Source organism: Canis lupus, chromosome 31 (genome assembly GCF_003254725.2).
Source record: "Canis lupus dingo isolate Sandy chromosome 31, ASM325472v2, whole genome shotgun sequence".
Lineage (NCBI taxonomy): Eukaryota > Metazoa > Chordata > Mammalia > Carnivora > Canidae > Canis > Canis lupus.
Genome location: NC_064273.1, coordinates 32,925,712 through 33,050,014, shown reverse-complemented (window position 1 = coordinate 33,050,014; position 124,303 = coordinate 32,925,712). Strand labels below are relative to the sequence as shown.

General features: G+C 42.0%; 1 protein-coding gene and 2 long non-coding RNA genes across 10 annotated transcripts; 2 read left to right on the top strand and 1 right to left on the bottom strand.

Moving 5' to 3' along the window:
- Positions 1–3,951: 3,951 nt before the first annotated feature.
- Positions 3,952–7,814, top strand: LOC112661737 (uncharacterized). Its single transcript, XR_007407654.1, has 4 exons — positions 3,952–4,137; positions 5,436–5,582; positions 6,288–6,450; positions 7,191–7,814. It is a non-coding gene; the product is annotated as an uncharacterized LOC112661737 (long non-coding RNA).
- A 35,740-nt stretch (positions 7,815–43,554) lies between these two features.
- Positions 43,555–122,765, bottom strand: KCNJ15 (potassium inwardly rectifying channel subfamily J member 15). Of its 8 annotated transcripts, none has more exons than XM_035709294.2 (4): positions 122,682–122,765; positions 92,212–92,406; positions 53,741–53,841; positions 43,555–51,415 (listed from the first exon to the last, which is right to left on the bottom strand). In XM_035709294.2, exon 4 carries the CDS (start codon positions 51,396–51,398, stop codon positions 50,268–50,270), a length of 1,131 nt encoding a protein of 376 aa, XP_035565187.1. In that variant the 5' UTR covers positions 51,399–51,415; positions 53,741–53,841; positions 92,212–92,406; positions 122,682–122,765; the 3' UTR covers positions 43,555–50,267. The 8 variants fall into 8 exon arrangements, with proteins under 8 accessions (XP_035565187.1, XP_035565186.1, XP_035565188.1 ...); XM_035709293.2 differs by lacking the exon at positions 122,682–122,765 and adding an exon at positions 92,535–92,947; XM_035709295.2 differs by lacking the exon at positions 122,682–122,765 and adding an exon at positions 92,535–92,947 and having other exon boundaries at positions 92,212–92,353.
- LOC112661684 (uncharacterized) lies at positions 102,402–109,998 on the top strand. Its single transcript, XR_004811053.1, has 3 exons — positions 102,402–102,536; positions 106,280–106,341; positions 109,724–109,998. It is a non-coding gene; the product is annotated as an uncharacterized LOC112661684 (long non-coding RNA).
- Positions 122,766–124,303: the final 1,538 nt, after the last annotated feature.

The following is a 124,303-nucleotide window of genomic DNA, read 5'->3' as shown; positions in this document are numbered from 1 at the left end:
GTTCCGGGACCCAGCTCCATGGACACTTTCTCTGCCTGAGCCTCCCTTGACTGCCTTCAACGCCACACGTCCCGGTCCTTGCCCTGACCGCCAGCATCCAGCAGCTCATTGACCCCACATGGGCCCATGGCCCATGTGCACTGGCCTGCCCCCAGCCTCCCTGAGAAGAACCCAGGAGCTCTCTCTTGTCCCCCGTGGTCCTGCGCCAAACCCTGGGCTTCACAAGGATGTAGGGAACATTTATAAAGGGAATTCATGTCCAAGCTCTTCCTTCCCCTGCAGACACTGTGTCTCTCCGTCTCTCCTCCCGCCACTCCCACTAGGTTCATCCGTCCTTCTGCGAGGTTGGCAGTGGAGGAGGGCACAACCTCGAGGGGGCAGCTGGGCTATGGGGGCTCAGCAGTGTAATGTTTCCCCCCACTATGGAATATGCAAGCTCTGGAGAGCCCAGTGTGCTCCCTGCAGGCCCCCACCCCCACTCCATGAGCCAGCGCAGGGCCTGGAGAGGGGCATGGGACTGAACTTGTGGACACACACTTCTTTTTTGGAATGTCTGTGTATGTGTGTGTGTGTATGCGCGCACACCCAGGTGTGTGTTGTGAGTCTTTGTGTGTACCCGTGTGTATGTTCTAAGTCTTTGTGTGTACCCGTGTGTATGTTCTAAGTGTGCATGCCTCTGTGCGTGTTATCGGTCTGTGTGTGCCTGCGTGTGTGGTACGAGTCCCTGTGTGTATGTTGTGAGTCTCTGTGTGTGTGTCCACATGTGTGTGTCCCTGTGTGTGTGTGTGTGTGTGTGTGTTGCAGGCCGCCCTCCCAGAGCTCTGATGCCCTGGAACTGTCCGTTCAGTTCAGATTGATGGGGAGAATTTGGAGCAGGTCCCCGGAGAAGAGCCAACACTGGGAGCTTCGGGTCAGCAGACCTCCTGATGGCCCCTGGGGTCTGGGAATCCCAGTCCTGGAAGCCAGGAGCCTCCTGCAGACCCTGCCCTGGCTCTGACTTCAGGACACAGGCGTGGTCCCTTGGGGGGCATTCGAACTCCTTCCTGCGCATGGGCTGTGTTCTCCCGTGGCACAGGGTGGAGGTGTTAGGTGCCGAGAAGAGCCCTGGCTTATCGGCTGAGGGCTTCGGTCATGGTCATGTTTCCCAAGAAGAAACAGAGAAGGTCCTCCGTGGTGGATCCTGGGCGGGAGCGCACAGGTGTGATGCACCTGTCGTACCTGCCCAAGTCGGTCACACGGGCGGCATGCTAGGAGTCTTGGCCCCGGCACTCTCTCCGTGAAGGGTGGTTTTGCTTTCTCCACCGCTCAATCAGATGTGAGGAAGAGCAAGTCCACGTGTGGTGGTTGATGCAACAGGGAGACATTCCTTCGTCGTAAAACATGATGAAAGTCAGAGCCAGGATCCCTATCACCCTCGCCAATAATCCGCTCCATAGATTTGTGTTGTGAAAGACCCATTTATTATTTCATCCCCTTTTCAGATAGAGTTCATGACAATGGCTCAGCTCAAATAGGGAGAATGTATGCACATGTGCTCTTAACGGAAGAAAAAGAAGAGGAGAGCACTCGGATTGCCAGTTGCCCTGAAATGTCCCGTTATTTTAGCATAAATGTCCAGTCCGGCCAGCATTTGTTCAGTCAAAAGCCATTTCTCAAAGGAGATGGAGAAGCAAACCAGCGTAAATGGAGCCCCTCTTTCCAGGGAGCCCGGTGCTCCCTCCTGCAGGTGCTGGGGGGCTGGGATGTAGGGCAATCACTGCCCCTGGGGTGCGCACAGGGGGTGCAGCGGTTCTGAAACTGAGGCTGTGGACCTCCTGTATCAAGATCACCGCATCCGTGTGCTAACAATGTGCATTCCCAAGTGTGGCCTTCATCGGCTTTTTACAGCTCACTGCAGAAATGCTGGCCTGGTGGGTGACCCGACACACGGAGGGAAATCATCTCCCTGCAGGAGAGAACAGCCCTGAAGTCCATTGAGGGCAAACACAGTAGCTCTGAGTCCTCCGCGGACCTCTTCTGAGTGCTTGATGCATGAACTCACCTAACTCTATAGCAAGCACCGTGGTTTCGGCTGCAGCTTTGTTTTCGGGTCGGAAACGGAAGCACAGAGAGGTTAAGTAACATGCCCAGGGTCACGCAGCAGGAGAGAGGCCAGCGGGGCAGCAGAGGCCAGGATCTTAACGACGGTGCTGCTCTGCCCCTGCTAAGATGGAAGAAGGAAGGCCCTTTGTGTTACGGGGCTAAACATAATCCTCTTAGAGAACTCGTCTTTGAAGGTTTGGCCTGAGTTATAAATTTAGAAATTAGGACGGAAACTGGGGGATACTGATCGAAGACTCAGTGAAGCTAGAGAGAAGGAATGGTTGGGGGGGAGGATGGAGAAGAGGGAGGAACAAAGGTATTCAAGACCCTTGCAAGAAAAGAGGAACCTTTCTCTGGGAAGAAGCCCTGGGGTTTAGGCTGAAAGTACAGGTGAGAGGCTCACAGGGAGCAGCCCGAGAGTCAGTACGGCTCTCCTCCAAGAGATGGTGCTGTGTGTGTTTCCTACAAGGGAGGTGCCCTCACTCCCAGGCTCCCCTGAAGTGCTTCGGCTCCTGTTCGGTTTGTGTTGGTTGTTGCTTTATTTTTATTTTTTTTGCATGCAAATATGTTTTTTTTTCTTTTTTTTTTTTTTTACTGGAGTTCAATTTGCCAACATATAGCATAACACCCAGTAGCTGTTGCTTTAGAGCAGGAAGGCCTTTCCTGGGATCCCCCAGCGGGGAAACACACTCCTGCCGGTGTTGTGGACAGCGGGGAGGGCCCTAATCAAAGCTCTCTTCGCAGAGCCAAGGGCTCGGGCCTTGGGGCGAGCCCAGGGTCCCCTTCACCTCGTGCAAACACAGTGATGTGGGAGGCAGAGGCAAAAGAAGAATTAAATCTCCTGACTGCCCACAGCCCATTGACCAGTCCCCGAAACAGGCAGAGTGACCTTCCTCTAGAAACTCCGCTGTCTCGCTGTTAATACTTTGCTAAGAACAAAAGGCAATCTTAGCCCGACCCCCAGGACCCTGCAAGTCTACTTTAACATAGAAAATCCCTTTGGAAGCTTTCTTTATTTCTTCCCCCAAGACAAGTTGGCAATCCTCCCCCGAGCATATGACCCACCGATAGACACCTGAAGGGTCTCGTGGCTCAAGTTTTATTAGACGGTAATAAATAACCTTTCCCCCAAAAATAGCCAGCCTCTTCAAGGTCCTGGAAACCTTGCTTCCAAAATTCCTCAGAGGCTTACACTTTCCCTAACCCCCTCCCAACTTGAAAGTATATCAAGGGCCACTTCTCATGACCCCAAGGCAGCTCTTCCTGCCCACAGGTCCCATCCCGGTGCTTTAATAAAACCACCTTTGTGCAGCAAAGATGTCTCAAGAATTCCTCCTTGGCCATCAGCTCTGAACCCCAACGTCTTTCCTACATGAGCAACCGTACTGGGGAGTCGAGACGGGTGCTGAGGCCTGTGGAGTGGCCACCAGGTGAGCAGTCCCACAAAGCCTTCATCTTCCTGACAATGGCTCTACAGAACAAGTTATTAGGTTTTTAATCCCCAGTGCATGGGCCAAGAAATTAAGACTGAGCTGAGCGGCTGCCAAGCCAACATGTGTAGGGCAGCTCAGGATGGAAACCCTGGCACTTCGGTCTCCCGTCCGCCCACCCCGCCCTGCCTGGGAGCACCGGGGCACAGATGTCTGTGCACCTGCCACCAGCCCCGGCGACACTCTGAACGGTACGGGAAGACAAGAGGATCCATCCCAGGTGCTAATTTGTTTTCTCCGTGTTTGCTATTCCCGAAAGGTGGAAGCCAATCTGATTAATTGAGGGTTTCAGTTGCTTACGCTCAGACTGACTCTAGGGTCTGAGGTGCTTCCTGCTGCAAATTGCTGTGGGACGAGTCACCCCTAATCCACAGAGCTTTGTATCTCTTACAGGAACGGTGAATAAGGCCTTCCTTTTTAGGAAGTGGAAGGCAAACAGAAGCTGTCTTTTGTTTCAAAGTTCTTTAAATTCCCCACCCTCTGGTCCTGGTTGACATCAGCAAGGCTGCCATGGAAGAAAGGAGAAAGGAGAAGTAACTGGGGCATGAGATTTGCCCATAAGAGGGTAGGTCTGGACAGTCTGCATCCCCTCTCTCTCTCCCTCCTCCTCTCCCCCTGCTTCCACTCACCCTTGCCCCCCCCACCAACTTCCTCCTTTGTTTCCTTCCTCTTTCCTCCTCTCCCCTCCACTCCCTCCCCTTCCTTCTTACCCCCAGGGTGGGGTAGGAAGGCACCATTGACAGCCAGCCCAGGAGGCAGAGACCAGAGCCTCTCAAATGTTAATGTGCTCCCCGATAAATCCCTTCAAGTCTTTGTTAAAGTCTGGGGTGAGCCGAGATTGTGCATTTCCAGCAAGTTCTCAGCAGCGCTGCTGCTGCAGCTGCTGTGTGAGGCTTTGAACAGAAAGGCATGAGGAGGCATCAAGGGCCAAGGGGTGGCGCCTGGCCTGGCCCAGCTAGCTCTGGGGAGGGCTCAGCAGGGGCTGCTGACCAACTTTGATGAGGCCCGGCAGCTGGGGCAGCTGGTGGCACCTGGACAGCCGGTCCCTGTGCCCCTCAGACCAGCTACTCTGGAAGCTGCAGCTTTGCCTCTTGGCTCTTGGGGATCTTTTGAACTCAACAGGCTCTCATCTGGTTCTGCAAGAAGGGCTGAGGTGAGTGGAAAGGAGGAGAAGAAAATTGTGAGGAGACCCCTCATTCGATCGGGGTGAGCTGGGGAGGCAGGAGGTGCCCCTCTCATGCTGGACGCCGACTCAGCCCTGCCGGGCTTCACACTCCTCCAATCTGAGGGCACTGGACAACCCTGGGGCAGGCAATTAGGGTTCTGCCAAGTGTTGCGCATCCCCGGACTGCACCAGAATCTCTGGGGGTAGGTCCCAGCTGCCCCACCTCCTGTCACACCACCCACGTGATTCCGACCAGTACTTGCATCTGAGAGCCACCATCACCAGGGTCGCGTCCAAGCTGCGTCTCTTTCCCAAGTAGTCAAGCTGTCTTCCCTACGGTGTCTCAGGAGGCTCGCAGGAAGCGCTGCTGTGCTGGACGGTCGGGGGCAGCCAGCCTCTGCCCCTCGCTCTGGAGGAACTGAGGCCGGATAGATTAAGTCCTGGTCCACAGCTGCCAGGTGCAGGCCAGGACGAAGTCCAGGGGTTTGCACCCTTGGTCTGAAGCACCTTCATCATAGCCACCCCCTCATACCCACCATTCCCTTGACAACACCCACTATTTTTTCCTGACCCACTCACACATTTTTTGTGGTTCCTAGCTGTTACAAAAAAAAAAAAAAAAATCCAAATCGCTGTCTTCTGAAGACCTGCTGTATTTCACCACCCACTCACCTGCTACTTCATTCTGTATCTTCTAGGACAGCAGTGTTAGCCACTCCATTTTCCTGACTTCCGGCAGCCGTGTTTGCTCGTACTTGGAAAGCCATCTACCTAGAGCTTCCCTGCCAAGGTCTTTCTCATCCTTCCTGGACCAACATCCATATTCTCCCTCTCTGGGGATTTCTGTAAGAAGTAACCACCCCCTCCTCTGTCTTCCCACGGTGCTATGGATGCTGCCTTGAGGGGCATCATATTCAGGGATGGGTGGGACTCACCTTGCTAGGCCCAAAGCTTAGCCCCGCAGCGGGTGTCTTGCGGGTACGGAGTACATGTCACTAGGCTCCCAGAAGGAGTGACTCATTGAGCAAGAATTGTGCAATGAACGACCCATCCCGACCGACCACGGGAGCGCCGTGATCTCCAAGAATTTAGGATCTTCCACGGATTAGTGAAGATAGTTGGGTAAAAAGTTTGAGTCTTTAACCCCAAATATATAAGCAGATATGCCATGCCCTCAAGTTTTTCTTTGTTCCGAACTGATAGAGAGTAAGAGACACAGGATATCACTCAGGTAACCACAGAGATCCAGGAGGGAGAAAAAACTCATTCTGATGGTCAAACAACTAAAATCATCCACATTTTCAAGTCATGGGTTGACTCAGAGCGGCAGAAACCGTTCATGCCTTTATGCTACACACTATAAGTACCTAGAACCATCTTCGAGTCCAGCAGTCTGGAGGACATGTAATAGGGTGACCTCATTAAAAGAGCAGGAAAGTGAGTCCTTTGAGGTTCCTGGTGGGTAGACGTCAGAGACCTGAGCTACGTTCTTCTCTAGGGAGTGTGGGCAACAAATCAGATGAAGTTGATTCTCTCCTTTCATTTCAAAGTCTAGCCAGGTTCCAGAAACCAGAACCTTCCCACCTCCCACTTAAGAGTAACTAACGGCCTCCTCCGGCTGTGGAATTATCCTGATCACTGACATGGAATGATGTTTCCTTGGCTCCGGCACTTCTCACTTGGTTGTTGCCCCTGCCTGTGTTCGTTCCCCAGGTAATTTTAAAACACTGTTCCACTTTGCTTCCTGTAACTATAGCCAGAGACATGCAAGACAGTGAAAGAGTCATTATTTCCATAACTGTCCACGAGCAATTTTCTTGCTTAAACCACATCTCCGACCCTCCCCTCAGAAAACAACCCAAACTGAGAATATGTTTTCTTAGCAAACCTCAGTCAAATATCTTGGCTGGTTTGCCATTTTTCTCTTAGCGGATTCCAGGAAACAGGGCTGCAGGGGTGCCTTATGAAGCCCCAGCTTGTGAGGCTTCAGACATGAACCTCCCATCCTGAGGAAGGGTACCAAGAGGTCAGGTGCATGGGGTGTTTTTCTTCCCTTGTTCTCCTAGTACCCACAAAAGTATAAATTCAGTCTTCCCCCCACCCCTTTCTCTTAAGAAAATGGTTGCTGGGAAAAGAAATAGGAAACTATTGGGTTTTTTTTTTAAAGATTATTTGTTTTTTAAAAACTATAGTCATATGAGTTCTTCCTCTCTGTTTGGTGCAAATGATGACAATTAATGGGAAACTTGGCTATTTATTTCTGATATAAACAGTGATAGAATCTTGAGGCATCTCCATGGACATAGCATGCTTCCCTATGGGTGGTTGGTCCATGGGCTGTAGGAGGGTGGGGAGGGCCCTGTCAATAGTCGCTTCCCTATGAATTCCTGTCCCCAAATCAGGCATGCTTGCACTCCCCGTGGTTTCCTTAGCGGGGACATCTTCTCTTTCAGGATCTGGGGCATCTAGGAATTCCTCTTTCATTCAAACCATTAGACCATGAAACCAGAGTCAAAGGGACTCAGCTGTCTCAGTTCGTACCTCACCATCAAAGTGAAAGATCTCTAGTGTCCTGGGCGGCAAGACAATGCGTAACTCAGTTGCCTGATTTATAATCACGCCCCACACCAGGGGCCACAGCACATGGGACCCACCAGCTTCTGAGACCAGTTATATTTTGGGAGCTTCAGCAAAGAAAACTCTGAATGGAAGCAAGACAGCACTGGTGCCTCTTTCTCAGGGAAAGACTCATCAGAGGTCATAGATGGGGCAGTCATTTTGCCCTGGGAACAAACTGTGAGGAGAAAGGGAGTCCCAGCAAAGGGGATTGCCCCACCCATAATTCACATGAGAAAATCACCTTTCAGTTTCTGGGATGCTCTCCAAAAGAAACTCCTTACCCCTCTCCCTAAACTTGCTCTCACTGAGCAAATGTCATAGGTGAGGCTTCTTGTTCACGCAGGGCAGCAAAATGCCAAGCATGGTTGTGCCTGCACAGGGACAAGGCATCTTTGGGATGAAGGGCAGTCTTGTCTGGGAAGATGTCGCAGAACTGTCCTCACAACTCACGGCCACGATTTTTGCAGGTCAGACCACAAGATTAAAAGAATAAGGACAGGAGTAACTGGAGAGGATCGCTGTGGGCCCAGGAATCTGAGCTCTGAACTGCACAACAATCGAAGAGTGATTATCCACCGTACATCTGCTAGAGAAGAAGATAATTTCTACCAGTGTTTACTGCCTGTCAGGTTCTGGGCTACCCACGTCTTATGTGTATTATCTCACTGCATCTTCTCAGTGACTATATTTACAGATAGAAAAATTGAACTTTAGAAGAGTAATATATGGAACAAGAATGCAATTTCACAATTCATAAATGGTGGGGCTTAGAATCTGTTATGGACTAGATTGTGTCCCCACCCCCAAATTTATATGTTGGAGCCCTAACCCTCAATGTGACTATATGCAGAGATAGAGCCTTTAAGAAGATAATTAAGATTAAATGAAGCCCTAATCCAATGGGACTAGTATCCTTTTTTTGTTTTAAAGATTTTACTTTATTATTTGAGAGAGAGAGCAAGAGAGTGCTCACGCTCGAGTGAGGGGGAGGGGCAGAGGGACAAGCAGACCCCCTGCTGAGCTGAGGACCCCCCTCCCCGGGGCCCCCAGGACCATGACCTAAGCCAAAGGCAAATGCTTAACTGACTGAGCCACCCAGGTGCCCTAGGACTGGTATTCTTTTAAGAAGAGGAGGAGGCACTAGGGATCTTTCTTTCTTCAAAGCACACAGGGTGGAGTCCATGTGAGGACATATTGAGAAGGAGGCCATCTACAAGCCAGAAAGAGATCCCTCACCAGAAATAAACGATGAAAGTATCTTGGTCTTATACTTCCAGCCTTCAGAACTATGAGAAAATAAACATCTGATGTTTAAGCCACCCTGTTTGTGATATTTGTTATGGCAACCTGAGCTGACTGCACAGAGTCCTATGGAAAATCTATGTTCCTAACCTTTGCTCATGTTCAACTGTCCCCTCATTGCACAGTAGCAGCTTTCAGGCTTGATGGGGTGACCTAGTGCTGATATCCAGTTCCAATGGGGAGTTCTCTTGCCCTCAGAAAGAAGCGTTAAGGGTGATAGCGGCCTCTTACCCTGGGAGCACACTAGCTCTATTATATTAACAAATAAACATGCCAGATTGGATGGATAATAAACAAGCAGAAAGGTCTGGAATCTTGTGAGAGGATAGAACCATGTCTCCTTTTGAGAATTCAATACTACCAGATATGTCCCTAAGGCACCTCAGTGCTCTGTAGGTCCAAGTGGACCCTTGCTGTCCCCCACCTCCTTCCCCTGCCCCAAAACACCACAACCCTGGTTCTCTGCCCATGCTCCACATCGCAGTGAGTGGCACTGTCCAGCTCCATCCTAGCCCTATTTCTGAGACTGCATCCTTCACATCCTCTGACCCATCTGTAACAGAATTTTGATCTCTTCCCTTTTTTCTTTTTTTAAAGTTTATTAAGGTATAGTTAACATACAGTGTTGTATTCGTTTCAGGTGTACAATATAATGATTTGACAATTTTATATGTTGCTCAGTGCTCATCACAAGTGTACTATTAATCCCGTGTTTTTTTTCTTTTAATGTCCTACATATCTTCAAAATACATCCACTTCCCCCCAGCTCCATTGCTACCACCCAGCTTAGAGTACTGAAATAGCCATCCATCTGGTCTACCCATAGTATAGTGTTGTGTAGTTGTTAAGTGTGTGACTTTGCAGCCAGATAGCCTGGATGGAATACTGGCTATTTATTCTCTCTGTGTTTTAATTTCATCATAGTTAAAATAAAGATCATAATAGTACTTGCTTGATCAGGTGCCTGCACTTCATTAAAACACTTATGAGTGTGCCAGACACATACTAAATCAATCAGTGCTAGTTGTCATTAATATTACCTACTCTGGCCTCCTCTCATCTATCCTTCCCTGTGCACCCAGAACACTCATTTGAATACTCTACAGAAAGCCATTGTATGGCTCCCCCTTGCACTTAGGATAAAGATAAAAGTCTTGGGGTGCCTGGGTGGCTCAGCTGGTTAAGTGTCTGCCTTTGGCTCAGGTCATGATCCCAGCATCCTGGGATCCAGCCTCACATTGGGCTCCCTGCTCAGTAGTGAGTCTGCTTCTCCCTCTTCCTCTGCCCCACCCCACTCGTGCTTTCTCTCTCTCTCTATCTCTCTCTTTTTCAAATATATAAATTAATAAGCCTTTCACTCACCTACCAGGAATTGCTCTATGTGGTTTTCACCTAGTTCTAGAGTCTTGCCCCACAACTCACTCCCCTACTTCTCCAGGCTTTACCCTCATGCTTTCCAAATTTTGTGCTCACTGCTCTCTTCACCATGGGGATTCTTTTACACTTGCACTTTCTCAGATTAGGGGATCACCATCCCCCTCTTCTTCATCGACATAACTCCTATCTATCATTTATTTCTTAGTTTAAGTGCTACTTCTTCAGGGAGGTCTTCTAGGACTCCTCTTACTTGGCTCATTTCTGTATGGGAGGTTTTTATTTGTGTGTAATATTTTTAATAATGCCCATGACCCCCACTTGAGGAGTATGAGGGACTGGTCTGATGACTCACAGGTAGCAGAGACTCAAGATTACCCTACTGCATGAGAGTTTAATGAAACAACAATGCCCCCCACCTCCCCTAACTTCCAGCCCCTAATTCTTCCCCACAATCACCTTGCCAATCTGAAAATTGAAAGGCAGAGTAGAAACTCTTCCTTTTGGACTATTGTTTTCAAGATCTTACTGGCTTTTCAAGCTTTGGGTGGAGGGAAGAGAAACGATCGCCAGCAGGTGGAATGTGATAGTTCCCTACCAGACCCTCACATTCCCATCATTACCCTACCAGACCCTCACAAAGACTCAATTGGCAGGTGAGGTCATGAGTCTCCCCACTTGCCAATAGGTAGACAGATGCCCCAAGAGGTTGATCTATTCAGAGCCATACAGCTAGTGAGTGGCAGAGCTAGGATGAGACAGACACCCTAAGAACCTAGCTGTACTCCAGCATCTGGCTGCAGCAGTAATCCAGCTAAGGGCAAGTGACAACAGTACAAAGGAAAGAGATCTGTCCCTTGTCCTCATTCTCCTCTTTGTCTTGGAGATTTCCATCTGTTCTCTTCCTTAGTTGTCAAAGTTGGGTTGCCTAGAAGTACACCCTTTGAGATGGACTTTAGGGTGGAAGTTGTTTAAGAATGTGTGACCTTGGATGGACACCAGAGGGAGGGAGGAGGTAGGAAACACGGGTGGGCCAGGGGAGAAGCTGAGTTGTGGTGCAGGACAGGCAGTCCCAGCTGGGAGATAAAATGGCCAAATACTACGCCTTTACAATACTCCCTCCTCCATCCATCATTGGTTGTAAGCCATCCCTCTGCGACTAAGGCCATTCAAGGAGGACGAGTAGCTGTCCTGGCAGCTGGGGCAATATATCTTCCATTGAAGGGGAATCTGGGTAGGGCATCATCATGTCTATGCAGCAAGTCCCTGCTTCCTGCTTTTTCTACCTGATTTATGGTTTCACCCGTTCTCTTACTCTTTCCTTGCAGTTTAGTCACTCATCAGTCTGGAAGGAATTTTCCTGAATAAGTTTCTAGTGATATGGACCTATCATCCTAGAGTGGCCGTGTGGCTGAGTGTGTGGAATTTTTGATCTGTGATGTCTGACACAAGAGCGATTGCTGGGCCTAAGGCATTAAAACCGAAGAAAGAACAAAATCAAAAGGAACTTACCTGTCATTTTCCATGAGAGGCTTTTATTCCAACCTATAATTCATTTTCTTATGAGGGTAATTTCTACAAAATTACATAATGCTGTGAGAGGACCCACACCCAATGGATCTTGCTGCTGTTCAGCCCTTTGCCCTTCTCAGAGGGTCTCCGCATGTGCTTGATGTCTCATATCAAGGCAGGCACAGCAGTTATCAATCCCTTCCCGAACGAGAAAGGACATACAGAGGTCGGTACAATGCTCAAGACCATGGTGCCAACTCATGGTGGAATCAGGAGGAAAACAATGGGTCTTTCAACACTCAGAGCCCTACACTCTTCAGCTTTTTAGGGAGAACTGGTCAGTCACAGGAAGAATAACCTTTTTTGTGGTAGTTTACTTTTTGTGCAAATATCAATATTTCTTTTATTGTCCAATTAAATTACTCAGGCCCTAAACTTGGCTAGAATTTGCTTTTTTTTTTTTTTTTTTTCATGTCAGAAGAGCCCAGTTTTTGCCACATTGCACCAGCAAACCTCAAGGGAGCCAGAAAGTGTAGACACCAACAGAAGTGAGCAAACAGCTCAGTGGATGTTTATTAGTGTACAATCATTAGATCATTATAATAATAACAATAATTACAGTAATACTAGTAATCATGATTATTTTTTTTTTCTTTTTGCCTTTCTGGAAAGACAGGCTCTAGTCTCAGCAGAGTGAAGCTTTAAGTTGGCTCTTATTTTCTTATTTTGTCTCACTTATTCTCTGCTTTCCTGCACTCCCAATCTGAAAAGATGTCTATAAATCCATTCCCTGGTCTATGTTTTCAGACAGTCTGAGGATTATTTCAACCAGGCTAAAGACTGATTTTAATTTTCCACAAGTAGATACAAGCTCACAACAGCTTAGCAAGCTGGCAACTCCTATACTTGGGACTGCTCTTTTTGTCCCTCCCTGTTTTTTCCTGCCAGCAGGCTCCTAATCTCTCTTGGCATTAGGACTCGGTCTCTTGCTGGGGGACCTGCACCAGTGGACACATTCAGCCAAAGTGACCCTGAGACACAGTCAGCATAAACATGGCCCCTTGCGAGTCAAGCTTCTGGGGTAAGTGAACAAACACAGGGCTGGAAACCCGGAACTGGGCATTGTTTAAGGAGTATCACCTGCTCCTTGGCTGTCTTTGTACCCTGGGGCTTGCTGGGTTGTAGAGTGCATGCCTCGTCCAGAACCACACAAAGGCCAACATTTCATCAACACTCAACAGCCAAGTAAACACTTGATTCACTTACTTTTTCCTGGCTTTGCTCTACTTGATAACAGAGGAAGTGTCCTGGGGAGAGAGAATAATGGCAGTGTCAGCAGAAATAACTGTTCTGGGCTCACTTGTGGCAGGCCTAGTGCTCACCAGAGCTTACATGCACTGCAGGGCCATTTTCACAGGTGGAAAAGGCATTTCTCACTCAAATCAACTGTGGCCTCTTTTACTGTGTAAAGCCATTGTATTTGAATTCATTCAGGTTAAGGAAGGGACTATTTGATTATTATGATGTGGGAAAAACTGAGCAGAAGGATTGTATCACAGTCTAAGTTACCAAGACTGTCAGATTAAAGAGGCTGATTCTTTAATCTTCATACAATCCCCGTCATTCTTGAAAAAACCTTCTTAACTCTAGTCTACTATTAGAGTGGAAGACAAACCATGAGAGACTCCTAATTATGGGAAACAAACAAAGGGTTGCAGAAGAGGAGGTAGGTGGGAAGATGGGGTAACTGGGTGATGGGGGTTAAGGAGGGCACATGATGGGATTAGCACTGGGTGTTATACTATATGGTGGCAAATTTACATTTTAACAAGTTGTCACAAAAAACAAACTAACAAACTCTCTAGTCTACTATAATGTTTTGGGGGTATTTATGAGGTCAGTATCTCTCAAGAAAATGCAAGGCCAATATTTCTGTAGTTATAAATATGATTATAAATATGTTGATAACAATGTATTATAGCAGATGGCCTGGTGCTTCACAGAGACGTTTTAATCCAAAATTCTGTTTCTATTTCATGATTATTTTGGGGAAGTGGGGAGTTTGAGGTGGGAAAATGAAAAAGAATTTGAGAAGATGGTTGTGGAGGGACAATTCCTTATCTGCCACCTCAGGAACTCCTATGCTGAACCTCTCCACATATTTCTGATTGCATTTGGAGATCAACTGGGGAAGCAAGGTAACAGAAGATATTCAACTCATGTCATACGTGGGTAAGAATGAGTGAGATGGTCATTGAGTACCATATATGGAGATAAAACCCTGGTAATAAGAAGCTGAAATTTTCTCCCAAGACAAAAAACCTGACATCTGCTCTGAGAGATGTTGTGAAGTTGGCCTACCAGAAAGTGAGGAACAAGACAGCGTGAGAAACAGGCTGAATACAAATTCATACTTTCATGATCTTACTAGAAACAAATTCACCTAAAGAATCTTGAATTTTCCAATCCTTCTGGTCTACCTGGTTTTGATTACAAGAGGATCTTCTGTAAGATGCATTGGAGAGCCTGAGTGCTCGGGATCAAAGGTAGTACAGGGGAGTTGGGTGAGGGTGATTGCCATATTTTGTTGGGGTTGTGAACAAGCCTTGCTTTGCAAACACTGAAAAGTTAGGGCAAAGGGGATAATGATCAATAGTCTCCTATGTTTGTTGGAATAAAAAGCTTTCAAGTCATAGTGATTGTTCATTCCATCAATATTTGTTTAGCACTTACTGGTGCCAGGAATGAGCTAGGCATAAGGGATAAAATAATGACGAGAGACATGTCCCTGCCCACACTGAGCTAATGCATTGTTCCATGGATAGCAGTTAATTGAAGACGTGGCTACCACAGACAGTGGTGTGCACTTTTCCGGAACTTACCAGGCTTCAAACCTTTTGGTAGAGAACATACAAGATCTGAGAGTGAGACTTCTTCTGCTTACCTACTTATACAGCATCAAGTGTCAAGATACGACAGTGAAGACTCAACCTCATATATGTCCATTTAAGCCTGTTGACCTCTCCAAGGCTAAGGCTCTTGACTCAAGGGAATGGGAACTCTTGGTTACTCCAGGGACACCTCAGGCTCTACCAGGGGTGTGTTTGGAGTATCAGTGACTGTTGATGACTTTATGTCTCTGTTCTTGGCTTAGGCTTGTTGCGTTTGGCCCTTGGTCTAGGCTCTGCCCATATGTGTTCTCTGGCAGAAGTTTTGATGATCACATGAGGCACTTTTCCTCAGAGGCCAATATAAAGTTGTTGGTTAGTTAGCAGAGTGGGCTGGTGGCCCACTGGCAAAGATGCTGGCTGTAACTTAAAGCATGAGGCATGGGCAAGGGAAACCTTTCTTTATGAAAATGGATGGGGGTTGTTGGGGGGAAAATAACAGAGACTTATGGTAGATAATAAGGTAGAGAATTTGCAACTCTGGGCAAAAATATACCTGGAAGCAAAACACTGCCAGGAACCAGGTCTGCTGGGAATTTCTGGGGAAAGGGCCAGCCAGGAGCACCTGGTCAGGAAGCCAAGGACAGGAAGCCTCTGTGTTTCAAGGTCCTGTAGGATGGAAATGAAGGTGTGTGGTTATTATAAGGGCTATGTGTTCCATATCTCTTTCCCAAGGAGGACAAGTTATCTGACTGCCCTGCATGCTCTTCTAAGGATAATAGATCAAAAGAGTGGCATCTGGGAAAATCTAGAATATGTGACTGTCATGTGGGTGAGGTGATGCTTCTTCCCCACCCCATGTGGAGGGTTAACTATTATGTACTTTGGCCTCTTGTTTGTCTTCCTCTTTTTCTTATTTGCTAATAGTTTAAAAACATGAGCAGTTATGAGTGGCATTATTTTTCCTATTTTCAGTTACACTTCATATTGTTCACATACCTTTCTTTTAAGGTATATCTTAAAAGAAAGATGAAAAATCTACCTACCCCTGTGTATTTGTAAGTTAGAACCTAAATGTTTTAATACATTTGAAAAAAATCGATTTCTTGGCAATCAATAAGACAAATACACACTATTCTATATGGTAAAATAAGATTATCAATTATGATTAGAATATATGTTACAGGACTTGATAAAATAAGTTTTAAGCATTTTATTGAAGAAAACCCACCAACTATAAAAGGAATCTCATAACATTTTTCTCTGCACATTTTATATGATATATCTTGAAGAAATCGCTCATTCCACAAAGTGTTCTGCTTACATATAAGAAGAAGTGACAATGACTTGAACTGCTTTGGCTGTTCTATATTCAGAATGTCACAATACAGGTCAAAACACACCATTTCTAATACCAAGCTTCACCATTAACAGAAATATCTTTCTAACAGGGAAGGACAGGAAGCCCTGTGGCTCAATGGTCTTTGTTTAATCATTGAAATAGTTTTTTCATATGATGCCGTAGCTGTATTTCAGCCAAGGGCAATGTGGCAATGAGCCACAGTAATATTTGAAGTGGGTGAGGGATACCGATTTTTATAGTGGGAAAGGACTATCCTGAATAAAGGTTCACTCTCAGACAGATACATCTTAGGAAGGGCACCATCTTAGCATAGGCCCTTTGAAAAGAGACTCAGAAAGCTGGATGGAGAAGTCTACGGGGGAGTGTTCTGGGAAGATCTGTATCTAAGGAAGTGAGGAACACAAGGGTGAGCAGCAAGAGAGGCTGATAATCAACAGCTACAATTGAATCGATACTTATCTTTCTCCTACCCACTGCCCAATCTAGATTTCCTTCTCCTCAGCTATACCTCTGCTGGTATAGACAGATCATCTGATAGGATGATGCAGAGTCTCCTCTCTGACCAATCTAAGTCCTTGGGTATGATACCCCTTTAGGCCATGGATGCTGTACTTTTAGCACTGAAACTGAATGTAAGAGCATCAAGAGATGCCCTAGTTTGTTACCCAGGAGCCAAACATATTTTCCTCTGCCTGCTGTGTAGCAGCAGTACTGTCTTCTCCTGAAGACCAGGGCTTACCACTGGCAATATGCTACTTCCTTTCTTCACCTGTTGGCCCCTTGGCATAAGAAAGTTGCTGGACGGCAGCCATACCTTAAGTTTCAATGAGGCTTTTCCTATCCCCTGGGGGAAGCATTTCCCCACTTTGGGAAAGAGGATCTCTAGACCCAGAAATCCTCAAACTGTGGTGACATCAAAGCACAAATTCTTTACACTGGTGGTTAGTAGTCATGGTGAGAGCAGGGCCATTCTACTCCCAAACTCTGGTTCCCAGACTCAGATCTTGGACCTGATTTGGACAGAGCACCATATGATGGTCATTAGGTGGACCATATCCTGCATGATGGCACCCTATCCTTGCAGGCATATCCTCTGTAAGTCTGCACCTCCACTTCTAGAGACCATTTCACTGTCTCTCTGGCCAGTAGCCTCTGGGTGGACACTGTATAGAATAGATACACTGGCTTTGTTTGTGATCCTTGCTTTTGGATCAAACATTATATAAATACTCAGATAGTGGTACTTGTTGGGGTCCTGTCATCAGGAAAGATGAACCCATACTTGGAACATATATGTATACCTGAAAATGAAATGGTTGCCTTTGTGCAAATATCTCCTAGAAATTTTGCCTTTTAGTTAGTTTTACCTTCTGTGCATGTTGTTTAAGTTTAAGCCTCCAGCTGCCTGCAGTTTTCCTAAGTGTGAGCCACAGAAGGTTCTGGAATAGTCAGTGAGGTTAATGTCTTATATTAACATGCTTTCCAACAGAGGTATTTTTACTTCCAGGGCACACAGCCCTCACTGAGGTGATGTGAAACCACAGCTTCCTGGGGCATCAATTTTTTTGAGGTTTCAGGCAATCACTAATTATGTATTTAATATAAAATAGACACCAGTGTATTATGGAGTGGGACATAAAATTATCATGAATTATTGAGATAAATACAAGACTTCAAAGAAATTCCATGCTCATTATGGGGCAACTCCAAACTGTCCTTCAAGACCTTGGGTATCTATTCACCCTCTTTTTACTGCTGGAGGTATCGGTAGAAATTTCAAAGAAATGCTGCCCTATATATATCAAAGGCCTTGCAAAACAGCCTACTGTCAGTGGTTTCCCTAAGTCACAGGGAGCTAGACTTATGATAAAGAAGGCATTTGGGGTACTGTGGAGATTCAGTTCAAAGTGAGAGTCACAGATTCCAGATTTCTGGAGCCACCTGGGGCCTCCTGGGAGATCTTGGTCTCCAGAACCATCTATGTTATGTGGGACACCACTCCAGGTAAACCCCTGGTATGGACTTGCCCCTGAAGCTGAGCTGGGGGTGGGAGTGAACCTAGCATCTCTCTGCCTGGCATCTGCCCACAGACCTTCACATAGTACGGGCACATGAGTTGGGCCTTCACTTTTGGTACTTGTTATTCTAGCCAAGTCCTGAGCTCAAGCATGTTCAATGCTAAACACATCACCTAAAATGCATTCTCAATTACATACCTAAAATGCAGCCATAGGAGAATATACTGCATGAGATTTGCATACATAGATATCTTGAAGTATTAGAGTGCATTCCCTAACTGATTGAGTGCTCCCTGTTAGGGGTATTTGAAATCCTGGGCCCATGGAAGGCTGGCACTGACTCATGGATCCTGCAGTGCAAACCCACAGTTTGGTAGAGGGAAGGGAAGAGGAGACTGAGCTCAGAAATTTCAGTAATCCTGTCTCTTAATCAGGAACCCCCACTTTCACACCACTCTGTCTGCCACTGAAAATGAGAAGGCGGCAAAGAATCAGGTTTGGGCTGCTATTTCCTGGAGCTCTCTTTCTGGGCTTCTGGCTTCACAGTTTCCTAGCTGTGCGATCATGGGCCATATTCCCATATTCTCATCACCCACCCTAAGCCTCCATTCCTGCATCTGTAAGGTAGGAAATCATACATAAAAATAGTAATAATAGTTGCCAACAGAATTAACAAAATCCTTAGCAGTGTGCAGCACTTTGGAAGTGATCAATAAATCTGAGATTTCATTTTTTATTTCATCACATCATCACAGCTTCTGGTTGCTAGGATCAGAAGGTTGGTAGAAGTAAAGAAACAGGTAAGAACAAGTATACCACTCAGGTGAGTGCCTGTGCCTCCTGGCCTCCAGGTCACATGGGTGCCTGGGGAAGCTGTTGGACCGTGTGAGGTCCCAGAGAACCTTGGGTGGGAGCAAGGATTCAAAAAAGGTGGGAGTGAGTGGGTGACGGGCACTGGGGGTTATTCTGTATGTTAGTAAATTGAACACCAATAAAAAATAAATTAAAAAAAATAATAATAAACAAAACAAAACAAAACAAACAAACGGTGGTTCCTCCCCTTAAGGAGCTCAGGTATTGAGAGGAAAAAAACATGCTTTAAAGAAGGAATGACTGTGGCCTTTGGGCATATTCTAAACTAGGAGCTTATAGCAGGCACTAAGAGAGGTAGTGGGATGAATTCACTGCGCAAGCTGGAAGGCAGAAGGTGAACTTGAGTGTGAGGAGAGTAAAAGCTTAGGACTGGGGAGTGGGGTGAGAGAGGGACAGGGGAGAGAGGAGGGGAGGAGAGTCACAAGAGGTGCCTTGAGTGTGAGGCTGGTATCTGAAGGGAGTAGAGTTCTCAGTAGGCACCAGGCTTCTCCATGGGTTTGAGGGATGGGACTAGGGCAGCTGGCAAAGGCAGGTGACAGATGTGCAGGCAGCCTAGTGAACTGGGTCAGGGCAGACTTTGAGCAGGTGGCAGGGCTAGGGCACAGTGCTGGATTGATTTCCATCTCAGGGGCTGACATAACATAATGTAGATGATCTTAGGACCAAGGTCCTGCAGAGAGGCCTCCAGTGGCTCCAGAAATCCTGGAGTCCATGAACCCCTACTTTGAACTAATCTCCAGAGTCCACACTGCCTCCAAATACCTCTCTTTTTGTAAATCAAGTTCCCTGGAACTTGACTAAACCATGAAAGATTGAAGGTGACATTGTGATTGATAATGATAAGTCTTGGACCTGGGGAAGCAGAGTATAAGTCACAGGCTTGGTGTGGGAGTTGAGGTTTAATGGTGATGCTGCTGGGATGTCAGGACAGTCCAACTACAGGAATGACATCTCATGAGTAAGTGATGTCTAGGCACGACGTTAGAGAAGATCCTCCGGCTGGAAGGCTGAACAAGCAGGGAACAGACTAAGAGGGTCTTACAGCCTCACTCCCCACAGTGTAGCAGGGCCATGCCCTGGAGCTTGCAGAGGTGCAGTCTCAGGCCAAGTTGCTGTGTAACATCTCTAATATTCTCCTCATGGTTAAAAGATACCTTCTTTGACTTCAAGTATCATGTCCTCAAAGGCTGTTATAGAAGCCAGGGAAGGGGGGATAGAATATAGTGTCCTAGGGCTGCGATGACAAAGTCTGCATACTGGACGGCTTCAGCAACAGAAACTTATTGTCTCACAGCTCTGGAGACTGGAGATCTGAGATCAAGAGGTCAGCAGGGAGGGTTGGTTTCTGCTGAGACATATCTCCCTGGCTTATAGATGTTCTCTTTTCCATGTGTCCTCCTCTCATCTGTGTGTGTGTCTGTGACCTAATCTCCTCTTATTGGGATAGCAGTCTTATTAGACTAGGGCCACCTTAATGACCCCATTTTAACTTATTTAACTCTTTAAAAACAGTACCTCTAAAAAATACTGTCACATTCCAAGGACTGGGGGTTAAGATGTTAGCATAAGAATTTGGGGGTAAGGACAGTTCAGCCCCAGACAGGTGGCCAGGGAAGATAGAGCTCTTTTTGCTTGCCTCTTTTCTTCTGCCAGGGAGGAAAAATCACTCCCAGATTCCCTCCAGCAGATTGGCTCATGGCATGTCTGGAACTGGGTCATATGGTCACTCTAACTGCAAAGGATTTTGAGAAATAGAGCAGCTGCCTTCTTTGACCTTTGTAGTGGCAGGGCTCACCAGAAGAAGGAGTTGGTAAAGGGCCTAAGAAAGGGACTTTAGCAGGTCCTGCCCTAACTAGCTTTGTGACTTTGAGGATATCACTTAAACTTAGTTTCTTTTATGGGGAATTGAAAGGGTTGGATTGGATGAGAGTTAGGGTCTCTTTCAGTGCAGAGGAATTTATTCTAGAAATCCAAACCCCACTGGCATGCCCAACATGCATGTGCAAAAGGGTGACTAATTCAGGGCAGTCCCTAGCTTGGGAGTTTGAAACACCTGGGAGCTGGTTGATCTGCTTGGATGATTTTTCTTCCCTGGGACTGTGTAATCAGAGTGTGTCTGGAGCAGTTGGGCTTATAGCTATTTCAGGGGCCACTGATTAAAGAAAGCACCAAGATGGACATCTGAAGTAGAGCCTGGCTGCTAACAGTCAGTGGGGCTGTGCTATTAACGCAGCTGCCTTGGGGAAGGTTGTGTGGAACTGGAAAGGTCAAATGGTGGGTGAGCAGAGAAAGAGGCTGTGTTTAAATGGAGCTTTATGGCTATTGGGGGAGGGTGTGTCTGATGTATTTGCTGATCTCCTTTCCTTCTTTCTCTTTCCCTCTCCCAATCCATTTCTAGGGTGTCCGCCCTGGAAGCAATGGTTTATGGGGTCAGGCCTCCACCTCAGCCACTTACAAACTGGCCAACCCTGTCAAGTTTGCTAAGTCCAGATTTACGCTTCGGATCCACCATCTGTAAAATGGTGCAATGATATTTCATAGGAGTGTTTGATGATGAAGATACTTGATGTGTGTTTGGAATAAGGCCTAAAATTGAGGCTTAATACTATGTGCTGTCATAAATCTGTTCAAATCAGGAGAGCCTCAAATAGCCTAACTGCTAGTCCCTCCCCATTCTGTTCCTGCAGATAAGGTCCTCCTAAGCAAGGAACACTTCTTATCGAGTGGACGAGGTGCAGTTCTTAGCTTCTCCTTGAGTAGTGGGCTTCACTCATTTCTCTGCCGGCTCACAGAATTGTTCAAGCAAGGCAGTCATGTCGTGGTACCTTATCCATGGATGCCAGTGAGGTGTTAAAGTCCCCTGCTATTATTTAATTGCTGTCAATTTATTCCTTTAGGTCTGTTAATACACCTGCTTAAATGTAAACCTTATGGTAATCATGCAGCCCAAATCTGTAGTAAATTCACAAAAGATAGAGAGGAGTAGAAATATGCCACTGAAGTGATGGTTTGATGACTATCAAACCATAAAGGAAGAGAGCAAGAGAAGAAAGGAACAGAGAGGAAATATTATAAAAGATCAGAATCTTCTCTATTGTCTTGTCTCTATTTCATTTCTTTCTGCTCTTTTCTTTGTTATTTATTTCCTTCTACTAACTTTGAACTTCATTTGTTCTTTTTCTAGTTCCTTGAGGTGTAAAATTGGGTTGCTTGCTTGGACTTTTCTTGTTTCTTGCTCTAGGCTTTTAGCATTCTGAACTTGCCTCTTAAAACTGCTTTTGCTGCATCTTACAAATTTTGGTACATTATATTTCCATTTTCCTTTGTGTCAAGCTATTTCTTGATTTTCTTTTTGATTTCTTCTTTGATCCATTGATTGTTGTGTAGCATGTGGTTTCATCTCTACATATTTGTGATTTTTTAAAGTTTAATTAATTTACAGTTTCATATCATTGTGGTCAGAAAATATGTCTGATATGATTTAAATTCTCCTACATTTATATGACTTATTTTGTGGACTAACCTGTGATTAATCCTGCAGAATGTACCATGTGTACTTGAGAAGAACATCTATTCTCTTGCTTTTATTTTTTTTTTTCAAGATTTTATTTAGGGATGCCCAGGTGGCCCAGTAGTTGAGCATCTGCTTTTGGCTCGGCTGTGATCCTGGGGTCCTGGGATCGAGTCACACATTGGGCTCCCTGCGAAGAGCCTACTTCTCCATCTGCCTATGTCTGCCTCTCTCTGTGTCTCTCATAAATAAATAAATAAACAGATAAATAATATTTTAAACAAATTTTAAAAAATAAATATTTTATTTATTCATTCATGAGAGATACAGAGAGAGGCAGAGACATAGGCAGAAGGAGAAGCAGGCTCCCTGCAGGGATCCCAATGCGTAACTCGATCCCAGGACCCCGGGATCATGCCTTGAGCCAAAGACAGACGCTCAACTACTGAGCCACTAAGGCATCCTTATTTTGTTTTTGGATGGAATGTTCTGTATATCTGTTAAGTCCATCTGGTCTAATGTGTCATTTAGGACCAATGTTTCCTTACTGGTTTTTTGTTTTTGTTTTTGTTTTTGTTTGTGTGTATGTGCGTGTCCGTGTGTGTGTGTGTATGTGTGTGTGTGGATGGTCTATTGATGTAAGTGAGGTATTAAAGTTCTCTACTATTACTGTACTGCTGTCAATTTATTTCTCTAATTTGCTACAATATTTGTTTTATATATTTAAGCCATCCTATGTTGGGTGCAAAAATATTTATAAATGTTATGACTTCTTGTTGGATTGACCCCTTTATCATTATGTAACACCCAGCTTTGTCTCTTATTACAGTCTTTACTTTAAAGTCCATTTAGTCTGATATAAATATAGCTACTCCAGCTTTCTTTCGGTTTTCCATAGAAAAAAGGGAAACGTTTTTCCATCTTTTCACTTTCAATCTGTGTGTGTCTTTACATCCAGTAAGCCTCTTATGAGTAGTATATAGATGGATCTTGCTGCTTTTTTTCTATTCAGCCATTCTACATCTTTTGATTGAAGAACTTAATTCTTTTACATTTAGAGTTATTATTAATAAGCATGTTTCTATTTCCATTGTGTTACCTGCTCATGGATTGAAAAGATCAATGTTGTTAAACTATCCATACCGCCCAAAGCAATCCACAGGTTCAATGCAATCTCTATCAAAATTCCAATGGCATTTTTCAAAGAAATAGAATAAATAATTCCAAAATGTGTATGGAACCACAGGAGACTCTGAATTGTCAAAAAAATCTTGAGGAAGAAAACAAAGCTAAAGGCATATTGCTCCTGATTTCAAACTATATTACAAAGCTATAATAATTAAAATAGTATGGTATTGGCATAAAAAACAGACATGAAGATCAATGGAACAGAATCAAGAGTCCAAAAATAAACCCACACATATATGGTCAATTAATTTATGACAAAGGAGCCAAGAACATACAATGGGGAAAGGACAGTCTCTTCAATAAATGGTGTTGGGAAAAGTGGACAGCCACATGCAAAAGAATGAAACTGGACCACTATCTTACATCATACATAAAAATTAATTTAAAATCAATTAAAGACTAGAACATAAGACCTAAAACCATAAAATTCCTAGAAGAAAACATAGGTAGTAAGCTTCTTGACCTTTGTCTTTGTGATTACTTTTTGAATCTGACACCAAAAGCAAAACCATAAATAGATAAGTGAAATTGCATCATACTAAAAAGCTTCTGCACAACAACAAAAAAAATCAACAAAATGAAAAGACAACCTACTGAGTAAGAGAAAATATTTGAAATTGTGTATCGAATAAAGGGCTAATACATGAAGAACTCATACAACTCTATAGTAAAACAAAACAAACAATTGGATTAAAAGATGGACATAAGATCTAAATAGACATTTTCCAAAGAAGACATATAGATGGCAAACAGATACATGAAAAAATGCTCAACATTATTAGCCCTTAGGGAAGTGCAAATCAAAACCACAATGAGATCCCATCTCACAGCTGTTAAAATGGCTATTATTGAAAAGACAAGAAATAGCAAGTGTTGTCGGTGAAGAAAAGGAAACCCTTATGTACTATTGGTGGGAATATAATTGGTGTAGCCATTATGGGAAACTGAAAGAATATTTCTAAAAAAGTTAAAAACAGAATTCTCATGTGATCAGAAATTCTACTTTGGGGCATTTGTCCAAAGAAAACAAAAACATTAATTTGAAAAGATGTCTGTATCCCATTGTTCATTGTAGAATTATTTACAATAGCCAAGATATGGAAACAACCTAAGTGTCCAGCAATCAATAAATGGATAAAGAAATCATGTGCTATATATACACATATCTATTATCTATCTTTTTTAATGAATTAATTTTTTATTGGTGTTCAATTTACCAACATACAGAATAACACCCAGTGCTCATCCCATCAAGTGCCCCCTTCAGTGCCCGTCACCCAGTCACCCCCACCCCCCGCCCTCCTCCCCTTCCACCACCCCTAGTTCATTTCCCAGAGTTAGGAGTCTTTATGTTCTGTCTCCCTTTCTGATATTTCCCACACATTTCTTCTCCCTTCCTTTATATTCCCTTTCACTATTATTTATATTCCCCAAATGAATGAGAACATACACTGTTTGTCCTTCTCCGATTGACTTACTCAGCATAATACCCTCCAGTTCCATCCATATTGAAGCAAATGGTGGGTATTTGTCATTTCTAATGGCTGAGTAATATTCCATTGTATACCTAGACCACATCTTCTTTATCCATTCATCTTTCGATGGACACCAAGGCTCCTTCCACAGTTTGGCTATTGTGGACATTGCTGTTAGAAACATCGGGGTGCAAGTGTCCCGGTGTTTCATTGCATCTGAATCTTTGGGGTAAATTCCCAACAGTGCAATTGCTGGGTCGTAGGGCAGGTCTATTTTTAACTCTTTGAGGAACCTCCACACAGTTTTCCAGAGTGACTGCACCAGTTCACATTCCCACCAGCAGTGTAAGAGGGTTCCCTTTTCTCCGCATCCTCTCCAACATTTGTGGTTTCCTGCCTTGTTAATTTTCCCCATTATCACTGGTGTGAGGTGGTATCTCATTGTGGTTTTGATTTGTATTTCCCTGATGGCAAGTGATGCAGAGCATTTTCTCATGTGCGTGTTGGCCATGTCTATGTCTTCCTCTGTGAGATTTCTCTTCATGTCTTTTGCCCATTTCATGATTGGATTGTTTGTTTCTTTGGTGTTGAGTTTAAGAAGTTCTTTATAGATCTTGGAAACTAGCCCTTTATCTGATATATCATTTGCAAATATCTTCTCCCATTCTGTAGGTTGTCTTTTAGTTTTGTTGACTGTATCCTTTGCTGTGCAAAAGCTTCTTATCTTGTCTATCATCTATCTACCTATCTATCCATATCTATAATGGAATGCTACTCAGCCATAAAAAAGAATAAAATCTTGCATTTGTGACAACATGGATGAAACTTAAGGACACTATGCTAAGTGAAATAAGTCAATGAAAAACGAAGACTTTATGGTATCTTTTTATGTGTAATTTTTAAAAACCAAAACCAAAACAAAACAAAAACAAACTCATGGTTGTAGACAACAGATTAGTGGTTGCCAGAAAAAGAGGTAGAATATGGGGTATTTGAAAGAAGTTTAAAAGGTAAAAAGAAAAATAATTTAGTTGATATAAAACAGACATATAAATTTTAAATCATTCTTCATTTGGGGAATATAAATAATAGTGAAAGGGAAAATAAGGGAAGGGAGAAGAAATGTGTGGGAAATATCAGAAAGGGAGACAGAACGTAAAGACTGCTAACTCTGGGAAACGAACTAGGGGTGGTAGAAGGGGAGGAGGGCGGGGGGTGGGAGTGAATGGGTGACGGGCACTGGGTGTTATTCTGTATGTTAGTAAATTGAACACCAATAAAAAAAAATAAAAATAAAAAAAATAAATAAATAATTCTTACAATATTGGCTTTACACACACACACATTTACATTGGGAAAAAAGAAAAACTATAAACAAACAAACAAATATAATAAAACCTTCCCTGGGGCACCTGGGTGGCTCAGTTCATTAAGTGTCTCTTGATTTTGGCTCAAGTCATGATCTCAGGGTCATGAGATCCAGCCTTGCAACAGGTTCCTTGCTAAGCATGGTGCCTACTTGGGATTCACTCTCTACCTCTCCACCTCTCCTCCTGCCCCTCCCCCCACTCACACACTCACTCTCTCTCAAAAAAAAAAAAACCACCAAAACCCCCCAAAAAACAAGCTGGTGCAGTCACTCTGGAAAACAGTATGGAGGTTCCTTAATTTAAAAATATGGCTTCCCTACAACCCAGCAGTTGCATTACTAGATATTTATCTGAAGGGGCACCTGCATCTTTATGTTATAGCAGCAATGTCCACCATAGTCAAACTATAGAAAGAGCCCATATATCCATCAACAGATGGATGGATAAAGAAGATATGGTGTGTGTGTGTATATACATATTTTATGTGTATATATATGTGTATATATATATATATATAATGGAATATTACTCAGCCATCAAAAAGGATGAAATCTTACCACCTACATTGATGTGGGTAGAACTGGAGGATATTATGCTAAGTGAAATAAGTCAATCAGAGAAATAATTTTCATTTGGCTTCACTCATGTGGAATTTAAGAAACAAAGCAGGATCATAGGGAAAGGGAAGGAAAAATAAAATAAAACAAAATTAGAGAGGGAGATAAACCATAAAAAACTTTTAACTATAAGGAACAAACTGAGGGTTGCTGGAGAGGAATTGAGGGGAATGGGGAAACTGGGTGATAGGCATTAAGGAGTGCACATGATGGAATGAGCACTGAGTGTTATATGCAATTGGTGAATTACTGAACTCTAAATCTAAAACTAATGATACACTATATGTTAACTAATTGAATTTAAACAAAATAACAAAAAAATACCCCAAACCAATAATGTTCATGAATGATTATATAAACAAAACAAATAAAAAACAACAAAAACCCAAACCTTCCCTCAATCACCTGAACAATCTTCACCTACACAGCACTTTCTGGTCTTCTTCATAGCATAAATTCTTGGAAGTATCTATACTCATTGGTTTCATTTCCTAATCTTAATTTTCTACTTAACCCACCCCACCCATTATTTATTTTATCAAAACCATTCTCCTGGGATCATCAGTGAGTTCCATGAGAGTGAAGTCAATGGAAACTTTTTGGTCTTCATTTTCTTGGCTTTTCAGGGGCACTTGCGACTGTTGACAGTGGCTTTGGCTTCTGTGACATCATACTCCATTTTTTCTCCTCTTGGTATTCAAACAAACAAACAGAGTCCTTTTTAAGCTAAAATAAAACTAACTCAAGTCAGGATGTCTTACTTCATCAGTCTGTTGTCTCAAACTTCAGCAACCAGAACTGCACATGCCCAGATTAGAAGGAAGTTCATTTCCCCTCAGCCCTTTAGCTCTCTGTTTCTAGAGGGAGGAGACCAAACTCAGCTATGCTACCTTGAAGCTGGAGGACTTCATAACCTGGTTACTGACAGCAGCTCAGAATAAGTGTACTGCTAGATAGCACCAGAGCCTGATGTTGTTACCCAATCTGGGGGCAGCGTTGTGCATCTAAAGTGATATCCCCTTCTTGTGGCCACCAGTAGTTCCTAGGGCCTGGCAGGCCAATGGGACATAGCCAGCTTGACCACACTCACCAGATGTCTCCAATAGCTACTTTCCATGACCGCTGAAGCAAATTATGGTATCTGGCTCCTGAAACACCAACAGCCTGAGAAAGTGTGGCTTGACTGAGCTTTCATCTCTTGTCTTTGCCCTACCTTTTGGTGAAGATCCCAGTGGGCTCAGCCAAGGATGGGCCACCATAGAATTGGATTAAATCCCAATCTGATCCCTAGGCACACACACAACCATTCCCCAGGCTGCAAGTCTGTCACCAATATGTCCGGGATTAGGAAGTTCCTGACAGCAGTAACCTAGTGAATCTCACTACTTTCTCCTCCATGATGAGTGCTATCTCATTCAATGAATAAAAAAACATTCAACAAAGTGCTTATTATGTAGGGCATATTTTAATAGACACCATGGATATGGGAGGAATGAAGAAAAATCCCAATACTATAGACTTAATATTTCCAGTGTTAAGGCTACTTCCTGCTATTGAACTTAAGTCAAGACCAGCTTCACCTACCTACCATGTTTTCTGCAAAGGGAAGTATTTATTATTATCTATCCTATTCTATTCTATTTTATCCTGTCTTCCTGTGTGCAAACTCCTGGAATTTGTGCCAGCAAACAACATGCTATATCACACTGGATAAACTGGGAAGTTAGGAGGAGGTGGTGGTTATGTTAGAGAAAAGCTGTATCTCTAACACAGCCTGCCTACACAACCAGGCCCCTGTTTCATGAAAAGCCATTTCCTCTGCATCATGTCATATGAGCTTATAATTTGCAAGGCATCTCACCTTGGCATCTCGGTGGCTTCATGTCAGGGGCTCAGTCTGCTTAGCCCCAATAGAATGACTTGAGCTTTTTTCTTTGCTCATGAGACCAGGGAATATAGTTTTAAAAAAAGGAGTACTCACATAATTACACTCCATTAGCCCAATCTATGATGGTTTGCTGAAGCCCTTCCCCTGAAACTTTAGGCACAACCCATTATTCCATTCCCATCAGCTACTTACAAACCTGTTCTGAAGTGATGGGGTATGTGTTGTCTAAAATATGCCTACAAATTCTTTGACACTCTCTTGAAAAGGTGGAGCCTATTCTCCTCTTGACTTAGACAATGGAGGCAGTGACTCACTTCTAGTGAACAGGGAAGCAAAGCACAAGTGACAGAGGACAATGTCAGGGGCAGGGCACTTGAAGGTGTGGTGTTTTCTTGTTTGCTTTCTCCCTTGAATCACTATCCCTGGAAGATGCTAGCTTTCGTGTAATAGGAATTACTGTGTAGAGGCCCATGTAGTGAGGAAGTGAGAACTCCAGTCAAGCCAGTGAAAACTTAAGTGCTTCCATCAGTGGTGTCTTCTCCAGCCCCAATTGGCTTCTCAGATGACTGCAGCTCCTGCTAACGCCTTGCCTGAAACCTCATGAGAGACTTGGAGTAGAAGCACCTGACCAAGTCTCTTCCACATTCTTGACCATCAAAAACATTGATAATAATAATAAAGTAATAAATGCTTGTTGCTATAAACCACCACCTTCCAAGGTAATTTGTTAGGCAACAGCAGATAACTAATACAAGGCATCATTACATTTACAAAAATTACTAAGAATCTAGCATAAAATTATGAGTTTTATCAATGCCAGGGCATTATAATGACATGTCTTAAGACAGAAACCCAAAGTTTATCGCTTGTGTTAGTTAGGCTAATTAGCACCAGCTACTATAACAAACAAGCCTCCCCCACCCACAAATCCCAGGTACTTATCAGAATAAATGCTTAGTTCTTTTTTTTTTAAGATTTTGCTTATTTATTCAAAGACACAGACACACACACACACAGAGAAAGAGAGAGAGAGAGAGGCAGAGACATAGGCAGAGGGATAAGCAGGCTCCCCTCAAGGATCCCAATGTGGGACTTGATCCCTGAACTCCAGGATCACGCCCTGATCCAAAAGCAAGGCTCAACCACTGAGCCATCTAGGCATCCCATAGTTCTCCTTTGCAAGAAGTCCAATGTAGCTAAGCCATCTGCACAGCCATCTGCAGTCCTAGATCACTGAGCAAAGCAAAAGAAGGAATAGAAGAATTAACTGCCTTGGTCAGAAAAGAATATACATCAGTTATACTGGTACTCTGTTGTCCAGAACCAATCACATGTCCTCAATCCAGCTAGCTACAATGGAGACTACGAAATTTTGGGGAGTCCAAGAATATTGATGACTGCTATTGACACTGCCACGTGGCCCCTGTTAGGGTCTTCTAATTTCTTTTTTTTTAATAATAAATTTATTTTTTATTGGTGTTCAATTTGCCAACATACAGAATAACACCCAGTGCTCATCCCGTCAAGTGCCCCCCTCAGTGCCCGCCACCCAGTCACCCCCACCCCCACCCCCCCCGCCCTCCTCCCCTTCCACCTCCCCTAGTTCGTTTCCCAGAGTTAGGAGTCGGAAATAGCAGAACGGGAGACAGAACATGGAAGACTCCTAACTCGGTCTTCTAATTTCAAAGCTGAAGTAAACCTGGTTTTAAAGAGGTATGAGAGCACCTGGGTGGCTCAATGGTTGAGCGTCTACCTTTGGCTCAGGTTGTGTACCTAGGTTCTGGGGATGGAGTCCCATGAGCCTGCTTCTCCTCTGCCTGTGTCTCTGCATCTCTCTGTGTGTCTCTCATGAATATAAATAAAATCTTTTTAAAAATTAAATAGGTATGTAATCTGCGTTTGTTCTGTGTACACAGCCTGGGGATTGAAATGGGACACATATTAACCATAATAAACCCTATTATCTTATTCTTTGGATTTTGTCAGTAAATTTTACTGTTTCCTACGTAAAGTCCCCAACACAAATTGTTTTTCTGAGAATCCCCCAGGCACCTGAGACAAACTTTATCAGAAAACCAAGGAGTCTGTTATTTCCTTCCTTTCTCCTGCTGGGCAGCATCCAGCACTCCGCGATCTGCCCATGGCACTGTGAAGAGAAGTAGGTCCATTAGGGTTTGGTGAGTACTGTGCTTCCAACAGAAGGCAAACAGACCGTTCCATGAAAAGGGAGACAACTGTCTCTCTCCACTTTGTGTCTTACTTGGTGTCTTGGAACGTGAAGCTGAGCTTTGGATGAAAACAGCTCTTTAGGACTCACGTGTGTGTCTTTGGCTGGAGCCACATTATTGAAACAAAAATGGCACTAGCATTCCTCCAGCAGTAGCTCTCCCCCTCCCCCCTATACCCACCACCTGTGACACATTTCTCCCATCTCTGTCATCCATCCACCCTTTAGCAGTTCATAAGCAACTCTTTTATTACTTGTCTTGTAAAACAAAGAGATTCCTGGACAATGGTGGAGATCCGTGCTGGTGGGTGATGTTAGGATGCTATAGTTCTGCTCCATTCTATTATTGCTGCTAAGGGTATACATCCTGACAAGAGATGGGACCTGGAGTAATCTGACACCGCACTTTCCAGTCTCCCCCAAGCTTGTCCTTATCGACCTTACCCACATTTCCCTGCACTTTCCAAGAGGCTTTTGAATATACTCCTTTAGCACATTATGACCGTGCACCTATTACATATGGCTATGTAATTCCGGGCCCTAAGAACTTCCTAAAAGTGTGAACTTTAACCCCCACCCACATTTTCTGGCATAGGATTTCCCCAAACTTCCCCATTGTTTCCTTTTCCTAAGTTAGATGTTTGAAAATAAAAGTTATAAAGCATTTCTCAGACTTCCAAGAAATTTTATTAAACATCTTGATAAGTGGAATACAAAGAAGTTGAAGTATGAAGATCAAATTCTCTTTAAAATACATGAAGGCTCATATAAATGAGGAGAAACATGCTTTACAGAACCATGGTGTTGGTTTTTCTGAACCAAAAGCACTTGAACAAAATAGTTTGAGACATTCAGTAATTCCAAACTGTGGCTGGGCTCACCCATCCCTAATTTCAAGGGAAATTAAATCCATGTGTTTCTCATTCATTTACACTCAGCTCACCAAAATACTGTTCCGTAAGAGCGACGGGACTACCAGGAAGCTGCCCAGTCTGTTTTTAAGCCATGTCCTCAGCTGGGAAGTGAGCCTGGCCAGCGTCCCCTTGGATCAGCCTCTCTGGTGGCTGATGTTCCACTTTGTGGAACCCACAAAGTCCTAATAGACTCAAAATTCTCTGAGGTAGACTCACAGATATGTGAGGGCTTGGAGAGGTCAAGAGTCCAGGTCCCTGCCTCAGGGAAGACCTACAGTTAGAGGTCTTGTTACTACAGTTTGGTTCTGTCTTCTTTGCCAATCTGTTCTTATCAACAACAACCCTGCCCTTCAGGAAATTCCTCCTTCCAGCTGCTCTGAAAGGCTCCTGTGCTATAATGGACACTGTCAATGTTTCACTTAGAAGTCTCTGGATATCGTGCCCAGCTCCCGACTTTTACAAACTTTGCTGCTAGAGGTTCACCCTGGGAACCTGGAACTCTCACACCCTCAGTTCAGGCAGGAGAAAGAAGAATCATGTATTGTAAGGAATAGTTATGTGACTTAAAATGGGTTTCTTTGGTGACTGATCTGGGTGGGCACAGAATAATGCAAAAGAGAGGCATATGAAAATAAAAGATTATACTTGCAGGTCCTGGAGGAGAGAGGCATGGCATGGTATAGCATGTAGGGGCCACATGGACAGAACACTCAGGGAGTGGGTTCAACCACGCAGGTGGGAAGCCCAGAAGGAATGACACCCAAGGACAAGTGCCTGTAGTGGGGTCAGGTGGAGTACACCAGCAAAAGGGTGAGCAGGGGCAGCCCAGGTGGCCCAGCAGTTTAGCGCCACCTTCGGCCCAGGGTGTGATCCTGGAGACCCAGGATCAAGTCTCAGGTCGGGCTCCCTGCATGGAGCCTGCTTCTCCCTCTGCCTGTGTCTCTGCCTCTCTCTCTCTCTCTCTCTCTCTCTCTCTGTGTCTCTCATGAATAAATAAATAAAATCTTTTTTAAAAAAGTGTGAGCGGGTTTTATTGGTACATTTGTTGTCACTAGGTCACAGTCAGGGAGGGCAAAGAAGGAACCAGCCTTATCACCCTGGTACACCTGGTCTCCTGGGTGGGGTATTTGCAGCCTATTTGTGGGCACATTGAGACAACAGGAAAAAAAGGAAGTTTTAAACATTTACAATCAGGAGACTTGGTGGATGGATGATGAGCCCAGGGTGTCTGCTCCCTCCTTAGAAAATGACTGGATGGAAATGTTTGATAGGCCTCTAAGAAGAAACCCCAGAGTTTTCCCTGACTACTATTTCATGTATAGTCTCCCTTACAACAGGGATATCTGATCACCACTCCATTCCCTTGATAGCAGGGACCAAAAGGACAGCCCAAGTCCCCAGAAGCTCATATCATGGTTCTCCCACAGCCTGGACTCTGGTACGAAGAGACACTAAGGAAAAATATGGTACTGATTTTGCTCTGACACAACATCAAAACTAGGAAAATGGAAAAAGGGTGAGGAATGCCAGTGGGCATTCTCAGCAAACTCCGCAAAGAGCAAACTGCCAATGGATGCCATACTTTCGGGGGAACATGCCAAGATCACTACCATCTTGTGGATAAAGCCTGACACATGGCAAGTGATCAATAAATATTTGATGTTGAAATAGTAAAGCTCTCCATAGGAATGGCAAAGTGGGAATATTCCTGGCATGGATCAGCAGCTCTGACTTTCAGGCCAGAACCTGCCACACTTGGAAGATGATAATTCTTCTGAGGAGAAGCCATAAAGCACAATGATGAAGTGAGCAATGCCTGTGGCTGAGTCTGCCTCTTCTGGGTATCAGCTGAGTGACCTTGGCAAATCCTTTAAACTCACTTTACTTTAGTCTTGATATTGTTTGTTATGGGATAGTAATAGTACCTGCTTTTGCACTGAGGATTAAATGAGTAAATTTCTGTGCTGCTGTGAGAACAGTACCCAACACTTAGTACGTGTCTAATTAATGTCAGAGGTGATTGTTATTTCTGTCAGACTCTCACAGATTGATAAGACTATATAGGAAAAGTTGTGGGACATGCCACAGCTCTATAAGAATGGGATTGGTGATGCTAATTACACATGGGAAGAGGATTTATAAAATGCTCCTTGGCAATATCTAGATTTAGTCATGTGGTCTCAGGCTCCCTTTAGTATAGAATTCAACTACCAGCTTTGGTATCATCTGGGAGCTTGTTACAAAAATGAGGGATCTCAGGACCCATCCCAAGTCTAGTGAATCAGAATCTTCATTTCAACTAGCTCCCTAGTGATGAATATGTACGCTAATTCTTGAATCCTATTTATTGTGGTAAAATTAAGATATAATAACTTCATTCACTTACGTTGTCCTGGTGTGTGTGAGGTGTGTGTGTGTGTGGGAGGGGGTGTTTAGCTTATTGAGGTATAATTGACAAACAAAATAGCACACACTTAATGCATATGTCCATGAGTTTGAACACGTGCACACACGTGATACGATCACCACAACCAAAATTCTAAACATATTCATTATTTCAAAAAATTTCCTTATGTTCCATTTTGTGGAGATTTTTTTGTAAGACTATTTAACCTGAGATCTATCCTCTTAAAATATTGTAAATTATAGAATAGTTTATTGTTAATAATAGGTACTATGTCAAACAGTAGACCTCTAGACCTTAGTTTTGAGATTAAAAAAACTATATCATCACGACAAAAATTCTGAACATTTCCATCATCCTCAAGAATTTCCTCATGCCCTTTGCTTTCTGTTTCATTCTCCACCTTTGACCCCAGGCAGCATCTGGTTATCCTTCTGTTACTGTAGATTATTTGGAATATTTTAGAATTCTATATGGAAAAAGCAGTATGTATTCTCTTTAGCTGGCTTCCTTTGTTCATCATAATGACTTTGAGATCCATCTATATTGTTGTCTTCATCAGTAGATCTTAATTTTTATTGTATCCCATTGTACAAGTAGATCACATTTTGTTAACCCGCTCACCTATTGAACATTTAGACTGTTCACAGATTTTCCAGCTATTATAAATAAAGTTCCCATGAACAATGATGTATACGTCTTTGAATGGATATATATTTTCCTTGCACTTGGGTAATGTCTAGAAATAGAATTGACTGGGTCTCTGCTTGGCTGTACATTAGGCATTTATCATTATCCCCCAGGTCCCTGGGCTTTGTCAACTTTTTAAAGTCTTTTTTTTCCCACTCTTTTCTTTAGTTTGGCTACTTCTGATATATTCAAGTTTACCTATCCTTCCCTTTTTCACTTCCATTCTGCTATTCAACCCATTAGTAAATTTTTTATTGCAGATATTTTATTTTTTTTAGTTCCAAAATTTCAGCTTGGTTCTTATTTATACATTCTATATTACTAGTGAGTTTTATTTTTTCATTCATCACCATTGTATTTTCTCTGTCTCATTGAGCAGTTTTAACATTTATGAGTCATCTCAGGGTCAACCTCTGTTAATTGTCTTTTCTCCTGAGTCTGGATCACATTTTTCTGATTCTTTATATGTCATTTAATTTTGCACTGTATCTTGAAAATTGTCAAGGACTTGTAGTGTCCTTCTTATAAAGTGTGCTAATGCTTTTCTTTTAACAGGCAACAACTTGGGTAGGGTTAAACTTCAAACTTGATCTCAACCATGGTTATGCAGTGCCTCTGTTCTTAGTTTGGACTTTGAAGTCTACCCCATGTGTAAATGGTTCAGTGGTCACCCACAGACTTTTCTAGATTTTATGCACAGAATTAGGGATTCCCATTCCCCTCTTTCTTAGATTTTTGCCACCCTCCAGTAACCCTGGTTGCCTTGGGCACCTTCCCTTTTATCTTGAGCCAGAATAATGATAACTTTTCATAGGAGTATTAGCTGATCTATGACATATCACAACTGCAGTTGTCTTAGGGCAAGACAACACAGATGGGAACTTCACCCATACTTGTTGATTCCCATGAATTTCAACTCTCTTTAAGAGAGTGTTTCTCTTTATTCTGTAGAATCCTTGGGTAACTAATTTTATGTATTTTTCCCCAGCATGCATAGCTATTATCTGTAGAAGGTTAAATTTGTTACTTCAAACAGAACTATTGTTCCTATATTTTTTATTTCATTGATTTCTGGCTTGTTTTTGATATTTCCTTCCATTTATTTTGGGTTCAATTTACTATTCTTATAACTTATTGAGGCTGGAGACTAAATTATTGATTTTAGGCCTTTCTTCTCTAAAATAAAGACCTAAAGCTATAGAATTTCCTTTGAGCACTCTTACTGATCCTATCTTTATTTAAATTTTTGGTAGTTTGTCCATCATGGATTTTTTGCATTAATTTTGGTTTTAAAAAACCATTGCCTCAAAATATTCGTCTTGATTGCTTACCTTTTCAGCACCCCTTATATTTAGCACCCAAGGCAAATGTCTCATTATCTTACCTCACTCCACCCTAGTTTTATCAGAAGAATCCATGTTGAGTCACTTACCTAAGTGAATCAAGGCCTGGAAGCAGCCCAGTTGCAAGGCCTGGCTCTGGAGATATAGCTGGGCAGTTGTGGACTATTATCTATAGGCATAGTAAGCTCAATCACGTCAGGGAAACTTTCTGAGAGGCTGGAGCTGTGTGTTATGGGGAGACAATAGAGTGGCCAGGAGCCCATATCAGGGATATCACAGACTTGTCAAGAAAGCCGTTCAAACAAGGCATTCAGCAGCACTCTCAGGACTTGGCCAGGGACATGCCAGACAGAGGGAGAAGCGTACCCAACAGCTTAGAGGCTGGAAAGAGGAGGAAGCATTCAGGGAATTCCAAATGGTTCAGGATGTATGATGTATGAAGACAGAATGCGAAGCAAAAGAAGGTGGTTGTCAGGAACCAGAACTCAGAAAGCCATCAATTCATGTTAGGACACTTGGTCTTTATTTTAAAGAGTCAAGTTTGGTGTGAGGATGTAATATGATCAGATTTTAATGTCATACATTCTAGAATGACCACTCTGGGTACAGCATGGAAGGCGGACTGAAAGGGAAAAAGACTGGAGACAGTACAGCCACTGCAAAGCTTTTTGGATAAAACAGATGATGGATGATGATAGCCTGAACAAAAGGTGGAGCAATAGAATGAAAGCCATGTCAGGGGTGCTATGGACAGAGACTGGCAATGGGTTAGATTATGTTGGAGAGGGATCCCTGGATGGCTCAGCAGTTTAGTGCCTGCCTTCAGCCCAGGGCATGATCCTGGAGTCCCAGGATCAGGTCCCATATCGGGCTCCCTGCATGAAGCCTGCTTCTCCCTCTTCCTGTGTCTCTGCCTCTCTCTGTGTCTCTCATGAATAAATAAAATATTTTTTTAAAAAAAAGAAAGATTATGTTAGAGAGAGGTAGGAGTAGCAAGGTGGAATTCAGATTTCCAGTGCTAGGAGAGGAGATGGTTTGAGGATGAAAACAATGAATGAGAGCATTGTTCTCAGAACATGTGATGCCACCTGATTCAGCAAAATGATGCAAGTATGAGAACGCAGCAGTTGTTCCTTAGCTCTAAACTGTGGACCCTGCAGAGCTGCCTTCATGAAGCATGCCTTAATTGAAAGAAGGGTTTTTCCTAACCTTTGTAGTAGAGGACACAAGATGCCAAAAATTACAGACACAGAATTATGAAATGCATCTAAAAATCAAGTACTTTCAAGTCTTGGGAAATCAGCAAGCTCTTTGTGATAGCAGTTGTGGTGGCAAGGAGCCCAGTATGTGATGAACTTGTAGAGGCTACAGCTATCCTCTGACTACATGAAAACCAGTGTCAAAAAGTCTTCCCATGGGGACACCTGGGTGGCTCAGCAGTTGGCCGAGGGCGTGATCCTGGAGTCCTGGGATCGAATCCCACACTGGGCTCCCTGCATGGGAGCCTGCTTCTCTCTCTGCCTATGTCTCCGTCTCTCTCTGTGTGTCTCTCAAGAATAAATAAATAAAATCTAAAAAAAAAAGGCATCCCATGTATGAAGCAGTGGAGAGGATTCCCAAGAAGACTTTTTGTTCTCTACACTGAAAACCAGAAACCCTTTCAGAAGGACTATCTAGGAGTGTCCCCTGCCATGGTTTCCACAGAGCTATGATCAAATTACAACAGAAAATCTGCTGAAGATCTGCTTTGTCTGTTCATTATGCAGCACTGGGAGATCCAGGACAGTCACTGTAATTGAGAGGAGCATGTATCTCTTCCAAGGAGGAGAAGAGGAGCAGGGTTGAGTGTAGACAAGCTGGTGATGAAGTCAATAGGAAAGAAGAGTGTTATATGTTGAACTGTCCCTTCAAAAAGATATGTGGAGGTCCTAACTCCTAGTACCTCAGAATGTGATCTTATTTGGAAATAAGGTCTTTACAAAGGTAATCAAATCAAAATGAGCTCATTAAGTGGTCCTTAATTCAATCTAACTCGTGTCCTTAAAATGGAAAGATACACTGAGAAGAGATGATACGAAGACCCAGGTAGAGAGGCCTTGTGAAGACAGAGCAGAGGTTGGAGAGGCACAGCCACAAACCAAAGAATGTCCGGGGCTTCCAGAACCTGGAAGAGGTCAGAAAGGAACCTGTCTTACAGGTTACAGAGAGAGCACAGCCCTGAAAGCCTATTTCAGACTCTTGCCTCCAGAACTGGGACAACAAATTTCTGTTGCTATAAACCACTAAGTTTGTGGCAATTTGTTATGGCAGCCCTAGGAAAAGAATATGAATAGTATGGCTCTTTTAGGAATCTGCTTTGAACTCCTTAGTACAAGGAACATTGCCAAATCAATATTTTTTAAAAAGTTTTTTAAATTCAATTAGCCAACATTTAGTACTTTATTAATTTCAGATGTAGTGTTCAATAATTTATGAGTTGCATGTAACACTCAGTGCTCATCACATCAAGTGCCCTCCTTAATGCCCATCACCCAATTATCCCATCCCTCTCAAGTCCCCTCTAGCAACCCTCAGTTTGTTTCCTAAGGTTAAGAGTCTCTCATGGTTTTTCTCCTTCTCTGATGATTTTCCATTCAGTTTTCCCTCCCTGGCCCTATGATCCTCTTCACTGTTTCTTATATTCCACATATGAGTGAAACCATATAATTGTCTTTCTCTCATTGACTTATTTTGCTCAGCATAATACCCTCTGGTTTCATCCACGCCCATGTAAATGGTAAATATTCATCTTTTCTGATGGCTGAGTAAGATTCCATTGTATATATACCACATCTTCTTTACCCATTCTTCTATCCATGGACATCTCAGCTCTTCCCACAGTTTGGCTATTGTGGACATTGCTGCCATAAACATTGTGGTGCAGGTGTCATTTGGGATCACTACATTTGTATCTTTGGGGTAAATACCTAGTAGTGCAATTGGTGTGTCATAGGGTAGCTCTATTTTCAACTTCTTAAGGAACCTCCATACTGTTTTCCAGAGTGGCTGTACCAGCTTGCATTCCCACCAACAGTGTAAGAGGCTTCACCCTTTCTGCATCCTTGCTAACATTTGTTGTTTCCTGTCTTGTTAATTTTAGCCATTCTGACTGGTGTGAGGTGGTATCTCATTGTGGCTTTGATTTGTGTTTCCCTGATGCCAAGTGATATGATACATTTATTTTCTCGTGTGTCTATTGCCCATTTGTAAGTCTTTTTTGAAGAAATGTCTGTTCATATCTTCTGCCCATTTCCTGACTGGATTATTTGTTTTTTGGGTGTTGAGTTTATCAGTTGCTTTTTTATTTGCCAAGTCAATATTAATGTGGAGATCACAGCACTCCAAGGATGTGGCTTTGTAATCAGGTGATTATTAAAGTGTCCGGCTTGGCTGAGTAAATATTAAGTAAAGCAAGGAACTACTTTTTCTGTCAGTAAACTACACACCATGTCTGGAAGGAAAATGGTGTTCTTGCCTCTAGGCCTCCCAGCTTTGCTTTAGTGAGCTCTAAAGCATGAGCTCTGGTTTCCAGCTTGAATTCTACTCAGGGGAAGTGAAGATGTGATGGGCCATTGAGTCCTCACCAAGTCTTCCTTGACAAAGCAAGTTGTACTTCTTTCCAGGAAGAAGCCACAATATTTTACCCAGTTCCATTCCTATCTCAGCCAGCCTCTTTGTGTTGGAATTCTAGCCTCAGTTTTTTGTTGTTGTTGTTGTTGTTGTTGTTCCAGAAATAAGATCTTCCCTGCTTTTCTTCATGCATTCCTAGGGACAGGATTCTGCTCCTGATTTGGAGACCCTGGGACTGGAGGCCTGCTCCTGAAACTTCACTCACTTGATCTCATCCTCTGTTGTGGTTTCATACCACCCTTCCCTCCCATTTGCCCACAAAATGGGGATATTTGCAGACCTGTCTTTCCTGGTGTCAGGACCTATCCATTAGAATTCCCTTCATAGTCAGCTTCTAGAGACTCCCTTGTGATCATGTGTTTCTAGCTTTGCTTGGTGTCTGGATCCTGATCACTCCCACTCCAGCCTTGGCCATTATCATAGCAGTGACAGTGTGTGCTGGGGCCACTCACTTGCCCCCAGTAGGCTCCATATACTCAGTACCAGATTCCAGAAAGTTCTGCTGATTCTGTAGTATTTGCTTATCTCTATAAAACTCTCTTTGTCTCTCACCCAATCAGCCAAGATCTTGAAGTGATTATCTACCTTGGAGTTTCACTAAAGATCCTAATATTAATCCTTACAAGTCAGGTCTTCAGAACACAGCAAAACAACCGGTTGGAAACATACCATGCCATCCACAGTAGGAAACACTCGAACAAAATCCTTTATTATTAAAAAAAAAAAAAAAAAAAAAAAAAAAAAACAAAAAAAACAAAATCCTTTATTATTTGTGTTGCTGTTCTTCAGCATTAATTCAGCCCTCATGGGCCAGGTCTGTGGTGACACAGCAACTCAACCATGCTTTTGTTTTTACTTGGCAAAAACACTTGAGGGCCAAGCAAATGTTGTTTTGCTCCAAAAACATCAACCACTAAATCCACGAGGCTCCTTTGGATGCCTTGTGTAAGGGCCCACCCGGGATGCAGGATAGAGACTGGGGAAGAAGACAAGCTTTCACTTTGTTCAGTCTGGGCTTTACTCATGGTTCTGTCCCTTACTAGCTATATAGCTTTGGACAAGTTGATAAATTTCTCTGAGCCTCGGTTTTATCTTCTGTAAAATGGGGATCCTAACAATGCTTACCTGTGTTAAGGAAATATGTTGCAATTATTCATTATGACAATAAATATAAAGAACCTTGAACCAAACAAAGTACATTTGCTTGGTCACCATGACTTTCCTTCCGGATTTCTTAATCCTGGCCACCCCTACATCTATTCTTTGACTATTTGCCCCTACTTAGATGAATAGCAGGGCTGTAGACTCTGTTTGGACTCTGGTATTCATGCCCCTCTGTCCTTTCCTTCCAGAATGATTCCTGCATGTCTTTTCTGCCTTCTAGCTCCTTATCCTGTGTGTTTTGGCTTCTGAATAATAGGCCTCTTGCAGCATGCTAGGCCCTCATGGAATTTATCTAGACTCCTAGCCTTATGCTTTCACTGGGTGATTCATTCTGCCCAATTTTGACCTATGTCATCAGCTCCATAATGACATTTCACACTGTAAATTTAGGAGAATGTAAATGAGAGCAGGAAGGAAAACTGTAGATTGCTGTGCTGGCTTGCTAGGTCACAGTAGGTAAGACACTAACCTCAGTGAACAGTAGGGTCTTCTCCTGCAAAGTATAGGTGATCAGAAATGTCCTACCTCCTTTACCAAGTATATAATGGACTAATAAATATTTGACATTGTTGAAGTGTTCAGAACCCTACAAGCATAGTATGGTTTGTTCTCTGCAAATTCAAGGTGTGGCCAGAAATCATGAAATGTGTGTGTGTGTGTGTGTGTGTGTGTGTGTGTGTGTGTGTGTGTTTTGAACAGAAGAAAGGTACTGGCAATAAGACATGCTACAACATGTTTCACATGTAGAGGTCATCCAGATGGTGAAGGGTTAAGGAAAACCACACACTGTTCTGTGTTGGTATAAAACTGTGAGTCTAATTGTTTGTAGCAGAGTTGTGGAAGATCTTTAAATCACACGTAAACAGAGTTTACAGAGAAGGTGTACTGTCAAAAGCAAGAGTTTCTGACAGCTTCAGAAAGTCTAAGATAGGGGATCCCTGGGTGGCGCAGCGGTTTGGCGCCTGCCTTTGGCCCAGGGCGCGATCCTGGAGACCCAGGATCGAATCCCACGTCGGGCTCCCGGTGCATGGAGCCTGCTTCTCCCTCTGTCTATGTCTCTGCCTCTCTCTCTCTGTGTGTGACTATCATAAATAAATAAAAATTTAAAAAAAAAAGAAAGTCTAAGATATACAGAAAGTGGTCCTGGGGTGAAAATCATTTGGGATACTCAGATATATTACAGGCTAAACACTATAATGGATACATTAAATTCAAGTAAAGATATAGGAAATTTGGCAAAAAATCTCAAATGAGTAAGAATTTCCAGGAAGAGTATGAACTTTTGCATGAAAAATTAAACCATTATACTTGTTTGTCTAACATTTTTGAAGGCAGGTTACCAAAACCAAGGATTTCTGAGAAGAGAAATGACAGCTTCCAGGATGCCTTGTGTCTAGCCCAGAAGCAAAGCTTCCCGTGCTGCTGTGACAAATGCCCATATTCACTGCCCCAGGGATATGGTGTGGTAAAGGAAAAGCTATCTTAAGTCTTGGACATGGAGAGCTCTGTTCTTGGCCAAGGTGACCCCACAAGAGCAAGCAGATTCTTGAGATAAAGGGGTAGAAAAAAATATGGGTCTGAGAAATTCAGTGCAAATTGAAATTAATAAAATGTTTCCTACTCCTGAGCCTTATTATTGTGTTCCAAATTACTGTGCACTTTCTGGAAAACAATTTGTTTCCTTGCCCAGACAGCATCCTCAAATTTGACTTCTTAATATAGGCACCAGTCTTTTTTTATTTCCAACTGTCACGTTCTCACTCAAAGAACAGAGTCTTAGCACCACCGAGAATGTAGAAGTGAATGAGCCAGGATTCCAAAAGAGAAGATTCCAAGGAGACACCTGTAGCAGGGTTGGAGCTACTGCTGCTATTCTGTTGTATGTGTGGATGGTTTCCCCAGCAAGGTGCTTCCAGCACTACAGCTGTCCCCATTGCTTACCTCTGCTGTGTGGATTTTAAATAGGCGTGCTGTTCCACAGTTACACCGTAAAGATGCCCTTAAGGGTTACATAACATTGTGTTTTCTTTCTTTTAATCCATCAAAGTAAAAGGGCAATGGAACATAAAGGACTTTGATAAAGGATGAGGTGCTCAAAAGATGTTGTTAAATAGTTAATCTTTAATCAGTGATGAAAATGAAATGATCACTAGAGTATTGAGGCAAAAGAAAGAGATGAGACAGTGGTTTCATTTTCTTTTCTTTGACTAAAAAAGGAAGGGAAATACATTCTTTCAGGCCCTGACAGATAATCCCATCTTCACAAGGTTTTAGTACCTACTCAGTCCCAAATTATTGTAGTTGCTGTCACTGGAAACAGCCTCTGAGCTCTTCAAGGAAATACTAGATCCCTCTCCATCAGAGTGCCACTGTGACACTGTTACCATTCCAATGAAATGAAAAGAAACTCAAGATTGTAAAATGAGCTTTATTGTACTTGCTATTGTTTCACAGACTAGAGAGATTCCATATATAAACAGGAAAAGGAGGAGATACCTACAAAAACAAGAAATGGCTTGACAAATCGAGGTGTGGGTTTGTAGAACATGGAAGTATATATTTCAAGCTGATTGGTCATGGTCTGATTGGGCTTGGTGGTGACATAGTATAGGAATCAGTTAGTATGAGATTTCCAACACCAACTGGTACTAACTCAATCTTGAGAAATGTAAATCATGATTCTGCTTAGGCAAATCCAAGCATAGAACCAGTTCAAATATCATAGGGAAGCATGGACACTCATCTTGTGGCATAATACAGGCAGCCATCAAATCTAGTGCTGTATGTAACGAGAGACAGAAGCATGATCAAGATTTTGCTATGCACACATTGCCAGGGGTTCTTTTTTTTTTCAATTTTTAAAAAAGATTTTATTTATTCAATTGAGACAAAGAGATACAGAGAAAGAGAGAGAGAGAGAGAGAGAGAGAGAATGAGTAGGGGGAGAGGCAGAGGCAGAAGCAGGCTCCCAGCTGAGTCGGGAGCTGGATGTGGGGCTTGATCCCAGGACCTGGACAAAGATCACGACCCAAGCCGAACACAGACACTTAACCATCTGAGCCACTCAGGCGCCCCACTGCCAGGGTTTCTAAGTAGTGGGACTGTTTGCTTGTAAAATCTGCATGTCATTTGGGATTTTGATCTCCATAACATTCTCGTGAATTTGATTAAGTGGTATTTTGGAGTGGGTCCTTTTGGAATGGAGATGTCTGTTTACCAAAGCATACTTTATGTAACTTACAATTCCATGACACCCTACAGAAATAATTCTTCCAAAATAGATCCAAGTTGGCTGTTATCCTGCCTTCCTGTACTGCCTGCTATTTAATACTCTGTCAGCACACAAACACAGCTTCCTCTGGTGATCTGGAAGTTTGTTTTTGTAAAAAGTCCCTGATACAGTCATACTTCCTGTAATGATTTGATTTAATACAACATCCTTAATCTTAAGATTTGATTACAGATGAAAGAATATAGTTAAATTATAGTGAATGAAAAAATCACTCCTTTGAACTCCCCTCCAATCACCTTCTTGGAAGCTTTTTACTTTTTCCATAATATTAAGGACATTTGCAGTAATAACAATAAGAGTAATGATAAACTAAGAGGTCACATTTCCTAGCTCAGAGTCAACAACTTCTGATTTTTTTTAATGGGTACTTGACCATCAATTGTGGTAGCTTCCTTGGAGTCTAATTTTGAATGAGTTCTATTTTTTCTTGAATAATTTTTGAGGGGTGAAATTGGGTATCTTCAGGGCATCAGAATGCCTGGATACTAGATACAGTTTGGCCTTGAATGAAGATAAGATCCTGGCGAAATATAGTTACACCGTCATGAGGTGGGAGGTGTGAAGCAAAAGCTTGGTGATGGACTTTTCAGTTGATTTCCCCATCTTTGGCTTTGCCCACTCACTGGTCATTGGGAATCCACTCTAACCATTGGCCTGATTCTCTGGCCAGGGGTTGGAAACCAGGACTCTTGTACACCATGTGGCAGGAGACTTTGAACCCATCATTCTAGGCCTTTCCCTGATAGACATCCTCGAAAAACATGCTATTTTGCACTGTATGGAATGTATCAGAGGCCCTCTGTGTTTTGCTGAAATTTACTTTTACTAATGGGGCAAGCCAACGAAATATTTTTCTGGAATACTCCCTTTATTGCCGGTTGTATGAAAAATATTGCTTCCAAGTGAAGGAATATTTGTTTGTTGTTCTTCTAGAGCTGGGCATAGCTTGGGATGATGTGAATACTCTCTACAGGACTGTCAGATTTAGCAAACAAATATACAAGACATTTAGTTAAATTTGAAATATTTTTCTAATTGGCTGTGCAATTTTGTAAATTTTCTAAGAAAAAAATGAATATAGAACATTTATAGCATCTTAATACAGGATGCTGGACAAAAATTAAATACAAGACATATCCTGTAGATACAGCATGTCCGACATTCCTCACTCTGGTATTATCAACCCATTCGAGTTATATGGCTTTTACCTACACATATGACATCTTTGGCTTTTGTGCTTCTATATCAATTATATCCTTTGACTTCTACAATCAATTAGTGTAATTTAATTAGGAATTAACTATCAACTGCAATTAGCTGTTTGTTGGTTTTCTATTTCTTATACACTGGCAACATAGCAACTGAAAAATAAAAATCCCTGTCCCCAAATTCTGGCCATCTAAATGCCCCCAAATTACTAATTTGAGTTAATTTTTTTAATCCACAGGATAATTAACTTGTTAGAGTAGATGACAAAGATGAAGAAAAGCCAGTGAAGCACACATTAAGTAGAAAGGAAAGTAAACTCAGAAGAATTGACAGAGGATAAAGATGAAGTGGCTGAAGTCTTATTTCTGCTTCCTGTTTCTTTCTCGTTAAGTATTTAGTGGAAAACTTCAGGAAACGGGATCCCTGGGTGGCACAGCGGTTTGGCGCCTGCCTTTGGCCCAGGGCACGATCCTGGAAACCTGGGATCGAATCCCACATCGGGCTCCTGGAGCCTGCTTCTCCCTCTGCCTATGTCTCTGCCTCTCTCTCTCTCTCTGTGACTATCATAAAAAAAAAAAAAATTAAAAAAAAAAACAACTTCAGGAAAAAATTTGTCTTAATTCATCAGTGTTTCTTGGGATCCCTGGGTGGCGCAGCGGTTTAGCACCTGCCTTTGGCCCGGGGCACGATACTGGAGACCTGGGATCGAATCCCACATCGGGCTCCTGGTGCATGGAGCCTGCTTCTCCCTCTGCCTATGTCTCTGCCTCTCTCTCTGTGTGTGACTACCATAAATAAATAAAAATTAAAAAAAAAATCCATCAGTATTTCTTAAAGGCTGGGGATTGCTGTCCATAGGCCCAAGGAAGGATGGGCAGCCGATTCTGATTAAAAATAACCTGAGGTTCACAGAAGGTTAAATGTAGGTAGTTAATCAATTACAAATGAAATGTTAAACTTTTAGACTTTCAGGTGTGTCTTCCCAGAGGAAGAAAATGAAGTGCATCTTGGACCTATCTGGAGTCAAATGCTGGAATTCAAGTGCAAACCACAGAATATGGAAATCAGGACTTGAAATGCTAATATTTCATTTAAAAAATACCATCTCAGAAAGTTTTGATAAAATAACCTGCATTCAAAATGATGTGTTTCAAATGCTTAACAGGCAAAGAAAAGTCTAGCAAGAAAGAAAAACCAAGATTGAGAGGCTCGCAGTATTCATTATACCAGAGCGTCAAATGTCTGACCCTTTGACTATAGTGACAAAATACAGAACTGAGCCCAAAGGTGGGGATAATCCTTTCCTCAGCTACCAATGCAAAGGCCTAGTGCCTTCTTTGCTTTTCACCTCTCTTTCCTTGTTTCTCGAGGTGATATGATATGAGGATCCAAGTAAGGGAGAAAGAATCACATAGGAGTAGAAGTGTCACTTATTTATATATCTTAATTTACATTCAATGTTATCAAAATCACTATCAATTAAAATTGAAAATTCAATTCAAAGAAAATTCAAATGAATAATTGTTTACAGTCATCTCAATATCTGGTCCACTTATTCATAGCATTTTTCACTTTTAGCCAGTTATTTTACATTTCCGGAGTCTCATCTAGTGCTATAATTTTCCCGAGTGAGAAAAGGAACTAATGTGTGACTCCAACCTGATTCCAAAGATGACTCCTTGGGAGGATCAATGAGTGAATCTTGGCTATGCTGTCTGGGACCATTGGCTACTAGGTACCATGCACGTACAATATATTTTCTTACTGAAATTAGACACAGCTTTCATATTACACTGATTTGCTGTTATTTACTTTGTGATTTTTCAAATGGAACATGACATATTTGAATGGTCTCACTGAGAAGGCCTGATGTATTGGAAATGTTTCAAAATACAAAAGACTTCTTGGGCCAACAACATTCCATTAGTTTGATTATGTCTTAGTTGGGTGTTGAGCTTGAATCTGTCTCAGTCAAAAGACTGTTTAGATATATTGAAATAAGTTTGCCACCTACATCTTTTGCTAGTATGTTAACACCAGAGTTTTGTGTAGAAAGTAATAATAAGTAGGGAATGCTAACTTTCTTTCTTTTCTTTCTTTCTTTCTTTCTTTCTTTCTTTCTTTCTTTCTTTCTTTCTTTCTTCTTTCTTTCTTTCTTTCTTTCTTTCTTTCTTTCTTTCTTTCTTTCTTTCTTTCTTTCTTTCTTTCTTTTTTGGAATGCTAACTTTCAAACCAGATACAAGTTTAAAACTATTTACAGGATATTCTATTACAATACAATCTATTGACTTGTACAAGTATTGGCTTTTAAGATTTTTAAGATACTGCATATTTGTCTTGTGTATAGTGCAAAAGATCAAATGATCAAGTCCTCCAGATTGGCTAAAATAGATATGCTAAATGAACAAACAAAAGACTTCTCCATCTCATGCTACATCACTGTACCAAATACAATGAAGTATGCAAGTTTCCTAATCTTGATCACATTCAAATTAGCATTGATGTAAATCCTGTGTAAAGAATTTAATAGTGCAACAGAAAACCTGTAAACATGCCTGTGGCATTATTTTCCTGTCGATTATAGCACAATAGACAATAAAAAAAACCACACATAATGACTAAAGGGCTAATGTCTAACTAAACTAACATAATTTCTTTAGAAGAATGAAGATCTAAAACAATCTGCCATTAAATTATTAACAGAAAGAGAGAAAATATTCCTGAATAATAAAGAAAAAGCCTCTTGTGCATTGAAATTGCCCTTTAAACCTCTAGAACTAACTTTACCGCTGTTTTTACATCTGTGTTAGATGTTTGGCTCCAGGTCAGAGATTTCAGCCACATCCTCTCTCCCATGGAAGGACATTTGAAAATGTGGTAGCATAAAGATATGACTACATTTGCTATAATCCATAGCATCATTTCACTGATCACCTGAATCTGGATTACTTTCTCCTTTTCTCTGAGCCCTGGTTTCTTAAGTTTTGTGGAATAAAACATATGTGAGCATATTTGTCGAGGACTTGCTTTCTTAACTGCAAATGTCTTTCACTGATAATTTCCACAATTATGCTTGAAAAGCTAGAATGTGCATGGATGTGTGTGTGTGCATGTGTGTGTCTGTGTGTACATGTATGTGGGCTCATGTGTAGTTCTATACAGTGCCTACCCACTTACAGTCACATTTTTCTTGAGTGAGTACACAAGTCTGTCCTGGTTTGAATGAAATGAGAATTCACCTTTTGCATGTTTAACCAGTCCAAGCCCATGTATATTCTTTGCCTCAAAGAAATACATGGCCCCTAAGTTCTGCCAAGAGTAAAATGTTACCCTTGTACCACTCAGTTGCATGAGATTTATTTAAATATTGAAGGCATTCTTTACATGTCATCATATCATCCAATCCCATTCATGCTTCAAAGAGTCATCTGTATGTGAATTCATTATCCTCGGCTCTTCTTGTTCCTCATGGCCCCATCCAACCTTGTAGGCTTCAACATCTGAGCAAATTTCTGATTGAAACGCAGCTTCATTTTTCTTTTGTGCTAACTGTAGTCAACATGCATATGCTTAGCATGAGTGAGGCAACCATTATTCTCAAGTAATTTTTTTTTTATTTTGGAATATCAGTGGCAGTTCCTTAGTGGACAATTTTAACAGACAAGGAACTAAATGGCTGATAAGAATATTGGCCCATAATAATAAGCTGAAGAAAGAAGGACAGGTCTGGAGACCATGTGGGTTTGGGACCCATGGCATGCTATGGCTTTAGAAAGTTCCCCTGAAAACTTTCCATGTTTCAGGCTTTCTTTTGTATACAAATCACTTGGAGGTCTCGTGAAGATACAGACTATTTCTCGAAGTCCGGGTGGGGCCACAGAGTCTATATTGCTAATAAGCTCCCGGATGGTGCTGATACTGCTGGTTTGTGAGCTATATTTTGAATAGAAAATGACTAGTACATTCCAACAAAAAAATTACTGTGAACAAAGGAGTCAACTCCATTTGTATATGTTTCACAGTCCTTAATACCTGATTGATTCTATTTCACTCTGCACAATTAAATCCATTGCAAAGAGGTAAGAATGGAATTATTATTTTTGTGAGCACAGAGTCCCTTGACTCCATTACCTGATAGCCTCCATTAAATATAACATTTTCTCTGCCTAAAAAGAGGGTGTTATAAAGCAACGGTATAAAGGGATACTGAACCACATTTCAACTCTTGGCCATAACGTCTTTGATACTTGTTTAGAATAAATACCTTGCGTTATAGATGATATCCTGTGTAGAAATGCATTTCCTTTCAACAGCAGCATTGCTAACTCTCCACCCAGCCCGACATGATTTCAGTTGCCCTACACCAAGTTTTTGGAAATACAGCCCCGCCTTAGAAAATAGGAATTTTGAGAGTTTGCTTCAGACAAAGCATGTTGAAAAGGAACCTTCTCAAACACAGAAACGCTTGCTCAGGTGCCAGGGAAAAAAGTGGATTTTGTATGTCTGTGTAGTGTTTTAGAGTGAATCTACACGTTTCCATTCTCATGGTGACCTTTGCGTTCGAAAGGAGCTCAGAGGTGGAAATGGCTCACAGAGTCAAACCAGGGGTGGCCACCGCCATCAGACATTGCTCTGTTGTAACAGAAGAGTTCTCAGTTCCCTTTCCCTCTGATCCTCCTGCCTGTACTTCTCTTCCAGTTTCTGCTTCTCAGAATCTGCGCAGTAAAAGGTGCAATCCGGGCTCTTCCGGATCTGTTCAAACTGGCTGAAATCAGCCACATACTTTCCATTTTTTGAGAGAGAAACCACAGGCACAAACTCGAAGCCCCAGTAGATCTCTTCTGGGATATAAGATGTGCGACTCTGGCAGACTGCGCTGGTGGATTCCACGGTGGCGTTGAGGAGGACCACGAGTTCAAACTCCTTCTCCTTCAGGTTCTGGGGTGTGAGATCTCTCAGGGGGCTCGTCTCATCCAATACGTGGTAGAATGTCATGGGCAAGATGAGGAAGGGGCTCTCAGAAGAGGAGTCCACATGGAATTTGACAGTGGCTTGGTTGAGCAGAATCCGCTCCCCCTCCTTGGTGACATGGGTCTGGAGGAGCTTGCCTGAGAGCTGGCACTGAATCAGGAGGCTCTTCCTCATGTTCGCCACCTGGATCACCAAACACAGCTTCCCATTCTGCTTGGTAATGACCGCACAGTGGCTGAACTTGATGGTCTCTGCCCGCTTTTTGGGTCTGGCAATCTTGGCCAGAAAGGTGCCCGTGATGAAGATCTCAATCAGGGTCGTAATGACCAGCTGAGCAACCAACAAAAAAATGGCATGAGGGCATTCCTCAGTGATGGAGCGGACTCCATAGCCAATGGTAGTCTGGGATTCCAGAGAAAACAGAAATGCTCCAGTGAGAGAGTCTACTTTCATGATGCAGGGGGTGTGATTTGAAACATCCTCACTTGGTTCTAAATCCCCATGAATAAAAGCAATGGCATAGTAGATCACTCCAAAAAGGAACCAGGTCATCACGAATGTGGCGGCAAACAGGGTGAGCTTATATCTCCACTTCATGTCAATGACAGTTGTCCACAAGTCTTGAAGGTAGAGTAAGTATATGCCATCCACTTTGTCAATTCTCACATTGCTGTGCCCACTCTTGGACATGACTCGGGGCCTGTTGGCTTTGAGCCCAGCTCCTGCCGTGTGCTTCACCAGGGGAGCACTGGACATGCTGATGTGAATGGCATCCATCATCAGGCTATTGCGACCACCTAAGGAAATGGCAAAGAAAGATGTTCTGGTACTGTCACATGTAGTAGAACAACCAGAAAACAGAAATAGGATAATCAAATGAAGTAAGTAGGAATGTATATAGATCTATATAAGAAAGGTGAATTTGGCAGGCAAGACTAGTCTACCAGTACTTAAGGAAGACAGTAGGGTGGAGTGAGGAGCATGAACTCTGGAGATCAGCAAACCTGGGCTAAATGCCAACTGTCCAATTTATTTGCTGTGTGACCTTGCATATCCTTCACACTTCCAATCTCTGATAATCTGGCACAGTGCCCAGAGCTATTTAAGTTCTCTGGATCTCAGCTCCTTGATCTGTAAAATGGGAATATAACCTACTCCTCAGGTTTTTGTGATGGTTAAATGAAATAATGCCTAGAAAGTGCCAAAACAAAGCCTTACACTCAAAAATGATGCCAGTTTTTCTCATTATAAAATCACACTCACATGCATCTACCCCACTGAGTATTATGAATATTTATGTATAGTTAGCACAAATTTCCAATTCTAGAAAGTTTAAAAATAAGTTGACTGAGCATTGGGTCAGCACTCATACAACTAAAATGCACCATCTATATGATAGTTTTAATATAGCAATAGAGAATATTAATACATATTTTTAAAACTGGTAATATAAATACAATTTTTAAAAAACTTACCCTTTTGTGTGGCATTCTCTGCAACAGAAATGCATCCCCCCCAATCCAATGAATACTTTAGAATTGATGACCTCTCCTGGTTCATGATTATATTGGAAAGGACTAAGTCATCAACCAACCAACAACAAACACATAGTGAATAATTATGCTTCATTAATAGCTTGGTTAATATGCTAATTATCAAAATGTCATATTAGGTATGACATTTAGGTATGGCACAAAATTTTTGCCTTATTCCTTTAGAAACAACCAGAACCAACATAGGAATCTCTTGTAAAAAGCTATAGAACAAGTAGGCAAGTACAGGCATCTGACATTGTGGCAGAAGAGACCCACCTGGAAAAGGACCAGGTTTCCAAGCTGAGTCCCCGGGAATGCTTCCCTCTGCATCAACAGACAGGAACAAGCTGAGTGTGAGGCCATACAGCATCTTATACTACCTGCCTGACAACTGAAATAAATCATCCTATATTCCTTGAAACAGACAATGGGAGTAATTACAGGGTAACACTACCTGGTTGGCATGTGGGGTTTTTTCCACCTCATTGGTATTTTAAGGATAAAGGAAAAAATCCCCCCTTTAAAAAGGAACTGGATACAGTGGTCTGTGATTCATGCAATAATCTTCGCTGTTAGGGCAGCATTATCTCAACAGAAGTTTTGGAAGTAATCTTCTGGGCAAATCCTTTCAAGGAAACTGAAACCATCCATCAGAAACTAACACTTGTTGAAGATGCAGGGATTCGTGCTTTTTAATTTTCCTGTTATATTAAGAGCGTGTCATTTACTGAATAACCCTTGAAATGATTTTTTTTTTCTTGGAAAGAAAAGTTACTTTTTCATTTTCATTGCAAAGAAGGGCCCTAAGCTATTCAGAATTTATTTTTCTTTTTGAAGCCTATTCCACTTATGTAGAGATTAATTTAAGAGAAAAATACAGGATATAACTGAAGAACATAGGCTTTATCAGCCCCTCAGCAGCATTTTTCCGTAACCAAGAGGAAAGTGACCACCACAAAAACTTGGGAACAAAACAACATGCCACCATGCCCAAAAGCATAGTCAAGCTCAGAACGTGAGCATTGCCCAAAGCAAATGAAGTTTATGTACAAGTAAATGCATGCACTTTAAAAAAAGGGAGAGAGAGAGAGAGAGAGAGAGAGAGAGAGAAACTGCTAAGGGAAAGTGCATGCCATTCAATCCACTGAAATAAAAACAGAGGCTTAAGTTTTCAAGTGTGAGTGACACACGAGTGTCCTGCGGGCACGAGCGAAGCTCCAAGCTCAGCTGTCTGCCAGATTCTGGAAAACTTGGCCCTGTTTACATGAAGGCGGTGCCATGAAGCTTCTGTTTTAACCTCTCTTTAAAAGAGGCAATGGGCCAGGCTTCAGATGAGCTGGATCTTTTCCCTCTTTCTGCTGAAAGCTCTCTTGTTACATTTCTGCACATCTAGTGTTGGAGGTAATGACACCAATAGCTATTCAAGATTGATGGCCTTAAAAGGGGGAACAAGACTTAGAGCCTCTGGGGAGGGGATTCTTGGTTTTAGCATCTCTCTGTGGAAAAGAGTGGCTGGTAGACCACACTCAAAGGGTAAGCACCTTTTCCCTCCCTCTCAACACCCTGTGCCCTCAGACTGTTTACTACCTGGTCACTCCCTCAGCAGGTCAGAAGGCGTCTTCTTCAAGGCAGATGGGACGTCCTCGCTCCCCTTCACCCACCTGGCTACCATGGGATTCTGCTTCTGCCTGAAAGAAAGAGGGACGCACAGGTGTTTACAGAGAGACTGACCCAGTGAAACTGACCCTTCACGATTCTCCCCAGGGCTAGGGCCCTAGCATTCACCTTCCAATCCCTGATAATCTGGCACGGTGCCCAGAATAGACCAAAGGCTCAAGGAATGTTTTAAGAATTAAATTGAAGCCCCAACCACAGCTCTCCCCATAGAATTCCCACCCTCTGGAGGGAGCTCAATAGTAAAACACCCTGGAAAGAGTGGGTTAACTCACCCCCATTGAGGCCCACTATCAACTGACCAGCAAACAGGGAGGCAGGAAGGGGAAGTGCAGAGGAAGTAAACAGTGAGCATTGGAAGGGAAGAGTCTAGAATATTTTTACCGCCTGTGGAAATGCATTATTACTGTTGAGTCACAGAACATCAGAGCTGAAAAGATTGTCAAACCCAAGGCATCTGACACACATTTTTCAAACACGGAGATAGACCCAGGAGGTTGGAGTGACAGGTCTTCATCACACAGATGGTTCATGGCAGAAAGAACAAGGTCCAAAGTCTTTAAAAGCTTGACCGGAGTTCTTGTCAGTACACCACAAATGCCTCTTCAGCCTCCAGAGTTTAATGTAATCTATTCTAAATTCAGAAGGCTCTTTCACCTCCTACTTTCCTGGAATACTTCTTACTAAGATATATATCTGTAGATCTACCCACATTTTTGTCTGTCTCACACACGGGTATACATATCCTTCACACTTCCCTTCTGATTTATCAATTATTGTAAATGTGCTCTCTCTTCATGCCCGTGGCCCCATTTATCAACCTGGATAGCCTCTCATGCACTCGATTCCCCTAGTGTGTTTGCAGTGTTTGGCAAACCATCTCTTCATCACTGATCTATTACCACCTGTAATGATCATCTGTGAAGATCCAGCATCTTTCTTTGCACCCATAAATCTTACCAGTATCCTTTTTCATTTATACTTCATCATATGCTCTGAATTTTCAGTATTATATTCTGCAGCAGACTTCCTTCACGAAGTCTACCTCATTGTTTATACACATTCCCATTTCATAAAATTTTGTGTCACTTTCTTGGGTATGTTTTTCTTTACTGATTGTGCTATTTACCTGGCTTCACTTCTAAAATGTTAAGAAATAGTAGCAGTTTCTTAAAGCTCAAGATGGAAAGAACAATAAAAGATATTCTCCTCTAAGTTCCCTTCTCCTAATCCCACAAATAAGGAATATTCCATACAAGTCATGATAGTTTTCTTTAGTCTCTGGAAATTGTATTTATTTCTCCAGTTTTCATTATATTGTTCCAGCATGTGGGGTGGGATTGTAATCTTAGAACTGTGATATCTTTATTGAAGTCAAGTCCTTGAAACTACTGAATAAAGAGGTCAACATTCCTTTCCTACTTCAAGCCAATAACACACACATAGAATGAAGTCATTTATTGCCTATGCTGTGGAGCATTTGTTTTCTGGAGATAAAGGAAAGAAAAACATATTTTTGAAATAGAATTAAACAGTAGGCACATTGAAAACGGTATTTAGCTATATGAAGAACTACACCTCCAGTCTTGGGAGCAAAACAATGAGAATGGAAAAATGAAATAGAGTTCCCAACATTTCCTCAGAGAGGACAAAATTCTATCAAATAGAGAGCATCTTATAAGAATGAATGATCAAAGAAGTTAGCCACACCGAGCTGGAATACTCATCCTATTAGAGAGGAATCAATCTATAAATGACCAGAAATCCACTGACCAATTAGAAGAAATATGCATGCAACTAATAAGCCTGAATAAAGTCAGAATAGAGTCCGAAGTGGTCCAATGTGGGAAAGATGTGGATGAATAATAACAATGACAATTATAAAATAAAGATTCAGATAAGTTATCATCATCATCATCATCATCATCATCATCATCATCAATAGATAACACTATACAGTGCTATGTGCCAGCCATTGTTCTCCGTGCTTTCCATGCATGAACTTAATTAACCCTCATACCAACCCTATGAGGCAAGTGCTGTCATTATCCCCATGAGGAGGAAATAGGAGGGTTAAGCAACAGAGGTTAAGCAACTCACCCAAGTTCTCAACAGCTGGCATGTGGCAGTAGTGCCCCTGTGAAGCTCCCATGCCTACCCTCTCTGCCACCTTGACAAAGGTGCTCAAGCTTTAGCTGCATCAGAATCACCTGGAAGTGTTAGAGTTTCTGATTTCAGTAGGTTTGGGATGGAGTTTCTGATTTCAGTAGGTTTGGGATGTACAAGAATTTGTACATCTAACAAGCTCACAGGTGATGCTCCAGGAACACACGTTGGAAACTTCCACAGCATGATGTACAGCTCAAATGATATCAACAGCTTTTCTGCTCTTGATGGAGAGCCTTATCCCCTCACTTTCACTGAGAATTCTAAAATAACACTGTTGCACATAAGCACTGGAAACATCTGGTTGTTAGTTTTCAGAAATGTCCAATCTCCACCATACTCATGGATGAATGCCAACTACCTAGTGAGCCAGTGATAAGTACTGATTTTTAAAGCATTAAAGAATGATTTTTTTCCTTACTCATTAGTACAACACTGATTCCTTCTAAAAACTTGCTCTGTTGAGTCAAATTTGAAGTTTTCAATGTCCCCATCCTGACAAAAACTTCATTCTGGGTTCCTCAGTGGGCAGAAAAATAACTAACTTTCACCTGCAGAAAAATAGCTAATAACAAAATAGGGAGACAGCAGAGTTCCTCAGCCAAAGTCAAGTGATGTGATTCCATGTACCTTTAAAGGGGGTGGGGTGGCATGAAGTAATGAAATCCAAATCAAACCATAATTTTGGATTTCCAGATGAAAATTGCAGTTTGAGAGGATCTGACTACAAAGCTCTATCAAAACAGCTTTCTGTTTGTAGGGAAAGTTGCTTAAAAAGCTTCCTTGGACATCAAATATTTCTAACAAAACAGTTTTTGGATGATATGTCTCATAGCTATGAATCCAAAATACCTAGATTAAATTTCACTTTAAGGTTTGGGTTTAGCTAGTAAGTAGAAAAAGAAATGCTTGACAAGCATGTACTTGGGGTTCACTGAACTCAAAAGCTTTAAAAATAATTGAAAATAAAATCAGTGAGGCTTGGCTATCCTTTCTTTGGATCCTGTAACTATGGTCACACAAATACATGTGCTGGGACCTTTGGGTTTGGCCTCATGCCATATTCTTCCCTGCACTTCAAAGCAGTCTAGGACTCGCTTCAGTGGCTGATCTGACTGTTCTTAACGTAATTGTTGACTCCATCCATGTCAGCTGAGGACACAGTTGACCTTGTCCAGGTGGCCTCAGAAATGGGCATCTCTACAGAAAAAGAAGAAGGTGGATAAAGTTGACTCTCAGCAGATTCCAAAGGGTCGTTCTTTGACTCTTATCTCCTGGGGAAATGATTATATTCTTCTGCAAATCCATTTTTCCCATCAAGCCATTGAGGACTGGGGAAGGCTGGAAGGAATGATAGCTTCCAGGAAGCTGTGGAATTGGCCATTCTTCTCCATAAGAATCTTAAGGATCTGAGGGGAAGTACCAGTTGAGATGATAGGAAACTTGCAACTAAGTTTCCTCTATCTTGTTGGTGGGAATGTGAACTGGTGCAGCCACTCTGGAAAACTGTGTGGAGGTTCCTCAAACAGTTAAAAATATACCTGCCCTACGACCCAGCAATTGCTCTATCTTGATCTATATTTTGAGGCTAAGAACTAGGATCCTAATTGACAAAGCTAGGGTCATTGTTGATTGTTGTAGCTGATTGTGGCTTCCAGTTATTTGCTGTACCTCTCTGCTGGGTTCATCTATAAGGAACTCTTCCTTAGGCCTCTCTCTAGGGGTTGGGGGATAGAGAATCTGTTTTCATCCTTTAGTGTCAGATGTGGCCAAGTGACTGTGTTGGCCAATGGGGTGTGAGCCACAGTGACTCACCCATGCTTCAACAGAGGCATCAGACTCATGTTGGGGTCTCAGATAGTCTCAGATGGGCTGCTCCTTCCTCTGAGGAATGGGAGGAGGGAGGCACCTCCAGCTGAGCCACAGCTGAGCCAAAGCTGACTTGCAACACAAGTGACAAATGACTCTGGTTGCTTAAGCCACTGGATTCTTAGAAGTGATTGTTACTGAGGCAAAATCTAGTGAAAGCCTGACCACAAGGACAGCCCTACTACATGTTTTTGTGTTTTAGGATTATAGGCCTGACCTAAAGGATACAGTATTTTAAAGAAAATATGGAAAGTCTTGAAATATCCCTAATGTAAACTCTGAATGTTGGTCTATGACTAAACAATGAATCAAAAAAGAAACCCAAATCTAACAAGATTCAAGTAGGAACAGATTGCCTGATCTCAAGGACAACATAGAAAGGTGAATAAATTCTCATATAAATTGTTTCTAAATCAATATTTAAGTTTATCTTGACAAGTTTTCAGGATGAGGTAGAAGGGCCTTAGATGTTATCACTCTAATATTCTGTTGAACAAGACACCCTTAGTTAAGGTAGCCTCATAATCTGTAATGAGAGACACACATTATCGTTATACCTCTGGCAACTTTCATTTGGGAAGAGGGTACTTAAAAAGGACCAGGCACTTTCCAAAGCAATTACAGACAATATAGTATTTCACCCTTCTCTTTACCTTGCGAAGAAAGTATTTTCTCTATTTTCCACATGAGGAAATGAAGTTTAGAGAGATGAGATAATTTACACATATTCATAAAATTAATCCATGGAGGACCTTGTTGGCAGACCAGATCTGTCTGTCTCTGTAGCTGTGTTCCTATCTAGCCACTGTGCCCCTCAGTCGTCAAATTCAGCTCAGAAGGAATGTTTCTATTCATGATGAACTTTGATGCAGCATAAGGTAAGTCCCTGCTCACTTCATGTTAGTATCCATTACAGAATAAATAGCTATATTTGATTTATTGTTTTTTTAATTGAAGTTCGATTTGCCAATGTATACCAACCACTACTCATTCCATCAAGTGCTCTCCTCAGTGCCCGTCACCCAGTGACTTATTGTTGATAGCATGCCAGACCTTATAGACGTGCCATATAGTAATTTAATTTTCACATCAATTCTGAAAGAGGTACTGTTATTGTTCAAGGATTCTAGATTAGGAAACTATAAGACAGCACAAGGTTTGCTTGAGCCAGTATCCATTTTCTCTCGTCTCGAAACCATGACTTCTCTAACCTCAGCGGGCATCAGAATCACCCAGAGGCCTTGAAACATGCTGGGTCAGAGTTTCTGATTCAGTAGGTCCAAAGTGGAGTCTTCTGAGAATCTGCATTTCTAATGAGTTCCCAGGTGACGCTGACCTGCTGGTATTGAGACCGCACTTTGAGAGCATGATTTGCACTATGCACCGCTTAATGAATTATATATGAACTATATAAAATATGTAGGAAATTCACAAGCACATAAAGCGGATCATCTCAAAGTTCAGTCTCATTACTTTCAAACAAAAGAATGGGCCCTTTGATGTAAGAAAGAAGAGAAAGTTGATGGGGTTAAATATATAAGTATGATAGATGCCTGGTAGGGTATTCAATTGCCAGGAGAAGCATCCTAGGGGATAGAAGTTCAAGTATATTATCCTGGGGAAATAAAAGGGAAATTTTGGTGAAAAGGAAAGCAATTTTGGTTGAAAATTGCCTGAAAGTCTCTTCCTTAGATGGAGGGTATCATCCTGGAGTGGATTTCAGGGTTCACTGGCCAGGAATGTCAGAGGCCAGAAGAGTGAACCTGGACTCCATGGCTGAGTGAGCGGGGCCTGAAGGGTCTTAGCCATCCCTTGTTAGATCTTCCCCCAAGTGTGTGGTGCAGGCATTCCACAAATAAAGGGATTTGTACTCAGATAATTTTGGGAAGCTTTGCTTCCAAACATCCAAATGGTTCCTGGTCTGCACCCAGTGGAGATTGACATCTCATGGTTGTATATTACAGAGTCTGATATATCTGGCATTTCTATAACATTTGAGAACACTTTAAAGAGTGCTGATCCAGTTTAAACTCTGCAATTTATATCTGGGGGAAAAAAGGATCAAAAAGTTGCATGACTTGTTCAAGGTCGCTGAGACTGTGGCAGGATTAGGGGAGGAAGCAAGGCTTTGTGCCTTTCAATTTGTCTGACAGGCAGGTTTCTGTGTTTATTGTCACAAAATATCTTGAGATGAGCTATCCATCTCACTGGATACTGACAACAGGGTGGCATAGAAGAGGGCAAACCCGTCCCCCCAACAACTGCAGCATCCATACCACTTGAAAGCTCATTTGAAATGCCAATTCTTAAGTTTCACACTTCAGCTACTGAATCAGAAGCTCTGCAGGTGCTGCCCAAAACCTGTGTCTTAAAAAGAACCCAACTTCCCAAGGGATTATGTGGCCAGAGTTTGTCAGCGATGGCTTGGTGGGTTGGCGAGCTCTTTCCTTTGGAAACCAACAAGTACTCCTTTAAAGACAAATCCCACATTTTGCATTGCATGTGAGCATCTGATGATCCAATTTGCCTCTGCGGTCAAACATTTAGCCCTTTCCCTATGTTTCCATTCCATTATTATTGTTTCAAATTCCATAAGTACTAAAAAAATCCTTTTCCATCTCTAAATGTGGTTTGCATAGTTATACCCTTTATTCCTCAATGCAGATTCTTTAAAAAAAATTTTTTTTTTCATTCTGTAGCACATCAACCTTTCTCTACTCGGCAAAAACAAGTTTAAACAGACACAGGGTTCAACAGGAGACTCATTTTCCATTTTCCATGGCAAAGAATCTGAGCACTGGAATAAGGCAGAGGTATCATTTGCAGAATATTTTTGTAAAGACAGTTTAATTTCAAGCCCTTTATTTGTGAAAGAGCTGGCTAACCTAAATAAAACATTATACATCTGTCTGTTGTTACAAGTGACCAACTTCAGCTGAACATTATTACTTAATAACAGCTAACTTTCCTATAGAGTAAGAATGTGCAGCAGCTAAACAGCAAATGGAAATTTCCTTTGGTTTACCACCCTTGGTCTCTCCTTGCTCCAACATGTGAAGAAGTTGGGTAATAAGCATACTCTCCCCTCTAATCACAGCATGGCTTGGACATGCATTGTTGTGGGATGACTGGTAAAACAGGAAAATTTATGTCTGAGGGGGGAAAAAAAACCCAAGGCGAATTGTGTTGCGTTAGCCTCCCTAGTGACACTGCCCCCAATTTTCTCTCCAGGGAAGAGATTTCTTTAACTAGCTCATGGACTCTCACTTACTCTTCTTGTCTGCATCGGTTCAAATGCAACGGGGAGGAGGTGGCTCAGCATTGTCCCCTTCAGATTTTAGGTAAGGAGAAGGAAATACAGAGCATTTGGGTTTGTCTGACTGTAACCTGCTATAAATCAGAATGGAAGATATTGTCTTTGCAGATAGTACTTGTAGAGAAACAAGTATTTTATTTGGTATATTCTCTTTAATAAAACTCAAACTGAGCATAGTTGGAGCATTAAAAAAGGAAGGAAAAAGTAGGAAGCAAGCCAGGATGTTCCTTTTCTCTAACCTTCATATCCCTGCTTGAAAGGTGGCTTGAGAGCAGAGAGCACTGTGTTGTTACAATTATCATTACATAATTTGCAAAATTTCAAGTTGACCTTCCCCTTAATAAATCTCTCACTCATTAAGACATTGAATCCACCACCTTCAACCCTTCACATCTTGCTTTGCCTCACAATTATATTTCCACTCTGATAAAGGCAAAGAAATATAGGAAGAGTATCACAGTATAAATATACATACCGATTTCAGGCTGGGTTATTTTTCTGGCTGCAAGCTGACTACTTTTTCTTCTGTTTAGAATTAATTTGGAATTGCTGGTCTCTATCAACTGATGATTAATGGCCTCTGGTGTGATTCACCTGGTGTGATTCACCTGGACACAGAAGTGGCATTCTTGTCCTTGGTGATTTCCACGCTCATTATTATCATGATTGGAATCTCGTCCCAGACAGAAGAAATTAAGACTTTTGCTTGATTTGGAACCAGGTTATTTAACAATGGGACGAGTGTCAAAAGGTTTTGAAATTCAGCTTCACTGTCAGTCTAAACTTTGACCACATTTCTCTGATAGAGAAACTGGATATCACAGGACCTCAGGGGTATACAGTTTATACCCAAATTCTTGGATTTGTGGTTAGTTTACTTGAAGGACTGGTCATACTTCTGAGTTGTCTGCTTGTCCCCAAGTTGAAAATATAGATGCTTATGATCACTAAGAAAATCTCAAACTTCAAAATCCCTTCCCATTCAGTCTGAGACCCTTGGTGGTTAATGAATCTCCATCAGTAAACAGTGTCAGGAGACACTTTCTAACCATCTATAGTTAATTAGCTGGAGGACCATCAGCCCAATTTTGGCACTTTTAGAGTTGCTAGGTTAAAATATGAGATGCCCAGTCAAAACTGAATTTCAAGTGGACAACCAATAATCTTTTAGTATAACTATGTCCCATGCAATATTTGATATATACTTATTTATACTAAAAAGTATTCGTTGCTAATCTAAAATCCATATACATGTACTAGATAGATGTAGCACAAACAAGACCTGTATTTTTATTTGCTAAATCTGATATCCCTAGGGAAGAGCAAATGTACGCTCAAGAGTAGCTCAGAAGGCCAAAAAATTTTAAAGACAAGTTTTCACATACAGATAACACTCTTAGGAGAACAACCACCCAGACTTTCCCAGTACTAGGAACCCTGAAGACAAATACAATCATTGTGGGATGAGAGTGTGGCCATTTCATGCATGGTTCACCAGAAGGATCAGAAAGTCTAGCTAGCGAGTCTCATTTTTAATCTTTCAGCTCAGGGATTCCTTATAACCATTTTTGTGATGTGGTCCTTTGGGTTGGACTGCCTTCTTAGGATGGGTTTAAATAGATAAAAATTAGCTAAATAGGATTACAAAAGACACCAGTAATATTAAAATGCACTTATTCAAGCATTAAAAAAAAAAAAGAGTTGGGCTTCTTTTTCAAGCAATGGAGGTGCACTGAGCAGACATGTTATTTCAAAGTCTCTGAAACAAATGCATTGTGAAAATGAAGTGAAAAAGCATGATTCCTGCTCTGACCAAGTCACAGTTGGGGCTGGTAGGATGGCAATGTTTTCCCCATTCATAGTACAAAAGTATAGACTTTAGTTAGAGGTGATTCAGAACAAACTACTCCTCCCTCTGCCCCAGCCTTGATCATGGACACTCCTGAATTTTGCCCCTAATCTCTCCAGGCTCCGTGGACCTGGACAGGGTTTCACCTGTCATTAGTGAGGCTCTGAGGGACAGTGCTTCTGATTCTGTCACAGAAGTACGGCCAACATCTTGAATCCTCCTTGACTGATTTCCCCATAGACACTTAACATTTGTAGCAATCCTTGTTCCTTCTAGAAGAATATCTGTGATCCCTAACAATGAGAACCACAGTTCATTCTTTTCCAGTGTGACATCACAGCATGGCCCGGCATTGGCAGTGACAGGGCTCGGATGCAGCGAGAAGGCAATGGCAGTAGCCGTGGGGGGACATCCCAACACCCCTTACTCAGAAGCAACAGTACAATTTCTTCTTACATGGAAACAGAAGAGGAAAAGACAGCTCAAATTCACAGATAACCTTCTGTCTGCAGAGCCTGACACGTTGCATTTCTCAGAATTGTGAAGCTGGGTTTTTACAGCAAATACACTGTTCAGTTGCACCCAACTTGATCTTACCATGATTTCCTTCTCATTCTTACCAGAAAGAAAGAAAGCTACTCATCTACAGAGCAGTCATTCTGACAACACTCCCCTTTATAAATCCTCCGGTGGCCCTCCCTGCTGACAGGACAGGATAGTGTAGTGTAGGTAGTCTCTACACTACACACCTCTACAAAGCTAGACTTGAGTTTTGTCTGGCTCTTGCTCTCTCTCTCTCTATCTTTGTTCCCTTCAGGATGTAGCCTGGGTGCATACTTGCCTTTTCCTTCTGCGCACAATCCCCTCGAGGTTCCTTGTCCTGTACATGCCATTCCTTCCTAAAGGTTCTCATTCTCCGTTAACTCAACCTGCACTTTAAAAGTCAAGTTGAATATTACCTACTCTGTACTTAAAAAAAAAAAAAAACCTTTCTTCAGAAGGAGCATAAAGGTTAAGAGTACAGAGTCCTACTTATATTAATAGTAGCTATGTGACTTTCGATAACTTACCTAACCCCTCTGTGCCTCAGTTTCTCACCTGCAGAATAGTGACAATAAGAACTCCTATGCTTGACAGGGTGGTGTGAGGTTATAATGCATAAAGCACCTTGGTGCTCTGCTTGCTTACACTAATTAGTATAAAGAGCTATTATCATTATATGTTTACAATAAACAAAACATATAAGATATGACCTAACAAAGAGAAATTAAGTTTAACAAAGAAAACAGCAGAGGGTTAATATTTTGATTATAGAAAGTTCTTGTAAGTTAATAAAAAAACAAACGATGGCCCCCCAAACAACAACCTTTATAAACATACGCATCAAAAAAAATTAAAAAGGTGAAAAATCTGAAGATATTTCGACAGTGTTTTTCATTCATTTGCACACCAAGAGATTATTGAGCACCTGTTATGTGCTAAGCCCTGCACTGCATGCTGGAGATCCAACAGTGAATAAGACTTGCTTGGCCCTTGCTTTTGTGTAGTTTATAATAGAGCAGGGAAGGGAGGTATTAAATAAATCATTAGGTGAATTTTTGAAGATATTTGTGAGAAGAATTAGGGAGAAATGCAAGAAAGGACGAGAGAATGGAACATAGTGTATATAATATGTCCTAGTCAGGGGTCCCAGGAAGGCTTCCCTGGGGAGGTGGCATTAAGGTGGAGACATAAAGAATGTGGAGCACTCAGCAGGTAAGGAGGTGGGCTAGGATCAAGATGAGCGTTCTGGGCAGAGGGACACATGTGTTTGCAAAGGCCCAACTGGCATGGAACTTCCACCTTCCAGGAAGTGGGAAGGGACATTGAGTAGATAAGGGTCAAAATCAAGCAAGAGCTTGGGGCAAAGCCCTGCCATGCATGGGGAGCTCCATGAGGACTATTACCCTCATACTAGGGGAACAAGAAGAATTTCAGAGTTTCAATCAAGAAAAAGGGGATCAGACTTGCTTTCAAAGCCATCATTTCTGACACAACATGTAGAATAAATTGGAAGGAGACAAGCATAGATGCTTGAAGTCTGGCTAGCTGGTGCTTTCAACAATCCAAGCCATAAGTACCTACGCATGGACAAGGACAGTGTTAGCAGACTGAGGGAGCCAAGGGCTTCTGAGTTACCTGTTCAAGATAGCCAATAGACACCTCTAACAGATGAGTCCTAAAATAGCTCATGACCTCCTGGCATGAAAATGAGGTAGATGGGATGGGGGTGGGGAGTTAAAGTAAACATACTGATTCAGAGGGCACTGAATCTTCTGGAATTTAAAAATCATTCATATGTTCTCAGATCCCCATAGTGTGTGACGCTCACTCTGGCACACAATCTCAATCCAGATGGAGGATCTAGCTCCTCTAGAGGTGAGGTTTGAAGGAGTGCTCTGGGGGATGCATAGGACAGAGCAGAGATAAGCAGAGATAAGACCTGGGGTCTAGGCTGATGTTCACAAGAGAAGGTGGGGCAGGCGGGCCGACTTTGACGTTGAAGCCTGCAAATAAAATCTGAAACGTATAAGTGGATGAGATTCTCCCAGAAATGGAGTGTGGGAGAAGCAGTCCCCATCTGAGCCTTGGGCAGCCCCAGAGCCTGGCAGAATAGGAGGCAGAGGCACCACAGGTCCAAGAAACACAGTTTCTCACTGGTCAAGTCATCAAAGATTTTTAAAGACACGTCAATAGTCCATACAGACAAGCATGCAGAGATGAATGGCTCCATATATGGCTTATGATAGAATCATTTGCCATAGCTTTTTCTGGTGCTAATTGACAATATGCTTAAAATTTAAAACTATTTATTTATACTCTTTGATCCAGAGACATTGGGATTATGTACAAGAATGCCTTCTACATTAGTTACAATACTGAAACATTCAAGTCAATCTGCATTACCAATAACATAGAAATGGTTTTAAATTTATAAAATATTCATAAGCCGAAATATTGTTCAATCTTTAAAAACCATGGCAAAAATGCTAACCATGTCCGTTAAAAATAGGGATTTGATAAAGCCGGGCATAGAGTGTATTTGCTCCATGTTTCCCTCTCTAGGTAAGATGAAAAAGACATGAAAGGCATTCAAATTGGCAAAGAAGAAGTCAAACTCTCCCTCTTCGCCGATGACATGATACTCTACATAGAAAACCCAAAAGTCTCCACCCCAAGATTGCTAGAACTCATACAGCAATTCGGTAGCGTGGCAGGATACAAAATCAATGCCCAGAAGTCAGTGGCATTTCTATACACTAACAATGAGACTGAAGAAAGAGAAATTAAGGAGTCAATCCCATTTACAATTGCACCCAAAAGCATAAGATACCTAGGAATAAACCTAACCAAAGAGGTAAAGGATCTATACCCTCAAAACTACAGAACACTTCTGAAAGAAATTGAGGAAGACACAAAGAGATGGAAAAATATTCCATGCTCATGGATTGGCAGAATTAATATTGTGAAAATGTCAATGTTACCCAGGGCAATATACACGTTTAATGCAATCCCTATCAAAATACCATGGACTTTCTTCAGAGAGTTAGAACAAATTATTTTAAGATTTGTGTGGAATCAGAAAAGACCCCGAATAGCCAGGGGAATTTTAAAAAAGAAAACCATATCTGGGGGCATCACAATGCCAGATTTCAGGTTGTACTACAAAGCTGTGGTCATCAAGACAGTGTGGTACTGGCACAAAAACAGACATATAGATCAGTGGAACAGAATAGAGAATCCAGAAGTGGGCCCTGAACTTTATGGGCAACTAATATTCGATAAAGGAGGAAAGACTATCCATTGGAAGAAAATGAAATGCCTCTAAAATGTTAAGAGCAGTTATCTCTTCAAAGGAAAACAAAACGAGGAAGGTTTTCAACCACACTTTCCATTTTTATGGAGTTAATCTGAAAATTCAATTTCCCTAGCACAGACCATTCCCAAACATTCCAGATTTTACTGTAAATGAGAAGTACTTACTGTGCCCTACTGAAAAACTTTCCACACACTGCTGTGGCCAAACCGTATGAAATAATTTATTTTCAGAGACGTTTAGATTGTACAACTCCAAGAACCTAGTGTTGGGGAAGCATTCAGGGTTGCTATTTCATATCAACTTGAGGCTTCATTTAGTTGAGTTCTATTTCACTCGAGTGAAATGCATGCTAATATAAAGCAGGTTTCCTGCCCAATGCCTTTGCTCAGGCAGGTCCTTTACCTCAAATTCCTTTCCTGTGCCCCCGTGTGTGGCAAACTCCTATTCATCCCCCAAGGCCCAGCTCAAATATCACCTCCTTCAGCTTCCAGGGAGAGTTCCTCTTCCTCCTTTCTTCTGCCTTTTGCAAGTTGTTTACACTTCATGATAACATTTAAGTGTTGCTGCAGCACTGTGTTTGAGACTTCTGATTCTCCTTAAACCAGGCTTAATGGTAATTCCTCTTTTAACCCTCATGCTAGCACAAGTCCGACCACATGGTAGGGACTTTATGTCTGAGAGAAGAACCAGGAGGACAAAGGTGTCATACAAGTGAACTCCCAAATGTCCAGATTTAGTAACTGATAAAACCTAAAGACATGAGAACTGATGCTGCAGGTCAGAGGGGAGGCCAGTCCAAAGCTAGGCGCCTCAGAAGGAGAGGGGTACAAATACACCACTGACTTGAATCACCAAAGTAGAAATGAAGGTTTAGACTTCCTATTTTGTGCCATAGCTCAAAGAATATCCTACAGGATCCTGCCTTGTAGAGAAAATGGGTTTTATAGTTTTCACACTGATGAAATTGAGAAGCACAAGAGGCATCAATATATTCGATTTAGCCTAACAAATTAATTTCTACAGTTTCATGTGCTGTGAGGCTTCAAGCATACTGGCCATCATATATAAAAGGCTCTAAGATCCTTTTCAGCAATAGCTCTCTGTTTGCTTCCTTAGAACTGGAGTCTCTGATGTTTTGTGAGTCAAGAATCCAAGAGCAAGGAAGAAATAGAAGTATTCAAATTGAATTTCCACTTCATCCTTTTCAATGTTTATATGTTGTGCATATTTTCAAATGTACATAGTGTATTAATGCAGGACGATACGTGTATGCGTCGTGCCTGTAGGTCCCAAAGTGTCCGTGTCTGTGTGTGTTTGTGTGTGTAGAGGGAGGCTGTATATTTTTCAGTCTGTTACTTTAGATGAGTGCTTATCAAATCTTAATATGCAGACAGATTCCCTGGGGTTCCTGCTAAAATGCAGATTCTGATTCAGAAGTTCTGGGCTGAGGTCTGAGAATTTGCATTTCTAACAAGCTCCCCAGCGATGAGGCAGCTACACTTGGGGATGCAATTAGCATTTTGCAACCACAATTCCTCATCTGAATGGCACAACAGAACGCAGAAAATGGTTGGGGTGACTCTGTCGTCTTTCATGGACGGCCATCCCCAGCTGTGGGAGCCAGTAAGGCTGATTTCTCTCACAGAACTGTTGCAAAAGGAGCTTTACCTATGGGAAAAAGTTCAAGATCACTAGCTGACTTCATTTAAAAAAAGAGAGAGAGAGAGAGAACATTAAAAAGCATCACAAGCCAATCCTGTAGTCAGCAATTCTTTTCCCGTGTTGGCTTAAAGGAAACTTCCTTTACGAGAAGCATAGCTAGAAACCAACGTTTTGACCACTCCTATTATCAAAGATCCCGTGGTGCTAACGTTAAGTTAAAGAAAGCCACGTCAGAAGTTTCTGACTAGTAAGAGCTACTTCCATACACTCTCACTCTGATGGGACCCTGGTCCTGAGAGTCAGTGGGTTACAAATGTTCTTTATCCAAAGGAAGAGGAGAAAAATACATATGGTGCTCAATGAATATTTGCAAGTAAAAACACACACACACATTCATTATTGACAAACAAAATGATTCTTTTAATTCACAGAGTCTACTTGGCCATTTATGTTTGTGTGTCCCAGTACAACTTTCAAAAGACTACTTTGGTCTAATTTGAACCACATGCCTTTGCTTAATTTCTGAGCCATATGGCACTCTGCACTAGTGGTAGTGAACCCATTTTCAAATATCTGCATCTTCTATACTGTGCAGCTAGTGTCAGGGAAAAGTGATGTGTGATTGAATTAGGATGATACCTCCTCTGAGTCTAGGTTCACATCATACACAAACATAATGTAGCCCAAAAGAACTCAGACTGGAATACCTCGGCGCCTAAGAGCACATGTTTGGGATTGACAAGGACCATGGAGGGGGCAACAAAGAAAGTTTTAAGTTCTAAATGACCACTTGACATGAATTGGCATCTAAATTACACCTAGTTGGCCAATTCAGTGTTCTATCTTGAATCTGTCTTCAGCCCTATTTTCCACTAGAGATCCCATTTTCAGAGGGTGGAACTGAGAGTGGGACCCTAGTTGCAAAGCTGGGTAATGGTCCCTGTGCTCCCTGGGTGCCATCTCTTACTTCCTCGTGATCATTGGTAAACGACCCTCATGGAATGAGAAAAGCCAATTTGTTGTTTTGGGGTTGTGAGGAGGGACAAAAAGTTCAGCTAAGGAGAATGTGTTGCATCCCATAGCCACGTTTGGAATACCTTTAGTTTATCTCAATATCCTTAAAGGTGTCCTTCTCTCTTGTCACCACCACCACCTTGGTGTAGAGGCACATACTTTCTTTCTCTGGTGACCACAGCAGGCTCATAACTAGGTCCCTGTCTCCAGTGGCTGTCCTTCTAAGGTATTCCCCACACTACAGCCTTTAAGAGCTTCTGAAAGTGCTCTTCCACTGCCCAGCTATGGGGCCCAGGTTATCCACAAACCAAGGCCTGAGCTGCTGACCTTCTGAGCATGGTGTGTGCACCCTTCAGGAGCCACCCACTACCTCTGCCTTGGCACCAGCCGCTCTGCAGCCTGTGCAAGCCATGCTGAATGACTCATAGTTGCCCAAATGGGTTGGTCCTTTATTGACTGATTCTATGCTTCCAAACATGCCAGACCATCTGCCAGAAAGCTCCCTTTCTTCGGCTGCTTTCTCATATCTACCTTTGAGACACTGTTCATTCTAGGTAGGTGCTTCCCCTGTTCTCATGGGTTCGGTGATTTCCCTATATGTTTCCCTGTCCCTGTGCTTCAGTCTCTTGGAATATTTACCTCAGTGTGGTGGAATTGTTTGTTTCCTTATGTACATCTCATTGCAATAACACTTACCAAGTTACCAACAACCATTAACTGAGAACATACACATGACCAGCACCGTGTTGGCACTTCCTATTCCTTAACTCCAAACGACAGTAACTCTGGTAGGACTCTGGTGAAAATAAAGGGCTCACAACAGACACATGAAAAATGCTCAACATCACTCAGCAACAGGGATATACAAAACAAAACCACAATGAGATCCCACCTCATACCAGTCAGAATGGCTAAAATTAACAAGACAGGAAACAACAGATGTTGGTGAGGATGCAGAGAAAGAGGAACCCTCTTACACTGTTGGTGGGAATGCAAACTGATGCAGCTGTTCTGGAGAACAGTATGGAGGTTTTTCAAAAAGTTAAAAATAGAGCTACCTTATGACCCAGCAATTGTACTACTAGGTATTTACCCCAAAGATACAAACCATTACAAATTTGGTGATCTGAAGGGGCACCCCTACACCCCAATGTTTATAGAAGCAATGTCCACAATAGTGAAACTGTGGAAAGAGCCCAGATGTCCATCGACAGATGAATGGATAAAGAAGACGTGGTCTATATATACCATGGGATGTTACTCAGCCATCAGAAATTATTTACCATTTACATAGACATGGATGGAACTGGAGGGCATTATGCTGAGCAAAATAAGTCAATCAGAGAAAGACAATTATCATATGGTTTCACTCATATGTGGAATATAAGAAACAGTGCAGAGGATCATAATGTAGGGGAGGGAAAACTGAAAAGTCATCAGAGAGGGAGAAAACCCATGAGTCTCTTAACTATAGGAAACAAACTGAGAATTGTTGGAGGGGAGGGAGGTGGAGGGGATGGAGTAACTGGGTGATGGGCATTAAGGGGGGTACGTGATGTGATGAGCACTAGGTGTTATACACAACCGAAAAATTATTGAACACTACATCTGAAACTAAGTATGCACTATATGGTGGCTAATTGAATTTAACTTTAAAAAAATTAAGGGTCTCAGACAAGTTAGAAAGATTGCCTAAGGCCATATGACTAGTCAGTGGTGGTGGCAGTATTTAGATCCTGGTCTGTCTGACCCCAAATCCGGGTCATTATGTGTCATATTCCATTGCCCTTCATTGGAATATAAGCTGTCATACCTTATATTGCATGTGCCAATGCCAAGGTTCTAGCAGGGGTTTAGTGTTGATAGATGAATGGATGGATGGATGATGGATGGATGGATGGATGGATGGATGATGGAAGCAAAGGCAGCTTAGATTCTTGCAGTGCTAGGGAAAGCAGCCATGGGTCTCAAAATGAACACTCTTATGCATTGGTGTATTGATGAATTGAGTGGAGAAAAAGTGCCTTTGCCTCGGTCCCCTGTAACACATATCCTCATTTACCTGCAGAAGATGCAGGAGGGATTCTGTCCTCGAAGTCAGCATTCCCTGTGCGCTGTACTGCCTTGAAGCCTCCCACTCCAATGCTGCTGCTACTCCTGTATCCTTTCTGTGAGTGGCTCCACATTCACCCAAGCTTGATGCCAGGTCACCTTCCTACCCCCCTACCTTTATGACCACAACACATTGTCTTCAGTTCTGCCTCCAGAATAATTCTTGTGTCCATCCCCAGTTCTGCTGCCCTTTCAAGGCTTCATCCTGCTGGTGACATCTCTGGATGTTCTCTCCACTGCCCATGCTTCAGGGATGATGAGTTGCTTTCACTTCTGTGCAGGCTGCATAATGCCCCACATCTTTCTACCTGTCTTTGTTCCTGGCATCTTGGCTGCCTGAAAAGCCTATCCTAGTGCCAGATCTCTCAGCTGAACCTCCATGGTACCCTTGGCTCACTCCTCCCACTAAGGGTTCATTTAGGACCCTGCCTCTCCTTCACCACTGTAACTCAAACTATAATGCCCTCACTCCAGCACCATGATTGTCTCTGAATGCATTCATCTCCTCTTCCAGTTGGTGAGTTTCTTGAGAACAAAGATTGGCGGTGTTCATCTTTGTACCCACAGTAACACAGTCCCTGGCATCCAGAAGGTGCTCAAAACAAAAGTTTTAATGATTCATATTCATCACTCTACAAATGAGTCAACAAATGAACCAATAAATGGATTAATAAGCAATCTATAAATTAAAGAATGAGTGAAGGTCAAAGATCACCCAAAACACATGAGCAGTTTCAACACATTTATCAGTACACAAGAAGTTTTCTGAATTCTTTCTTTGAAGCAACTTATAGTTACATACTGTTCCACCTCTGTGGGAAGCGACTTTCCACTATGCTGCAATTCTCTGGGTTAAGGAACATTTCCTTTTGACCATCCTGACTCAGACGCTCCCGGAAGCTGGCCTGACCATTTCAGTTTCCTTTGCTGATGACCCTTATGCTGTGATTCACAGGTGTCCTCAAAGAATACAGAGATGTTCAGATACAGCTTTTCTCTCTGAGGATGGCTTCCTTTTTCAGGAATGATTAATCATACCCGTAGTTACTCAAGGGATTAGAGGTTTCCACTAAAGAAATCTAATTACTTTCACATGTGTTTTGGTTCCTCCTTTATTTACCTCGCCCACCCCACACACATGCATACACACATACATGCACCCACATACAACATTAGCCTGGAAATTGCTGCAAAATCCTATTTGTCTTCATTCAATGTAGCAGGTCTCTCGAGAATATCTTTAAGAAGCCCAAGGACTTAACTTGAAGACCACGGTAAGGTTAGAAGGAATGGAGGGAAGGCTCATGGATCCATAGGGATCTATTCCTTCTAATAGATTCCTTCTAATCTCCTCTAGTTCTTCTCTTCATCCATTAAGCCACCACATTTGATCTCTAGGATTTACTTCTTAAGCCAAAAGAGCTAAGTATTATTTTGGGTAGACCATTACCCCCTTCTCAGTCATGATAAATAAGACCTAGTTTCTAATGCTAGTCCTATTGGCATTTTAAACAAACTATGGAGTGGATGTTTGAGAAAAACTGTAAAACTCATACATAGCCTAGGATTAAAAATGATGACGTGGCTTTTAAATTCCAGTGGGACAACCCCTCCATCTCGGCCACTATTTCCTGGAAATTGCTACTATTCTCCATTATTGCCTAATTGCCAACATGTTACTAATTTACTCACTCGGTCACTCACTCATTCACCAAACATTTAGCTCTAAGAAAATTCAGTCTTATGTCTGATGTCCTGGTCCTCAAACGATACCATCTAATAGGGGAGATGACATATACATGAATTGTTGCAACACCAAGCAGAATAGAATCCATTATGGCTAAACACTATCTTGTGGACACTTTTAGACTTCTATCATAAGGCTTAATATTATTTAGTGGCTCGTGTGTTTCTCCTATCCCATGAGACTGTAAACAGTATAAAGACAGGGACTTTTTCTTATTCTCATACTCTATATTGTCCTTATTTAACATAGTATCTCCCCGGCTGACATGGATGAATGTAACGTATAGAAACATACAAAAACTTTCAAGAAAGGATTGATTCTTTCCAACTGAAAGAATCACAGAAGCCTTCATGCATTTTCTATAGGAAGAGGAAATAGAAGAAAGAGAATTGTCTGTGAAGGGAATTGCCCAGGCGAAAGTATGATGTGGTAGCAAAGTACTTTCTTGGGCACATTCATTTGATTGGATCATAGGTTATATCAATACTTTTCCACTGTGGCTGGCATCTAAGAAACATCTGGGGAAGTTTTCAAGTGCCCTAATACCTTGGCTTCCCCACATATCAATTGAATCAGAACCGCTCATCAGACACAAGGGAAAGAAGGGACATATTATTTGGAACCTGAGTTTTGGTACTTTTTCAAAATTCCCTATTTGTTTCTACTGTGTACTGATGGTTGAGAATCACTGTGGTACCTCAAGAAAGTTAGTATGAGGACAAATTTAAGGCTATACTGGCAATAGATTTTAAAAGGCCATGGATCTTTCAACAAGTAAAGAGAAGCCAGTAGCAAGACAGGTGTAGATGGAGGGAGTAGCTACAGAGACATTATTCAGGATGCTGTTTTATTCACCTAAGCAATACATGAACTCAAGGGCATCACCACCTTGGCCTACCAACAGGTGAATTTCACACACCTATTAGAGGTAGAGTAGTGGCAGGGGAACAGGAGCTGGCAGGTCTCTGGGGTTGGTCCCCGGATAAAAAGGAGGATTTACATGAAAAGTAAAGAATACTGAAGACAACATGGTGAAGTTGGCTCTCATCTCAAGGAGCAGGAGTTAACCACATGAGTCAATAAGATCTGTACAAAAGAAAAGCACTAAGGGCAGAAGGCAGCTGAGGACAGAATCTTGGAGACTGCCTGCATTGAAAAGAAGGAGAAAAGACTTTCAAGCAAAGCAGCTGGAGAAAGTGCCACCTGATTGTTGGACAGCCATATAGGTTCATCAGAAGGGACAACTAAGGAAATAAGATTTCAGGAGAGAGGACATGTTCTAGAGGTCAAAGATTTGAGAGAGACACTGTTCAGGAGGCATTGATGCTCCCAGGGGTGAGTCCTAGAAAGGAGGGGGACACCTATTTCCCTAAGATAGGAAGGAAAGAAGAAAGGTTATCTCCATTACACATGTATTTATTGAGCACCTACTACTTTCCAGACTATTCCAGACACTGGGGATACCAGTGTACAAACAAAGTGCTTGTTCTCATGAAACTTCTGTTCCATTTGAGGGGAAGGGGAAGAAAGATAGGAAGAGCTATAGAGAAATATTAAGGAATAGAGGATGAAATTTGATGAACTGTGCTCTTCATCCAGGGAATGATGGTATGGTCCTTTGGGGTAACATGAGCAGGGCTGAAGGATGTGGAAGGATCTGAGCTAGTTCCTGAGAAGCCAGGAGAGGAGACAGGGGATAAAGAAAGGAGTTCAACCAGCCACAGGGCCTGTGAGCCCCTCACACAGGACCTGGTCTCTAGGCTGCACCTGCTGTGACTTTGCCGATACTGGGCAGCCTGGGAGCCCTGGCTGAGTATGGAAGAGGGGAGGTGCCCAGAGCTGGGGACTGGCAAGACCTTCATGGTAAAGGTTACCGGGCCTTGGGATTACAAATACCACGTTAGAAACATAAACATCTGAAAACCACAGAATGTAAATGCTCAAGGTCACAGCACACTCATCAGCTCGTGGGATCCATATGGTAATTGAGCACATTAAGAAGCCTACTAACTCTGCTATTGAGTTTTAGAAGGGCTATAATTTAGTATTGCCAGCTATCAATTAGGCCTGTTTTCCTCATCTGTAAAATGAGAGGGTTGGACGAAATGGTCTCCAAGCTCTCTTCAGCATGGGCAGCGGTGAACATCAGAGCGCATGCGAAATTCTGAAACTTCATTTACTTCTTTAACGTATACATTGAATGTGTAACTATTGGTGCTCAACAATGCGGCTGTAGGGCCAACAGAGCTCTGGTGAACAAAGCCCTTGGCCTTATGGACCATGCTGGTTTTAAAAATAAATGGCCCTCTGAAAACACACAACCTAAATTCTGGTGGGAGAGATCTCAGGTGTCATGAGTAACTGATAATTTATCTATAGGACGTTGGAACAGACTGACTTGAAAATTATTAGAGATGAATAGGTTCTAATATTTGCAAGCTGGGGAAGTTGCTTTGTTAATATTGGGGAAAAGAGGGAGACAGACAGTGGTTTAAAAAAAGCAAGAAAGAAAGGAAAGAAGGAAGATAGGAGGAGGGAAGGAAGAAGGAAGAAAGAAAAAGAAAGAAATAAAAAGGAGATTTTCCAGGACCAGAATGAATAGCTAGGGATATTAAATAAAGTTACACACAAGTGAGTCATCTCTCAGAGCTAAGATGTATTCACAGCAATATATGTAGGCTCTTTCTCGCTCTCAAAAAATGTGAACAAGAGTTAATCAGGCCTTAAGTAGGTCGTAAAGACCTAAGGTAAAATGTGATCAACTGAACAACCAGTAAGGATAACTAGGCTACTAGCTAGCTACAATCATTTAATATTTTATTTTATTTTATTTATTTATTTTTAATTTAATATTTTAAACATCAGTTTTCACATGCAATGCAGTTTATGAGTAATATGGTACATGATATTGAAAGAAATAAACCTAGGGATGTGTGCTTGTTCACATAGCTGCATTTATCATATACCATGTCACTAAGATCTTAGTGACTAATTCTGCAAGTTATTTATTTGTGCATTTAATCTGAATTAATAGCTAATTGCTATGTTTAGAATCATATTTGATGCATTACTGAGAGTTTTATACCCAAAGCCTTTGTTCACACACACTGGGGTTTCAATCTTAACAGTATAGGTTACAAGTATTAATTGCTCTTTTTCCTAATAAAGTTAATGCTGTATATTATTTGCAATCTCATACAGTCATGCTTATTCATATTTAAGCACTAGAAATGCCAAAAGTGGAAGTTTTCTTCAAATCAGTAAGATACATACTAGTGGAAATGAAATAGAGAGTAGGGAAAAAAAATCATGCCTGAGGTCAAGATGAATCATTTTGGTTGGACCTTCCAGAAATTCCCTGGTGTTTTGAGGTTTCGGTGTTTTATTTTTCCCTTCCTTCTGTACCACCCTGTGTGACCAGCAGGAAGCACTCTGGGGGTCTTACCTCAAGTCCAGGTGCTGGGGCCCAACTCAACTGAAGGTCCCAGAGATCCAGGGCAGTAATGAGGGGGCCTGGCTCTGCAGGAAAGAATCCTGGGGCACTGGGAGGGTGTGTGCAGTCCAATCTTAGGCTACATGCTCATGTGATAGCTAAAATGGGTGGGAACTTGCCCTCTACCCCAGAAGGTGAAGCCAAGCATTTGAGCCCTCCTCACCCACTTCCATGGTGGATGAACAGTAGAGCCCTTGGGCCACAAGGATGGCCAGCACAGGACTTTGGTTTTTATGGGTAAATGACAGCCCCTTTGCCAAAAAAGGTATCTATATTTTATTTTGGGGGAGTGGGAAGTTGTGCTGTTTTATTTTTTTTAATTTTTTATTTGTATTCAATTTTCCAACATAGAGTATATCTATTTTTTTAAGTTATTTGACAACAGAAACTGCCAAGCAGAACTACTACCTGGAAGGCAATACAGCATTTTTTCATTCTTCATCGGTGCTGGGAGACACTAGAAATTTTTTCTCTCTCCTGAATTCTCTCCAAAGGGCTCTGAAACCTTGGAAAATTATCTGATCAAGAATCACATTTTAGGGGACACCTGGGTGGCTCAGTCGGTGAAGCATCTGCCTTCAGCTCAAGTGATCATGATCTCAGGGTCCTGGGAGTGAGCCCCAAGTCAGGTTCCCTGCTCAGTGGGGAGTCTGCTTCTCCCTCTGTCTCTGCTTCTCCCCCTGCTCATGCTCACTCCCTTGCTCTCAAATAAATAAATAAATAAAATCTAAAACAAACAAAAGAAAAAGAATCACATTTTAGTAGCTCTCCAAGCTGTCATGGGCTTCATACTCTCTGTCATGAGACTGATCTTAGTGTTAGGTCGCAGGTTTTGTAGTTTGTTTTTAAAACACTGGGCTAGGGGATCCCTGGGTGGATCAGCAGTTTAGCGCTTGCCTTTGGCCCAGGGTGTGATCCTGGAGTCCCCAGATCAAGTCCCACGTCAGGCTCCCAGCATGGAGCCTGCTTCTCCCTCCTCCTGTGTCTCTGCCTCTCTCTCTATGTCTATCATCAATCAATCAATCAATCAATCAATCAATCTTTTTAAAAAATAAATAAATAAAAAATAAAACACTGGGCTACCAAGCAGCCCTTTGTGGTGGATAATTATTATAAACAAATGGGAACACACTAGAAATTTCCCTGACTGGATGGATCTCATGAACCTTCACTTTCGATGACCTCCACATGCATTTCTACGGATATTTCTTCTCTGCTGATCTGTTCCCATAATGACCTCTGGACAGGATGTGGACTACCTGCATGGAATAATAATGACCAGGCCCAAAGCCAATGCCTTCCTGACATTTTCACAAAAAGCATCTCCTTTAACTCCCTGGTTTCCCTGTGGCAGAAATCCCTCTAAGTTTACAGATGAGGTAAACTTGGGTGTAGACGATTATAGAGTATAAGCAGCATAGCACACAGGCTTATTGCTTTCTGACTAGAAAAATAACCAAAATGGTGCTCAGCTCAGTCCTCAGGGATTTTCCTTATAGGATCAACCTTAGGAATAACAGTTCTGGGAAGGAACTACTGACAAACATCAACAGTTTAGGGACAGTAGGAATTGCTTACCTGTGTTAAACCTGACCTCTCTCTCTCTCTTTCTGTACACACTTACATATATACAAACACACACATACTCTGGTCCAATTTACAGAATTTTGTTATCTTCCCTTGGTCTTGACAAAACCGGATGAATGATCACATATGCATTCAATATTATTCCATGCTCAGCTTTGTCTTGATCGTTTTGCTGATAGGAAAGGAACATGATATAGTGGAAAGATATAGGGTTGGAACCCTAAATCTCAGTCTCCTGGTATGACAGTGGGGGCAGTCCTTAAAGTCTAAAAGCTTGTGCCAAGGCCAACCTGATGGGCACATCCTGAGGACAAAGGAAGATGCCCTGTGGAAGGTACTTGAGCTGGTGACTTTGGACAAGTATCCATGCTTCCTGGTTTTCAGCGTCCTCCTTTCAAACAAGGGAGATGATAAAGCTTACCTTGCATTAGAATAGAAACACAAATGGCTAGCTGACTTCATCCAACTTAGGGTGCAAAGCAGGACTCTGAGAAGGGTAGCTGTCTGTCACTGGGTCAAATGAGACGTTCCTCCCACCACCACCACCAGGGGCTCATTATCTGATTGAGGCAAGGGATGATGACACCTGTACTGAACAGATGCCCACACGGGGACCCAATGTATGAAAAGGTCTTCATGGCACAGACACATTCTAGGTCTGGTTCTGTCTAGAGAAAAGGAAATTCAGGGAGTCCAAATGTGATGAGGCTCCGTGGAAGGGAAAGCCAAGCCTATTGGGCCTTGAAGGAAAGTGTTGAGGGTGGATCACAAGACTGGAATGGCAACGATTAGCAGCTTCGAGGAAAGAAATCATGTGGGCAAAGGCAATGAGATGAGGACAAATCCAGAGGAACTGAATAGGGGACCTTGGTAAGGAGAGGTGGGGGAGGAGAGTTGAGAAACTGAGGTCAGTGATGGAGAATGTTGGCTAACAGACACCCTGGTCGATGCTTTTGACAGTCAGGTTCCATAAGTCTGGGCAAGACCGTCCCTAACTGCAAACCTCCCCGACTGCCAGGGACACCTGGTGTTTTGGTGCCAAGCTTCCTTTCTGTCTCCCTTTCCCTTATTTTAGAGAGCACTGTGGTTGCTTTCCATACCAGCCTGTGCAGTATGCACTCAATTTATAGTTTACAGGGATTTCTCACACACCCATATATGTTTTCCACTGAAGTCTGTACTTTTTCCTAGACCCACCCAAATTCCAGAGCATGCTTCATTTGTATGCCAAGTTCATAGTATTTCTCTTTGTCACTCTCCTCTCCTTATAAAACCTAGGAGAAAGTTACCTTTTTAACGTTTCTATGTGGTTTTGACAGAAAAAAAAAAAAAAACAAAGAAAGAAGAATGTCAAAAAATAATTATGAGGGTATATTTTCTGATTGAATCTGCATTAAGAACCACCCAGTAAATCAGCCTCTACCAAATCTAAATCTTGTTTATCAAGGTATGAGTAGCTATAGGGGTATAATCCCTTTTATAAGTAAAAGAATAAGAAAATTCATTTGAAGATTTTTGTAAGAGTGGTGAGCTAGATTCTGGAATTCTGAGTTTCCTTACAAAGTAAGTTTTTGAAAAACAGAACTGTATAAGGAGGGAGTTAAGTCCTTAGGGAGGAAAGCAAGCTCATTTTGGTCATTTGGAGAATGGTCGTTATCTATTAATTCCTAGAAGCCAGAAGAGCCTTCCTGACATTTTCACAAAAAGCATCTCCTTTAACTCCCTGGTTTCCCTGTGGCAGGAATCCCTCTAAGTTTACAGATGAGAAACTGAGAAGTTAGATAACTAGCAGAGGATCACACAGCCCGGGCTTCCACCCTCAGATCTACTCAATTTCTCTCCTCTCTCCAGCCACCTTAAAGAAAAGCCTGTGTTCACCTTGGGTTGGGGCAGGGGTGATGCTGGAAAATCCACGCGGGAGGTGGGGAATCTTGAATGGCAACAGAAGGAACCAGTCTTTACAGATTGATGGCTTCCCATGTGCCCCCAAATGTGCAAAGACACCGAGGCTCAAACGTCCATGTGCCTTACTCAAGGGCTCTGTGGCTGCGATTGCATGCCTGGAATTCACATCCAGGAATGCTGGCTTCCAAAGTCCAAAGTCTCTTGTCATGAGATCAGCCTGTCTCTCTTAACAGAGTGGCAGCTTCCACCACTACCTACCAGGGGCTTTTTCTCGCTCATCTTTCGTTTCTGCAGGACTTCAAGAAATCTTATCACATATGTATGTTCTCCTATCCAGAAGTTTCCGAAATAGTATTGACTTGACTTTTGCTAAGAAAATGAAAGTTTCCATTCTTTTAATCCACCTATATATTTTTCAAAATGACTATAATATATAGCATTTATGTCTTGCTGAGTTTTGTTTAATCACAGCACAGCACCAAGAAACCAGAAAGTAGTCCCAGCAAAACAAACTTTAAGCTGTAGGTTCAATGCCAACAGCAACTAATTGTTCTGAGGGAACTGGCATTGCTTGCTCATTCTCTTTCCCTCCTTATGACGGTCTTTGTCAGATCCTGCTTGTGTTCAAAAGGTCGCTGATCTTATGAAAGAATAGACTTGAAAAGTCTTGCTTTAATCATTGCAGTAATTAGCAAATTTGGACACTGCATTATCTTTCCCCTTTTACTGGAAACACATTCAAGAATGGACTTGTCGTTTATCCAGAGTGTCTCGGGAGAACTGAAGCTGGTAACTTGCAAAAGCCAGGTATTCACCCAGGTGTGAAAGGGCTTGAGTTGCTAGAATCTTCCTTCAGGGGTACATGTAAGCTCTGCTCCACCCTAAGCCTATACTTTTAAAATTGTGATGGAGGTTAATTTATTGAATCACTTGGTTAGGTTTCAGGAGGAAAGGCATGGGTAGCCACCCACAGATTGGAGCATGGAGGGAAGGAAACTTTCACCAAGAGCAGGCTCAGAAGAACCTCTGAGGACTCTGACTTGCCAGCCAAACGATAATCTCTCAATCGTCTGATTTTTTTTATCTCTTGTGGAGTTGGGAAGAGGCCACCAAGCCCTCTCTACTCTCTTTTCTTGTTGGCACCATCAGACCACCTGCAGCTTCTTTCCCTCAACTTCCAAACCTGCTTCTCACCTACTCTGATAAATGAGTCAAGGTAGTATCAGTAAGAGCGTCTCCGGAAAATTCCTACTGCCCATTGCTGCTTTGGTCCTCTATCTGCTTCTCTGATGATTTGTTCTCTTTCTGCACGGTAGACTTTCCCTTTTCTCAACCTCGGGCCCCCACCAGTTATGTTCTCCAAGGTCCGTTGTTCATCCTCCTTTATTTCTTTTTATACTGTCTCTTGTGTCCTTCACCTGACCTTCTTGACCATGACTGGTCCCATTACATTAACTGCTGCTGACCAACAGCACTTCCTCTCAGATCTACTCTGTGCTTCCAACATCCCATGGGACACCTTTCCTAGAGAACTGCCCAGAACTGACCTGTGCCAAACAGAAATCGTACTATTCATTCCCCCTAAATGAAGTTACTTCTCCTGACTTTTGGTTCCAAGCAACAGCATCCTCAATCTGACACCTGCCTGTAAAATCCTTCCCTCCTGCTTAATCTAGTGGGAACCCAGAGACTCCACCTTTTAATGCACCTTGCGAGTGTTTTCCTTTCCCCTTCTGCTGTCACTTTGGGCTCCACGTCTTCAGCCTCTCAAAACATCCTTCCGCCAGTCACGTGGCCTTCATTCCTTTAAAGTGCAGCTCAGGAGCCCCCAAACCAAAACCTTCAAAGTGACTCCTCACTGCTTACCAAACTGAACCCCAAAAACAGTCTTTGGCAACCAGCCTACCCTTGAGTCTCATTTCCAGAGGCACAGCATTTAAGGAGGTGGTCTCCAGAGGCCAATGACCCTACTTCAAAGATGACTTCACCCCTTCTGAAGCAAGTTACATAACGTCTGCACCCTGCTTTCCTCCTCTTGAAAACAAGGCCCATAATACAGCCTGCCAGATAGGATAGATAGTTGTCAGGATTAAGGTGGGTCTAGAACCTAGTGGCCTTTGGTGAGCACTCAACCTCACCTTGACTACTGCCAGCACTGCCCCTTCATTCCCTCCCTGGGGCACCTGCTATCCTCTGACTCTGATGGCTTCTCCTCCCATCCTGACTTTCAAAGTCTTATTCATTCTTTAGTACTCTCTGGAATGCCCCAGGCCTTTCCTTACTGTCCCAAACATATCTGGTCTTATCTCTTGACTATCTCCAGCTGTTTACCATGGCTCCTCGTGCAGTTCTCGTGTTCTTCCTGGCACCACAGATGTTCCGCTCTTTGAGTGTTTTTTTACTATTTCTCCACCTCTGTTCCTACCCACACATCCTCACAGAAGCAGACTGGGGGCTCCTTGAGATCAAGGACTGAGTCTTCTCCCACAGCCACCCAGCCTCCTGCCGAGCAAGCTACCCACACACATGTGCAGGACGAAGGGGATCAGGGCTGGAATCCAAATATCCAAAATCCTGTTTGGATTTGATTAAAAACTCATTAAATATTCATTTCCACCCACTTTAGGGCTGGTACGTCATAGGCCATTTCTTCAGATATTGAAAACTAAATGAGGTGTGTTACATAAAGGATAGTTTAGAGAACATCCCCCAAGAGACTGGACTACACAAGCTAATATCCATCATTATGAAATGTATTTTTAAATATATATATATATGCTCACACAGCCTTGGACTCTGAAACACTGTGTACTGGCACAGGCTGCTCTTGGTCGGAGTGAGATGTATTTGATGGTGATCACAGAAAGGTGGTTCCTGTAAGTTTTAGTCCTATCACCTTCCATCCTTAAAATGGGAAATCTTAGAAAATTCTCTTCAACTTAAAATTTAAAGCACATTGGAACCCAAATAACCTCATTGCTATAGGTATGCTAACACATGCCAGACTAAAACATAGCACTTGAGGACAACTTGAATGATGTGACAATACGGCCGGGTTCCCTGGATTGTCCAAACCATGGATCAAATCACCCTCTTCCTCCCCAGGATTGCAGCAAATGCCTCCTCTTCTTTCTTTCCCTAGGATCAAACTTTCAGTGCACAGACCCATGCCAAAGCCATGGAGTTCTATTTCAGTTTCCCTCTTTGCAAAATACTTTGCATGCTGCCTATTTTCCCTGTGTGGGGAAAATTTACTCAACTACTTTGTAACAGGTATGGGGTGCCCTGTAGAAACTCGTAAAAATATGTCTCCCTTCCATAATGACCCCACTTAAGCAATTCTAGCAGTTGATCTATCACTTTGTAATGTACACCAAGAGAAAAAAAAATGCACCCGTAGGTAGTTTTCAGATACATGTATTTTTAAAACACTTTGGATAAAAAGTTCTCCGTTGGCATAAATGCATGTCGTGGTTCAACTGAAGATGTAATTATGGCAAAAATTCCACCTTCGTGTCAATGCGTGTCGATTCAAAAAGCATCGCCTGAGGAATTATTTGTGGCAAGCTCTGGGAGCACAGAGGAAGAATCATGTAAAATCTCCATCATCATGGACCTTGCAATTCAGTAGGTGAGAGAGATGAGTAGATGGGCTCTTGTAATGTGGGACCAAGTGTGATGAACCAGCTAATCCAGGGTGGGGAGGGATGTCGACAGAGGGCTCCTAGCCCAGGTGTGGTGGATCCTAGATGGCTTTCTGGTGCTGGTGCCAGACCTGAGTCTAAACCAGTGGAGAATGTTTGTCCCCTCACTTACAGACAATTAAATTATAGAGATAGATATGCAAAAAAAAAAATCCCAAGAGGGAGAATAGACATTGTCTTTCAAAGGAATTATAAAATATGGTACATGAGAAGACTAGACACAGCAAGGGCCCTGATTGATTTCCAGGTTCAAATATAAGGTGCATTTAAAACTCACATTTAATTCTGAAGTAACAAATAAGATTCTGCTGCTGTGGGCCTGTGTACTTTTAGTTTGTGTTTTTAAAAAATAGATGAAACTCACATAAAGGAAGCAAATGATTTAATCAAATTACCTCTTTGAGGCTTACCTGTATTTTCCTTTCTCATCTACTTTTATGGTCATGTTGTATTTGTGTGAAGGTATGTGGATGTGCCTTTGGAAATCCACTTATATCCTTGGGGAATAAGTGGAATGTAAATCCACTTAGATCCTTAGGGAATAAGATGGATGTACTTTTCACAGAAGTGAGAAGTAAATACATTCTTAGGGGATGACTAAGAATGGTCTGTGGTCATGTCACAATTCCAGAAACTGGTCTGTGGTCATGTCACAATCCCAGAAACTGGCCAATCACCTGCAAGGACAGCTCAGGTCCAGAAGGTACAACCCACAGCCAAGTAGCACATGAACATTACAACATGTTCTTTCTTGGAGAACATGACACCTTGCCACCCCATACCGATTGGAGTTTGAAAAGGTGTTCCCAGTGAAGCTGCATGAAATATTAGTCAAAGGAGTAAAGAATAGCTGTAAGGAAGTAGGAGGAGGTGGGAGGCAGTTCTATAGTCCAACATGGTTCTACGACTTGGGAGTCAAAGTCAAAGGATGCCTCTGCTGTGGGACTTCTCAGAGTTTTAGCATGCTGATGATGATTGTGAAGGCCAAGAGGGAGTTATAGACTATGATAGATTCCTATCTAAGTACAAGCCACCTTATTTTTTGTAGGGCAAGAGTGACATGGAACCCCTCTTCAGGACTCATTGCTTGCCAGTAGAATGTCCTAGGACAGATGATGCTTTACTATCAAGTCCCATTGTGGTTCAGGATACCCCCTCCTGCCTTTTGGCTAGGGGAACCACTCCTGCTCCCAGAACCCTGGGCCAGGAAGTAGTAGGCCAGCACCTAAGGGTCTCCTCTAGTTCCCAGGTGATGGAGTCATGGAGACCTGGAGTGGTGTCCTCACTTCCCCTTACCTCCCAAGGCAGCTATGGCCTGCCTGGGAGAAGCCAATTCTTCTGCCCATAAGAGCCAGGTGGGTTGTGGTATCAGGAAATGGAACCCTGAGTCTTTCTTGATCGGATTATCCCAGCATTCTCATTGACAACAATTGAGCCATGTGACATAATACCCAACTCCTTTGTTAAGGAGTGTTGGTAAGACCAACATCACAGGGTGTCTGGGTAGCTCAGTTGGTCTGTCCTCTGCTCGGGTCGTGATCCCTGGGTCCTGGAATTAAGTACCCTGAGTCTAGTTCCCTGCTTAGTGGGGAGCCTACTTCTCCCTTTGCTCCTCCTCCCCCCACTTGTGCTCTCTTTCTTTCTGCTCCCTCTCTCTCTCAAATGAATAGATAAAATCTTTTTTAAAAAAATGAATACGGGCACTGGGTGTTATTCTGTATGTTAGTAAATTGAACACCAATAAAAAAATAAATAAATAAATAAACTGAAATGCCAAAAAAAAAAAAATGAATAGATCTTTTTAAAGAAATGATTTTTAAAAAGTCTTTTTAAAAAATGAATAGATAAACATTTTTGTAAAAAATGACAGCATTTTTTGATGCTGTTTAGACAGCAATGTTGGGGGATGTTTCATCTTTAATATGGACCTCAGGTGGAAATTACAGATTTGAAATTCATTAAATAAGACAAAATGTTGAAAATAAAGCACCACTGTTTCGTGATGTTGTTAACACTGAAATACTCTGTCTATACCTACACTGTTTCATTATTAATGTTGCGTCTAAATGCACACTCTCCTTGCATTTAAATATAAAATCTTTCCATGGACTTTTGAAAATATAAAGAAGACCCAACAGGTTCTCATTCCTTAGTATTTAGAGAATTCTAGGCAAAGGAACAAGGTGCTCCAGGGCTTATATATTTTTCTTCAGCCTCTAGCAGGTATGTTGGGATGGGGTTTTTAGGAAGAGTACAGATGATGCCAAATTTCGTGATGTTTCAAAGCAAAGGATAAACTTCTCAAATGTGTTCTTAAAAGATAGGAATAAAGGGTAATTCAAGAAGTAAGAAAGACCGATTTGGGGAACTGACTTTGTGTTCTTTGGCAGGGTGGAGTAGGATGGAGCAAGATATCACTCTGCCAACGTTTGAAGGCATAAACATTGCTGAGTGAGTGCATTACCTGACCTGGTATGCATGGGTTTTGCAAGCATTCATACCGAGAAATGGCTCTGTTACCCTGCTGTCTGAGTGGGAAACAGCATTAACAGAAAGGAGGAAAGAGGCTGTCCCTTGCCAGACACATGGACATTTCACAGGGCAAACCCTCTAGTCAGTTAGAAGAGAGGCACATTCCTGATGCCTTTAAATTCATTCTAGGTTCTAGGCCCATGGTTAGCAGGGTGTTCTTCTGGTTTTAACTTGAGTGAGGGCCTTTCAAATGGAAAAAGTGCACCATTAATTTCAGTGCCCACACATTCTGCTGTAGGAAAAACAGAACTTTGATAGCATCTTGCCCTTGGGCCTAGTTATGGCCTAAAGGTTTGGCCACAGCATAAGGATCTACATTTCACGGCAACCTGCCAGTGAAATGAGAAACATTCTACATATCGCCCAGATCAATTTTCCATATATCACCACCGATCATTAGATATGTATAAGCACGATGGTATTTTTGCTTATCATTTTCCAGTTACTCAGAGGGCAGCCAGCAGTTAAAATTTACATAAGTGAATGCAACCATTCCTTCACAAAACAAGCATTGGGCCTTTATTATGTATGACACAGCGTGGATTGATCATGAAGGTAATGAAACCAAGCTTCAGGGAGCCTCGCTTATACTTAGACCAGCCCTCTCCAAAGCTTTGTACCTAATTTTCTAGTCATGATTTTGCATTCCTTCTCCTTAAAGAGGGCCCTCCAAATTGTATATTCTTCAAGCTCCATGTGATCTTGATCAGCCTGTGTGTTGGTGCTGGAGAAAACACACAAGAATTTTCATAGTGATCACCCTGACATGGGGGCAACCCCAGCTGAAATAGGATGTGGACTGAAACCCAAACTTGACTACCAGGGTCCTCAAAACAACCTGAGGATTGGATCTCTACTGCAGGAGTCACCCTCCGAGTCCCCTGTGTATTTCAATGGCCTCAGGGTGATCTGTAATCCCAGGGACATGTCAGGTTGAGAACCCAGAACCCTGGATGAGGGCATAAATGGCCAATGGAACACGGTGGCTCTGGATAAATATCACCGTCCTCATCCCTGAAGGAATCGCTTGCTTTGTTTACTGTGGATCGATACGCATCTAGATTGCCCTAAATTTGAGCTGCAGGGCTCAAATGAAAGAACAAAATAAAACTGTTCTTATTCTGTTACTAATTCTTTCCCACATTTCCTCTGGGTCCTCGGTCCCCTGGCAGGATAGACATGATCTTCCACTTAGTTGGTTCCTATGAACAAGAGTGTTTTTGTACCACAAATCACCATCTTGTCCACCTCGTGTACCATCTGTCCGATGCTGTGAGCATTATCAGGCAGCCCTGACTTGTGTCTATACCATGACTAAAATATCTGGCATTTTGTGCTATAGGATTTTAGGTCTAGAAGCACAGACTGTATTCTGGAATCAGGCTCCATGGGACCTTCTAGAGTCACACTGAACTGCTATGACCATGGGTATATTGATCTTTTCACCTGTTAAGGCACCATGCCCACTGAAGGGAACACAGGTACACAGACCCCTTGTGAGGTCTGATGACATTTTTTCTAGGAAATGAACAGAAATATTTTTGGCTAAAAAGCCCTAGAAATATGGTAAGAATCCCTATGTGGACTCCAGCTGCATCACACCGAGTGGAGAAGCCCTCACCCTTGTCTGTATTAACCCAGAGAATATTTTGTCACATTTGTCAGACTCCAGTTTCTTGCCTTGTCTTACAGCAAGAATGTGCATTTGCTCATTTTTCCCCTTTCATTTCAACCAAGTAACACTTACAAAATAAAACTTGTTTTATTTAGATTGTTTGTTTTTTTAGATTACACATTATTTTCTCTCATTCTGTGCCCTCATTTCTCCCTTTCAAGGTGGAGAAGCAGGCTGCCTGTTTTTTTTTTTTTTTTCTTTAGTTGAGGGAAGGTTTGGCATTTCTAGGGCTGCTTGTTTCTGGCCACACCATTCCTTTTACCTGCCTGTAAAACTGGCACAGGGAAGCTACCTGAACAAGCAGCAAAGAGCCAGGTGTGTTGGGTCGGAGCTGTCCCCTTCCAGAGCCCTCCATCCTTACACACAGAGCACAGCCCGGCTTGGTTCACTTTGCTCTTCTGCAACCCCTCTACCCAGCCCTGCTGCACCCCACTCTCCACCTGCAGCCAAAACCCCACTGCCTAGGTGGCCCCCCTATGAGATGGAGGTGAGGGGCAGGGGAGAGAGAAGGATGGATAATCACCTCTGCTTGGTTAGTATTAAATGCCTCTTGCATTTACCCACTAACACGCAACAACCTCTTCTTTGCAAGTGTACAAACTAACATTAACACTTGCCATAGCTGCCTGACTATTTTTTGGAGTGAACTCACTCTGACTTGAAAGACAAATTAAAACACATGTGGAGACACCTCGTTTCCTCCAGCGTGACGTGCTTCAATTGTTGCAGGCGGAAAGACAGTAGCTGAGTCACTTACACATTGAAGACTGCAGGCAATGATCAGAATGATAGGGAGGCTGTGAGCCCTGCGCAGGGGCTCGCCATCTGGGCCCCGTCCTGCTTGGGGCGCCCCCCGGGGACTGTTGGGTGGGTTGGGAGACTCAGATGTGGCCACCGCGCAAATACAGTCCGCAAAATACAGTCTGGGCTCCTAAGTGGGGCAGGCGAGGAAGTCAGAGCATTGCTCCATCTCTAACCCAGGAGGGGGTGAGGCAGGAAAGGATATTTCAAGTGCTTGACACTTGCTGATTAAGTCTGGAAAAGTTTGCGCTCTGCTCGTTCAGTGCCACACACCGGTGGCTTTCCGTGTATGAGCATGTGGCCGTGTGTCAGGTGGATAATTACACACGTGTGTACACACACACACACATACACACACCAAAACGAGAAAGTGCAGCCCTCCCCAGATTTCCTCCTGCAAGGGCAGAGCCAAGTATGCCCGCTGAGCCCTGCATCCAGGAGCCCGCAGACCTGCTTTTGTTGGCTCTCAGGACGGCTGGCAGGGGAAGCCTGGGGTCTCGCTCTCTTCCACCCCCCCCCCAAAAAAACGAGCCGACTGCACCAGTGTGCAGTGTGAGGAAATTGGGGAAATAGCACTTTCCGTAAAATGACCACAACGGTTGGTGGAGGAAGCCGTAGGGAGAGGGTGGGAGGGCTTTTTAAAAATGTGTTGTCCTGGGCAGCCCGGGTGGCTCAGCGGTTTAGTGACGCCTGCAGCCCAGGGTGTGATCCGGGAGACCGGGGATCGAGTCCCACATGGGGCTCCCTGCATGGAGCCTGCTTCTCCCTCTGCCTGTATCTCTGCCTCTCTCTCTCTCTCTCTGCATGTGTCTCTCATGAATAAATAAATAAAATAAAAAAAGAAAGAACCTGCTAGGGGCACCTGGGTGGCTAAGTGGTTGAGCGTCTGCCTTTGGCCCAGGGCGTGATCTAGGGGTTCAGGGATCGAGTCCCACATCTGGGCTCCCTGCCCAGAGCCTGCTTCTCCCTCTGCCTGTGTCTCTGCCTGTGTCTCTGCCTCTCTCATGAATAAACAAATAAAATATATTTTTTTAAAAATGTGTTTTCCTTAAACAACCAGATTCACAGCATTCAACCAAGCCCCTTCCTAACCAACCCCCAAGGTACTTCTGCCTTTGCTGAGACACGTCAGCTCCGTTATTTGATTAGCATTTCCGAGATAGGGACCTGATCCGGTTCAACTCTCCTACTCTAACTTTTCCTGAAGACTTGCCACGTGACCCCTGGGTGGCTCCCTGCACCGGCACGGATTACACTCCCAGCCAGAAACGCAGTGAAACTGCTAAACAAAGCAACACAAAACAAGAGGGGAAAAAATAATAATAACACCACCACCACCACCACCCACACACACCCTGAAAACCCAGGGAAGAAAGAGTCGAGGGAGTCGTGTGTGGGGTAAGTGCTGCCTTGTTGTGTGGGTCACGGTCCCCGGAAGGTGCCCTGCGACTCTTTTCTTTGGATGCTTAGGGGGACTTGAAATGGAGAGGACGTGTCACCTAAGGCTATTGTTGTCCAAGCATTTACGAGAGGGGACAACGCAAGGTAGGGGTCTGGGATAACAGTCGATCGCGCGTGTGCATTAGTGTGACTCTGGGGCTTCCAGGCAGGAAAGGACTTTACAGATCATTTGCCATTTTAGTTTTCAAGATTCTTCCTTTAGGTAAAAAAAAAAAAAAGAAAAAGGAAAAAAAAAAACAGCCATTAGAAACGACAAATACCCACCATTTGCTTTGAGGTGGATGGACCTGGAGGGTATTATGCTGAGTGAAGTAAGTCAATCAGAGAAGGACAAACATGATACGTCTCATTCATTTGGGGAGTATAAAAAATAGTGAAAGGGAATAAAGGGGACAGAAGAGAAAATGAGTGAAAATATCAGAGAGGGTGACAAAACATGAGACACACCTAACTCTGGGAAACGAACAAGGGGTAGTGGAAGGGGAGGTGGGCGGGGGGACAGGGTGACTGGGTGACGGGCACTTAGGGGGGCACTTGGCGGGATGAGCACTGGGGGTTATGCTATAGGTTGGCAAATTGAACTCCGATAAAAAAATTAAAAAATAAAAAATAAAACAAAAAAAAAACAAAGAAAAAAAAGGAAAAAGAAAAAGAAAAAAAGAATAAGAAAAAAGTCGAAATATTTTCCATTCCGAAGAACTAAACCTACATGTGTGAACCGAGTGGCACGAGTCATCCTGGTCTTTAATTCCCCCAGGTGGCCACTGCATTGGTCGACAGTGTCCTAACCCGTGGCTTTTGGGAGTTGGGAGGTCAAGAAACACCTCACCCAATGACAGATTCTTACTTCCTTCAGGCAACTACATGCGGAAGTACAGAGAGGAGATAAAAACAAAACAAAACAAAAAAAAAACAGACAAACAAAAACCTACTTCCCGGGAGCAGCGTGGAAGTGCCACTCAGAGGAACATTTCTCGGCTGCGAGCAGTCGAAACTTACAGGCGATCACACACAGGTTCTGAGACCCGCTTCCCCACGGGTTGTGAACAAAGGTTCATAATATTTCCAAAGTCAGAATTGTTTACCTTCCTTCCACCTACCATGGAAAACTTACGTAACTTTTTTTCCCCCTTCCTAAGCATAGGTAACAGATTTAAAAATATTCCGCTGAGGTTTCGCCTTACGGCAACCTGGACTGCCTTCTCCCCGGACAAAGGAGACAGACTGCCAGAAAAAGACCCAAGAACTCTATAATCACTGAAAAATCAGTAACAAACTTGCTCTGACAGCCACTGCGAGAGGAAAACCCTTGCAAGGAGAAGTCTGGGAGTCCCTCCTTCCCTCCACCTAGATCACTTACACCCACAGCAAACAAGACAACATCTGGATATTGTTTCACAGGCAAGAATAAAGCACTTTTTTTTTTTTTTGCCCCATCATTAAGTAAAAAACCCGTTCTCCACATGCAAACAGCCCTTGTAAAGTTCCCCCAGATAAGCTTGGAAGTTTTGAATGATTTAAGGGAGTTTTAAGAGAATCACCCCTCGTTCATTGCTTTGGAGCAAAGTTTGTTCAGAAACCTCTCCAGCCGGGCTCAGTGCTGCGGGGTTGACCGAAGCGCGTACCTCTTACCTGCAGAGACGCGGATGCACCAGACTCCTGCCTGGATGGGAAGTGATGACCCCGGCAAAGAAATGTCCAGGCGATGCAGGTTGCCTTGGGAAAGATAGGTGTTTAGGTTCTCTCAGAGTGAAGAAAAGTCTCTCGCCGTTCGCTGTCAGTCAAAAACAAGTTGGTACAAGTTGGAGTAGGATTTACCTGAAGGAACTGAAGAGAGGAGGAAAGAGATTGGGAGAGATTGAGCAGAGGGAGGAGGGACGAGGAGGGAGGAGGGAGGGGGAGAGGGAGAGAGGGCTCCATGATGTCAGCAGTGTGCCTTAAGGAAATCTACAGACCAGCAAAAGATTCTAGTGGACACCGGGTCCTGAGCTCCCCGAACACCTGTAGGAAAGAAAACTGATTCCCTTTTAAAGACAAGGGGCCAGTTAATCTTTGAAGAAACTTTGGCCACTCTTATCAAAGCCTTTTTTAAAGGCCCCTTTGCCTAAATAAACCATAAATAAATAACCAGTTAACATCTCTGCTAACCAGCTCTCCGACATCCCATGTTCCCTCCTCCTCGTCCCTCTCCCCACTGCAAATGAATGTTAACAGAATCCCTGCCTCTTGGGAAAAGCAGAACAAACCCATACAGATGATACATATATCGAATGTACATAAGCAAAATGTCACAGAGGAAAACTCTTGTGTTTTTAGCTCAATCTCCCTGGAGCCTCTGTTTTCCCTAACCAAAAAAAGCTTAAAGAAGTTGCATAGATGTGGGTAAAATCGAGTTCTTTGGGATCACGGAAGCTCGGATTGAGGCTCCGTGTTGGAATCTGGTTTCCAGCATTTGTGCCCAGTGTCCGGTGCTTTTATGAGAAACGGCCAGACTTCATCCTTGAGGCAGAAGTCTAAAGGGAGGTCTCAGTCTCTGGAAGTGGAGGCAAGGTTTCTTTCTGGAATAGTGTTGTATGTCCTTCCTATGCCAAGTCATTTCTTGTGGCCATCATGCCAGGGAGGCCCGTCCGAGGCCCGTCAGGGTCGCCAAACTTCTGGGGCCAGAGTGCACATGGAGCTCGGGGAAGCCCTAAGAGACAGGATGGTTTTCCCGCAGGTGCCTTCCCCAGTGAGCTCCCCCGCACGGGTCACAGGCAATGCTGTCAAGGGAAGTGAAGGCTCTCTGTCACAAAATGATGATGACGCACTCACATGTCCCCTGTACAAGCACCTCGGCAGGGCCAGGGCTCTGCAGGTGCCTTAAGCTGGAGGGAAGACTAGATGACCCGACTGATTTGTTGGTAGCAAATGGTACATCCCCTCCCCTGCATCCTGGGTCCACTCCTATGCATCTCCTCCACTTCATGCTGGATGCAGCTCTTGCTTTTCAGGGGGCTCGAATAAATGGGGGCAGGAAGGGATGAGGGGTTATTTTTTTTTTAAGGGGGAAAGCCTGAAACTGCCTACTTTACCCTACCACCTTCCTTGACTCCAAGCCTTGGTGTAAATCATGCCCTTTTTCTGATTCCCCAGTGGGAATGATGCATCATCCTTCCCTTTTGTCCTCTTTCCCAGGGAGCAGAGGCCTTTTCAGCCTGCGAAAGTAGGGTGGCTCCTCAGAGAAGATGCTGGGCTCCCCTGGGGCCTCAGAACTGGAGGGGATGAAGAAGACATGAGGGAGTGCAGATGTCTTCAAGCTGGTGATCCTACTCCAGACCGTAGAATCAGACACATATCAGAGGAGGATGTGATGAAAGCCCCACATAGAACAGGGAAACACAGAAGTGCAAAATAGCAAGTGGAAAACCCAGCTTCAAGGCCTGACCGTATCCTACGTCAAGTGGTTTGTGCAGGCTGTCCCACTGGCCTGGAATGTTCTCCCTCAGATCTTCATTCACCCAGCTGATTCTGGTCAAGACTTAGCCCCGTGGCACCTTCTCAGGGGACCCAGGCCCCCCATCTCATACAGCCCCAACCCAACTGGATGCCTAGTTCTCCCTTTTATTCTGTATGCCACTTAGCACTGTCTAAATTGTCCTGACTCTTTATCATTTGCTGTCGATTTCGTTTAGTGCTTGACCACACCTGTCTTGTGCACTATGTGTCTGTTGAGGGACACCTGGCACATCATAGTCCCTCAAACAATTAATCGTCAGGTAGCTTGATAAAAGATTATGAATAGACAGTGCGGCTTGTCACAATTGAAATTTAATTCTTATTTTCTTACTTTTAATGAATATTCCCAGGGCCAGCTTTAATTAGTAAAGTAACATTCGAATACTGTTTCTCAATGTATAAAGTTCGTTCAGATATGTTATTAATTTGGTGCTCAGACCAAAAAGGCACGATTAGTTTCAGGGCCAGGAAGTGGAAGTCAGAGAGGTTAAGTGACGTGCTCAGAGTCACAGAGCTGGAAGGGAGTGAGGCTCAAAACAACTCTCCTCATGCATTCTTCATTAGGCTACATTTTTCTCAAATTCGTCTGTTGTGGACATACATATGCATGTGTCAATCCCTTTGAATATCAATTCATACACTACCTGAATGATAATCACAGTCTAATACTCTGGCAAGTTTTAGATCTTGCAGGACCATACACAGCAGAGCTCGTATTCCTTAATAACACGCTCTTAAAAATGATGAAAGAAGAAAAGGAGTTCAAAATAGTATGAAAACATGGAAAGATTTAAAGGTTAAGACAATATGCTTCATGTTGGCGGTGTCCACCTGTTTTTGTTCATTTTCCTTTGGGGCTACACATCAACTATCAGATATGGAGGTTGTAGCTGTAACAATTCACAAAAGGACATAAGGCATTATAAATGCATGATAAAGTGATGAGATGTGTGTGCGATAGCTCTAGAAAAGTATCTACGAGATTTCTGTCGCAGGGGACAGACTCCTTGGCACGCTCCAGTAATTGAATGATCTAAGTATTTCCAGTGCTAAATGAGGGAGAGAAACGAGACAAATTACTAATCTTGACAAAAGCATTTTGTGTCACCAGTCTCCCTCCCATACAGTGAGTGAAATCTGCTTTGCAACCCACTTCTATCAGAATCTACAATCAGATTACTTCAAAAAAACATAGCTAATCATCTTGTAACTGAAGATGGTCGATGTTACTGATCTTTTAGCCTAAAATAAAAAACAAACATGAAGGAGTATTCCATAACTCTTTCTTCTTTCCTTCCTTCCTAGTTAATTGAAAGCAAGACTCTTATATGTGTCAAATTTTAATAGAGTATACATCTAAAGTCTGAATTTTTATCCAAAGTTTTAAATGATGTCTGAAAACTGGACAGAAAAGATCACAAGAACCAGCTCTTCTGAGAGAGCCATTTCCCAAGAAAAATTTCCAAAAAAGAAGAAGAAGAAGAAGAAAAAAAAAAAGCTGTAGTGCTTCCAATTCTCATCTTGGCTTAAATTGAGACATAAAAAACCTTCAAGTGTGATAAGAGGAAAAAAGTACATTTTTACCTATTTAAGTTGCTTTAGATATGGGACTATTTACGGAGGATTATGTCAGTTTTTAAAACTTCCTGGAAGCCGCTTATGACCCCAGGGGCTTCAAGTGTCCCCCACAGGCCAGGCAGGACTTGGTCGGGTGCCTCATTTGCGCTCATAGCCCCTGGCCCAGAGGCATGTCAAACATCCCCCAGGAATGTAGGTGAGCCGTGGAGAATGAAGAATGCCCACCTCAATCCTTTCAAGACTCTGCAAAGCCAGACCTGGGGGCCTGCTTGCCTTTGACCTTGCCAGGGGGAGGCTTGTGTCAGGAAGCCACAATGTTGAAATCTTGTCTTGGAGTGGCTCTCTAGAAGCAGCTGTTGCGACAAAGATGCATGTGCAATTTATTAAAGTGCTCCTGGGAGAAATCTGAGGGAGAGGAGGTGGGGCAAGCAGGGGAGGGAATGAAGTTAAGAGGGCAATTTTAAGTTCAGGCCAGTTCCCTGCCTGAATCTGGAGGGAGTTTTGGAGTGAAAGTCGCATATTAGATGTGAGAGCTGGACTGCCTTGCTCCTGCCCAGCCACCTTTGCCAGGAGTAGAAGGGCCAATGGGGCATCCAGCTGTCCTGGTGCTCTGGCTTTCTGTATCCACAAGGAAGTGGCTCCGGTAGCACAGGGGCAGGCTTATGAAGAGGTGGGAGGTCAGGGGTAGCAGCTGCAAGGCATCAGAAGTAGTACACCAGGAAGATGGGGAATGCACACCCAGGAGCAGGGAAAGAGATCTGGGCGGGGGGAGGGGGGGATCTGGGCAGACCACCAGCGACATAGGCTCATCCCGTGAACACTGGAAGTGTTCCTTTCCACTGGTACAGTTACCCCCCTTACTGTGAACCCTCACTCCCACAGCATCCCCACTCTCTTCCTCTGCTACATCAGTTTCTCAATCAAATAAAATTGGAGTCAGGGGTGGGGGGGGCTGGGTGGTTCAGTCATCTAAGTATCAGACTCTTGGTGTCAGCTCAGGTCATGATTTTGAGGTGGTAAGATCGAGTCCCACGTTGGGCTCTGTGGTCAGTGGGGGAGTCTGCTTGAGATTCTCTCTCTCTCTCTCTCTCTCCCTCTGCTCCTCCCCTCATCCCTGCTTTCAGGCATGTGTGCTCACTTGTTCTCTCTCTCTCTTTAAATGAATAAATAAATCTTTTTAAAAAAATAAATAAAAAATAATAAAATTGGGGTATCCACTAAAATTTGGAATTTGATCTAAGACGCACGTGGTCTTTCTATGCACATGGTCAGCTCCTCAAAGTGCCAGAAGGATCCCAGCAGAGCCTTCGAGCACCAGTAGAACACTTCATTTTTGATACCCTGTCAATTTCATTTGATTCATAACTAAACTGAGTATCTCCTCTTTGCTGGGTTACAATGACCCCACAGTCCCGGGACTGGACTAAAATGCAGTTCAGAAGAAAGATCGGGAAATAGCTGACTATAAACTGTATGATAAGTACTATATGATGGAAATATTCTAGAAGCCCACAGGAAGGGCAATGGACTCCACCCCGGAGTTTGAAGGTAGGCCTCCAGAGGAGGAAATAATCAAATTCAACTGACAAGGTTTTCATAGGTGGAGATAAAGAAGGGCTGTAGGCATTTCAGAAAGAAGGAACAGAACAAATAACAGTGAAGATGAAATGAGCCAAGTGAGCTCCCCCCAGAGACAACCCAGCAATGCAGCTCTAACCTTAACCTCACGGAATCCTGTCCAGACAGCAAGAATCCACAAAAACAGAAATGGATTCAGTTAGAGAATCATTAGGGTGTTTCATTGACTAGGAAAAAGTATAGATCAAGTTGGCCCTGGAGTGACCTCATAAGCCTGAAAGTTACCCTTCTCTTAGTAACATCCAAAGTATAAAGGCGACATCTTTATTTATTAACATTAACATTTTGTTGATATTAATTTTTTTAGTTAAGTGATCTGAGCTCATGTTCTTTACATTTCTACCTTCCATTCAGACATTCCCATCACGAAACAGAAATGAGCTTGAACTAACCTGTAAACCCCACTTTATCAGAGCAACTCACCAGCTCTCTGTGCCATCCTATACTTAAATACCTTGTCTCCCCCCTTTGCAGTCTTGCCTCTCCTGCTGAACATCTCTTCAATGGCATGGCTCTGAGGAAGAGGGAAACTTTCACTAGCAGTTATATCCCAGAAAGGAAGCAAAAAGAAGAATCAGCAAGGCTTAGTTATAGCTCAAAGGAACCTACGGGTCATTCCGTCTGGTCTCTTAATATTTCAAGTTAGACTCAGAAGACCAGAGAGTGAGCTTTACAGTGTCCACAGAGCATGAAACCCAGAATCTACACCAACATCTCATTAAAGGTTCTTATACACTGTGCTATACCACGTTAGTCCCTACTTTTAAACATGTTCATACCCATATAATTTCTTCAAGTGGTAGAAACCTACATCAAAGCCTGTATTGGTATAAAATGAGCTGTGGGTACCCAGTTTGATGCCATCAGAATATGAGAATAAACTGTTGGACTCATTTCCTCCCCAGATTTGGCTGATGGGCTAGGAGGTTCAAGTGTTAGTAGAACAATAAGAACAAAGACTCAAAGATGTGGGCATGAGAAGCTCTCCTGGTGGATACTACACCAGATCAGGCTAGAAATAAAAGAGTGTCCCCAGGCATTTAATGCAGAAATTGAAGCAGGTGGCCGCCCTTATCCCAGAGCTCACCCTTTGCTTTTGGTGCTGATCATTGGTGACACGTACAACATCTCTGAAGAATCCAAAGACAGAATGGTCTCATTTTGCCTTCCAAGGATGGTGGTGAGTTCTAGCATTCTCTCTGCTCCTCCTTCCCGTAACATGCCATATGGCCCAAACAAGGTCCCTGTTGCATTAACTTTTTCCTGCTGCCAGCTTACCTCAACCCAGAACTCACAAGCCACTCAATTTTTTTTCTTAACTGAGGTTGAGACAGATAGAGAAGCAGATAAATACACGTTAGGCCCTCTTCTGTTGAATGCAATCATGACCAAACATGCCAAGTTTTAGGGCATCATTTAGGGTGAGGAATGTGGCTGTTCTATGTTCTGTGAAGAACCTGAGAGATTCTGAAATTATCGACAATAACAACAAATTCTGAAAAGGAGCTTAACAAGCCAACTACACAAGTCATAGGAGCTACCAACTAAAAGAATAAGGCAAAATAACAGTCTTTCTGTAAACCTAATGGAAAAGCTGACCTTGTAGGTAAGATGGCTTTAAAAGCTTTCCCAGCCCTTGTGACAAGGCCGCTTATTCCTGTCTTATGGAAGAAAGACCTCTTTCACAGAACAGGTGAATGGCCGTCACTGAGTTATCTAAAAGGTCATACATTCTTGAACTTCATATCATGTACTGGTTTTTAAACCAGGTCTTAAAAGGCGGGCACAGCTCCTCCAACTAGAATATCCTTTGCCCTATTCATTCTTCTAGCAGATTTCAAAAATGACCCATCTCCCCTTGTCCTTCAGGTTCCTATGGGAAAATCAGATGGAATTGAGAACAACCTCCTGTTGGTCTGTCGCTGAAGTTTTCTCCATCTTCCCACCATTATTCCCAACAAAAAGAATTCCTCCTCAGGAAAACATGGAGGCTTTCTCACATGCTTCTTTAATGGAATCGCACAAAAAGTACCCCAAAATGCACAAGTTACTTAACAGAAATGTAATCTCCAAGTTATTCCTCTGAAGGGTGAGCAATCATCCTGGTTTACCCATGATTCTCTGAGTTTTAGCTCAGAAAGTCTCATGTCCTGGAAAATCCCTCAGTCCCAGAAAAACAACTCTGGCTGGTCACCCTATTCCCAAGTGTGTCCTCAGTTCTTTTGTAGTCAACTGCTAAATTTTTAAAACTTGATTTGAAAATAAAAGTGTTAATATAAGCACTATATCCTAATTTGTGAGCACCAATCTGACTTTTGCTAGGGCATGTGCAAAATCCAATTTTGTCAAATGGGAAAATGCGTACTTAAAAAGTTAGATGCAAGAAATGTTCACTGCTCTGTATAGAAGCTGGACACCTTCCTTAAAACCTCTAGCAGAGTGAGTTGGATATTCTAGGTCCCCATCTGTAGTAAGACTTGGGAGTTGGTGAGTTACAGAGCCCACTGACATGTACCCAACAGTGACCCAGTATCCCCTTGCGTTATTCAAGTTAGACTCTGTTGTGTTAGCTGTTGATGGTGCAACCTTAGACCTCATGTTAAAAACACACAATTTGTTTCTGGTTCACCTCAGAGCCACTTTTACTAAGTGAACAGTGGCAATTCACACCAGTGAAAGGTATATCGTAATGTCTGGTTTTCAGTGTTGACAGTACGGGCTGATAGACAGAAATGCAACACCTACAGGGTAGAGTTACCATCCCCAGGTCATTGCAACCAATATGATGCCACCTTCCTTTCAAAGCTTAACCGTATCACTGATCTGGCAATGTGTTACATGCATTAACTCACTTCTTCTATTGTTATCTTACTGTTTTTTAATCCTGAACCAATTATACAGGGAATCTTCTAGGCCAGACAGTGAGAGATGTGTGGCCATGGAACTATCTCCACCAGATGGTCAAATACAGTATTTTACACTCGGTAGGTTGAATCTGTGTCTGAGACTCCAAGAGCTACATTTAGAATATTTAAAATAGAATAGTACAGAAAATACTAGTATCACCCTGAATAATTTCAGCGATCATTTGGGGAAGAAAAAAGCAGTGCATTATTCTACTTTTCCCCATTTTCATATTTTAGTGACTGCTCCTTAGTTAGTGATAAGCTGTATACTTCAGCTTTAAAAAAAATCACCAAGTTGACGATGCATCCTTCTTTTGGGGGTGGATATATCAAAGGACAAGCAAAGTGTACAACTCCATCTGCTGTTGAAGACACTACCCTTCCTCACCCTATTGCATCATACTGTCCCCTCTCTATAGGCCTCATTGTTCTGACACTTCTTGCCCTGATATTTGGGTCCCTGAACACACTGAGAGCTAAGTTCAGTCCCTGGCCTCTGGCACAGCCCACTGGGGGCACATCACATGTTTTCCAGCCCTTTATTTGATTTAGCGGTTAATGATATTACTATGCTGTAATGCATACATTTCTAATGCCCTGAATCACTTCCCTATGAACCCATATAGCCCCTATCTCTGATAGCCATGCAAAAGAATGTCATAAAACATTCTGCTTCTACCTCAATACCCCTATTCCTACATGACAAATGTGGGAGGGCCTAAGAGAATTCTGAGGGCTCATTTTAGGTATTTAATTATTAGCAGAACTGGGTAAACAACTAGGGTTTTTTACTTTGGGATCTTTCACATTGCAGAATTTTACCTTTTGCCAAAATATTCTAGTTATTGTGGAAAAACTGAGTGATACAAATTGGCTAAATTATGCAAAGTGCAAAATCCCAGCTGAGTTGTCATAAGCTCTGAAGGACTTCACACCAAAGATGTAGTATGAGTGTAGAAAGAGGGTGTTGGGAACTCTTAAAATTTCAGCTGTAAAACCCCATTTGTTCCTTGTCAGCCACAGCAGAGGGTTCATGTGGTTCAGGTAACACTGCCTGGAGAAGGTGAAGCTCTACCCCCCCTCCCCAAAATGGTCTCAATTAGGGAGGAAGACAAACCATGAGAGACTCCTAACTCTGGGAAACAAACAAAGGGTTGCAGAAGGGGAGGTGCGTGTGGGGATGGGGAGACCAGGTGACCAGCATTAAGGAAGGCACATGAGGTGACGATCACTGGATGTTAATATTGTACGTTGGCAAATTGAATTGAAATAAAATATTTTTTAAAAATAGGCTCAAAGGGAAGGCTGTCCATGGTCACTCTTGTCCTTGCATGGCACTTCATCTTACCAGGTACATCTGTAGGTATTGCTGAGTCACCAGCAAAACAAAGAAACAATAAAGAAGGCTAATAAAAGATTGCTTTTCTTCTATCTCTTCTCTTCTCTTCTCTTCTCTTCTCTTCTCTTCTCTTCTCTTCTCTTCTCTTCTCTTCTCTTCTCTTCTCCTCTTCTCTTCTTTCTCCTTTTCTTGTCTTGTCTTTTCTTTTCTTTTTTTTCTTTTCTCTTCTTTTTCTTTGCTATTCTCCTCCTTGATGGTGCAGCCTGAATAAGAGAATCTGGACAGTTCTGAGGCAAGCCTGGGCTCCTGAAAGCCAGGTTGTGCCACCTTCAACTTCGTCTAAGGTTACTAGCACCTATCCAGGCTAGAAATGGCATGACTGAATTTGCTTAACTCCCCCACTGAGAAATATTCCTTGGGTTATTTGTCTCTCATGCATTTAATTTTCACCATGTACTGGAGGACATTCAGTTCTGTCTCACTAGCTTTGGTTCATTTTCGAAGGTGGTCGCCCTTGGCCAGAGTGAGCATTGACTTGCTCCTCTTCACACTATTCCCATTGTCAACTTTCTGCTAATCACTGAAAACTTGCCTGAGCTCACTTCCCTTCTGAAATCTGTGTGTACTTACTAGGCAGCGGTGATTCCAAAGGCACGGCATTATGATTTATCAGTCAGTAAATAGCACTTATCACTCAGTGAAGCATGCACACCAACAGGAGTACTTGAATTATCAGCTTAGACTCACACTGAGCTCTTGGGCAAACATCGTCATGTTTTGTTTTTCAAATTGCTTAATGGTATATCTTATCTTACCCGTCAGTTCTCACTTTACAGTGTGAGACTAACAGAAAAACTGAATGCAAAATGTAATCCTTGCCTTGGAATGCTGAATTGTTATATTATTTCTTTCTGGTAAGCAGTACAATATAATGGGGAAAAGTATAGATTTAGTTCCAGACACGCCATCCAGAAAGGCTATGCACTAACTGCATAACCAAGGTAAGTTAACTCACTTCTCTGGGCTGGTTTTTGCACTAGTGAATGGGGGAGCAAATTTACCTTCTGAGTTCTTGTGCAGTTTAGATGAAGGAGGAAACAGGAAGTGTCTGACTTCATGAGCACTCTGTCAGAGGACACTGGGGAGGAGAGTTCTATGGTGAAGGTGTCTGGTATCAAGACACTCTTCCTGCCTATTGCACTTGGCCACTGTGACAGGATACTCATTTGTTTTGCCGGAACTCACACCCACTAATGGTCCTGTGCAAATCCCTGTTCTAATACCTAGATTACCCTTTCTTCTTCTGTGTTCAAATTGTGGGACAGATACACTGGATACTCTTGATTCCTTCAAGATCTGCTGTTTTTACCGGTTCTTATGCAGAGACCCAGAGCTGGCTTAAAATACCTTAAATGATTTGCATTCCCTAGAAGTCCTGCTGTTTCTTCCAAGGATAGCAGTGTAGATCTGAAGGTTTTCTGAATATTCTCTTTTTTAAAATAAAAAACCACTTGAGTAGTCAAATAGTTTAGATTACTTGAATAAATAGAACTCAATTAGTTCATTCCTAGGAAACTTGAGTATTGTCACGCCAATTTCCCTGAAGTGACTTGCATTGCAATGATAAGCCATACGGTTTATGCCACTTAGTTCAGCATTGTTTCTTGACTTTCATGGGACATTAGTATTCCCAGAAATCAAGCATGGGAATCTATCTCCTATCTTGGTTATAGAACCTGATAATAGTTGACGTTGCTCAAACACTCCTTCTGTTCCTTGTTTGCTGCAGACATGCTGACTCCACCTGATGCTGAATCAAATACAGATACAACTAACTTGTTGATGTGTGTAAGCAAGAAAGGGCAGAGATTATGGGGTTCGGAGTGTATGGATGGTGTTCTTCTATGAGTCAATATCCTCTTACCAGCAATATATAGGGGGAAAAAGTGGATTGTAGAAATCACGTAGGCAGGGTCAGCAGGGGCCAAATTTGGAAACAGTAATGCTCATCACTTCACTGAGTCCAAGAGATGGAATTTCGGTTAAGAGGGAAGCCCACACCAGCAAGGTCCTTTTTGGTGTTTGTTAGGTGTTGGGTTCAATCCTCAGAGTGCAATGAGGGTGGCAGGTAATGGAAAGCTTCTTTTACGTGCATGTGAGGAAACCAGCACAATATGGAACAAGAATGAAACAATGACACTGTCCTTCCACCAAGAGGTTGAGAGTACGAGTAACCTTGGAGAGCACGGTATGCAGAGTAACGGATTTCTTTTAACTCCAGTGCTTTATTAAATCTATCGTCTATCTATCTACCCATCCATCCACCCATCTGTCCTTCATTTTCTGGTTTTGTGATGGGACTTTCTCTTTTTCTTTTAAACTTCCTTTTTTCTTTAAATTGAAGCTCAGGATGGCTTCCCACCTTAAGTGTCTCCTGTTTGGTTCTCAAACATACATTTACACTATTATGAACAGCAAATCCCAGATGTGAAATTTGTAAAGTAGGACTGGTTCTACCAGTGTGATAGAGAAGTAGGTAAATACATGCCCCTTCAACACACACACACACGCACACACACATACACACACACCTTACTGGCCAGATACAAGTACTGTGGTCACAAGGTAGGGCTACATGAAACATAATTTATCTCCTGCAGATTATGTTGGAACTCCACTTGCTTTGGAATATATTTCTGCTTTATTTTTTCATAATTGAAATCAGGCATGGGGAGGTTCATACTTCATCTAAATGATTAACACTGATTTTAACCAAGATTTTAGAAACACTCCTTTCAAGTCACTGTAATTCAACTCTTAACCCCCAGCAGATAGTAGGGAATATGAAAATATCCTCATCCCTCATATGAGTTTTGTGAATTCAAAGAAAATCAAAGACAGCCCTGGAGTTTTTTGTTTTTGGCTTGTATTCTGCAGAAAGATCTCTCCAAAAGTTTGTCTTCTTTGTATGCCGACAGTAACCAATACTCCTGGATCTGATTGAACTTGGCAAAGCAAGCAAACTTTAGTGAGCTTACTGCTCAAAAAAAATCAAGACTTTATTAGTGGACTTGATTAGTATCCTGGAGCCATTATTCCATATGACAAGAAATTGAGACTCTGGCCCAAACACGCAATTCATTTTGGTTTTAATGATAAAAACTGCCATTTGTGGAAGTATTACCATGGATCAGGAATTTGATTTAGGTGTTTTATAGCCATTATCTTGTTTAATTATTATTAACTATTAGGTTATTTATTCTAATAGTACATTCACTACTATATTTAACAAATCAGTGTCTATAACATAATTCTTTCGACTTTATAGAAGAAAAAACTAAACCTTAGATAAAGTCACTTGCCCAAGACCAAATAGCTAGTAATGTGAGGCACAGAGATACAAATCATGGCCTCATTCAAAGCTCATACTCTGAATCACTGTATTTTGCAGCCACCTATGAGTTCACAACCCATGTGGGTCATCTCAGGATTGAGCTGCAGTAATGGGTCACACCATGAAGAAAACAGAAATGGTCAAAAATGAACACATTACATCAGACCAGAGTCCTATTTGACTATTCTAGCTACAGACATCTTTCATCTTTTTAAAAGAATATATAGGTGGAATTATTTATAAGGTGATCTCACAGCCTAGTTTCAGATGAGGGAGTTCTCAAGTAAAGGGACTATGGGGTAACAAGTAGCCTTTGGTAACTTCTCCCAGTAGTATTTTTAGCATTATAACAATAATGAAATAGAACAGTGGTTCCCAATCATGACTATACATTAGAATCACCAAGAGAGACTTTTTTTTTTTTTTGAGACTTTTTAAATAGCCAAGGGTTTCAGATTTAGTTGGTCTGGGGTGATGGTTGGATATCAATGTTGTGCTTGTAATCCTGGGATGATGGAGATAAAACCAGGGTTGAGACACAGAGAGGAAGACAGAGAGAAGATATTGGCACAGAACCAGGATGAGGTAAACTCAGATTTCTAGTCCAGGTTCCCAACCCACTATCTCCACTTCCTTCTGTTTTTAGACCCTCCCTGTGATAGTGGTACCTATAGAACCATTCTGTGGCCACAGAGAGAGCTGTGCCTTTCCCTGTACCTTCCCCAACCCTGAAAAAAACATCTTAGACTCACAATGTCCATGTGGCCATCTGCTTCCAGATGTATCCAAGTCCCATAGATGGCACTTTGGTCTGCTCCCAGTCTACCACTCTGGTTACTTTGATGACCTCTTTAAAAATATATATATATTTATTTGAGAGAGAGAAAGAGTATAAGCAGCGAGAAGCAGAGAGAGAAGCAGACTCCCCACCAAACAAGAGCCTAATGTGGAGCTCGATCCTAGGACCCTAGATCATGACCTGAGCCGAAGGCAGTTGCCCAACTGACTGAGCCATCCAGGTGCTCCCTTTGATGACCTCTTCTCAAAAAGAACAGATGCTGTTCTTAGTCTGGAGTACCTACTGGTTCCTGTTAATTCTGCAGAATAAGAACCTTAAAAGTTACAAGACTGGGGCACCTAGGTGGATCAGTCTGTTGAGTGTTGGCTCTTGGTGTTGGCTCAGGTCATGATCTCAGACTTTGTGCTCTGCAGGGAGTCTGCTTAAAGATTCTCTCCCTCTGCCCCTTCTGTCACTCACTCTCTCTCAATCTCTAGAAATAAATAAATAAATCTTAAAAAAATAAACGACAAATTCCCACTGCCTTATTAACCAGTTTACATTGTCCCTAGGGCCTGGATGAGACACAGCTTTTCCAAGGGTCAAAGGAAAATGTTTCTCTTCCCTCACTTCCGTAAGTCATTTTGAACTCTGGTTTGTGCAGGGATGGGGTGGAGCCAGAGGTAAATAACTTATTGGTTGTGTGTAGATCTGTTTAGAGGGGGTAATTGGAGACTAGGGAGCTCCGGGGTGTCCTCCTACTAAGGGAGTCAAAATTTCTACAATCTCCAACCTTCTCCAGTGTTTGAACAAAGTGTAAGGCACAGCTCTGCAGAGGGTGGTTGGTAAGCACCAGATGAGGAAGGACAATGGTCAATGGTCAGGTCCTAAGGTGCAGTTTAGGTCAAATTTCTGTACCACATTCTGGAATGTGGGCTCATCTCTGCTTTCTTAGTATTTTTAGGATCTCAACTAAGGGACCAAAGTCCACCCCTTTGTCCTTCCTTGTGTACAACTTCTGTATGAGAACTAGTTGTTGTTAGGCTCAGGGAGAATGAGGAGGTGCAGCCTGGTTTATATTACCTATCAATTCCTCCTCAAAATACATCTAATCTGGTACAGTCCTTTCTGTCTCCCTCCTGGACTCTGGTGGGTGAGAAACCAGTTTAACCACAAAGAGCTTAGTGAGCTAGCACCAGGAGCTTTGTCTCAGGTTCGGTTTGCATAAACAAGATAGTCACAAAGATGGGGTATTATTTACAAGAAAAAAGGAGGAGTTATTTAAAAGAAAAAAGAAAAGGCAGTGCCTTGGTGCATTTTTTAAATGGGTCAAGCTTCATACCATCTAAAAATGAAATAAATAAGGATTCAAGCTTGGGAGTCACTGAGCAAGTCTTTATTCAAGTAACAAATGGACAACAATAGAAATGCAACAAAAATGATCTCACAGGGTTTATGTCCAACTCAACACAATAGAACCAAACAGTTTGTTTGACTAATGGTTCTTTTATGATAAGAATATTCTAGCATGGGGGCCAGCAAACCATAGCCCAGAAGTCAAATATGGCCCACCACCTATTTTTATAAAGATTTATTACAGTATAGCCATGCAATTGTTTACAAATTGTTTATGGCTGCTCTCATGCCATAGTGGCAGTGTCACAGAATTGTGAAAAGAACGTATGGCCCACAAAACAAAAAATGTTTCCCATCTGGTCTTTTTGAGAAAAAATTTGCCAATCCTTGATCCAGCAGGTCAAATAGTATAAAATGTATCATTTGAAATAATCTTCCCTGTGCAGTAAGTACAGGAAGAAAAAAAAAAAAAGGATTCTTTCCAATAAGTAATTATTGAGCACTAAATGCAAGGTTTGTGCTCTGAATATAAGAAAATAAAAGGATACTTACTCTATAGTCCTACCCTTCAGAAAAGTATGGTCCAATAGAAAAAGTCAGAAAGAAGATAAATAGTCCTCAAACATTATAGCTTGAAAAACCATCCAAAATCTTAACTTTCTAAAAACTTCGCCCAAATCTCACTAATGGTGGGGACAAGGGCAAGAGACATTCGATGTTTCTGATTTAGACATGAGCTATGGCAGATAGTTCAAGCCTGATTTCCATTGTTGGTCATTTGTTACTGGAATAAAGACATGCTAAGTCTTGTGCTGAGGTCCAGAGCCAGGTGGACAGGCAGGGAATTGAATCTCTGCTCTTTGTTTCCTCCTCATATGCTGCATCATTTGGCTTGATAATTTTGTTTATTCAACATCCACTAAGTTTAGTGAAGCACCTGCTATGGGCCAGGTACTCTCCTAACAGCTCTGAGAACAGCAGTAAATAGAATAGATCCTTAGTGCAATTGAATTTTCTTTCCTCTTCACCTAGAGCTTTTAAGTGAGCACACAGATGCTTCATTTGTCAAGAGGAAAAGAGGACAAAGAAGGCAAGAAGAGGTCACGGGGCTCAAAGAGGTGGCTGGGAGGATGGGAATGTATGACTGAAGAGGTTCGTTTTGGACTGAGACCTTCAGGGATGAAGGATTTTGCTGAGCAGATAGAGAGAGTCCTAGAGAGGAAGCGGGGGAAGGGATGGTTTGGGCATGTGCCGGGAAGCAAGGATGCCAGTCAGGTAGGAGAGGCATGGTGGTGAGGGGTGGGCAAGAAAAGTTGTAGAGCCCACAGGCATAGTAAGAATTTGAAATGAAACTACTTGGGCACTTAAAATGATAATAAATGTTGGATGAGGCTCATTCTCTTTAAACTTCTTGCCCTGGGTGTTTGTTTGGTTTGGACTCAAAGGGTGCATGTTCATGCGTGTGTGCCAATGCATGCAGCGTGCATGCGTGTGTGCATGTATGTGTGTGTGTATACAGGGAAGGAGGCTTTTCTGCATGCAGCCCCATGTGAAATGCTGGTGCTCAGATATCCCCAGATCACTGTCGATATGGCAGAAACAAGTATCAGAGAAGCATCAGTGGGACAGCATCTATTTAGGAGCAACTTTGGGTTGACTTGGGAAGCACATAACCATGGTAGTGCTGGCTCCCTGATTACATTTTATATTAAGGTAAAGAATCAAGAAATAGCACGGAAAATGCACCATTTGGGTCTTCCCTGAACAAGACAAAATAACCAATGAACACAGTGTAGGATGCAGGCGACCAGAGCCCAGAAGGGCAGCCGTGGCACCAGGGACTCTTGTGCCTATTGAGGATAATCCCTCCCTGGACAAAACAAAGCTGTTTATACACAACACTGGAACCAAGGGTGAAAAAGAGCAAGTCTTTCTTGAAAAGTTTAGACTAAAAAAATGGGATAATCCATGGAGGGTGAAAATCCCATATTACTTTGCCCAAATTTATCTATGCAGTTGCCTCAACTGTACATCACAGATTTGCTGTTTGTAGCAGAGAGTCTGGATCTGGAGAGTAAATTATTTTGTACAAGATGAAAATTCCACTGGGCTACCCTCATCCTTGCCATTCACCGTGGACAAGGCGTTGTCCAGCAGGTCTTCCCGCAGACTGTAGGCTCACGCTGCCCACTGGTGAGCTGAGCTCCAATACCCTAGCCTTCAATGAGACACCCGGAACTAAAGCAATGTCCCACTGCATAGAAAGGTGACCTGGCTGCCTTGTACTTGGCGAAACTGAAAACCTGAAAATTTTCAGCAAGAAAAACATGTCTTACCAAAGCTCAAACCAGACACTTGGCACCCACTCTCTGTGACGCAGGGCTCCCCGACTGGCAGGAAAACCACAGTAAAGAACTGATTAGGCTGCTAGAACACATTCCATGGGCTGTCCAAGGCTATTTTTATTTTACAATAAGGTACAATATGTTCCATGATGCTGTCTATCCTGGACCTTTTTTTTTTTTTTTTAATTGCATTTGCCATACTCATCAATCCTAAGTCACAGAGAATCTGTCAATAATTTGAATGAAATAACTAGTTTGGGTGTGTTTGTTAAACTCAAGAGCAGCAATAATATTCATATGTAACTTTTATTGTAGGCAATACACTGATGACGTACCACCTGTTGACCATGGAAATTTTTCATGGAAGATGGGCCTTTCTAGAAACCGAGTCCCCGGAAAACTCTTGAGTTTACAGACCAAATGCTTACATTTTTAAATCTTTTTTTTTTCCCCTTTCTTTTAAGAGAAGTCAATTGTGAAAGCAATGTTTGGTCAAGTGTTATTTGGTCAAGAAATGTACTAACTCCTTGTAATAGAGCATTCCAAGAACTTTACCCATAAGAAAATAAATGTGCCTGTTTTCACTTAGACTCCATAAAAATTACAGTTGTTTTGGAAGAAGGAATGGCTCCCCTGTAACATAATGGATATTCAACAACTCAGATGCATTTGGGAAACGACTTCCCACCCACCTCTGAAAGAAAAACAGACAACCGGTATAAGATTACTGGTAAAGCCCAGACCATGCATTAAGTCTTAGGCTCAAGAAAAACTTCCTTGCTAATGCTTAACTTGTTATCGTAACCACTTTTGATTTTTCAGAACCTTCTAGCTACTTTTTAACCATTTTCAATCAGAAAAACTGGAAGAATGCACCCAATCCGGTCATCAGGCCCTCTGAAGAAGATCTAGCCTCGATGACCTTTGAGAATTCCCCATTCTTCTAACTTTTTGCTGACCTTGAAAAATCTAGAGATCCCAAGAGGTTAGCCATCTACAATGCCATGGTGGGAGTCTACGTTTCTCAATGGCTGTTAAAAAAGAGGGTGGGATACAGCAATTCCCTTGATAATGTGTATTTTAGTACAGTGGTCCTTGGAGATACAAGGGTGAGGGGAGGTAGAAATGACTAGTAAGTTTATTCATAACAGGGAGAGAGAATAGGGAATATATGCCAGAATGAGAAGCTCTGCAAGGGATTGCAGTAAAAATAATGCTCATATGTGCAAATTTACACCTCATAAGAAAACATACATACACCAAGAGTCCTGTTCTAATGTTTTAGCACCAATTTTGCTGACAAGATCAAAAGACACAAGTTAAACATCTGCATCAAATGATAAAGTCATGGCAACAATATCTTTTCCACTGTTAGGCCATCACAGAGAAGCAGACATACAGAACGTTTGTTGCTTTCACCTCAGGTTGAGAGGAGAGCCCAAGTGAAGCTCCTGTACTGCGAGCATTGGTGCTGGTGTTTCCCTTATAGCTCTAATTCGTATTTTGAGATAAGGTTGGAGGAGCAGACTTTTTTTCATACTTTGGTTTGCTCATTAGCCTGCGAAGGTCTTGCACATCTATGCAGTACCTCGTGCATTGTTTAACTATTATTTTTTATTTAGCTTTTATGGGGTACCAAAAATGTGGTTGGAGTTAAGTACCTTTTCTGTTTTTCCAGCTACAGTGGAAATTATTTTTGTTTGAAGCTCTTCAAAAGAAAAAAGCGGGGCTGGGGGAGGAGGAGGAAAAACATAAAAATAAATCAGGACCTAGAATAGGTTTTTCAGAACTCATGTGTTCAGATTCCCTGCCAAGGGAGTCCTGTGGGTTGCCCATGGGTTCTCTGGGAAAGCGAGATGCCTTCACACTGAGTGCCCTAGGTGGCTATTAAATTTGGTGTGCTTTCTGGCTTGGTGGCTTTGTGACCCTTGGGCTGGTCAGATAGCAATCTCGTGGGAACTGAGCAGTGGCTACAAATATTAAAGTTGTAAAGTAAATGTCAAATCAAAAATATTTCTGCTTGAATTCTTAGTAGTAAGTGTGAACATACCTCCAGGAACATCTGGCTCCCTGAAATATTGAACACAAAAACAAAAACAAAAACTAGTTCTGAATTCTTCTCCATCCCTGCCGTGTGAATAGGTCTTTTTTCCTCCTGTATCAGCAAGCCAGAAACCACAGCTTCTGTGGGTCAGTGGGAAATGGCTTGTTACCTTCATCCAGGAACACCCTAGATGTCCACTGTCACAGCTGAGAACCTAATAGTAAGGTTTGAACTTACAGACCTTCCCCAGGGAGTTGCCTTCCAGTTGCAGGATTGTCTTTAACGAGGGAGTGACCTCTGAGTAAAAAAAAAAAAAAAATGCTTTGTAAGGGAAGGACAGGTAAGGAGATTTAGAGAGCCAGAGGGAGAAATGTTTTTCTCCAACACTCTTGTTTTTCCATATTAAACCCTGGACAATATAGTATTGGAAGACATTTTAAGCTAATTATTCTATTTCTCTCCTCTTTTCCTTCCACTGGGGAAAATTTCTTCCCTTTATGAAATATCTTTCAGAGGACTTCTTCCTTGAGTTTAAAGCATTACAGCCTTCAACTCAGAAGTCAGATTTAGGCTGGTTTTTAAATGATGTATGTTCATTTTGTCTTTGCAATTAACAAAGGAGGTATGACTGTGATCAAGCTTTAAGATGCCTGTGTTCACTCCTAACTGGGAAATGAACTAGGGGTGGTGGAAGGGGAGAAGGGCGGGAGGTGGGGGTGATTGGGTGGCGGGCACTGAGGGGGGCACTTGACGGGATGAGCACTGGGTGTTATTCTGTATGTTGGCAAATTGAACACCAATAAAAAATAAATGTATTATTAAAAAAATAAATAATTAATTAAAAAAAGATGCCTGTGTTCATATGCTTGTATTTATAACTGAACACACACTATGGGTCCTACTATAGCCCAAAGGGTAGCTACCAGCTCCCTTCTCAGAGTTTCCCTGTTGCTCCTCTGAGAGCCTTGGGAAAGCCCAAGTTGCGGTAGTTCACTGGATCTGGTCATCTACCAAATATAAGCAGAGTGCGTGAACACCATTGATCTTGATGGACAGCCAAGATCACTTTTAATGTCCAAATGAAGAACAACAGGAGGAACTTTTCCTATGATTGTTAAATGAAGACAATAGGAGAGAAGAGACTGATGTTTGCCTAACTCACCAGCATCTTCAACTCTTTATACCCGAAGAGTCAAAGGTCTATTATAGCAGCTAAAACATTACACTTCTCAGCCACCTATGAGGAATAAGCAGAAGATTACTGAGCTGGTGTAATAGTCTGACTCCATTTCTGATATCTGACTGCTTTCAAGCCCCACCTCCCTTCCTTTTCTGCCCCACATCTAGGAGGCTGATAAAGAAGCCTAGATGCTCCCTCCTTTGACATGGTGGAAAGTTTCAACCCCATAAGCTCCTACCCACATGCAGGAACTCTCACCCTGGCCACATTTCCTACCCTCAGTAAAGGACACAGCAGTCTCTGTTCTATTTTTGGATCATCTTGGGAGCCTGCCTTGCTCACCCCTTAAAGCCTCATATGTCAGTAGTAAAACTTGCCATACCCTTGGTGGATACATGTACCATGTCATCAGTTTCAACACCTAAACCAAATTTTGGGTAAGGTGTCCCCACACCTCTGGAAGATCTCTTTACAAGATTTTACTTAACAGAATGTGTCACTTTTTCCTTTCACCCTTTCTCTATTCCTGCTGGTGGTATAACAGCCAGCCCTCTTGCAATGTGGAGAAGCAAACCTGTGCTAAGAATGTCTGAGTAGAAAGAAAGAGGGAACCTAGGTCCCTGATGACATTGTGAGTTCCTCTGCCATCCCTACACTGCCTGCTTGAGTCTCTCAAGTCATGAAAACATGTCAAATTTGCTCAGCTGCATGTAGCTGAAGACAGTTCCAAATACAGGACTATGACTAAGTTGTATCTTGACCTCCCAAGTGGAAATTAGTACTTTTGCCAGAATGTCAACAGGTCAATGTCAAAATACTTGAACCACACCTGGGACTAAGTCCTTCTCAGAGGAGTGTCCCTGTAACTAAGGGAAATCACTGGATATTTTCTGGTCAGACTCCTCTGAGGAGAAACAAGAACACATATGTTCACAGAAAGAACCTGATTTTCATAGCCGTCAAATAGTCTGGAGATTGGTCTATAGTGAAATTTGGAGAGAGGTTCAGAACCAAGCATTTTGGTTGAGAAACCATCCATATATCTAACTCATACTGTGAATGTACCTAAGAGAACCAGTGTCAGGAAGAAAAAGGACTGCTTATCGAGTACCAATTCTTCCACTGATAATGCACTAGATGTGCAGGGAGGAGAATATAGGCTTTCTTCCCTTAACACCTGGTGGAGGAGTTAGTGCAAGCATGCTAAAAATTCATAAAGGGAATGACAACAGGCCTTTTCAAATATAATTAAAATTTGGTTTGGATAAATTGACACAGAAAATCAGGTGCAAGTGATGATGAAGAAAATCATGTAAGCCATATCCAGGACACTGACTAAAGCTAGATCTCCCCATTATTGCCCTCAATAAGCTAAATGGTATGCCCCATCCTGACCTGGCAGATAATTCAGAAAGGGGAGAGAGCAGACCTCCTGATGGTGTGACTTTTTCATATGAGCACTGTGATGAAACAACACAGCATTTATTTTTTGAGGAAATGAACGAATACCAAGTTTATAGGCAAAAGGAAGTAACAATACAATTGCAGAATAGAAAGTTTAACATAGTCTAAATCACCTATCTTTACAAAAATGACAGACTTATTCTAGAGAAAATCATCTCTGACTGGAGCTCATCAAAGATTGAAGTATTTTATCTTCACATTTCTCTTTGTTGCTGGTAAAAGTTAACAGACAACTTCCAGAGTGCATCACAGACCAATAGCCACTGATGTGAAGCAGTTTTTAAAAGTTTTAAGTACTCAATATCTTAGCATTTTTGATAGTCCATATGTCAAAGACAAAATGCTAAACGTTCATGTCGTTGATAGAGTGAGTACACAATCAGAGAAAACAAGGATGAAAAATACCCTCACAAGGCTCCCAACACAGCCCTACCTGGGATAGCAGTTGGGAGTGGCTATACCTTCTTTTCCAGGAGTAACAAATAAGCTCAAATTCCAGCTCAACTCTTTGGGCATAAGAGGATAGAGTTGAGACAAAACCTGAAGCAGTTTGTTGACAGGTTTTCTTAAAAGCAAAGGCAAAAGGTATTATGCTGAGTGAAGTAAGTCAATCAGTGTATGTTCACAAACAGTGTATGTTCTCATCCATTTGGGGAATATAAATAATAGTGAAAGGGAATATAAGGGAAGGGAGGAGAAATGTGTGGGAAATATCAGAAAGGGAGACATAACATAAAGACTCCTAACTCTGGGAAACGAACTAGGGGTGGTGGAAGGGGAGGAGGGCAGGGGGTGGGGGTGAATGGGTGACGGGCACTGGGGGGGGCACTTGACGGGATGAGCACTGGGTGTTATTCTGTATGTTGGTAAATTGAACACCAATAAAAAATAAATTTATTTTAAAAAAAAGCAAAGGCAAAAGGAAAGGGGAGGAAACTTCTTAAACTTCTTCAAGAAAGGCCCCAAACTAGAGTCTCTGTAGCCAAAAATCTGCTAAATCTACTGAAACCATTTGCTGAGCATATTGATTTTTTCTGGAAAGTGAAGGTCTCAGTTAAACTCCCAGCATTTCTTGACTTTAGCAGGAAACTACTTTATGTGGGTGTCTAGACATCACCCTCTGCTGAAGCATGGAGAAAGTGATCTAGCAACATGCCCAACCTGTCTGACAGGTACTGTCTTTACCTGGATGGCTTATTCATGAGTCAGAAAACACCTCTGTTGCCAATATTGCATTTCATTTCATTCTTAAACTTGTCAGACTTGGGATGCTGAACAAATTTTAAAATTCAGAAATATGAATCATTGTAAAAACCAGTCACTCACTACTCAGCTTTCCAAAATAGCAGATGTCTTTATGCCTAACCTCCTAATTATTGAAATGTTTATATAGGCAAGAAGAAACTCTATAATAATATTAATGACAGCACTCAAGCTGGGTCTCTATAACCACAGGAATATCAGACATGGAAGCCTTGGTTGTGATGGTTTCAGGGAATAGTTGGCTTATTCAAAAAAAGTTCCCAGTTGTGAAGCACTCTTTCATGGATTGGAGATCTTTAGACCCAGCCTTAGTCAGTCCTTCAAAGAGATCACAAAGTTATGAAGTCTCTTAATTGCCATTGTTATATCTTGCTGGAAAGAAGTTATTTCATTTGGGTGTTCCTTTTTTACCTACATGGGACCCAGGGCTGCAGTAACTAATCACTTCACCATATTATGTAGAACTTTATTCAGGGTATGATTCAGGGCTTATTACATATATTAATGTAATATATCTGACTATGACAGCATAAAAGAGGTGGAAGGGAACAAAGCTGTGTTGCGGTGATGAGATGACACCAGATGGTAACTTGAATCTACAGGAACAAATGAAGAGAAGAAGAAATGAAAAATACAAAGATTAACATAACAAAGTATTTAGATCTATACTTTCTCTCCCTTCTCATCTTAACTTCCTTAAAAGATATAAAATTATATAATGTAATAATTACAACAATTTATTGTAGGATTTGTAACATACAGAGAGATAATATGTATAACAATATTACAGGGATGCTTGGGTGGCTCAGCGGTTGAGCATCTGCCTTTGGCTCAGGTTGTGATCCCAGAGTCTGGGAATCGAGTCCCACATCAGGCTCCCTACAGGGAGCCTGCTTCTCTCTCTGCCTGTGTCTCTGCCTCTCTCTGTGTGTCTATCATTAGTAAATAAATAAAATCTTTAATAATAATAATAATATTATTATTATAATTATTATAGATATTAAGTTAGCATAAGTTTAAAGTCAATTTCGATAAGTTAAGACATATACTATAAACTCTAGAAAATAACTTACTCTAAGCCACTGAGAAAATAACTAAAAAATATACTTGAAAAGTCATTGGAGGGATTAAAATATTACACTAAAATATGAATTCAATGCAAAAGAAAGTGGGTAAAGGAGGAATAGAGGAACAAAATGTGATAAAAAGCAAAACATAAAATGAAAGCTGCAAATTCAACCATATCAATAACAACATTACATGGAAATGGATTAAGCAGTCTAATCAAAAGGCAGAAATTCTTAGATTGGATAAGAAAACATAATTCCACTATATGCTGTCCACAAGATACAAACCTTAGATTCAGTAATACAAATATATTGAAAATAAAAAGTGTGGAGAAAGTTATACTATACAAACAGTAACCAGAAAAATACTACTAGTATCAGGGAAAATAGATTTGAAGGCAAAAAAAAAAAATATTACTAGAGATAAACAGGACATTTTGTAATGAAGAAAGTGTCAATGGATCAGAAAAATATAATAATTGAAAACATATATGCAACTAACAACAATACCCTAAAACACATGAAGCAAAAACAGACAGAATCAAAGAAGAAATAGACAATTCAACAATAATTGGTGAGGACTCCTATATCCCATTTTCAATAATGTATAGAACTAGGAAGTAGGTCAAAAAGATATAAGAATTGAACAACACTATCAACAAACAAAAACTAATGAACATTTATAGACCATTGTACTATATGTATAATACAGTACATATATAATATACATATAATATAATATAGTACATATATCTACAAATTTATAATAAATACATAAATACATAAATAAATAAATTTACTATTTATTTATGGTACAAAACGCACATGAAACATTTTCCTAGATAGACTTTATACTTGGTTCAGTAAATTTCAAAAGTTTGAAATCATGTAAAGTATGTTCTATGAACCACAATGAATGAAATTAGAAATATATAATAAAAAGTGATTTGAGAAATTAACAAATATGTGGAAATTAAACAGCACACTCCTAAATAATCAATCAAAGAATAAATCACAAAGGAAATTAGGATATACTTTGAGATGAATAAAAACTAAACTCATCACATGAAAACATACAGGATACAAGTAAAGAAATGGTTATAAGGAGATGCATAGCCAGAAACACCTACATTAAAAAGGAAGAAAGAGCTTCAAATCAATAACCCAAACTTCCCCCTTAAGGCACTGGAAAAATAACAAAAAACTGGAGCTGAAGTAAGTATAGGGAATAAATACTAAAAATTAGAGTGGAAAATAATGAAATAGAGATTAGAAAAAACATGCAAAAATTAATGAAACCAAAAGTTGGTTCCTCGAAAAGATCAACAAAATTGACAAAGCTTTGGCTAGACTGACTAAGGAAAAAATAAAAAACCCAAATTATTAAAATAAAGAATGAAAGAGGAGATTGGTCATCATTACCAATCTTATAGAAATATAAAAGGAGGGGTGCCAGGGCAGCTCAGTCAGTTAAGCATCCAACTCTTGATTTCCGCTCTGGTCATGATCTCAGGATTGTGAGATCTTATATCCCTATGGCTCTGTGTTGGGTGTGGAGCCTGCTTAAGATTTTATCTCTCTCTCTGCTCCCCGCCCCCCGTAAAAATAAGATAAATAAATACAACTATTCAAAAATTATTTGAGCAAATAAAAAAGGAGGGAACAATTTTCAACTCATTCTATGAGACCAGTATTACAGATACAAAAACCAAATACATCCTAAGAAAACTCTTAAAACTGCCGACCAATGTCTTTTATGAATATAGACCCTAAAAATCCTCAACAAAATACTAACAAACTGAATCTAGCAATATGTAAAAAGGATTATTCACTATGACCAATGTAAGGCTGGTTTAACATACAACAACAACAAAATAATATACAACAATCAATGTAATACACCATATCAATAAAATAGGACAAAACCACATGGTCATTTCAAAAGAGCAAAAAAGCATTTGACAAAATCTAATATCCATTCATTATTTTTTTAAAAAGTCAACAAATTAGGAAGAGAAAAAATTTTCTTCAACACAATAAAGGATATTTACAAAAAATCTACAGATAACATTATACTTAATGATGAAAGATTGAATGCTTCTTCCCCAAGATTGGGAACAATACTAACATATCCTTTCTCACCATGTCTATTCAACATTGTATTGGAGGGTCTAGCTTGGGAAATTAGGCAAATAAAAGGAAGAAAACCCATCTAGATTGTAAAGGAAGAAGGCAAATTATCTCTATTTGCATATGGCATCTTGTAGAAAATCCTAAGGAATCCACTAAAAAATCATGAGTTCATCAAGATTGCAGGATACAAGATCAATTTACAAACATCAATTGTATTGCTATATGCTAGCAATGAACAATCTGAAAATGACATAAGGAGACTCTTTGGGAAACAAACTGAGGGTCATGGGGGAAGCGGGAGATGGGGTAACTGTATGATGGGCATTAAGGAGGGCACATGATGTGATGAGCACTGGGTGTTATATCCAAATGATGTTATTAAAAACTACATCTGAAACTAATGATGTACTGTATGTTAGCAAATTGAATTTATATTTAAAAAATAAAATTCCATGTTTAAAAGCATCAAAAAATATTTAGGAATAAACTTAACAAAAGTAATATAAGACTCTTACACTGAAAATTACAAAAAAATTGTTGAAAGGAATTAAAGAAAAGCAAAACAAATGAGAAAGTATTCCATGTTCATGGATTTAAAGACTTAATATTGTTAAAATGGCAATATTTCTCAAACTGATCTACAGATTCAATGCAATGCCTATTAAATTCCCAGCTGATTGTGTTTCCAAAATTAACAGTTTATGTGAAAATTCAAAGGACACAGAATACTTAAAACAATATTGAAGACAACCAAAGTCCAAAGAAGACTCATACTTCCTGATTTCAAAACTTGTTACAAAACTACAATAAATATGACAGTGTAGTACTGGCATAAGTACAGACAGATCAATAAAATAGAATAGAGACCCCAAATAAACTCTCACATTTATAATCAATTGGTTTCAACAAGGAGCCAAGACAACTCAATGGTGCCAGAAAAGTCTTTTTGACAAATGGTGCTGACACAACTGGATGTCCACTTGGAAAAGAATGAAGCTGGATGCCTTTGTTATACAAAAAAATTAACTCAAAATAGACTATAGAGCTAAATCCAAGAGCTGAAATTATACAACTCTTAAGAGGGAATATGGAAATAAAGCCTTAAATATGATGTAAAAAGCACAAGTAACAAAAGGAAAAAAATAGATAAATTGGAACTTACCGAAACTGAAAACTTTTAGGTTGCAAATCACACCATCAAGAAAGTGAAAAGACAACCCACAGAATGAAAGAAAATATTTGCAAACCACATATCTGATAAGGAACTTGTGTCTATACAAAGACTTTTTAACAAGGCAATAATAAAAAATAAAAAATATAATTAAAAAATGATTGATCTGAATAGACATTTCTTCTGGGGCACCCGGGTGGCTCACTGGTTGAGTGTCTGCCTTTAGCTCAAGTCATGAGCCAGGTGGGGTCCTGGAATTGAGTCCCACATCAGGCTCCGTGCAGGGAGCCTGCTTCTCCCTCTGCCTATGTCTCTGCCTCTCTCTGTGTGTCTCTCATGAATAAATAAATAAAATATTTTTAAAAAATAGACATTTCTTCAGAGAAGATAAGCAGCTGGACAATAAGCACATTAAAAGATGCTCAACCTCATTATTAATTAGAGAAATGCACGTCAAACCCACAGTGAGATACCACTTGGCACCCACTAAGATAACAATCATGAAAAAGACACAGAATGTGAAGAAATTGGAACCTCCTATGTTCCTGGTGGTGATACAGAATGGGTGCACTAGTTTGGAAAACAGTATGGCAGTTCCTCAAAATGGGAAACATGACCTGTTAATTATAGGACCTGTTAATTCTATTCTTGGGTATGTGCCCAAGAGAAATTAAAATATACTTTCACATGATAACTTGTACCTGAATGTTCAACCAGCACTCTTCAAAACTGCCAGAGTAGAAATAACTCCAATGCCATAAACTGATGAATGCATAGATAAGATATAGTTTGTTTATATGCCATATTGTTCATCAATTAAAAGGGATGAAGTACTGACATCTGCCACAAAATGGATGAACCTTGAAAACATGATGCTCAGTGAAAGAAGCCAGACACAAAAGGTACCATATCATATAATTCCATTGATATGAAATATACGCAATAGGCAAACCTTCAGAGATAGCAAGTAGGTGGGTGGTTGTCTAGGCCTTGGGGAGGGGGGATGATGACGAAAGTGAATGAAAATGTAACTTTTGGGGCAGGTGACCAAAATGTAAAATTGACTGTGGCGATTGCACAATCTGCAAACAAACTAAACGACACTGAATTACGCACTCCAAATGTGTACATATTTTGGTGTGTGAATGATACCTCAATAAAGGTGTTAAAAAAATCTAACCTATGTAAATCAGTCATGTAGTATGAGTTTTTGTTTCCTTAGACAAAGTATTACAGTAGCATTTTTCAATGTGTTGCCACTAGTGACATTTGGGGCTAAATCATTTGTTGTTGGGGAATGTCCCTTTGTCCTGTGCATAGGATGTTTGGCTGTATCCTTGGCCTCTACCCTCTGGAAGCCAGCAGCGTCCCTTCCCCCAGTTATGACAACCAAAACTGTCTCTGGACATTGACAAATGTTCCTGGGGTGGGGATGAGGAGGGATGCAAAATAGTTCCCGGTTGAGAACCACTGTGTGGAGCGCTTAATAGCAGTAATTGTAAAAATCAACCTGTCAGTTCTTACCGTCTTACCAACCCTTTGGGCTGCTAGAAACTTAAACACTTGCCCCTTGTTTCTCACAATAAAACTGAAGAATAGATTGTTTTTGTTACTCAACTTTTGTCCTGGAGCTCAAGGGGAAGCCAGTGAGGAAAACAGTCTAGGTGCAATTATAACTTTCCACAGATGGGTGCCTGCACTAGGTCTCTATTCAACTGCTATACTCGGGGTTGTAATTTAGCCTGTGTCTAATCAAATGTTAAATTTGTTTGCCACACGTTAGTAGACTGTTCTTCTAAGTAAGAAAATATTTAGAGAAGAAAAAAATGCATCTATCTTTTATCCTATTACTGGTTATAGAGTAAATATCATTAATATCTATGCAAAGTAAGGAAAATAAAAAACCCAAGCAGGATTCCATGGAGATTTAAATAAAAATGTTTCACTTGAATTTAATTGTTTTTGGCAACTCAGCCAAGCGAACTTCTCAATCTGCATTCAGAGTCCCACAAAAACTCCAGTGATTGGAAAACATGAAAGTTGATTTCCAAGTAAAGCAAGAAGGCATGTGATTGCTTCTACCACTGCTTAACACAAAGCTGAAAAGGAACGAATGAGAGAGATTAATCATCTTGAAACCCCAGGAGAGGCCAGAATCAGAACTGTGAGTCCCGGGGAAAAAAAAAAAATGAGAAAAATGTGATGAATGTGACAAGAGGGTGTTGAATCGGTCACTGATAAAAGGGAACGGTCGCTCGCTCCCTCACAGAGTTGCAGCAATAGAAACAAACAAGGAAAGCCAAGAGCTAATGCAATGGGAAAACATCTCGGTTTTACGCACACATCCTCACAAACACATTACTCACCGCGGAGTAGTAATGCTCATCCTCATGAGCTCACTTCGTGCTATGAAAATTGGATGCCTCACATTGAATGACTTTCCCTCCACAGCAAAATCATGCAGTCTTTCCACTACTGACCTCTCTTGCTAGTGAAATACCCGTGTCCTCTGGGACAGTCAACAAAGGACATTGCCATGGGGGTGGGTGGGTGGGAGGTGGTCTGAGGATTGCATGCTGTCTTTTCCACGTTGCCCAGGATCAGCCGGGAGCACAGCCAGTATGTTCCAGCCCGTTTGTGTTAGTGATTTCTTGCCTTACCCTGCGCATATTTCTCTTTCCAATCTATCTGATCCAAAGAGACGGACACCATCAAAGTTGCACTCCCATCCTGCTCTTTCCACTCACACCTGGATCTGAATATTTGGCATCACCCTTTTTCCTCTTCTTGTGACTAAATCTTACCCTGGATTCTTTCATCTGCCGTCTCCTGCTGAGCCTCCAATTCCTAAAGCCAGAATGACCCTGGCCACATGTTAGGAGAACAGAACAGGAGGCCTCTAGCCCCACGTGGAAAAGCCGTTCTGCACCCCTCTTGGCTTTAACACTTACCACTCAGACTGGTCCTGTTTTGTTCCTCTGGGAAATCCTGGACTCCAGGGTTGGGGGCAGGAGAGGACGAGGAAGCCCTCCACGCAGAGTGTGTGTGAATGCTGAGTGTGTGCGCCCTCACCTGCATGTGTCTCTCTGTTGCTACATGTGGAGTGCGAGGTAGAGTGAGAACTTGGATTCATCTAAATGAAGGCACCAGGGCTGTGGATTTTAAAGCTCTTCTCCGCAGACTTTCTTGTCTCACAAGGAATTTCTTCCACGTCTTGGAGTTGACAGGAATTGGACAAGCCTTGGTCTTACCACAACCCAGCGCATTGGGCAATCTAAGGGCGGGACTCTCCCTCAACGTTGGGGTTGCCAGTTCAGTAGGGCCTGAAGTTCCTTTTCTGAAAAGGAAAGTCCATGCTGTGGCAAGAGTGACTAAATATGGTTTTTTGTTTGTTTTGTCTTTGGGGGGTTCCACTTTTAATCAACCTGAGTAAGAAAAAAAAGGAAAAAGGAAAAAAAAAAGTGTTACCATCAACGAAAGAATCACCTGGTGAAAATGTTCCATAAAATTCAGACTTTCCCCTACTTTGGATATTTTCCCCTCTTCATCCTTCTGATCTACTGTTGGGACAACCACTTTTTGTTTTGTTTTGTTTTTTTAAGAAATTGAACAAAACTTAAATAGAGTTGTCCTCGCAGAAGATATTTTCATATATTGTTTGGGAGAGATCAAGATACTTCAACTTCCCTGATTGCCTCAAACTTCATACAACTTTAGCCCTCCATCAAAACTCTCTTTTTAGTGATAAATGGTTCTCTTGCTTCTGATTCTGAACATCACTGAGGCCCTTCCCTGGAAGCTGGTTATATTTACGCCATCTACCGGGTGTTCGTGGAACTGCATGTGTTTCTGCAAGCCACAGTATCCTTGTTCTGTGCCCAAGGCTTCCAAGAAAACAGAGGTCTCAGCAATGATGAACGATTTAGGAAACACAAATATATAATATATAATTTAGAACATCAAGAGGGACACTTAAGATGTTAGTTTTATTTTTAGTAGTATTTTTTTCAGAAGAGGTTATGTTTCATATTTTAACTCTCCAATTCTTTGTGTTGAATCTAGGGAAACATCCCTGAGACCAGGTTGGATAATAATGTAGGTCAGATTATATACCTCATGCTCCAAATATTTAAAAACACAGCATAGCATTAAAAAAAAAAAAGCACACACAAAAAAAGCACAAAAGAGGTGCTAGAAACATGTGACCTGATACTAAAGTAGATAGGAGGGAGTGGAGTAGATTTTGATTTTGGAACTACAGGAGCCTAAATCATCAATACCCATACAGGGACATAAGTTGAGGTCTTGGAACCAGACAAAGCAAAGGTGGGAACTGAGATTACCCTATTAGGACTGGATTGTGAAAGCTGGACCAGAAAATCACCTACTCATTAGTACAGGGTGGCAACAAGAAAGACTACCTCTTTCTGTCTGGATTTGGGTGCAAAGGTAGGAATAATCCTAAGAATTCAGTAGCATAGCCCTCTCTGATCACAAAGTTAGGGTTTAAATTTTCACTCCCTCACTTTGTCCAGGAATTTCCTAGCTAAGAAATAAGCATAAAACTCGTTCC

Excerpts from the sequence above, each read along its gene's own strand:
- KCNJ15 (XM_035709294.2), bottom strand. The coding sequence starts at position 51,398 with ATGATGGATGCCATTCACATCAGCATGTCCAGTGCTCCCCTGGTGAAG.